The sequence below is a fragment of the Talpa europaea genome (genome assembly GCF_964194135.1).
Source record: "Talpa europaea genome assembly, chromosome: 9".
In the NCBI taxonomy this organism is placed as follows: Eukaryota; Metazoa; Chordata; class Mammalia; order Eulipotyphla; family Talpidae; genus Talpa; species Talpa europaea.
In genome coordinates, this window is record NC_140076.1 from 29,173,610 (window position 1) to 29,312,358 (window position 138,749).

At 46.8% G+C, this 138,749-nt stretch overlaps 5 protein-coding genes across 5 annotated transcripts; 2 read left to right on the forward strand and 3 right to left on the reverse strand.

The window, feature by feature from the left end:
• Positions 1 to 4,536: 4,536 nt before the first annotated feature.
• LOC311176652 (cytochrome P450 4A11-like) lies at positions 4,537 to 12,475 on the reverse strand (the record flags this gene model as incomplete). The annotated part of the gene is given in 7 exon segments (XM_084242306.1): positions 4,537 to 4,750; positions 5,104 to 5,228; positions 6,146 to 6,273; positions 7,225 to 7,266; positions 7,871 to 7,975; positions 7,978 to 8,008; positions 12,278 to 12,475. Coding segments are annotated over 7 exon segments (843 nt in total).
• A 5,171-nt stretch (positions 12,476 to 17,646) lies between these two features.
• On the forward strand, positions 17,647 to 37,471 carry CYP4X1 (cytochrome P450 family 4 subfamily X member 1; the record flags this gene model as incomplete). The annotated part of the gene is made up of 12 exons (XM_084242307.1): positions 17,647 to 17,823; positions 20,859 to 21,000; positions 22,137 to 22,181; positions 23,939 to 24,066; positions 26,604 to 26,731; positions 26,814 to 26,968; positions 28,975 to 29,081; positions 29,924 to 30,114; positions 33,088 to 33,221; positions 34,530 to 34,594; positions 36,480 to 36,562; positions 37,297 to 37,471. The coding sequence occupies 12 exons, from the start codon at positions 17,647 to 17,649 to the stop codon at positions 37,469 to 37,471; spliced, it is 1,530 nt and encodes a 509-aa protein (XP_084098433.1).
• An 8,420-nt stretch (positions 37,472 to 45,891) lies between these two features.
• Positions 45,892 to 76,001, forward strand: CYP4Z1 (cytochrome P450 family 4 subfamily Z member 1; the record flags this gene model as incomplete). Its single annotated transcript, XM_084242308.1, is given in 13 exon segments — positions 45,892 to 46,068; positions 47,677 to 47,818; positions 56,620 to 56,747; positions 58,655 to 58,779; positions 58,859 to 58,890; positions 58,893 to 59,012; positions 65,646 to 65,725; positions 67,554 to 67,744; positions 70,411 to 70,544; positions 73,913 to 73,977; positions 74,993 to 75,075; positions 75,833 to 75,845; positions 75,849 to 76,001. Coding segments are annotated over 13 exon segments (1,443 nt in total).
• A 10,755-nt stretch (positions 76,002 to 86,756) lies between these two features.
• Positions 86,757 to 91,664, reverse strand: PDZK1IP1 (PDZK1 interacting protein 1; the record flags this gene model as incomplete). The annotated part of the gene is made up of 4 exons (XM_084243320.1): positions 86,757 to 86,829; positions 87,430 to 87,525; positions 89,147 to 89,255; positions 91,598 to 91,664. The coding sequence occupies 4 exons, from the start codon at positions 91,662 to 91,664 to the stop codon at positions 86,757 to 86,759; spliced, it is 345 nt and encodes a 114-aa protein (XP_084099446.1).
• Positions 91,665 to 112,614: 20,950 nt separating this feature from the next.
• TAL1 (TAL bHLH transcription factor 1, erythroid differentiation factor) lies at positions 112,615 to 124,130 on the reverse strand (the record flags this gene model as incomplete). The annotated part of the gene is made up of 4 exons (XM_084241700.1): positions 123,970 to 124,130; positions 118,399 to 118,839; positions 117,169 to 117,263; positions 112,615 to 113,063 (listed from the first exon to the last, which is right to left on the reverse strand). The coding sequence occupies exons 2-4, from the start codon at positions 118,836 to 118,838 to the stop codon at positions 112,615 to 112,617; spliced, it is 984 nt and encodes a 327-aa protein (XP_084097826.1). The 5' UTR covers position 118,839; positions 123,970 to 124,130.
• Between the last annotated feature and the right edge of the window lie 14,619 nt (positions 124,131 to 138,749).

The window sequence follows — 138,749 nt, forward strand, 5'->3', positions numbered from 1 at the left end:
TTTTTTACATCATTGTTCATTTTTAAACAATATTGGCTTCCCCCCACCCCCTCAGGTGTAGTCCCCATAGCGTTTCCTTCACCAATGCACCCGTGCACCATCACCTCAGTCCCCTGTGCTCCTCCCTCCCCCCCCATCCCTCTCCTGCCTCCTCCCCTGCATTATCTCTCTGATTTATAATTGTCTGTTTTTGCTTTGTAAAACCCTAAATTTAATCTCATAGTTCTAATGGCCAGAGTCTGGAGTCAGTATCACTGGGCCAAAATCAAGGTATTGGCATTATCTTACTCTCTCCAGGTGCTCTAGCTGAATTTATTGCCCTCTCTTTCCAGCCTCTGGTGGCTGCTGGAATTCCTTGGTTTATATTTTATTTTATTTTTTAATTATTTATTCATGCTACAAAAACTGGGGTACAGGCCAGGTGTGTAGGAGGGCGAGAGGATTCACCAGAGACAGAGTAGGGAACAGAACAGGCAGACTGACCAAAATACACTGCTGAGGGAAGTAGCAGGCGAGACAGGAGAGGTCTGCTGTGCCATGTGGGAATCCCCCCAGCTGGCCTGGGCATCCCCCTGGCCGGCCGGGATCGAACCCGCACTGCAGAGGCTGTGGACAGCTTCACAGAGCTGGTCAACCGCCTGTGCCACTAGAGTGACCCTGGAATTCCTTGGTTTATAGTCAACCAGCTCCTTTCTTCAAAGTCAGCATCTTCAAATCTGTCTCTACTCTGTCTTCTTCCATGTGTGTGTCAAGACTTCTGCTAGCTCCTGTTAACTGGATTCAAAGAATTTCACTCAAGGCCCAATGGATAATCCAGGATAACCTCCCATTAGATTTCAAAGCCTGGGAATACTCCTTTATTGCTTGAGGTTCCACCCTGTGGGCCACTTACCCTCTGAGACTTAGAGTTTTTTCCTTGAATTCATTCTTCCTTTCTCTTGAAGGATGGCAGTTTGAAGGTACAAAGGCCTTCCTTTATTTGTTCTCTCTCTAACCCTTTTAGTACAAGTAGTCTGTTGACATAACATTCTCATAATCCTACCTCCTGTGTGTGTAACAAGGATTCATGTCCTTCAATTCCTTCAATTCATGTCCTGATATATATATATCTCCAGTCCATATATACCAATTGAAGGACTTAAATTATAACTATGATTGGGAAGGGATTATCCCTTTATCCAAAGATGCTGACCCCACAGTGACCTTCCCTGGAGTTACTATAGCCCCTGGGTGTCTTTATTATCACATTTCAACCCATTGTTCTAATTCCTGGGCACTGTGTTTGGAAAACTTCTATTTAATGTCTGTGACATCTATGCAACATAGAACATGACTCATAAGAATTATACCTTTAAAAAAAATAGAATGAGCCAGCAGTCCTTCTGCCCACCTGTGACTGTGCAAGTGCTTCCTTTCACCAACTCTCTCCCTCCGCAGGGCAGCAGCCTCCTGCCTGCCCGTGACCGGTACTATGCAGGGGCTTCTCTTCACTGACCTCCCTCAGCAGAGGCTGCTCTCCTCAAGGCCGCCCGCCTGTGACCATGCAGGCCTCTCAGCAAACCTGTCCCTTTCGGGGCAGCACTTCCCGCCCTCTCATGTCTACGCAAGTGTCTGACTCTTCTGTTCCCATTCCCTAATAAACCTGCTCTTTAAATATATACTTAAAAAAAAAAAAAGAGTGGATAAGTGCCTGGGGGAAGGAATGGGTGAGACATGATTAAAATTTTCATTCCAATTGATATAAACTTTAACTAACATAAGAAGGGAAAAGAACTAAAAGAAGGCTGAGGGGACAGAGGTACCTCAAGACGCCCAAGGGTTGGGGAGCAGCCAGGATGTGGAAGGGACAGAACCAGGGACTTGAAGCTTCCAACACTGAGGTCTCATTCTTTTTGTATGGACAAGCATTTATTCTCTTAACAAATATTTCTTGAAAATCACCTTGTGCCAGAAATTTTCTAAACACTTGTGATATAGCCTTGAATAAACAATCATTCTTGTCATCATGAAGCTGCTCCACATGCTGGATGAGGGCAGTGTATTCCTACTCCCTCCTCCTCAACTTACCTTGTGACAGGTGATTCATTAAACAACCCACAAGAATGAGTTCTTTCCTTTCTCCCCTAAATCCTGAGGGGCAGTGAAAAAAGCTTGGAGCTAGGTAGCCTGGATTTGGACTATGTTCATACACTTTCTTTCCCTTCCTGTGTCTTCAGTTTCATTTAGTATGTAATTAGACTCATAATCCTGGAAATCACTGATATTTAGTGGGTACTAGGCACTGAACAAAGAACTTTATATGTTTTCTCCCACAATAACCTTACAAATAGATGTTTTAACCCTACAAATAGATGTGTTAGATTTAACTGTAGGTGAGAAAAGTAAGGGGAAGAAAGGTTAACTGCTTGCCAGGGGGATCATGTTGGTAAGAGCTGGAACCAGGATTTAATTTCAGACTGTCTGGTTCTAGAAACTTTGTCACTAGTTGTTTATACAAAGGAGATAATTATTATTTTTAATTTTATATATATTTTACATCATTCTTTGTTTTTGTACAATGTATGCTTTTTCCTCTCAGGTGTAGTACCCAGGAAATTCCCACCACCAATTCACCTGTGCGTGTCCTATCACCATAGTCCCTTGTGCTCTTCCCACCCCTGTTTTGATCCTTCTCCTTCCTCCTCCCCTGCAGAATGTCTCCGATTTATAGTTGCCTGTTGATTTTTAATTTAGTATAATTACATACTCACCCACCCCCCACCCCCCGCCCTATCCCTTATGTTTCCTCGACATTCCTCCTATAAGTGAAACCATCCGGTATTTTTCTTTTTCCTTCTGAGTTATTTCACTGAGCATAATCCCTTCAAGCTCCATCTATGTTGTTGTGAATGACATGAGTTTATCTTTTTTTGATCACTGAGTAATATTCCATTGTGTATAGATACCACATCTTCTTAATCTAGTCATCTATTTTTGGGCATTTGGGTTGTTTCCATAGCTTACCTACTGTAAATAGTGGTGCTATAAACTAGGAGTGCAGGTGTCTAAAGGAGATGATTACTGAATCAACCCACCAGATCACATATGGCAGCACCTAAATTTTCCCTGGAGTATTCCATTTTGCTCTGTTTGATTCAGTGTTTTCAAATTGCAGGAGAGTACTTCAGGTTATCAGTTCTACAGGTTGGGGTAAATGTGTCTCACTTTCCAGGATTTTGTGAGGGAGCGTTTTATAAACTAGATGTAGCAGTCATTGAAAATAAAGTATATGAAGGTTCTTAGTGATATGAGAGAAATTTCTAAGAAAGTAATCCAAGAAGAAAATAGAATTGAATGTACAGCATGCAATTAACTTTTAAAACAGTTGCATTTGCAATGTTCAATACTTATTAACCAATAAATATATACCCCATGTACGTGATATCCAACATTCCAAATAAGGATCTTTAGGGGCTGTCTTAGCCATTTTATATCCTGATGCTGCCGTGGCATGGAACAGAGGACTGTGCCTATGAATGATGCCCAGTAAATCCTTATTGGGTGCCACAGATTTGGGTGCTGTGGTTTTGAAGGAAATTACTATTTTTATTCCAGGAGGTTTCCTGGTTCAGTTGGGGACTGGCTGGTGAGGCTGAGCTCCTGGATCACATAGCCTATATTCATCATTTCAGATCCAGCAACCAGGGAGCCTGGACAAAGTGATGTTCTGAGCCAAATAGTTCCCTTATCCCTACCCTCTCTAGTTTGGACAGTTTTTTAGCTTCCAGAACATCTGTGAACCTGACTATGCCAATGCTGTGTATAGCCAAGATGGTAAGAGCTCTGGGGAGGGGGTGAAGTTTCCCAGGAGCAAAAGACACCGTAGGTGGGGGGTGGGGGAGGATTCCTGAGCCTGTACACTCAGTCTTGGCACCTAGGCTTCTCATACTATTTATCACTATGCCTCCTCTGGGAATCTACCATTTCCTGTTCACCTGATCATCTCCTTCTCTTGCAGATTCTAAGTCCCTCATTAGCATGAAACTTCCTCCAATGGATTGGTTCCTTGACCTTTTCATCCCAGAATTTTGGTGCTGGGTGCCCAGGATCTTTCTTGTGCTGTCCCTACGCAGTAAGTCATCCCATCAGGTGGATTGCCTGGCCCCCATGTGCACATCCTAAACTAAGCTTCTGGGAAGGGAGGTAGAGGAGAGACAGCTGAAATTTCAACTGGCCTGTTAAGTGGAGCTAAGGCACCTTCCTGTGGGTCATCTTTCCACCAGAATAGTCATCCATTCTATTAGTTCTTCTATTAGATCCAGCAACCAGGGAGCCTGGACAAAGTGATGTTCTGAGCCAAACAGTTCCCCTATCCCTACCCACTCTAGTTTGGACAGTTTCTTAGCTTCCAGAACATCTGTGAACCTGACTATGCCAATGCTGTGTATAGCCAAGATAGTAAGAGCTCTGGGGAGGGGGTGAAGTTTCCCAGGAGCTGGGTGCAATATAGATTTGGTTATCAAATTGGTCTAGAGGATCAGAATAGCATGGATGAGTTTATAAAATGGTTTTGGATTTTGATATTGGTTCTTTAACATGAGTCATTGTAAAGGCAGTGTTGACCTTATGGGCCACCTGGCAGGCCCGGAGGTACCTGCGGCCTGTAGGGGTCATGCTGTAGACAGTGTCATTCTGGTGGAAAATATTCCTTACTCGGGAAAAAAGCAGGTTCTTTAGGTCCTCAATGGCCTGGATATAGGACTGGGAGCTCCTGAGGGGGAGGAGGAGGAAGAGACTGGAGAGGAGCGGGCCTCTCACCTGGAGGGGGGTGGGGTCCAGGGAGGGTGTCCTCAGCCAATGGGGCCAGCGACAAAGACACATGTCATTTCTGTGTACAGCTTTGTCACCCTGGACCTTACAAGGGGAATGAAATGCTCCCTGTTCAGGGGTCAGGATCTGGGGACAATGAAGGTTGGTCTGGGCTGGAATTTGCCCCTGGTCTGTCCCAAGCACTGGATTCTTTTTGTGCCCATGTGGACCCACGTTGCCCGAAATGCCTGCCTGTCGGCGGAGGCCACACCAGTTGGTAAGAACAAGGACCCACATTGGAGGATCCCCACTGACCTGTCTGTCTGCACGCTGCACTGGTGGCTGAAGGCAGACTTCATGATGCTGTCCTGGGTCATCAAGGAGACGTACTCGAAGACCTCCACACGTGGGTTCGGGCCACTGAGCTGCTCCCATTTGTCCTGTGGGGCAGGGGACATGGACCCTCCTCCACCGCACAGAGGCCTCGGCTGTGGGGCTGGGCTCTCCCTGTCTCTATTCAGATGGGATTTCCTCACTTTGTAAATAGATGTGTTTTAATCACTTTACGTTATAGAATAAATTGTTTGTGAAATGATGCCTTTTTTCCCCCAGAAATTGTTACTGTATAGTAAGACATGTTACCCATAATGTTGTGACAGTTCTTGGAACTTTAGGACCGAAGTTATGATGATAATCACTTTTTGCAAAACCGTGGTTCTGAAGAACACAGTTTCTCAGGGACAAAGGGGAATCTTTTCTGACCTGAGAATGGAGTTAGCCTGAGCAAGTTCAAGCAATAGTGTCAAGGCCAGAGAAAGACTAAGGGCCAGTCCTGGTCTTCTAAGGCAGGGAATGAGGAACTTTAGTTCCTTTTGTCATGAAATGTTAGTTGACCGGAGTCGGGTGAGGAGTCGAGTCCTGAGAGAGGTGAGGCAGAGGCAGGAGCAGCACTAGATGCAGACGGGTCTCGTCTCCTCAGGGAGTGGGGCTTCCAGTCCTTGGAGGAGCTCCGAGCGCCAGAGGCTCAGCATTCTGGGATGTGCGCCCTGCATGGACGCTGCCCATGTGGGCCAGCCTAGGGGAGCATGTCCTGCGGCTCAGGGGATAGACACTCCTGTCCATGCTGTTGGGGACAAAGATGTGGGAGAAGGACCTGCTCTCCACTGTGTCTCTTTCTCCAGTGGGGTTGAGCCAGTGGGATGCAGGCTGGCACCGGCACCTGCTGCCCTCGCTAGTTAGGGAGCGTGTCCTGAGAACATCCTCTGGGTGGCTGTGTCTGGGCATCCGAGGACGCGCACATGTGAGGGTGGAGTCTGGGTTGCGCTGTGTATACGGTGTGGAGAGAGGACAGACTTACCAGTATCACCCGTGCAGAGTCAGCCATGAGCTCCACATAGGCCTTCAGGATGTCATAGTGGAAGGCTGGGGTCAGCATCCGCCGGTGCTGGAACCATGCCTGCCCGTTCAGCAGGAGCAGACCGTACCCTGGGGCACAGATGGGTGTTTTAGAGAAGGGAAAAGGGATGGGAGCCATGACTCGGAGCAAAAGAATTTAGAAGAAGGCAAATTATGGCCAAGGTGGGTTTGGGGAAGGAAAAATTTTCCTCTACCCTTGTGGGTTCTTTCAACTGGAAAATAATTAAATTAACACCAGACAAATTGCCAGGGAAAATATTTCAATTTAATGAAATACCCACAGGGAATTTTCCTAGACATTAGTGATTCTAAAAGTAAAATGGGGCCTAAGTCTTCCTGACATAGGAAACAGGGGTGGAGTCTCAGCTTGAAAGAAGGTAGACAATTCACAGGAAGATGAGATCATCTGTTTGGTGAATAAATGCTTGCCACGCCATGCTAAGACCAAGGGTCCCAAGAATTATTCTATATAAGCAGCCTGACAAATTCCTCCACATTTCTCAAGTGTTAATCATATACCTGGAACAGGCCTTCTAGCTTAATTCCTTTAGGTCTTTAGGGGACAAGGCAAAAGCTCTTCCAGAGTCTTTTGAATCCTTATTGAGTTTAAAAAAATCCACATGCTAAAGTGCATATTTGGGAGTCAGGTATTCTGCTTCCCTCATCAAAAGGCCAGTATATTTGAGGATACAATTTTCCAAACTTAGTAGGTCCCTAGGGTGTTATTACACCCTCTATAAAATAAAGGTTGAAGAGAGCAGGGGGGTGGTGGTAGAAGGACTGCAAATTGAGGCTGAGAAGGTTGGAGAGGAATAAAGTGACGTGAAGGAGCTGAGCGTCAGGGAGGCTCTCAGCACCCTCAGAAAGAGGTGAGTGTTTTAGTAGCAAAGAAATGAGCTTGATGCAGACATGAGTGTGTGACAGGGAGCTAGCTGGTCACCTGTCATTCTCTGTGCCAAAACGATAATGCTTAGCAAAGCTACCTGATCAGTGGCCGTGGTCTGAGTTAGATGTACTTACCAATCCAGGGAGCCAGTAATCTGTAACCATGAGCCTTTGGGTCTGAAAGATAATGTAGGACATTACAGGACTCTGCAGGGGACCAATTAAGAGAGGTACCCCTAAGAAGACCTGTGGTGCTGATTGTCAATAGGGGATTTGTCTCAAACCACTCCCATTTGTCTCAATGCCTCTCACCCCCAGCTCTGTCCTGAGAGTCAATGTGGCCTCAGGAAGTCAGACTCAGCTTCCCAGCAACTGATCACCTCTGGGTGGTGATGGCATGAAATAGAAGCTCTGTCCTCAAGAGCAAAGAAAAAGACAGAAATTTGTGTGAATTTTCTACTATGTTGGTGGCTTAGTCCCCCCATGATCCCGATCAGGCAACACCTGGAGCCAAAACCAACTCAGTGGGTAGCGAATGATCTTTCACAGCTGGGGTAATTTCTGTAATAAATAATCAGAATTTGGGGGAAAAAGAAATTTACCCAACACAGTCATTTTAAACATTCACTTAAAGTAAACACTGCTGCCCTTTGTCTGGGAGGATGGTTGCTAAGGTTCAGTTGTTATCACTAAACTGCAATTGTTTCTGGAATTTCACAGACCTGGGGGGCATGTCCCCAAGTGGGAAGAGCTGCTCCCACCAGGTATAGTTTGCTCTCACCTGACCTCCTGAGAATCACTTTCATGTAGTCAGGGTCATAGACCGAGAATAGGACCTCTGTCCCCCAGAGCCAGCGAGGACAGGCACAGGGAAACTTCTCCACCCTTTCAGTAGTTGTGCTAGCTCATCTTTTTGGAACTGTCATCAAGGGAAAGACAAATCAATGGAAATGTTCTATGTTGTGTGATTAGAGGGGACTGACGGGCAGGGAGGCCATGGGGCGTTAGTTCTGTATCGATCATCAATACTAAAAATTCAGAAGTTTTCTTATAACATGAGCTCTGATCCAGACTGTGCTTGCCCAAGGTTGACCTTAGAGCACGTTCTGTCCAGTGTTGGGTGGTGCTGTTGCCCTCAATCCAAACAGCTTAGGGAAACTTTCCTCAGGGATTGACTCCATGATGGGAAAGTCTGGATGTCATTAGAGAAAATATTTGCATAAGCCATTTCTACAGCAATTTGCATCACTTGGGAAGCAAATTATTTGTCAGATAATTTTCTTTATTTAGAGATAAAATGGATTACACTTTAATATTCATTCATTAATTGTTTTTGCTATACTGGGAAACACATTTTATTTTATTTTTTTTTAAATAATAAATTTTATTTTTATATTCCCCATACAACTGCAACCCTCCCATTCTGACCCAATCCCTCCCCTCCCGCCCCCCACCCCACCAAAAGTGTCTCCGGTTCATAGTTTTTTGTTGATTTTGATTTCCACTTTCTTATAGTGTTATAGGACAGGGAGAGGGGCAGCCCAAAACCCCGCAAACCTGCCTATTCTAAATGGGTTCTGCCATCCGCCGCATCAGCACAAAACATAGGAGACTTTAATGGGAAGGAACTTTAATAAAACTAGGAAACAATACAGGTAAGGCAAAGAGTCTAGATTCTAAATGAAGCATCCAGAGCTACCTGTCCCCTCGTGGGTAAAAGTCCATCCAAATGGGATTGGCCCAGAACAAGGCCCCAAAGCCTGTCATGAGTCTAAAGCATCTTCCAGTGGGGACCCACAGAAAAGGGTCACAAACAACTGGACAAGACCGGAAGGAAAAGAGCAAAATCAAAATCAAGATAAAAGCTGCCATTGTCACCTCCCCACGGGTCTCACCCACATCTGTGTCACCAGTCCACGACCAAAAGACAAGCACAGTTTCTTCACGTGTCTCTAGGCTCCATGCGCCTCCTCCAGGTCTCCTGGCTCCATCCTGCTTCCTTCCTCAGTCTCTTCTTCAGCTTCTCCTCTTCCTGCTCAGCTCCACCCTCCCTTGGGTGGGGCAGGGAACCTCCCCCTTTCCTGGGGACCACCCTGTTACAATAGTTGTTCATTTTCCTGGTCCCTTATTTAAGTTTTCTAGATTCCTGCTATGAGTGAGACCATCCGGTATTTTTCTTTTTCTTTTTGGCTTATTTCACTGAGCATGATCCCGTCCAGCACCATCCATGTTGCTGCAAATGGCATGTGTTTATCTTTTTTGAATGCTGAGTAATATTCCATGGTATATATGGACCACATCTTCTTGATCCAGTCATCTATTTTTGGGCATTTGGGTTGGGAAACACATTTTATTTATAAATATGTTAGGGGAAAAAGGATGTCCCAAAGCTAATTCCATACAGGCTTTGTGGACTCCACCCCCACCCCAGGCCAAAGCCAAAGACACTGGGAACTCCAAATCCCATCACCACCAAAAGGAAGGTGGCTGGGACCTGAGGGTGGGGTTAAGCAGCCAGGTGGATATAAAAGGCAGACACGTGGGCTTTGGGGGATCCCCATTTTGGCTTTCCGCCAGCTCGCAGCATCCGGCCAGCTCTGAGAATGACTTTGGGTTTCCAGGTCGTCGGATCGGGTAGGACGCATTAAAGACTTTATTTCCCTATTTTCTCCCTGAGTTGTACATTTTCCTTATTTCTTTTTCCCTTGTAAATAAACCTTTTATTAACCTTTTGTGTGTGCCTGTAGTGGAGTATTCATAAGTCCCTTTTAAGCGCGCGGGTGAGGACCCACAGCCAGGAACCGTTTAATATCGGGGCTGCTCTATAACAAATATACATACACATTTTCAAACTTTCTGGCACACATGTAATCAAATGTTAATATGAAGTCATATTGGGGGTATTTATACCTAAAAGAAAAAAATTAAATGCAAAATTGTGTGTATAATATTATAAGCTGAATATATAAACATTTAGAGAGCAAAGTCTGGACGAACACCTATGAGAATGGTGTTGCGGTCTGATTTTGGAATTTGGGTTTTCTGTCTCATTTTCCCTTACCAATCCCAAAGAAGCTTTGTGAGCTCCCCACGGCCTGCAGTACACATTTAAACTCCTGAAGCACAAAGGCCTGTGCCTCCCTTCTCTCTCCTTGCTCCTGCTGAGCTGGCAGCCCCAGGAACCCTGCTCCACCCTACAGACACTGCTGCTCTGGCCCAGCTAGGCCTGCTCTCCCCTCGTCTGAGCACAGCTCCTCATCTAGCTGGGGTGCACCTTCTTCAGCACAAGCAGATGCCTCCCTTCAACTTTCAAGACTCAGATTTAATGTATTATCTTTGGAATTCTCAGAAACATTTGGCTCTAGTCACGTTCCATTTAGTCAACTCTTCTTTGCTCCAACTGTAACATGTAACTCAAAGCCACCTATGCTTCACAGGTGTCTGACCTTTGTACTTTGTCCTTTTGACACCAGGATTGACCAGCCTGAGACAACTTCCCCCACTGTGGACAGGCTCCCTCGGTCAGCACCCAGTTTCCGAGTACCCACCATGTGCCGGGCACTGGGTCCGACACTGAGGCAGGGTATGGTACAGACCCTCACCTGTGTGGAGCTTCTGGTCTGGTTGGGATGAAAGAAAGATTAAGGAGCAGGACAAGAGATGATAATTAATATGTGAAGAAGGAAGCTCAAGCCTCTGGAGAAGGGGCCTGACTCAGAGTGGACATGAGACAGCTCCCCCTCGTGCTCATTCAAGGAAGGACGCATGATTCACCAAGACTACTGGGTTAACAGCTGGATCAGCTCACAGCTGGGACACTGCAGACAAAAGGAGGTGGGGCAGGGTGGCGCTGCTCCAGGAGAGACGACTCTTGCAGGGGCAAGAGGTGTCCCCTGTGTCCTGGGAAACCAGAGACACAACTTGGAGAAGGTGATTTGGGCTGGGCTTTGTCAGATGACGGAGGAGGGACTCAAGGTGGAGGGTGCAAAGTGAGCAGAGAGCCGAGGCCAGAATGCACAGTCAGGCGGAGGACAAGGAGTAACCGAGGGTCAAGGAGATGAGGAAGGAGAAAGGAAGGGTACTGGGTACAGTTCCTGGAGGCTTTGGCTGTTTCCAGTTCATGTCCTTGACTCTACTCTGCTGATAACCATGTTGCCCCCTTCTCTGAGTAAAGAGAGGCCTCAGCTCTCTGCAGCCTCACACTTATTTCCTCTCAGTTTATGTTCTATCCACAAACCATTTGTGAGCCCTTCTCCACAAAGCCCCATTAACTTCCTCCAAGCCCTTCCTCCAGGGCTCAGGGCAAGCAGAGTAGGGTGTCTAGCACTGTCCCTCTCCATAGCCTGCAGCTGCCCCTTCCCTCCTTCCTTCTATCACTCAGTATACCTGGACTGACAACCCTCTGTAAAGGTTCTGTGATGGGTGTGGGGGGTGGGTGAGAGGAATGAGATCCGAAAAGAGCTCACAGAACAGTAGTTTGGGAAACAAGAGCTGGGAAGTAAACAAATTCTGTTCACTTTGCAGCTCAAACGTCAGCACTCCTTATGTGGGGTCGTCCTAGACACCTCCGCTCACCTGTGCCAGCTACTTGTCAGGGTTTTAGCACTGAAATCACCAGCCTGGAAATCCCTCAGTCCTGGGCTAGCTGGTTGGTCTTCCACACCTGACATCATCCCCTCCCTAACCCCACCCCCACCACAGTTCGTGGTCCTCTTTTCCTGTGAACTGATGGCTTCTGAGGTTCCTCTCTATTATCTCCACAGACTGTGAACCCCACAGAGCAGGGAATGTCTGTGTTCCCAGGTAAGCTCAGAGCAGTTATAAGAGGGCATTGAATGACAAGTACAGGGAAGTATCTAGAAGCCTGGTGAGGGAGACAGCGGAGGCTCTCTGCAGCAGAGGGGAGACTCAGGAGGAACAGATGTTGTCCTCAAAGAGCAGGGCTGCCAGGACACCCTGCAGACTGGCCTGAGAGAGGACAGTCTCCCACACAACTGAGCCTCCAGCCCAGGCTGCCCTGAGGGTGCACTCTCTGTTGACTACAATGAAGAGCCAAGACCTGAGAGGTGACCTGGGCTTTCCCTGGAGGCCAAGTGTAGGTGCACAGCAAGGCATGGCCAGTGACTTGCTGAACCTGATTGTGCCATGAGAACCCAGCCCTCCCTGCCCTCTCATTGCCCCCCTCCACCACCTCCTTGGAGTGTCCAAAGAGCCAGTGGGAGGGCGGGCACGGGAACTGCTGGAGGGCTTTGAGCAGCCACTGCCTGTGCAGGTAGAGCTGGGCGGCCTTTATCAGCAGCAGAACCAGGCTGAGCAGGGAAGCCACTTGCAGGAGCCCAGACACACTGGCCAGGGGTCTGGAGGGGCTCGGCACAGAGGCATTCATGGTGCAGCAGCTCCTGTGTGGTGACTGCTCCTGACCACCCCTGACCACCATGATCACATCAATCCTCCGTTGGGCATAGGATTACTCTGCTTACCTGTAGAGAGGGTGATGGGTGAGGACAGAGCTCAGAGTTCAGCTGCCAGAAGTAATTAACTGGGGAGAATGACCCTCTGAAAACAGTGCTTTTTCAACTGTCAGTGGCAATCGCCTACTTTCCCCTCTCCATAAGAGTCACAGATCATTCAGCGAACACCTTGTATGTGCCAAGCAGTATGCTGGGCCTGCAAACAGAAATAAGTGAAATAGATGTGACCCCTATTAAAAAATTCTCAGTGTGGTTTACCCATGTTCAGTTGGTGTGGTTGGTTTTATTATTATATATATTTTAACTGAGAAACAAATTACAGCAGTGTTTCCAGATGGGAATTTGATGCAGTTACAAATGACTGATCTCAGATAAGAATTAACAAGTTTGTCTTGCCCCATTTCTTGCAATTTCCCCCTTATTTGACAGACTTGCCTTCTTTATGACCAGTCTCTCAGATAAGCATTAACAAGTTTGTCTTTCCTATATTTCTTGCAATTTCCCACTTATGACAGGCTTTTCTTCTTCCTTTCAAGGAAAAGGGAGTTAAACGGCAGTTGTTGATAAAAGCAAGCTGGTGCCCACCTGTCTCCATGCAGGCCCCTTCCCTCTCCCCTTTGCAGACCCTTGCCTATCTCCCCATTTTTTCCCTATGGGGAGCCGTGCTACTCATGTTGTCTGACAAAAGTCCGGGCATGGGGCAGATTTCTGAAAAATCAGGAATCTCATTAGCTGACTCCAAGATTCGCCTCATTTGTTTATGGCTAGTTTCTACCATTTCTAAAATACGCATTTAAAAGTAAAACTGCAAATACTGATCAATCAATCACTGAATAACCAAATTGATGACAAATGGCACTGCATGATACAAATATTACATTTTTCATAAAATTAGTAGTCCTCTGCCAAAAAGGCAGCAATTCAACATTTGGCTTTACATTAACCAGTGAAATAACTTCTGGAAACAATAGGTTGTAAACATCTATCAGCCAATTCCTTGATACAGAGATGTGGTCTCTTGAGGCAAGAGCTAATTGGAGAAAGAAATCCCTTTACTTTAAAGTTAAAGATAACAGTGGGGTGGCAGAGGCGAGCCATGCTCCAAGTATAAGAAGATTCCTGATAAACCAGGAGACGCCATAGTTGACTCCTGCTAAATTCTTCCTGTTTGTTTAGGGCTAATTCCCTAGGATGTGACAATTGGTATGATAGCTGTTAGAGTATGCATTCAAGAATAAGTCAACAGCAATTTGTGAATAGTTGAGCTAGTAATCACGGCAGCACAAATAACGAACTCGGAAATGGTCATTGTTACAACTACTGATATGTCACATATTGACCATTTTTTTGAGGATCAAAGGCTATAACCATCTCCTGCTTTTGCCCCTGATATAATATTTGTAGTTCCTTAAAACAACAACCAGCAACCTTATGGAAGAAGAAATTGCCCTTTGATCTTATAGTTAAATACTAAAACTAGACTGACTAGCTAAGTAGAGGAGTGAATAGGTAGAAAACTCTTTGTTTAGATTAGGAGACTTCGTCCCCTAATTGAGAGTTGGGGGCTAGGGAAGAGTCAGTGCGGCTTGCCTGGCATTAACGCCCTCCAGGCCTTTGGTTCCTTAATATCAAATCAATATTGGGCCTCCCCAGTGGCGCAGCGGTTGAGCGCTGGGTTGTGAAGCTGCCCGCAGCCTCTGCGGTGCCGGTTCGATCCCCGGCTGCTCCCCGGCCACCGGAGGAGGGTCCCACATGGCGCGCAGACCTCTCCTGCCGCCCGCTGCTCCCCTCAGCAGTGTACTTCGGTCCCTCTGCCTGCTCTGCTCCCTGCTCTGGCTCTGGTGAATTCTCTCACTCTCCCGCGCTTCTGACTGTGCCCAGTGCTTGCATAAATAAATAATAAATCTTTAAAAAAAATCAAATCAATATTAAAACAATATACTATAGATGATGATTTCTATATAAAAGCCTTCTGTTTTTTATTTTAATCAATTAGTTATATGTTAGTCTAAACTTTATAGGTTAGTTAGAAATCATCTCTTTGTCTCCCTTCCCCCAGGTAATCTCCTGCCCTTTGTTTTCCTCTAGCCCATAGTTAATTGTTCACCATGGCAAACTTAGAAATGTTAGTTACAGACACATAGGCTTTTTGCTAGTAATAAAATAACTGTTGGATTGTTTAAAGTAAATAACTATTTTGAAAACATTTGTTTAGCAACTGTGCCTTCTTTATTTTTTTTTTTAATAGAGGCATGTTTTATTTATTTGTTTGTTTGTTTGTTTTTGTTTATACATGCACTGGGTACAGTCAGAAGCGCGCGAGGGTGAGAGAATTCACCAGAGCCAGAGCGGGGAGCAGAGCAGGCAGAAGGACCGAAGTACACTGCTGAGGGGAGCAGTGGGCGGCAGGAGAGGTCTGCGCGCCATGTGGGACCCTCCTCCGGTGGCCGGGGAGCAGCTGGGGATTGAACCAGCGCCACAGAGACCGTGGGTAGCTTCGCAACCCTGCGCTCAACCGCTGCGCCACCGGGGAGGCCCAACTGTGCCTTCTTTAAGACAAAGAATAATAAATGTTACACCTCTGCCGGAAGGCAAACTGACCCTTGGCGGCTCCTAAAAAAGAACATGTGATGATTATTACCTTTCTACCTTATGCTTGTGTACTCACGATTTGCTTAGTATAAATAAAGGGCTGCTGAGACCCTCAGCAGGATGATGTCAGCACTCTGATCAAGTGTCTGCATCTCCTCATTCCCCCTCCCCCTTCCCTTACCATTTTCTCTACAATTGCGCCGGCGCCTTCCCATCCTTCAGGAACCCCTGACACCCAGACTGCTGCGGCTGGCTCGCAACATTTCCCCTTTGTATAAGTATCCCTGCACTCTGCCAAAGAGCAGGTGGTGGTCTTTCAGACACGAGTCTGCTGCCCTCCTCATTTGTTGACAAATTAAACCACTTTCCTTTTCCTCAAACTCTGTTTCCTTTTATTGGCTGGGGGAAACTGAGACAGACGTTCTATATCACTATCAACCTGGGCTCCTGTCCTACACAAAGAGCAGTTGCCCCGCTCCTCTCTTGCCCAATCTTCCCACATTTCTTGGTCACACTCAGATCTCTACCTTCCATCTCCTAGAACTCAGCAATAAAACTTCCCTTTCTTGGTATAGCACCCCCCTTTCACTGGGCTCTAGGATGGCAAAGAGACTTAGTACCCCTGTACTGTGCTCTCTGTGGGGGCTAGCACAACCCTTCTGCACTGCCTAATGGTCAGGACCTGCCAAAGCTCCTGTCCAGGATGCTCCCCTGTCACCCTCCTGCCCAACCCCTAGCCAAGCACTGAGAGACCCACTGCTGCCACTTTTCCAGGCAGGGACGAGCCTGCCCACTGACCTGGAGGCCAGCGGACTAGGTGGGGGTCCTAACAATGCAGTTTCTTTAGTTTTGAGACAGTCTCGACCATTCCATTCATTTTGCTTAGCTTTATTTATTTATTTTTTGAGCCAGGTTTTCCTAATTAGATGCACAATGAGGAGATCTCTTTGAAGTCTTTTTTTTTTTTTTTTTGAGATGTTGGGTTCAGAGAGTAGGGTCCTTGGGTTAGCTCTGGGAAAAGTTTTACCAGTGCTCCCCATTCAGCGCCATCAGCAAGTGTGCCAGGCGAGTTTCTCCACAAGACAGAGATCTTAGTTATATCCAAAGAGCTTCCATATGATCCAGCAATTCCACTCCTAGGTATTTACCCAAAGGACACAGAAACAGTAATTCCAAAGGGCACCTGCACCCCTATGTTTATAGCAGCACTATTTACAATAGCTAAGATATAGAAACAACCCAAATGCCCCAAAATAGATGACTGGATCAAGAAGATGTGGTACATATACACCATGGAATATTACTCAGCAATCAAAAAAGATAAACACATGCAGTTTGCAGCACCATGGATGGAGCTAGAAGGGATCATGCTCAGCGAAGTAAGTCAGAAAGAAAAAGAAAAATACCGGATGGTCTCACTCATAGCAGGAATTTAGAAAACCTAAATAAGAGACCAGGAAAGACTAATCAATACAAACTAATAATCAAAATCAACAAGCAACTATAAACTAGAGACACACTACAGGAGTGGTGGGGATTAGGGATTGGCGGGGAGAGGAAGAACTAGAGTCAAAATAAGGGGGGGGGTGTAATTATATAGGGAATATGACCAAAATAAAAATGCATACATCGTACAAAGATGAAAAATGATGTAAGAATTATATAAAATAAAATATTAAAAAAACAGTTTTCCCAGCACCTTTTATTAAAGAGACTATCATTGTTTTTTTTTTAATTTTTAATATTTTATATAAGTTGAGCATACAAAGAAATACATGAGGCCTCATGAGATTGCTGATTGTGGAATGAATAATAAATAAAATGTGAACAGGTGAAGTGTCAGATGTATGGAGGGGAAAGTGTGTAAATGGCCTGCTACTTTGCATTTCTTCCTAATTCAGTGTTCAGGATCCTCTATTGCTGTCTCCAAATAGAACATGGTGAGCATTTAGTAAACCCTAGCAAACACGTTGAGGGCCATTGTAAAACACAGCTTTTACAAACATCAGCCGCTGGACCTGCTACACCATCCTAGGAGTAATGGTCACACCACCCACGACCAGCCCCCAGGCCCCTGTGCCTTTTGATATCATTTTAGGGTGGGAAAGGTCTTTCTGCAAAGCTGTTAATTTATTTGTGGCCAAGAAGAAAAACAATCACCTCAGCCTTTGCACTATTTCAAAACCTAATTCAAACCTCTCTGCGACTGAAAATAGCCACAACTAAAGCATAACTAATCCTCCGGGCGGAGGGACGTGTCAGAAGAGGTCCTGAGCGAAGGTTTGCCTCAGTTGATCAAGGTTTTAGAAATCCGGGAACTCGCGCCAGCTAAGGCTGGGCTGCCCCTCCCACCGCCCTGCCCCTTCCCGGGGAAGTAGGGAACTTCGCGGAGGCCTGGGGGCGCGGTGGATCCTCCCTGAGCCTGGGGGGGTGGGATTCCCCAGGCTGGCCGGCACCCACAAGGGCCGACCGCCCGCGATCCGCAGCCGGAGCGATGGAGTCCTCCTGGCTGGAGACCCGCTGGGCGCGGCCCTTTTACCTGGCGTTCGTGTTCTGCCTGGCCCTGGCGCTGCTGCAGGCGATCAAGCTCTACCTGCGGAGGCAGCGGCTGCTGAGAGACCTGCGACCCTTCCCTGCGCCCCCGACCCACTGGTTCTATGGCCACCAGAAGGTAGATGGAAGGGAGGGCCTGAGGAAGACGCTGGAACCCCGCGTCCCTTGCAGCCCTCCCCCTGCTGAAACCTCGCCTGCCTCAGCATCTTTTCCTTAGGCTAGACTTGCTCTCTCGCTACTCTGCGGAGAAGGGGAAACGCCTTGGAAACACTGGAGGGGAAGCTTTGGGGGTTGGGAGGGCGCTGTTTAAAGAGACTGCATCTGGAAAATAAAGGGTGGTTAACTCAGGTCTGCCTCCACCTGCTCCACCAGTCTCCTGCATTTATGTACTGCATCTTTAAAAGGCCTTCCACATTCATTTAAAAAAGAATTGGTATCCTATATACTTCTCGTTAATTGCAGGAGATATTAAAATTGAACACAGAGACAATTAACTTCTGTACCTTCTGGCCTGTACCCCAGCTCTTGTATGCGTAAATAAATAAATCTCTTTTAAAAACACCCTAAAACTTCGTGATTTAAGCTGACAACTACCTATGTTGGTCATGATTCTGTTGGTCAGCATTTGAGCTGGTATAAGTATGAGAGCTCACGGATGTGACTGCTGTCAGCTGGTGGGTTAGGTAAAGGCTGTCTGTCACCTTGGGTGCCTTGGTCTGCCTCCATTTGGTGGATTATTCTTCCATCAGTTAGCTGGCCTTGGGTGTCGGGATTCCAAGAATAGCAAGAGGTCAAGCTTTAATGTGCCAGTATTTTCTTTCTAAGTCTCTGAGTCATATTTGCATTGACCAAAGCAAGTTACATGGCTAAACCCAAGGTCAGCATGGGATAACACTCTCAAAGGGTATAAATGCAGAGAAGCATTAAGTTGAGACCATTTCTGCAGTCAGTTTAGCACATTTCTCCTTATTATAAATCCTGATCTTATTTCATAAAATGCTCTAATGTTTCTAAAGTATTAATAGCATTTTTTCCGTTTGTGTATTAGTTCTGTATTGCTAGCTAATAAATTACCCCGGCAAGTTAAAACAATAAACAGTTATTATCTCACTCTGTCTGTGAGGGTCAATAATTTGAAAGTGGCATTAATTATCAAGGTGATTCTGACTCAGGGTTTTATACAAGGTTGCATGAGGTTGTCTGGGGTGACAGTCACCTCAAGACTCCACTGGGACTAGGGAACCCACTTTCAAGCTCACATGGTTGTTGACATGTCTCAGTTCTTCAATCCTTCATGACCAGAGGTTTTCTTCTTCCCACATGGACCTCTCCATAGGGCTGCTCATAAGTAGGGTAACCAGCTCTACCCAGGTTGCCTGGTTGTCTGCTGGTTTTATTTCCGAAAGTCTTGCATCCTGGAACGCTTTCAGTCCCAGGTAAGTCGGAAGAGTTAGTCACCCTACTCTCCACATGGCAGTTGGCTTCATAGTGATTAGAGAGAGAGAATCTAAGGTGAAAACTGCAATCTTATAACCTAATCTTGGGACTTTTATATGGTCACATCTGCTATATAAATGAAATATACTGAAAAGTCCTTGTCCAATGTGGGAGGAGACTATATTAAGGAAGTGGGGGTTATTGGAGGTGGTTTTGAAGACTGGCTACCACGGTTTGTTTGGCTTTGTTGTTTGTGTTTAAGGCTGCCCGCAAACAGTAGATGGTGTTTGGCTGTCATTTCATCTGCTCTGGTGAGGCACTCCAAATGTTTTATTTATTTATTTATGTATGCATACAAGAGCTCTGGGTGCAGGGATTAAGAGAGTTCACCAGAGACAGAGTGGGGAATAGAAGAGGCAGACTGACTGAATTACACTGCTGAGAGGAGCAGCCAGCAAGTCTGGAGAGGTCTGCTGCGCCATGTGGGTCACCTCCCTGGTCAGGGAGCAAACTCATGCTGCAGAGGCTGTGGATAGCTTCATAGAGCTGAGTCTTAACCCCTTGTTCCACCAGGGAGCCCCCTGGCATAATGTTTTAAAGGATCATTCATGATCCTTTAAATACTTCATTCCTTCTAATTACTGAATAACATTCAATTGTATGGATATACCAGATTTTGTTTATCCATTATCAGTTGATGGGCAGTTAGGTTATTTGCAGTGTTTGGCTCTTTGAACATTTATAGACATGTTATTGTATGGGCATGTTTTTATTTCTCTTGGGAGAATTTCACCTGAAGTGGAATCGCTGGGTTAAACGGCAACTCTATGTTTAACTTTTTTAGGAACTACCAGACTGTTTTATATTCTCACTGGTAGTGTATGAAGTTTCCAGTTTCTCCACTTCCTTACTAACTCTTGATTTTGCCTTTCTTTTTTCAAGTATATAACATTAAAATTTGATATCTGTGCACACTACAGTGTGTTTACCATCAAAAGTCTCCATACACCCCTCTTTGTCCATTTCTCCAACTCCCCCAATCCTTCCCCTCTTGTAACCACAAGTCTGTTCTCTGTAACTATAAGTTTGTTTTGTTTGTTCATTTTTTTAATATTCCATGTGAGTAAAATCATGGTATTTGTCATTATCCATTTGACTTTATTTAACTTAGCATAACACCATCAAACCTCATCTATATTGTCATAAATGGCAAGATTTCATTGTTTTTTGACAGCAATATTATATATATATATATATATATATATATATATATATATATATATATACCACTGGTTCTTCATCCATTCATCTGTCCATCAACACATAGGTGGTGTCCTGTCTTGACCTGTGTAAATAATGCTGAGATGAATATAAGGGTTGAGATTAGTGTTTTCATATTCTTTGGATAAATACCCAGAACTGTGGTAGCTGAATCATCAGGTAGTTCTAATCTTAATCTTTTGAGGCATCTCCATACTGTTTTTTATCATGGTTGCACCAATTTATTTTCCTACCAAAAGATGTTACTAGTGCTCTTTTTCTTAGGAAATGACAAGGTTGCAAGGGTTTTCGGAACTCTGCATGTAATCTCATAGCACCTTTATCAAAAATCTGTTGATTTTAAACATGAAGGTTTATTTATTTCTGGATTCTCCAATATATTGCATTGAGCTACATGTTGACCCTTATATCAATGCTACACTTTCTTTATTGCAGTTACTTCAAGATGGTAAAATGGAGAAGTTTGAGGAGTTTGTTGCAGACTACCCTTGTGCCTTTCCTTGCTGGATTGGGCCCTTCCAGGCATTTTTCTATATCTATGACCCGGACTATGCCAAGATATTTCTGAATAGAACAGGTAAGAAAAGGGATGAATCTCAGGAACCAGATCCCATAGGGTGATACGTACGATCCCAAGGCAGGAATTCTGAAGCAAAGATTAGTGTTGGGCCTTTAAGAGACACTGGAGAAAATGTGGGGTGGTTCCTGCCAGTCTTGATGGAATTCCTGGTGGACCCAGCCTCTTGTTTAGGTCAGTCTCCCCTGGGCTCTTTCAAGTCAGTGCATTGGCACCTCCAGCTGACCAGAGGCTTCTCCTGCCTCTCTTGGTTTTGAAACTTCAGTGTCCGCTCCAGATCCTACTCCTGTGCCTTTCCTGAGCATAAGTCTTCAGGGAAGTTCAAAAGTAGCTCTGGCTCTGTTGGTTCAATATATAAACTGTTACGCAGGCCCACTAACTTGCCAGTCTCACCTGGTTGTGATCCACATCTTGTGTTTGTCTTCTGTGTATTTATAAGCTCTGTTACCTTTTGGGGCCCAAGTTATTTTGGGGCCCAACTCCCCCATCCAATCCTTTTTCAAGGATTCCATGGTGAATTACTTCATAACACAAAATGAAACTATCTAGTTTTTCCTCCATCGACTTTGTAAATTGAAGTCTGATAGTCCAATCTTCCTTTCTTCCCTGTGTCATTGTCTCCATCACTTTTAGTAAAACCTAATAAAACAGGCTTTTCCTGAAAGTCTTCATGTTTCCCAGCACCCTCAACCCTGACCTTTACATGCTCACCTCAAAGGACAGAGCCGTAAAGCACCCCATCAGGTTGATGAGCACCCCTCTGCCTCCGCTGATTTGTACCTCACTCTTTGGTGTCTGCTGGCCTCTGCTCTGAGAGCTCATTGCCAACAAGATGAAAGGATATAACCAGTTGTCCCAACTCCCGTTTGGAAACTTTGTAACCCTCAGGCCATCTCCATTTCTGTTGGAGGAAGTATACACAAGGGAGGAATCTGCCAGCCAACTTCATGGCTGTTCTCTGGTTCCTGAACCACGACCTGAGGTTTCCTGGGGGCCTGCCAATGACTGCAGGGAGTGAGCCCTGGGCTCCCTTTTATTTGCCATTTTTGGTTAGTGTAGGAAATGGTGAGAACCTTACCCAACTTGGATAATTTTCCTCTGATGCTGTCTTTTGTTTCTTCTGTTTGGTTCTGCAGATCCCCAGTCCATGCACCTGCACAAGTTCTCGATGCCTTGTGTTGGTATGTATGGGTGAGAGGAGGGATCCACTCTCCATGCTAGACCATTCCAAAAAAACCTCAAATCTGAATTCAAAACCATGGAGTGTGGTAGAATGTGGTAACTACAAGTTATTTTGGGGAAAGATCCAGAGCAAGCACTTAGGTAAACATAGCTCAGTTTAGGAGGAGCCCTCCTCGTCCATTTCTTTCCTCAAAGTCTTATTCTTAGGCCACCTATGTGTAAAGACATCTCTATCTTTAAAACTGTAGCCTCACCATCTGTATTTTTTATTATGCCCTTTCTCTCGTTTTCTTTTAGCTTTTCCTTTCTTTTTTGAGTTCCTTTATGTAAAATTTTGCTCCAAGGTACAGTTTGGTATTACTCTCTGAGCAGATAAATTAAGCCTTTCAGTTATACAACAGATGTTTATGTTAGACAAGATAGGAATTAAATGAAAGGATCTAGGTTTTGGATTCAGAGCTACATTCATTTGAATCCTCCCCTCTAGTCCCACTAACTAGTTAAGTGTGCTCTTGGGGAAGTCATCTAATCTCTCTCAACCTCCATTTCCTCATCTTTGAAAATGAGGCCCAGAGTCACATCTCTAGGAGTTATAATGGCCGGCATTATGCCAGAGCCCAGCATCACAAGCCCAGCAGGTTGTAGGCATCAGGGGATGAGGGCATTTGCATATTAATAAGTGTAAGATCCTTTAAGAGCTGATCTTTTTGACCTCCCTGGTCACAGAAGATTGTGAGGCATTAGCCTTGATCAGTGTTCCCATTTGCATCAGCTACAGGTGTGGAGCTAGGAGTTGAGAAAGGGCTATCTGGGAACAGAGTGAGTATTCTTGTCTAGTTCCTTGTCAATTTTTGAGTTGATGCTATAGTTTACACATGGTTTTGGAGTAGAGAGGAGATGAGTATTTGTTGTGTTTCTGTTACAGGGCAACCACGATGTAAAACGGGTTGCCTGACTGTGGGTCCTCATCTGCACGCTTAAAAGGGACTTATTATTACTAACTGCAGGCACACACAAAAGGTTAATAAAAGGTTTATTCACAAAAGAAAGGGAAAATGAAGAAATGAATAACTCAGGGAGAAAAAGAGGGAGATAAACTCATGAATGCATCCTACGTATTCCGCCGACCTGGAATCCCAATGGCACGCTGAGAGCTGGCAATGACCCAAGAGCCGTGAGGACAAGAGTGAGTCCCCCAAGGCTCACGTGTCTGTTTTATACCAAACCTGGGAGCTTACCTCTGCCCTCAGGTCCCAGCAACCCTCCTTTTGGTGATGATGGGATTTGTAGTTCCCAGTGTCTTGATTGGTTTGGTCTGGAGTGGGGGTGCAGTCCACAAAGCCTGTATGGAATTAGCTCAGGACATCCTTTTCCCCTCACAGTTCTACTGTGAGCTAGAGACCAGGCTCGTTATCTTGTGTCTATACCTTCATTTAATCTGCACAGTAACAAAGTGAAGTGGATATTTATCATTACCCTTTATCACTGAGAAACCAAACCTCAGGAAGGTTAAGTGACTTGCTCAGTTACCACACAGGTAATAACTGATGATTTTAGGATTAGATTCTTATTAGGCTTTAAAGCTTGATCTTGATCTTTCTCAGCAAGCTAAATATATGCACCCCAGATGTAAACATACGAGCACTAATCCAATACTCCACTATGTCGTGACTACCTGCGTGTGTTATCTGTGTTACCGCCTTCCTCATATCATTTAATAAAATGGCATGAGATTTTCTTCCTTTTATTTCTCAAGGAAAAGGACTGGTGAATCTAGATGGACCAAAGTGGTTCCAGCGCCGTCATCTGCTAACTCCCGGATTCAGTTTTAGCATCTTGAAGTCTTATGTTGAGGTGATGGCCCATTCTGTGAACACGATGCTGGTAAGTGAAGGCACAAAAGTGCTTTGGTATGTTGCAAAATGCTTCCAACAGAGAATACATTAGACATATGTTTGGTGGGTAGTGAAAAATCAAAGGTGGATGATTTCTAAAAATTAACCTACCGAGTAACAGGTATCTATGTAAGCCTTTGCTATGGTTCTCTGGGTGATTAAAAAAAAAATAAACAGATGTAGATATGCTTGTCTGTTTCAGATATATTTTGAGATCCTGTGACAGTAAGCCAGATACCAAGTAGTAAGATTCAAGATGTAAGTGCAAGGTGATGAGTGTGGAAACCAGAAGCAGCTGTAATAGCTTCAGATAGAGAAAACTCAAATTTATTATAAAATATGAGGTAGACATGAATCTGTGGATGATATGAGTGAGTTTTGTGCAGAGTGAGTTAGCATGAACAGGGTCTGGAGGTTGGAATGGACTTGCTTGATGGCTATTGTTGGGGCACAATCCAGGTGCTTCTGATATGTAATCTGAACCCAGCCTCCACATGCTGAGGGCAAGGAGAGCCTGGAAAAAGAAGCAAAGGCAAACTACTCCAGACGGGTCGGTAGCAGTTTCAATGAGCAAGGGAATTGAAATGGCTTTCGCTTAGGTGGCCATAAGATGAGAGAGTTGTCCACCCCACCCAATCTCAGAAGTTTTATGAAGGCTTTAACTGTTCAGTCAGGTATGCAGTCCACTTAGTCTCAGCAGCACACGATATATTCCACATTTTCTCAAGGCTCTATCTTTGGAATGACTTGGAAATGCACATTCCAAGGGGTGAGGGATAAGAAGCCTTTCCAGGTCCAGCTCTTGGAGCTAACAAGTGGTCATACTCTTTTGCTTGCCTCCCCTAGCACTCCAGCCTCATGACCAGCTCTTCCAACCTCACACCCCACCCCGCCTTCTGCAGTGTGCCTGAGCTGTCAGAAAGGGGTTTCACTAGCATGGAGGTGGCTCATTTGGTGGCTGTCTGGCTGCACTAGAGGCAGATGCCACGGCAACAATATAGAGACATGCAAAAGAAAACAGGTTAAGATGATAATCCCTAAAAATCAGTAACAGCTTCTTCCACCAAAGACCTCATGATCTGAATCATTGACTTACTATCTCCCTTAGGCACACTAGCTGCTTCAGTATTCTATTTTTTCTTTCTACCAAACCCTGCTGCTTGTGGGTTCTAAGGGAGATGGAGCCTCCATTTATGTTCTTTTGCCCAGTCTTATACATCATGACCTTTAGGATGTGACCCCTCGATCACTGTCTCTTCAGTCAGGGCATCTCTTGGTGACAGTTAGCTTCTTTAATTCCCCTGTGGTGACAGTATGGTTTGCATGGTAAAAGGGGGAAGCTTGAACTAAGCCAATACAATCAATCTTCCTACCCCTTACAGGTTGGGGCTCTGGTGCATGGCCCCAGGCTCCTTAGGCAGTTCTCTTGGATGTTGTTTAGAATACACAGGACATGCTATCACTGCATTAACTACATGACTTTATCTCAAGAGCAAAAATCTTGCATCCTTGGCATATGCCACTGCTCCTGGGCACTGTGGTAGCCACTCTTCCTATGCCCCTGATCTGCTGTCCCTACTGAAGCCCCGGTTGCTAGGACTTGTTCCTGAAAAGGGCATCAGTTTCTCAGTTGCCAGGGAGCATAATTGCCTATGGAGACAACTCCTACAGGCAAATCCAGATGTCTCTCCACAAGCATGACTCATCATAGTTATCCCTCAGTATCTCATTGTTTGAACAATAGGTTTAATCTCTGTAAACAGTCCAACTGTTTGTACAAAGGGTTAATGACCAGGCTTTTTTTTTTTAAGCTTTATTTATTTTTATACAAGAGGTAGGGTACATGCCAGAGGCGCAGGAGGATGAGAGGATTCACCAGAGATAGAGCAGGAAGCAGAACAGGCAGACCACTGAAATACACTACTGAGGGGAGCAGCAGGACAGGAGAGGTCTGCTGCGCCATGTGGGATTCTCTCCAGCCAGCCGGGATCGAACCCACACTGTAGAGCCTGTGGACAGCTTCACAGCCGTGCGCTCAACCCGCTGCACCACTGGGGAGGCCTCTTGTTTTTATTATTAAATTAATTTATTTAATTTCTTGCAGTACAGGCAGAGAGTCAGCTCCTTGCAGCTTCTTAGGAATCTGAAATTTTTTTAAATGTTTCAAGTTTAGTTTAAGAGTTAACTATAGGTTATGGTGGTTGGAAGTAATGAAAAGGGACTAAATTTCAGGACTAAAGATGAATAAAGTCCTGGGAAACCCTTTACACATCAGGGATTGTATGTTTTATTGGAACTCTGATCTGATTTATTATGGAGTTATTGAGAAGACAAAGATACTTAGCCATTTACTGCTTCCAGCTGGTGCATTTGTTTTCCCTTCATGTGAAGTAAGCACTTGGCTTATTTACATATATGACCTTCAACTTCTTCTAAGTCAGAATTGTGTCCTTTATATCTTAAAGGCTCAGGGAGGAGCCTCCAATTTGATGATAGTGATGTTGTTGATCTTGCCCCTTTGTGCAGGATAAGTGGGAGAAGATGTGCAGCACTCAGGACACAGCTGTGGAGGTATCTGAGCACATCAGCTTGTTGACCCTGGACATACTCATGAAATGTGCTTTGAGCTGGGAGACCAACTGCCAGATAAACAGGTCAGTGACAGGAGGGCAAAAAAGAAGATACTATTTACCATTAAGTCATTTATTGACATAGCTCCCCCACTTTCTCTTCTAGTACCCAAGATTTGTATGTAAAAGCGATGGTTGAAGTCAGCAAAATCATCTTTAATGACTTGTATCGTTTCTTCCATCACCAAGACGTAATTTTCAAGTTCAGCCCCGAGGACCACCACTTACAGGAGATAAGCAACGCACTGCATCAGTGCACAGGTATTTCTTGGGTTCGAGTGGCCCAAGTCTATACACTCATCACTGTACTGTGTCTCCTAGAGCAATAGACCTCTATGTGAAAAGAAGAAGTTTTCTTGCTCTTTCCTGTAGCTTTTGTATGGACACTGCTTAAATGAAATACATTTACTATGTCCACAGTAGTAGTCCTGTCAGAGGTTTTCTGTATATCATCAAGTTTTTATCATGCACTGCCGCGGACCAGCACAGCGATGGACGATGAGGCCGTCTCAGGGTTGAGAGATTGCGCAGGGTGGTCAGGGATTCGATGAATAAATGACACACAGACACATTTCAAGAGAGTGAAAATCTGAGTGCGTCTTTATTAAGCTAGTGGTCAGTATATATATGTTTTTCTAAAAGCATAGGAACAGTGAACATTAAAGAGATCAGTTTGCTCATAGATTTAGCTTAATTGACAGGGCAGTGATTTATGTCAGAAGTTACATCTGGACCTAGCCTCATTCCTAATTGGTCAGGCTATAAATTCTTTCTACTGTTCTATCATAATTAATTGTCATGGGTGAATTTATTTTATAATGCAGTTAATATCAAAGGTACTAAAGTTAAGCACATACTAACAATTCTATTATAACACAGTGTTTAGTAATGTTTCATTTGCATTAACCTAATTATTAAATTAGGTATGTTTTTTTAATTAGCAATCAATGACCAGAAAAAGGAAAGATTTTAGAAAGACAGTTGTAGCAGAATAAAGTTTGTGGGCCTTGAGAAAGCGAGATAAGGTTCCAGGTGGTCAGCATTTCTTTTAATCATCTTTGTGGCAGCTTCTGGTGGTCATTATTTCTTGACAGGCATTCGGCTTCTCTGCATCTTAGGGAGTTTGCTGTTCTCCCCCTGCGCGCATGGTTCCTTGCCCACGCCGGACCTCAGGGACCATGGCAACAGCCATTAGCCCTGAGGGTCACTGCAGGGGGGGGTGCAGCAATGCACAATTATTATTTGTACAAACATACCAGAGTGGACATTTCAGATTTCAAAACATACATGGAATATGACTGTTGAGCAGTAATTCCAAAAAGGTTGGCAAGCCAAAACATTCCTGTGACATTGGTGCCAGTAGGGAAACAGAGTAAACATGGACATAAATTCAAAAGGAGGAGGAAATGAGTTGTTTAACAGGTTTAAAATTTCAGTTATGCAAGAAGAGTAAGTTCAAGAGACCTGCTATATAGAATAGGGCGTACAACTAACAATGTTGTCTTGTACACTTAAAACTTTACTGAGGGTGTAGATCTTAGGGAAAGTGTTGTTATCACCATAAAAAAATTAAAAATAAAAGAAATTGAGTTAAAAATAAAAGAAATTGAGTTCAAAAATAGCTTTAGCAAAACGTAAGCATGTAACTTGAGATAGATTAAGTTTTTAAGCAATTCAACATTACTGAACACCATATCAGAGAGTATTTATTAAGCAGTTAATTAATCCTTCCTCGGCTCTACCACTTCTTAGCAGTGTGACTTTGGGCAAGTCACTTGCTGCTTTGTGTCAGTGTCATCTGTAAAATGGGGAATAAAAAACCTATTTCATAGGTTTGTGGTGATGATTAAATATGTTAATATATGTAAAGGGCTTAGGACCGCACCTGTACTGAATAAGTGCAAACTTGCCCCCAGGATATTAACAAGACATCCAGAATGCACACTCACATACATATATACATGCATGAACATAGGTAATGCACCTACGTCTGCATTACCTATGCCTTAATTATATTGCCTCTCTAGTTATAAAGTATGTTTTTGGTCTTTTGTGTTTGTCATCGGAGCTTTGAGCAAAGTTAGGCATCTGATGGGAAAATAAACATCTGCAAAAATTCAATGTGCTTGATAGAATGTACCCACTCTGACCTCAGGAAACTGGGCAAAATTTGATATTATCTGTGGGCTATGGCTTATTCTGTAATTTGTATTATTTTGATTGACTTGGCTGTCGCTTGGTAATGGGGAATTATTATTCTACCTCAGAAAAAGTAATTCAGGATAGAAAGAAGTCCCTCGTGGGTGAGGAGGAGCAGGATAACGCTCAGAAGAGAAATTACCAGGATTTTCTGGACATCCTCCTTTCTGCCCAGGTAGATGTCTCAAATTTTTTTTTTTTAAAGATTTATTTATTTATTTATTTATTTATACAAGCACTGGGTACAGTCAGAAGCGCGGGAGGGTGAGAGAATTCACCAGAGCCAGAGCGGGGAGCAGAGCAGGCAGAAGGACCGAAGTACACTGCTGAGGGGAGCAGCGGGCGGCAGGAGAGGTCTGCGCGCCATGTGGGACCCTCCTCCGGTGGCCGGGGAGCAGCCAGGGATCGAACCAGCGCTGCAGAGGCTGCGGGCAGCTTCACAACACAGCGCTCAACCGCTGTGCCACCAGGGAGGCCCCGATGTCTCAAATTTTTGAGCCTGTTCATTTATCTAGATAATTATGTGGATGAGCGTTGAGAAGGGGAGGCAAAAGCAAAGTAGGTCAGCTAAATTTAATCAGTGTTGAACTGAAGGGTTGCCTCCATGCAGTTTGAGGTAAAGATGGAATTCTGCAACTCTCATTAAAGGGAGTCTGTAAGAATAATTTTTCACTGATTTAACAGGATTTGGTGATTATCATAAAGATAATTTATAACCATTATTGGGTTCATGGAAACACAAGAAAATGGGTCGCCAAGAAAGCTGGTAAAATGCTGAGGAAGAGGTGCTAGAAAATCTCATAGGATATTTGCAGGGATTCTTGCAAGGCCTGTTCCCTATTTTAGCCTTTCTTCTTCATACTCTGGGCAAGTGTGGTTCATCTATATAGTCTTTGAACTGCATTAAAATTGGAATTCTCCTGTGAAACTCTAATTCTTCCCTAAAAATTATTTGATTGTGGTCCCAATCATCTACAAACTGACATTGCATAAAAATGTCTCTACTGTACTTTCTAGGCTGAAAGTGGTGATAGCTTCTCAGATTCTGACCTGCAGTCCGAGGTGAACACGTTCGTGTTAGCAGGACACAACAGTTCGGCCGGGGCCATCTCCTGCCTGCTCTACCACCTGGCTCTGCACCCTGAGCATCAGGAGAGATGCCGGGAAGAGATCAGGGCCATCCTGGGGGATGGGGCTTCCATCACCTGGTGAGATCTGAATCCCAAAACATTTTGTCTTCTTTCTCCTGGTATTTTGCTCTCTTTGTTCCCTGGTACCTTGGTGACTATGGTGCTTCAAGACGTGTGTATGTGGAAGCTAAGGAGGCAGGCTACTATTCTGCTCTTTTTCTCAAGGGCCTAAAATTATCTCTTTGGCAAAAGAAGTTCACTCATACATCTGTTTCACTGTTTTCCTAATGAGTGGTATGCAAAGTGTCCTATTTCTTTCTTTCACCAAGTCTCTGGTGCATGGGAGATGGGGATTTGATCCTGAATTTGCATTTAGAGCTTGAGTGATAGGGTTCAAATGGGGCTCCTCTTCTGAGAGACTGCTTGAGCCTCTGTGTTATGTAGCCCTCATTGGAGACATCGTCATCGATGCTTTTGTCACAAATTTCACTCCTTGGAGTTAGCTTTGGACTTTGAACATCGTACTAAATGATACACACTTAACTAAGTTAATGAACATGGACTGAGGACATTATTAGTACTGAGACAGTAAAACAAAGTGCCGGATTTGGTATGAGTCCTGTCTCTAATGAACTCACACTCTAGTACAGGAGACCGAGTGCCCAGTGAGCCCCTACAGATAACTGCAGTATAAGATGGGAAGGTGACAAGAGGGCTTCCATGAGGACTTAGAAATCAGACACCTACCCTGGTGTTTCCCTTCCAGAGGGACTTTCTGAGAAAACTGGCACTTACCCTGACAATTAATTTGCCAGGTGGAAACCTCAACCCCATTTTGCTAGACTTTGAGCACATCTTGAAGTTAATGAAGCTCAGGTTGTGGATTTGCCCTTCAGATATACTGTTTGCAAAGAAAACATAGGTCCCTGGCATACGCTGCTCTTTCCCCCGACGAGATATTTCCCATGGCGTTGCTTTGCTGATTAAAGGGGCAGAAAGAGAAGTGCTAAGGGCAGTCCAGCCTCATGACTAGAGGAAAACACCATATTTGAGATGGAAATTGAAGCAGCTCTAATTTGTTCATTTAGAACATTTGTAAAGGAAAATTTGAATTTACATGTAGTAGAAATCTCACTTTTTATAAGTAAAATAGTCATTTCCCTACCAAAAGTCCTAATCTCTATAGCAGAAAGGCAGTGCTGGTGATTTTTTATTCATTTGCTGAATTGGAAATATTTTATACCACCTCCTGACATGAACTAAATATTTCAACCTTGATTCAGATAGATACACATATAACTCAAATATTGACCTTTCTTTCTCTTTCTCTCTCTCTGTTTCTCTCTCTCTCTCTCTCTCTCTCTCTCTCTCTCTCTCTCTGTCTTTTGGCCTATATGAAATGTGAAAACAAAGAAAATCTTTACCAGGTGAGAAAGCAAAGTCCAGAGGATCTTTTAACTATCATTTATTTTAATAAGATAAATTACAATATTACTACAGAAACTCAAATATATTTGTATACTACAATATAGCCTAATAGTTACTTTAATGAAATTTACACATAGCATTCTGGGAATTTATAATTCTTTTAGATAGATAATAAAACCACATTGCAAAGAGCATTTTCTAGAAAAACTGGAAAGTTTTCCAGTGTTACTACTTGGCTCCTTATCAGCCTATTTCTGCATTTGATTAAAATTATTCTTTTCCTTTTATACCAGGGCTGGCATTGTTTTTCTTAAATATGCAAAGTGCCAAGCCGAGCAGAATTATTCTTTCTATACTGGGTTTGAGCAGGAAACAGTGCAAAAGTAAAATTTCATTTTACCAAATAGCCAACACCTGCATTCAAAATAATAATCAGAAGAGAAAACAGAAATATAATAAAGCAAATAGACTAAGATATGCAGTCAATTTATATCTAGAATACAAATAAACTCTTCTCCTGCTACTTCAAACTTACTCTAATGGACAAATTCTCTTCATCTTTGGACTGAACTCTTAAGTAAATCTCATAGAGTCCCCATCCATTTCAATCACAAGAATAATCTCGTTTGTGCAATTAAACTGTCAGCTCCAGTATAATAATAAGAACATCAAATAAATCTTGTCCTCTTGGAACATCTCCCTCCATCACAGCTCAATAACTCTTTGGGTCTGGAAGCCAGTGGTGGGTGAGAAGGTTGTGTTTGGCTGCATATTGACCTGCTCCTCCCTTACCCAGTAGCTGCTGTTTCTGATCCTTCCAGAACTGTTCCCCAGAGGAAGTAAAGAAGAAAGGGGCAGATTTGCAAATCTGATCTTGCTTATGAGCTTGGCTATTGAGTGCCTCCTTTTACTCTCACAGAGTGCATTCTGTGGTCTTGGAGATTCCCTCACTGGTGATACATGGGGGAGGGCAATTCTTGGTCTTAATCAGAGTTCCTTTCAGGCGGGTTCTGGAGAGCTCCCTCTTCCTGGTTCACTGGCCCACAGGACACACTTGGACATTCTTGCCTTGTACGTGTTGCTGAGTCACAGCCTCTCCTATCCATCCTGTGTTCCCCAAATTCGAGGGGGCACGTGTCAGATCATCCCAGTGGTCCTCTGAAGCCCCCTTTTACTTAAGATGTGGGGGTGCCCTCCTCCATTCTCCATGGTACCCCACATTCCTACAATTCTCTCTTAAGGATTTTTTTTTTTCCTCTCAAAACTCTTAAACCTCCTCTCTTCAGTCCTTAGCCTTTCCTTATAATACACTCAATTTATATCATTAGCTAAATGTAGCAAAACTGGTTTTCAGAAACCTCCTGAACAACCTTTACAAGTAGTAGAACATCCCACGGTATGAGGATATTTATACTTGTTTGGTCCCTTTTCTTATGGGACCTCAGCTGATCCGGAGGCAGTTGGAGTCCCATTGCAACATTCTCTGACCTAAGCCAGTTGGCAAAAAGCTTAACCTGATGCTGATATTTCCTGGGAACAAACATCAAATGGGAAAAATACATCAACAATTACAGACTAGCTATGGAATCTCACTTCCCTTCTCTGCCCCGCTTGGTCTCACAGGGAACAGCTGAGTGAGATGTCTTACACCACAATGTGCATCAAGGAGTCGCTCCGATTGGCCCCTCCCATCCCATCCATTTCCAGAGAACTCAGCAAGCCCATGACCTTCCCTGATGGACGCTCCTTGCCTGCAGGTCTTTGCAATCTTTTCCTAACCAGTTCCTATAGCCTGGGATCCTGGGAACCACAGTGACAAAGACTGGCAGGCTTCTCATCTCTTGGAGAATTAAGAAGACAATCTTAAGGATTGTGCAGCTATTCAGAGCTCAGTAGCAATGAGCAGATCAGATGTGGATTTCAGAGACTTTCCCAAAGGCCCATAACCATTTGAGCAAAGCTATGCCCAGAACCCATGTCTCCAGAATCCTAACCCAGGGTTTCTTCTACTGTAGGACATTCTTGCTAAGATAATCCTTGTTTGGCTGGTTTTGAGCCCCACATGAGACATCATGCGAGATAAACACCATTCTCTAGAAGACCCAAAAGGGGTCTTTGGCTTCATCATTGTTGTAGCACCCTTAAAAATATACAAATATACTGAATAGCTTATGTAGAGCCTCCAAACACATTATCTCATATTTTAAAACTGTGGAACATGATCTTAGCAGACACTTAAATGGTGCTTTCCAGTTTAAAAAGCATTCTCCAATGCTTGTGGTATAACCAGAAACCCACTGTGAACCCAAGTGTGCAGTGAGCAGAGCTGGAACTTGCACAGAGGTCCTGCAGCTGGAACCCAGTGTCCTGTAGAACAGCACAGTGTTTTCAGCAGGGGAAGAAGGAGACAGAGGGATCACAGGAGACACCTTCCTTCTCTGCTTGGGTGTTCGGTTAACCCTTGGAACTAGCTAACACCCTCGAAACTAGCTAACAGGGTTACTTGCAGCAAACACCAGCAGCTTATCACTTCCTGTGATTTTGTTAACAGATCCAGAATTAATTTCCCAGAATTATTTCTGGTAACCGAATATTCTTCTAATTCTCCTCTCTTTTTTTTAATTACCAAAGCTCATGGATATTTGCCCAAATTCTCTACCTCCCATATATGACTAGCACCAATAAAACTTGTCATTGGATCCACTTAATGGAATTAGTCCTCTCCTTGTGAACCAAAATTGTCCCCAGGACTTGCTTTATATTCATTAACAGATAAGGAATTTTCAGAGGCAGAACAGAAAGCATAAGCATGGGTTATTTTGCCATGTCAATAGGATTCTTAAGATCGAATCAGGTATTAAATAAATCATTGCTTTGAAAACCGAGGGGCCACCCATGTCTCATCTTCCTGTGAGCATTCACTGCTGGCATCAGCTACTGAACACAGAACATTGCCAGGAGCAGCTCTTGCCCTCCAAGAAGAAAAGTCTTACAGAAGAGCAGTGTAAAAGTAGCCCACAACTTGCTTTTTCTCATGCAATCTTTTATTTTCCTTCCTTTCTTAGGAATAACTGTGGTTCTCAGTATTTGGGGTCTTCACCACAATCCTACCGTTTGGGAACACCCAAAGGTATAACTCTTGCATGTGAATATTTCAGAGATCTAATACTGTGCAGTTCACTTATTGTTATCTATGCATGGAAGCGGCTGTCCAGTTAAAGCAGCTTACACAAAACAAACAAAATAATAACCAAAAGTGTAAATCTTGTCCTCTTCCCCATTTTTACTTTTTCCTTACTTTTTTTTTAATATCTTTACTTTTATTTATTTATTTGTTGAAGATTTATTTATTTATTTATACAAGCACTGGGTACAGTCAGAAGCACGGAAGGTGAGAGAATTCACCAGAGCCAGAAGAGGGAACAGAACAGGCAGAATGACTGAAGTACACTGCTGAGGGGAGCAGCAGGCATGGCAGGAGAGGTCTGCGCACCATGTGGGACCCTCGCCCAGTGGCTGGGGATTGAACTGACACTGCAGAGGCTGCGGGCAGCTTCGCAACCCAGCGCTCAAACACTGCGCCACCAGGGAGGCCCTCAATATCTTTACTTTTAAATGACTAGATTGGCATAATGTCACATAGTCTGCTCTAACTTATCACACTCTGACATCAGCCATTTACCTGGAGAGCCTATCAAGCGCTGCCCTGCATATCTGCATGAGTGTAGACTGCCAACGCAGCCATTAAAGCAACTCACATGCCCCTTTGCTGGTTGTAACAGTCAGGATTCTGGGAGGAAATCAATGACACTCTCTCTTTGGGAGATTTGAGGAGAATTTTATAAAGGAATTATGTACAGAGATATGGGTGGGGTCCAGGAAAAGCAAAATGGTGCAGATCACTGTAGAAGTGCTTGCCACTTCTAGGACTGATGGGACACAGAAGGGGGGTGTTACAGAACCTGGAGAGAGGTTGCTGCTGGGGAAGGTCATCAGACCAAAATAGTGGTCTTCAGGAGAGCATGCGGCCAACCTGATACTGTCTGGAAGAAGGGGCCCAGGAAATACATGTCTCCGACACTCTCTTTACCACACTATAGATCCCCAGTCAATGCTTTTTTCCCCCAAAGAAAAACACATAGAGGTCAGCTTGATTCAATGTTCTTGAAACTTATAGCACTCACAACAAGTATTGATGTTTCCTTTTACTTAAGCTGCTGGGGTTTAAGATCTCTTACATATAACGGGAAGTTGGAAGGCAAGTCTCAGTAGCAATGATCACATAATCACTTTGGTTTGCCTTCTAATCAGTGCATGCTTACCTCCAAAGTGAAAATAGTACCACTGGCTGTTGTATGTCTGCTTTCCCCTTAGTTTGGGTAACTAGTCAAATGGCAAAGCAGACCAGATCTGGAGGTCTAGAGTTACCCTCTCTGGTATGGTGGCCGGAATGACTGCTAAGCATTTGAAAAGTAGCTAGTTGGAATAGATTTGCTAAATATGTAAAGTACACATGGGATTTTGAGTTTTCCCCAGTATAAAAAATATAAAATGGGCCTCCCTGGTGGCGTAGCTGTTGAGCGCTGGGCCCAGTTCGATCCCTGGCTGCCGGCAAGGATCCCACATGGTGCGCAGACCTCTCCTGCTGTGCCCGCTGCTCCCCTCAGCAGTGTCCTGTCTATCTGGCTGTTCTCCTGCTCTGGCCCTGGTGAATTCTCTCATGCTTCTGACTGTACCCAGTGCTTGTATAAATAAATAAATAAATAACTCTTTAAAAAAATAAAATATTTTCTTAACGATTATTTAAATTGATTACCCATTCAATGATAATATACTCTGTAGAATAAACTCTATGATTAAAATTAATATTATCTTCTCAAAATGTGGCTTGCCAGAACATTTGGAATTACGTACATGACTCACAGTCTATTTCTGTTGATCTGTGCTAAGTAAGGACCTTAAGAAATAAGTTCGTGGTGTTTTGGGGATGATGGTGGTGTCACCTCTCGTTTCAGGTCTTTGACCCCTTGAGGTTCTCTCAGAAGAATTCTGATCAAAGGCACCCCCATTCCTTCCTACCGTTCTCAGCTGGACCCAGGTGAAGACAATGTTGGTTATTGAAAATGCATAAAAGTGTTCACTTGGCAACAGCTCACTCCCACTAGCCCCCGTGTTCCATAAATTCTTCCATGGAACCCTGTCTTCTTCCAGGGCCACAAGACACATCTTGAGCACCTGAAGGGGCCAGTTCATCTCACAAATCACAGTGCCATTCTGTATCAGTCCTATAGAGCCAACCCTTGGAAAGTTACCCCATGGTGCAGTCCACCTTCATAGGCTCAGTGCAGTCCACCTTCACTGCAGGAGAGTTTTTTTTTTTTTTAATTTCACCCTTCTTGTGGTATTATTATTTTTAAAGATTTATTGTGAAAGAATCCCACCCCATCTAATCAATTAATACATCTTTTACCTCACGTATTTATCATCTTTCAGTGCATTAGAAAATTTAAGTTCTGATTTCTTAGAAAATTTTCTTTTTTTTTTTAAAGAAAATTTTTCTTTTTACATAGAGTCTCATCAACTATAGTCACTATGTTTTACATTCAGATCGTGGTGGAGAAACAATTCTGTGAACAACTTAGCTGCTACCTTGTTTAGGAGGGGATGGTCTTGGAGCCTCCCAGCTCAGGTCTTGCGGGAAACAGTGTAAATACAAAGTCCAGTGGTGTGTGTGGCATTTAGTGTGACAATGTTGCTTCACTGTGAATATCTTATCAGAGAGAAGAAACATCATTTCTTCAAGTCTTTCCTTCTTTCCCTTGATGTTTGCAGGAACTGCATCGGGCAGCATTTTGCCATGGTTGAGTTAAAGGTGGCCATTGCCTTGATTCTGCTTCACTTCAGGGTGACTCCAGACCCCGCCAGACCTCTTGTCTTCTTGCCCCAGTCTGTCCTCAAACCCCAACAGGGGCTGCATGTGTACCTGAAGAAACTCACCAAATGTTAGAGCCCAAAAAAAATATTCTAGATACTTGCTTTGAATTTAAAGTACAGCTATGGTCTAAGATGAAAAGAATGAAAATATGGTAGAAGGGGTAAGGGTCGGGGAATGGAGGACTCTGTGGAGTTGTACATTATCCAAAAACATTTCCAGGTGACACAGGGTGTTACCTAGCTCTATTTCTTTATTTTTTTTATTTTTTATTATTTTTAAAGATTTATTTTTATTTATACAAGAGCTGGGGTACAGGCCAGAGTTACGGGAAGGTGAGAGGATTCACCAGAGACAGAGCGGGGAGCAGAACAGGCAGTCAGGATGAAAGCACTGCTGAGGGGAGCAGCGGGCTGCTGAAGGGAGTAGTGGGCGAAGACAGGAGAGGTCTTCTTCGCCATGTGGGAGTCTCCCTGGCTGGCCGGGAATCAAACCAGTGCTGTGGAGGCTGCAGACAGCTTCACAGCGCTGCGCTCAACCCGCTGCGCCACCAGGGAGACCCACCTAGCTCTATTTCTATATACCTTTGGGAGACTGTCAGATCTTTTCTGTTTGATTCAGACTATTAATGCAATATATCAATAATTTTTGCTAGGTTACTTTATTGTCTGTTGGTTTTTAAAATGGTTCTCAGAATTATGTAATAAGTGAATATGTGCTTGCTATAAAGATTTCCAACTCTAGAAAAGTCTGCAAAGTAAAAAAATAAAATTCCTGCTTCACATAGCCCATACCTGTCCTAACCAATCCTACTATTTTTTTCCTAAAAACAGAATCATCTGGTGTGCATTCTTTCAGACTTCTATATATTTCATATTCACATGTGTGTGTGTATGTATTTTTGTAGGTGGGATCACATTCATATTGTTCTTGCATTTTTCACTTAATAAAAATACCTCTCATTCCTAGTTATAGGGATTAATACTAAACATTCAGTGTGCTATAGTATGGATGCACTATAATTTAGCTATTTTCCTATTATTGAATATGTAAGTTATGTTATACAATATATTTATTGTCCATTGTGTTTATGTTTGTCTTGTACTCTAACTAGTACATCATCTGTGTTTATTTTTCTATGGAATTTGTCTTTTTCCTGATTCCTATGAGTTATTTGTTCATTATGGATAATAATCCTTGGTTGTAACTTCCCTTTATAATTTTCCCCATTGTTTTACTTTCTAAAAACTGTATTTATGGTGTGTGTTAACATATGAAGCTTCTAAATTTTCATGAAGTAAATATATAAGCTTTTCTTTATGGCTTTTTGTGTTGGGGGTTTTTTTTGTATTAAATAAGACTTCTTTAGACTATTATAAAGATATTATACATATTTTCCTGGTGCTAACAACTCTCATGCAACCAATATGGGAATATTGTAATAATTTTCAGACTCATTTGATGTTTAAGTGCCTATCAGATGTGATAATCATCGAGGATTAGTGGATTAATAGACATGGCCCTAATGAAGCTTATATTCTAAAGTGGAAGATGGTTAACAAGCAGATCATAACAAAGTGGAGTAAGTGCCAGGAAGGAAATGGGTTGGTTGAGCTAAATAGTAATCAAGGTGAATTTTCTTTACATCGGGTTGTTAGGACAACCCATCTTAAGAAGGAGACATATAAGTTAAGGCCTGAAAGATGGTAATGGAAGCCACATGTGCCTCCTGTTAACAAAATTATGGCAAAGAGTTAAACCATTTTAATATCCCCTGAAATAAAAGTAAGTATACTACCCCTACCCAGTGAAAGCAAAGTGATCTTGACTCTCTGAAATGATAGAAAATGAAAAGAAAGCGCTGGTCATATCAATAACATCTACTTTTTTTTTGTTTTTAAAGAAAATCCTTTTTTTTTAAGATTTATTTATTCATTTACACAAGCACTGGGTACAGTCAGATATTTATTCATTTACACAAGCACTGGGTACAGTCAGATATTTATTCATTTATACAAGCACTGGGTACAGTCAGAAGCGCGGGAGGGTGAGAGAATTCACCAGAGCCAGAGCAGGGAACAGAAAGGGCAGACTACGAAATACACTGCTGAGGGGAGCAGCGGGCGTGGCAGGAGAGGTCTGTCCCACCATGTGGAACCCTTGCTCGTGGCGGGGGATGGAACCAGCGCTGCAGAGGCTGCAGGCAGTTTCGCAACCCAGCGCTCAACCACTGTGTGACCAGGGGAGGCCCTTAAAGAAAATTCTTTAATGATTTTGTAAGTGCTTAATTGCTCTTTATAAACTATTTAATCTGTAAGTGCTTTGTCACCCTTTGTATATTTTATTTTATATATTTTTTACATCATTTTTCATTTTTGCACAATGTATGCATTTTCATCTTGGTTATATTCCCCATACAATTCCCACCCCCCTTATTTTGACCCTAATGCCTCCTCTACTTTAACAAACATAAAAATCCCCAAATAGAGGAGCTTAAGCAAGATAAAAATGTCTTCCTCATAAAACAGTCTGGAGGAGGTAGGTGGCTCACAGCTAGCAGGCTAGGTTGCTCTGCAGAGTCTAGGCACCCAGCCTCCTTCTATCTTCTAGTCCTCCAGCTTCAATAGATGGTTTTTAGGTAATGATGTAAGGTAGCTGCCGCTTCCTACCACCACATCTGCCTTCAAGCCTGTGGAAGGATATAAAAAGGACATGAACTTTCTCTTTGGAAAATATTAGCTAGAGGTTGGCACCTCGTTTCTGCTCATAATTGCCCAAGATCTAATCATAAAAACCTAGTCCCTTATTTAGCTCAAAGGGAGATTGGGTAATGTGGTGCTTAGCTGGCAACCATGTGCTTAGCTAAAATTTCTATTTCTGTAGGAATGGAGAAAGGATATTGAAAGGCTCTCTGCTACAAAGGCATTCCTGGACTGGCATCTTCACTTCCCCAACCTGAGTGAGGCTAGGTGGAGACACAGGCCCATAATCTAGTATTTAGTTCTTTATTTTTATGATACCAGCATTATTACTTATCTTTCATGACAAGTAGGCAGTACACCGATTTTTAAAGTTACTTCATTGAATAAATTTATCTTTTAGTATTGTGTTTACCCAACTTAGAAAAGCCAGTGAAATACATAAGCCAATTTAACACAGTTATAATTCAAACCATCAGATACATTTACAAATTAAACTTCAAATAGGATATATGCAACATTGACTCAGTTTCACAAAAAAAAAGTTCATAAAGTATACTAGGATAATTTGACCAGTAAGTTTATTCCCAACTTTATAGTTGTATATTTTATATGTCCAGTGCCATTTTGACTCAAACCCTGAGGCTTATAGTTTACATAAAGCAAACCCAAAGAATGAGTCATTGGTAAAGGACATTACCATTGAAAATAACCAAATATTTACACATTGAAATACAACATATAAAGTTCTCCATTTTGCATCCTGCTGTGGAATGATTATTGCCAAGTGAAATACAAAGTCACTTTCTTATAAATCATCTGGGCCTATCCCAATCTGGAGTATAGTTTCTAAAATCAAAATGGAAGAGTAGCTATTACTGTATAATTGGACATATTTAGGGTCAATGATGTGCAGCTGACTATCAATAATTTACATTTAACTCTGCATGTAATCTGGAGTTTAGATATTTAAATGCCCTGCTGACATTGGGCATAGTTCTCAATTTTCATATCTAGACATGAACTGTTTGCATGTGGAAAAACCACAGAGCAGGGTCTTTGATTTACCCTAAGTCAGTAGCCAAGGACACTTTGACTGTTTACTTAATTTTTCTAGAACAGAAGTCTATATTTCCCTACGGGGAACTTTGTTTTGAGCCAGTGTTCATTTGAACATTTGCCTTTCAGCTTCGCTGTGAGTTTTTCTCCTTTCATCCTCTCCCTCAAGGCTATCCCTGCTCTTTATATTTTTTTAATGATTTATTTATTTATGCATACAAGAACTGGGGTACAGGCTAGAGTTGCAGGGAGAATGAAAGGATTCACCAGAGATAGAGTGGGGAGCAGAACAGGCAGATTGATTGAAATACGCTGCTGAGTGGACGAGACAGGAGAGGTCTGCTGTGCCATGTGGGTCACCTCCCTGGCTGGGGATCAAACTCGTGCTGCAGTAGCTGTGGATAGCTTCAGAGTGCTGCATCTTAACCCCTTGCATCACCATGGAGGACCTATCCCTGCTCTTTAAGTCCAGGAGACTCTGAAAGCCTAAATAAGATACTATCGCTTTCTTTGATAATTTTTGAATCAGTACCAATCATAGCCAAGTTATGCATGCATCCTGGTTATGAAATATCCTAGCTTTGTCTTGGCTTCTTTAAAAAGCAGATTAATCTTTGTCATAAGCAGAAGTCAATTTAGATAGTCAAATGTAGTTGGACACATCCACTTCTTCCTTATGGCCCTTTTCCAATGTTTGCTTCAAACTTCCTGTAAAATACTTGTCATATGCCTTTAAAAAAATTAATAGACCAAAATTTTAGAGCAATTTTAGATCTATAGAAAAACTGAGAATTCCTATATGTCCTCACAATATCCCCCTAGTTTCTCCTAGTAAATCTCGCAGTAGTGAATTACATTTATTATAACTGTTGAGTCATTATTGATACATTGCTATTAACTAAGTCCATAATTCACACTAGGATTCACTTGGTGTTATCCATTCCATGTGTTTTGACAAATGCACAATGACATGTATTTATTATTACAATATCTGACAGAATAGTGTTGAGATAGGAAGGGTCCTGGGACAAAGGACGACAGGACTCAGAGACAAAATGTTCTTCCCACAGCATGGTAAATAAGAGGTTAAAAAATAAACACAATGTTTTTCTTTTTCTTTCTGACTTATTTCGCTGAGCATGATCCCTTCTAGCTCCATCCATGGTGCTGCAAACTACATGTGTTTATCTTTTTGATTGCTGAGTAATATTCCATTGTGTATATGTACCACATCTTCTTGATCCTGTCATCTATTTTTGGGCATTTGGGTTGCTTCCATAGATTAGCTATTGTAAATAGTGCTGCTATAAACATAGGGGTGCAGGTGCCCTTTGGAATTACTGTTTCTGTGTCCTTTGGGTAAATACCTAGGAGTGGAATTGCCGGATCATATGGAAGCTCTATGTTTAATAGTTCAAGAAAAATACCGGACGGTCTCACTCATAGCAGGAATTTAGAAAACCTAAATAAGAGACCAAGAAAAAGACTAATCAATTCAAAGTAAACCAGAGACACACTACGGAGGGGGGTGGAGGGAGGGGCGGGGAAAGGAAGGACTAGAATCAAAATAAGGGGGGAGGTGCAATTGTATGAGGAATATAACCAAAATGAATATGCATACATTGTGCAAAGATGAAAAAAGATGTAAGAATTATATAAAATAAAATATTTAAATAAAAAAATCTCAATGCAATAAAAACAAAAAATAAGGATAAATAAATAAATAAACCCGATTGACTCTAGGATGGGAAACCTGTGGCCATAAATTTCCTCAGCCCATTGTCTTTAATACTAATTTTTCTCAGCCTTGGCATTCCTGGCCTGTCTTCCCACACCTTACCAAAGCTGGCTGCTGTAGAATAAAGGGAGTTCCAGACCTCAAAGAAATGAGATACAGACCCTGAGGGCAGACCAGTTCACACTGGTGCTGCAAGCACACAGCGTCTGTGAGATGCTCACCTAGGAGGTGGTCACAAGCCCTGTACAAGCGCCAAGCTGTAGCTGACAGGTGCCCACAATTAGAAACAATAAATGAGTTTAGTTAAGTCTGCTCTCCTTGCTTTCTTGTCTAACAAAGTTGAATTCCTTTGATCTCAAACACCAGTCCCCAAACCTAGATAAACTCTTAGCCCTGGCACCCTGGGGAGTCTCTCATGCCTAGAGAGGTCTCTCTCGAGCTGTCTTCCCTTGTTCTTTCATGCACACTTACTCTTTGTCCGTCCTCACTGGTGTCTGTGGAGGACTTTTCAGTCTTGCACAGAGTGTCTCAAGACCCTCTTCCTGGGCTTGGGAGCAGGGCCCACACATCCCAACCATCCCTCCAATTCCCAGCTGGTGGAGCCATGGACAGCAGCTGGTTTGTTCCCAGCTTATCTGTCGGTGTTTTAGAGGGTAACATTGGACCCAGACCTACTCCCTTGTCCAGTGACAGTTTTACTGTCATAAATAACTCCTTGCCCCACCTATTTATTCCTCCCTCCCCACCCCATCCTCTGGCACCCCTGACAACCACTAATCATTTTTATTGTTTCCATGGTTTGCCTTTTCTAGAATGTCATATAGTTGGAATCATACAGTCCACAGCCTTCTCAAACTGTCTTTTTTCACTTAGCAATAAGCATTTAAATTTCCTCCATAAGCAAAGAACATGGAATAGTACAAGGACAGTTTGTTCAATAAATGGTGCTCGGAAAACTGGACCACCATAAGCAAAAGAATGAAACTAGACTGGTTGATGTCTATTTTACTATCGGATAAAAAATATGTTGAAAATGCAGAAGAAACGTAAGAAAATCCATTGTTAACATTTTGAGATAATTTCAATTTGGATATTTTCAGTGTGGGTTTGTACTCATTCCTCCTCAGTGACATTCAACACAGACTCCCACTGCAGATGTTGAACAAATATCTGGAGACAGAGATGGAATTTTTTTGGATCATGAATGGGTTTTGATGCTTTTTCAAAGCCAAGTGTTACTTCAGACTGCAGATGTGCAGCTGCTTATTTACAGAAATTGCCAACTTATTATCTCTTTGTACTCTAAATTTTAGGAAAACAATATTAAATGATAAACATGGAATATATATTGTTTAAATACATAATAAAATGAATGTAAAAACATGTTTTTAAATATTTTTAAATAAAATTTATTTAAAAAAATTTTATAAAATAAATTCATCCCCCATATATTTCATGGTTCGATTGGCTAATTCTATCATTAAATAATATTCTACCACATGGAATAGAAACAAACCACAATTTCCCCACTTCCCTATTGAAGGGCATCTTAGTTGCCTCCTGATTTTGGCAATATGACTAAAGCTACCATAGCTTTTAACTTATTTGGGTTAATACCAAGGGGTACAATTGCTCAATCATATGGTAAGAGCATGTTTAGCATTATAAGACTCTACCAAACTATCTTCCAAAGTGGCTGTACATTTTTAATTCTTACCAGCAATGAATGAGAGCTCTAGTTGCTCTACATCTTCAACAGAATTTGGTGTCATCAGTGTTTTGGAATTAAGTCACTCTAATAAATGTGTAGCACTATCTCATCACTGTGAGATAGTAGTGATCTCTAATTAGCAATTCCTTTATGATGTGATATTGAACATCACTCCCTTGATTTCTGAGGTTCCTGGAAACCAGTCTGAAAAGACTACATACTATGTGATTCTAATTATATGACATTCTGGGAAAGGTAAATCTCTGGAGGTGTAAAAAGATCAGGGGTTGTCAGAAAATGAGGGCAGGAGGGTTTGTAAGCAGAGCATGAAGATTTTTTTTTAAGATTTATTATTTATACATACAAGAACTGGGGTACAGGCCAGAGGTGCAGGGTGGGGGGTCAGTAAGATGATTCACCAGAGACAGAGTGGGGAGAAGAACAGGCGGATCTACTGAAATACACTGCTGAGGGGAGCAGCAGGTGAGAGAGGAGAGGTCTGCTGCGCCATATGAGTAGCTCCCTGGCTGGCCAGGGATTGAACTCAGCCTCGAACAGAGGCTGCAGTTTGCTTCATAGAGCTGTGCTTAATCCCTTGCACCACCAGGGAGGCCCAGAGCATGAGGATTTTTAAGGCAGGAAAAGGAATCTGTGTAACCCAGTAATGGTAGTTATGTGTCATTAGACATTTCTCAACACCTATAGATTATACAGCCCCAAGAGTGAACCTTAATGGAATCTATGGAGTTTGGGCTATAGTGCTATGTCGTGAAGATTTGGTGATTGTAACAAATGTCCCACTGTGTGGGCCGGTGATAGTAGTGGAGGCTGTGAACATACAGGGGCAGACAGAGCATATATGGGAACTCTTGTACTTTCTGCTCAATTATGCTGTGAACCTAAAACTGCTATTAAAAAGTCCATTTTAAAAATTATACAGTATAAGGAAGAGAGATTTCTTACAAGAATGGATAAAGGTGCATGAAGGATGAACAGATGAGACTCTGGTGGACATCCCACTACAGAGGCTCCAATGGGGTCCAGCTTGTCAGGCACTCAGCCTCTGTCTGAAAATCTGGTTCTTCTGGAAAGCAGGCCGGCTGGTTGACATGCCAATAATTTTTACCCTGCAGACTCAGTCCCTTCCTATATCTTTCTGCTTCCCTGAACATATTATTTGGAAGAGTCCAGTGTTGCCCAAAGGCATCTCCCTTGCATTTATGAGTGACCTGGGATAGGAAGCACCCTCAGTTCCCCCAGACTTCAACGCTCAGCACCTCTGAAAAGGATGGCACCCTCGCGGTTTCAACAAATTTTGGCTCAACCCTTCTCTTTGCTGTTCCTCCTCTGCACATCCCTGCTATTACTGCTAATAGTCAGACTGTACCAGAGGAGGAGAGGGCTCCTCAAAGCCCTGCACCTCTTTCCTGGACCCCCTGCACACTGGTTATATGGGCACAAGCAGGTAAGAAATGAGCTGGGGAGGTTGAGGCATGGAGTATTACGTATTAAGGTGTTAATAAAAGTCAGATTTGTGGAGCATTATGCAATATGTAACATGTTTTCATACCTCTTTGAGTTTCACAAAAAATTTCTATGCTGTAGGGAAGACAATTATTGTTATTCCCATTTTCCCAGACGAGAAAAGTGAAGACTAAAATAGACATGCCACTTTCTGATGTTGCACCTCTATGTGCAGAGGAAAAATTTGAGCCCGTCTTCTGATTCAAAGCCACAGTCCTTACTGCTCAGAAGCCACTCAGTTTCCCCCTGGTGGCGCAAGGGATTAAGCACAGCACTATGAAGCAAACTGCAGCCTCTGTTCGAGGGCTGGCTGGGTGATAACAGAAGATACACCAAGATGCCTAAGAAGCTGGAAATAGGGGAATATTGAGCAAATTAGAAAGGACAGGAGCTGCCAGAAGGGCATAAAACGTACATGAGACTCCTCTGTTTTCAAGGCAGAGAAAGCCCAAGTGGGGAAATGTGGACAGAGCAAGAAATGGTGAATATCAATTAAATTTCCAGCCAAAAATTTATGTTTACTATTCTACTGGATTTTCACAGCAGTTTTATGAAATCGATATGGTTTTCTTGACTAATCACATAAAGTAAGTGAGGACCTGAGGTTCTAGGTACTAAATCAGTGGCAGGTTGGGATTCGAACTAGAGTCTTTATGGCCCCAAAGCCTGCTCTCTTGCTACCTCACCGCCAACTCTTTCAACATTCCCCAGACACAGGATCCATTGCTGCAATTGGGAAGTTCTGGATATGATGTAGCAGGTCCCTGCTTACAGTTTTCTGTGACCTCGCCCACTTCGCTTTGCCCAAGGGCTGACATAACTTGTGTGAGAAGGCCCTTCCCAGGCAGTCCCAGCCCACCTCTCCTGACTTATTTCCCAAACTCAGCCCGCATGGCTCCCCTCCATTCTCAGTGATTCATTCTCCTTTCTGTGATAAACCAGATTTTTTCTGTGGCTCTATAACTTGACACAGTCCATTGAATCGAAACAGAACTCTCTTACCTGTTCCCTCACACAGTCAAAATCCATTGGTCTTTTAGCCCCCGTTCCAGAGTCCCCTCCTTAAATGCTTTTCTTGGCACCCAGCGAAGCTTTGACTGGGCCCTCCTCTCAATCTAATCTTCCACAAGGAACGAGTAGCTGACTGAGGGTGGGCTGAACCTTCACTGGGGCCAGCAATGTGACGGCAAAGGCAGAGGTCAGATTGTCCGCTCTAGTGGGTCATTAATAAGGAGCCATGAAATTCATATATGTGGGGAGAAGTGACATGAGATGTGTTTGTGCTTCAGGAAGGGAACTCAGCAGTGTAGACAGTCTACACGGTACAAACTGGTGTGAGAAGGCCAGTCATCAGCAGGTGCTCAGGATAATATGTCTGCGGTGCTGAAGACACACAGAGAAGAAGAAAATTTGCCTTCAGCAGAGCGTGGCACTACCTGCTGGGGTGCTGTCCCACCATCCCTGAAGGTAGCTTGTGGCTACATTCAGAGGGGAAAACTTCCTCCTGGATTGATTCCCATTACTAATTCACAAAACTCCCTCATTACAGTTTTATCCAAAAAAAGAATTCGAGATGCTTGGTGAGCTGATCACAAAATACCCCTGTGCTATGCCCCTCTGGAGCGGACCTTTTATGGTGTTCTTCCTTATCTATGACCCGGAGTATGCCAAAATCCTGCTGAGCAGAAAAGGTAAAAACAAAGATGAGCCCACAGTACAAAGCGATACAGGGTGTCTCGGGGTGTCTATAGTGTGAGGGAAAGACAGATGGAAGGGTGTCGAAGGGAAACCATATACTGACATATTGAAGGGAAGTCCTCTGTCTCCTGGACCTCAGAACCATACAGGGCTGTTATGGAGGATGAGCTGGTCCATTTCCAAGCATGGTCACCCCCCATAACAGACCTCTCCAAAACCTCCCACTACACCTGACACCCTCAGGGCTTGCTTTCTCACCACCCACTGTGGAGACCAAGACCGGTAAGGATTGAGGAGGTGGTTTGCTGATAGCTTGACCTTAACACCTGTGTTGGACAGAGTGGGGTGACCCCTGTGGCTATTTTATCCACTGAAAATGTCCCTTCTTTGAGAATGGCCAGTGCTGACTGAAGGCTCTAGCAAGTGACCACTAGTTCTCTGTAAGGTCAGTGGTAGGGAAATCCCACAGAAAGACAGGGCTGCTTCTCACCCCTCTCACCCGGGAGGTCCACAGGCATCCTGTGCTGGGCATTCCTCAGCAACTGCCCGCATGGAAGGTGGATCTTTGCCTCCCTCTCCCAGCTAGATGGCTCTCCCCCGTGGTGGCAGGGCAGGAACTGTGTCGGGCATCCATTTTAAACTTTGATCCTTCTTGTATTTTTTGTTTTTCTGTCTTTGGACCTTCACCTCTACAACTGTGAGAAATGAGTGTTTGTTGTTTAATAGCCGCCTGATCTGCCGTAGCAACCTGAGCTACTACACGACCCTGCTGAGCTCCACAGAGGCTGCAGCGCATTCCCACTAGCAAAACCCAAGGGTCCCAACCCCCCCACACCCTGCCATTACTCTTTATTTTCTGTTTTAATAATGGTCATTCTAAGTGAGTATGAAATGATAACTCATGGTGATTTTTATTTGCCTATGTCTAGTGATTAATTATGTTAAGCACTTTTCATGTTCTTATTGGCCTTTTATATTTCTAGTGGAAATTTGAAGTCCCTTGATCATTTTTAAAATGAGTTTCTTTGTTCTTTTATTGTTATTGAGTTATAGGAGTTCTTTATATATTCTAGATGAATGACTTGCAAATATTTGGGTTGCCTTTTCATTCTGCTGATAGTGTCCTTTGATGTACAAACATATTTAATGTTAATGAAGTTCAGTTTATTCACTTTTTCTTTTTTTTGCCTGTGCTTTTTGTATTATATCCAAGTAATCATTGCCAAATCCAATGGTATATTTTTTCCCTTAGAGTTTTATCATTTTAACTCTTATAGACTATTTTGTAGTGATTTTTGTATATGGTATAAGTTCCATATTTGATTTTAAGTACATAAATGGGGGGAGAGAGATAAAGAAAGAGAAAAGAAAAAGAGAGAGAGACTGAACAGCCTTTTAAAAATACATTTGTGAGTTTGTCTGAATTGATGGAGGTTACAAAATGATGATTTATATCATTTCTTAAATATTATTCACCTTTTATTAGCCATAGTGGAGAGTTCTTCTTATCCCTTCTTATCTATCTCTCTCTCTTTCTCTCTCTCTCTGTCTTTCTTAAGGTGATATTGGTTTTACATTACAGTGTAGGTTTTAGGATTACAGCTTCACACCTGTTCACATATTTGATATCACACCACATCTACTACCAAAGTTCTAATAACCCTAAACCACCAACTAATAGATCCCTTCTACCCATTCCTTGGACCCCTACCCCACCCCTACCCATCTGGTACCCACCATTCTGTTGTCAGAATTCAAGAGTTTATTTTTATTTTGTCTTGTTTGTTCATTTCCTTTATTTCTTTGTTTCCACTTATGAGTGAAATCATACAGCATTTATCATTCTCTTCCTGCTTATTTCACTTGGCATAATCCCCTCAAGTTCCATCTGTGTTGTTGTAAACGGAAAGATTTCATCTTTTTAGAATTCCGTGCTATGCCGTTGTGTATGTACACCACAGCTTATCTAGCCATACAGCGATGGGCATGTGGGTTGTTTCCCTGTCTTGGCTGTCATGAATAGTGCTGCAATGAACACAGGAATGCATGATCTTTTTGAATCAGTGTTTTCATGTTCGGATAGATACCTAGAAGTAGAATTGTGTGTCATACAAAGTTCTACTTTTAATTTTTGGAAGACTCCCTCTACAGTTTTCTAAAGTAGCTGCACCTTTAGTACTGCTTGTTCTACTTTTAATTTTTGGAAGACTCCCTCTACAGTTTTCTAAAGTAGCTGCACCTTTAGTACTGCTTTTGCTTGCCTATAGTTTCTGATAAGTCAGATCTTTATTTTCATTCACCTTCAAGTACTTTTTAATTTCACCTTTGACTTCTTCATTGACCCAACATGTTGTTTATTTTCCACAAATTTATGGTTTTCCCCTCCTTCTTTTAGTTTACATCTAGTTTCATACCATTATGATCCAAAGATATGTTTGATATTTTTCAATCTTCATAAACGTATTGAAACTTTTTTTGTGTCCCAACATGTGATACATTCTTGGGTTTTTTTTTAAGATTTATTTATTTATTTATTTATACAAGCACTGGGTACAGTCAGAAGCGCGGGAGGGTGAGAGAATTCACCAGAGCCAGAGGGGAGAGCAGAGCAGGCAGACTGACAAAGTACACTGCTGAAGGGAGCAGCGGGCGGCAGGAGAGGTCTGCGTGCCATGTGGGACCTTCGCCCCGTGGCCAGGGATGGAACTGGCACTGCAGAGGCTGCTGGCAGCTTTGCAACCCAGCGCTCAACCGCTGTGCCACTGAGAAGGCCCCATATGATATATTCTTAAGAATGTTCCATAAGCACTTGCAAAAAATGTTTATTCTAGTGTCTTGGATATATGTTCCGTAAATGTCTATTAAGTCCATCTCATCCAATTTGCCATTTAAAACATCCTATTTAGCTTATATATATATATTTTTTTTAAAGATTTATTTATTCCTAAAGAACTGGGGTACAGGCCAGAGGAGCAGGGTAGGGGGGTCAATAAGAGGATTCACCAGAGACAGAGTGGGGAGCAGAACAGGCAGATGTACTGAAATACACTGCTGAGGGGAGCAGCAGGCGTGACAGGAGAGGTCTGCTGTGCCATGTGGGTAGCTCCCTGGTCAGCCAGGGATCGAACTGTGTGTGCTGCAGAGGCTGTGGATAGCTTCACAGTGCTGTGCTTAACACTTTGCGCCACCAGGGAGGCCCTTATATTTTTAATATCAGCTTGGAGGTTGAGCTGCATTTACTTTTCCAGCAGATGGCACTGTAGTTTGATCATTTCCCCTTTGCTGGCTTCTGTATGTACTGCAGTCTGTCTTTTTATAGTTGCTATGTCTGCAGAGGGAGGCAGGGCTTGGAGGGGTCTAGGTTTTGTGGCAAATGTGCCAGAGTCTGGTTCATATTTGTTGTACCACCAACATCTTTCCTCTCTTGCGTCCCAGATATCAAACTCAGCAGTCTTCCATCAGTACGCATTAAGAGGTCAGTGAGGGGTGAGGGGTGTCCTGAGGGCAAGGAGGGAGAGTAGTCTAGAGCCCTTTTCTGTTGTCCTTCTCACCAGGCCCTCAGTCTGTGTGCAGTACTCCAGCTCCTCCTTATGGGCATCACCTGGACCAAAGATGGCTGCCTCCATGCCATTTCCATTCTCCCCTCCCCAGGACCTCTGGCTTGACCAGCGGTCCTGTTGTATCCCCTATCCTGACCCCAGCTTCCAGGCATTTCTGTCCATCTACCTCCTGTCCAGTGAAGCCTTACTATCCTCCATGTACCCTCTGGCACAGTCTGTGTTGGCTTCTGAGGTGCAAGGGGTGATTCGGTCTCACCACAAGCCTAGTGGCAGGAATGGGCACAGTGCAGGTTTTCTGATCCAGCAGACTGGGTAAAGGAGGAGTCAGAGTCCTCAGTGGCTTTTGCAGGTCTTTTATTTAGATTTACCAGGCATATGGCAGGCAGGGGTACTGGGGGGCCAGGAGGCTGCCAGGCCTCCCAGCCTCAGCAAGTCTTCACTCTATCTGGGCTCTCCGACCTTCTCTCATGTTCTCTCTACTTCTCTGCTTTCCTGCTTCCGGTCGTTCTTGGCTTCTGCTGGCGTCCCCATGACGACACCCTTATAAACTCAGTCTCTCAGCCCAGGTGCCCGCCATCAGGCATGCATTCAGGACCACAGGGTTCCCTCATCTATCCTAATGGTGGGAGGGCAGAAAAGCCTGATACTTTTTCCTTACCCTACAGCAAGTCACAGGAGTCTCCCAGTACAATGCCCCTCTGGTTAATTATTAGATGTTTCTCCTGGGAGTGAGAGCAAGGAAACTTTTCTGTTGCTATCTTGGTCTATACCCTTGAACTTCAGTTTGGTTCCTTTTTATAATTTGTCTCTTTATTATTAGCCTCTAATTGTTCATATATCGTTCTCTTGGTTTCTTTTAATTCTTAGCCCATGGTTTCTTTAGTTTTTTGAGCTTAGCTCTGAGGCTACTTAAGACAGTTGATTTTAAATCATCTGGTAAGTCCAATGTCTATGCTTCCTCAGGGGAAAGTTTTTGTCATGACTTTTTGTGGAAAATGTGCCATATTTCCTTTTTTCTTTTGCATGCTTTGTAAATTTTTGTTTAAAAACAGACATTTCAAATTTTATGTGAGAAAAAGAAAATGCAAAAAGAGGGGACAATACTCTCCCAATCTTTGAAGGTTGATTCGGCGTTGGAGCACAACTTCAGTGTTCCGTCAGACCATTTATGACTTACATTAGCCTTCTATTTCTTCTTGTACTTGGTAAAAGTTCTAGCCAAAGTTGAAAGCTTATGGTCTTTCTCAGGGTGCTCAGGTCTTCTCTGTCATGCAGCCTGCTCTGGATGTGTGTAAGTAATCCATTACACACGGGACTTTTTCAGTGTCCCAATACCTTCCAAAATTCTAACTCCCAGATTTTGGTGTGTATATTGTTGCCTCAACTCTCTTTCCTTCCCAAGGCAGCAGTGTTAGTTCTTTTGCTTCCCCATGTTTCTGAGAAATACTTTGCGCATTGAGAGAGTTCCAAGCTAGGCAAAACATAGGTGTAGGGACAGGACCGGACACAGTGCAGGTTTTCTGATCCCATGCAGACCGGATAAAGGAGGAGTCAGAGTCCTCAGTGGTTTTTTGCAGGTCTTTTATTGGGGTTCACCAGGCACATGGCAGGCAGGGAGCAAATCCTCACTCTATCTGGGCTCTCTGGTTATCTCTTTCAGCTTCGGCTTCGGCTTCTACTACTGCTGCTGGCGTCCCCGTGATGCCGCCCTTAAAAGCACAGTCTTAGCTCAGCTGAATCCCATCTACCTATGCCCACACCCTATTCCAGGTGCCCGCCATCAGGCATGCATTCAGGACAAGGATCCATCATCTATTCTGATGGCAGAAGGGCAGAAAAGCCTGACATTTTCTTATCCTACAATAGGTAAGACCCCAGTACTTTGGAGTACACGTAGAGATCAAAACAGAAAAACATAATTTGGCCCAGACAAGCATAAACAAGACCCACTCTGCTTTCTCCAGGACCCAGGAACCACTAAGAATGCAGGCTACCATCTTTAAGATAGCCTGCCTTGGAGAGGAGTATAAAGCAAGGCTGCATTAAAATGCCACAAAGCTTTCTTAGCCTGTGTAGGGTAAGGTAAAAGTATCAGGCTTTTCTGCCCTCCCACCATTAGGATAGATGACAGAACCCTGTGGTCCCAAATGCATGCCTGATGGTGGGCACCTGGAATTGGGTGTGGGCATATGTAGATGGGATTCACTTGGGCTAAGACTGGGCTTTTAAGGGCGGCATCACTAGAACGCCAGCAGAACCATGAGAAGAGCAGAGAAGCAGAGAGTACCAGAGAACGCTGGAGAGCCCAGACAGAGTGAAGACTTGCTAGGGGCTGGGAGCCCTGCCAGCTGTGTACCTGGTAAATCCCAATAAAAGCCTGCAAAAGCCACTGAGGGCTCCAGGACTCTCTCCTCCTTAACCCTGTCTGCTGGTATCATAGAAAACCTGCTCAGTGCCCTTCCTGCCTTTACAGGCTGTTTCAATAAACTTTCTCCAGGTTACGTGTTTAATTAGTTGTTGTAAATAATTGACTATCTTCCAGAGTTGTGATAAAGTTGCATAGGATACTTTTGCCAGATTTTTTGTTGTTATGGTTGTTACTCTGGGAAGGGAGAACCTGGGGTGATTCTTGTGACAACATAGTCACTGATAGCACTCCCAGATTTTATCCTTTATTACTCTGTACCATATCCAAGAAGAGAAGAGATTTGCTTGATTAGTCTGAAATATAAGCATATATGCTCTTTCTAAACAGTTCTGTAAACATCTTAGAGCGACACTGTCAATAATCTTCAGAAGATATCCAAAAATTCTAGGACTATCTCCCATCAAGCAAATGTGGGGGATGAGGAAAAAGAAGTAGTTAAGGAAAGATCCAAATCTGGGGTAGGGAAAATAGAAAATATGGTGATGCCTTTAAGTAAATAGAGAAGGAGGAAACTGATGGGGAAGGGATGGATCTGGTTTGGATACTCTGAGACTGAAGTGCCCGTGAGTTACAAAAGGGAGCTGTGCAGAAGGCAGTGGTCTTACACTGCTGTATACACGTATTTGTGTAGAGAGAGGAAAGATCACTGGAGTGTAAGTGAGGGGCTGCCCTTAAGATCTCTCCTTCCTCTCAGGTGACAGGATCCTGAACCAAAATAGTTTCTAGATTTATATCACCTGGGCTCTTGTAGCAAGTTAATCTAATGTCAACAACACTCCTTTTCCAGGTGCTCATGTTTCCTTCCCAATTTCCACTTCCCTGTCTGTATCCTATGGAAAGGCTAAAGACCTCAGTGGGATGAATGAAGGACAGTGGTTCTTGTTTTCCTTGATGTATGAAGCCAATGGTGTATCTTTCACCTTTCCTTCTAATTCCTCTGTCCATCTTTCTCAAACAATTCCAACAAGTCTACAGAACATATCAAAAACCTGATCCTTCATCTAGCTTTACATGTAATTCTGTAACTAAAGCTAAAATTAGACCTTTGAAATGCCATGACAGGGTTCATACACACTCACAAATTTTGCTTTTTTATCTCTAATATCCTGGGCCTGAAACCAAGTCCCCACTTTCAGGTGGAATTTGAAAAGCTCCACCTTCTACCATCAAGTTGCCCTCAGAGGTGAAGTCTAGAAAGCTCCACCTTCTACCATGGAGTTGGCTGTGAGCACCAACCCCTGGCTCAGAGGTGGCTCCTCACTGTTCCTCTGACAGGCCCACTTCGGTTTCCACAAAGGAAATCAAACTCTGGTCCTGACTGCTATTCCCATTAACCTCATAGCTCCAGGTACTGTGAGTGAGGAAATAAGTCACCCCCCTTTTGTACTTGTGACTTTCTTGACTTTGCCCGAGATTCTACGGACCAAGGCAGTAACCTCCAGTCACTTTGCACTTTGACTATTTGTGTTGCCTCTAAGGCATATGAAAACAGACATTCTCTCATATTAACTGATAACTTTCACCTACCGTCATCTTTTGTCTCCTTTACAGATCCCAAAACTACTCTTGGCCACAAGTTCATTGAATCCTGGGTTGGTACATATATCTTCTGATCCATTCCTATTTGAACCCAGGAGAGGAGGCTGTTCTGGTAGACACCAAATTTTCCACATCCACTTTTATCTCCATTTACACCTACTTTTGCCTCAGAGGCCTTTGCTCAATTCTTCTCTAACTTTTCCTCTTATTCTGTCAATTTGGGAAGCAGTCCATTATTGCTGGTATAACTGGAGGTAGAGGTAGAAAAAGAAGAGGTAGCCAGGGGGCTTCATTCTCTGTCAATTTCTTCCCTCCTCTACCAATATTGCAACCCCCAAATCGTCCCCATCTCAAGGGCCCTGGAAAAAGAAGGGTCCCTCAGTCTGATGACATGACTTGAATGATAAAGGTGGCCTGGGAGAAGCTGCTCTTGTAAAGATTGCTTAAGATGTCCCTCCACTTTCCCAGCCTTGATTCTCAATTCGTGGCTAGTGGCCTTTGCAGCTGGGTAAACTCACGCCAGAAGGTCCAGAACGTGGGTCCTCTTATCCCCAGATCCCTGCACTGGAACCTTCTTTTCTTCTCCCCAAATTTTCTCCCTGACATGGAATTCAAGATATTTTTCACCTTGAATTTCACTTTCCGTTTTCCACAAACCAATCTTCCCTAAGCACCTTGCTCATGTTATCAATTTGAGAGCACCCACTCTCTCCTAAACTAAACCTTTCTTGAGTTTCGTGGAGATCTTGGGCCCATTTACACAATGGGGAATGAGGAATAAAAGCTCCCTGAGTCCTCCCCCATCCGTCCCCATCCGGAAGAGACCAACGATGCTGCTTGAGTCTGGGACTTTGTGTCAGCCTAAGGCAATTTTTCTAAAAGTATGGGCCAGAACTGGATGGGATCCTTGTTATAATTCAAGAAGTTTTACTTCCATTCCAAATTCTAGGAGTTAGTGACTCTGAGAGATTGAACACAAGAATTTAATAAACTCCTTAGATAATTCTTCTCTAACCTAAATTTGACTTCTACTCATCTAGACACTGAGGTGTCTGATCCTCAAACAAGATGGATGGAACTTCTTTTCAAATTTCAGTGCAAACTAATGTTCTGGTTTGCGATGACTTCCCAGTGTTTGATCTACTCATTCCTTCAAAGCTCTGTCCACTCTGTCCTCTCTCAGCAGCATAGAGAGGATTGCTGCCTGCACTCCCAGTTTTCCCTCATTTCTCTGCAATATGAGTGTGTCCCCTTCTCATTTCACAAGGTCAAGGACTGGTGACTCTGAGTGGTCCTAAGTGGCAACAGCACCGCAAGATTTTGAAGTTTGGCTTCAACATCAGCATTCTGAAAATTTTCATCACCATGATGTCTGAGCATGTAGAGGTGATGCTGGTAAGAAAGATTCCTACCAGGTACAGGTGATGCTGGTAAGAGAAGAGAGATTCTCGCTTGGTTCTGCAGGGAGTTTTCACCAGTCACATGGAGTAGGAGATTCTGAGCTCCCACAGAACTATGCTCACAGTCATTGATGGGGTCACATGATCCTTGGGCCATGAGCATCATGAAGACCTGCCGAATTATATACCCTGCATCTGTCACTGGGGTGGACTTGGGGTAGGTGCTTAATAAGAGCTACTTGAATGAATAAGTCAAATAGACTCACCAAGTCGGGAGAGTACAAGGCACAAAGGCCAAGCATCATGTCCTATGGCTCAGACAACAAGTAGGAATACCAATACCGGGGACAGCCCCATGCTCAGGAGCAATCAGGAAACACTTCCTAAGGAAAGTGACTGTAACCAGGGCTTGGATAATCAGCTAGATTGATATGGGTGTCAGAGAGAGAACAGGCCACTAGGAAGGGGGGGAATGGAGTTTTAGCTTCTTCTGAGGTAGGTAGAGGGCAGAGGCTTCATGAGGCCACAGATAACCCATAGAGAAGACAGTCTCCAAGCCTGTCCTCTTGGAGGTTGGGTGGCACGTGCATTCAAAGCTAGCATGTTTCAGCAGTCCTGACAGGTGGTATGAGAACTTAGAGCCTATTTACAGATTGTAACTGTCTCAGGTGAGCCAGAGAAGCAACCAAACCTGACTTCACAGTGAAAGAAAAGATCTTGTGATTTCAGAAGGCTGAATTCTGTGACCTGTAAGCTGGGTCCAATGAAGTAAAGGGAACAAATTTTCTAGTTTTGTGTGAGTTGGCACCACTTAGAAGGTGCAAACAGAGAAAATAATAGTAGTAGCGTTTTGTTGTGCCAGCAAGCACAGCCAGATTCACATTCAATTCGGGCAGATGGAGAGAGAGTCCTGGATCCGTCACTGGATTTTTAAGACTTTAAAGCTCTCAGGGAACCAGGTACACAGGCCATTAGGCAGGGAGGCTGGCATGCAAGGAGGCAGGCATGGGCCAGGCAGGGGGCTGCTATGAAGCAAGCAGGAAACCGAGCCTCCCAACTCCTCATGAATCTTTTTCTCTGGTGTTCTCTTATGGTCTTGCCTGTTTTGCAGTCACTCGTGCCCTTGTATCCTCCCCCCATAGCCGTCCTCTGCCTCTGAATGATGCCGCCCTTATATCCCTGCCCTCTAGGCTCAGGTGTGCACACTTACACATGCGTGCACACCCATGCTCCAGGTGTCCACAATCAGACATGCGTGCCCCACACCCATGCTTACAAGCACCTTCTGCATCAACACGATGAAGGCTGCAGGTGATAGCCACAGAAGCTGGAAATGTAAAAAGCCTGATCAACTTCATTTACACTACACCTTCCTTGGTCACTTAGTAGATGTCAGACACTGGGTGATCTACATGCAGGACTTCAGTTCTATGTGCAAAGACTCAATGAAACAATGACATGGGGTCACCTAAGTAAGTCACCTTTCAGTATATGACTCACCTTGGATTTCAGCCTGTTCTGATGGCCCCATATTTTCAAGGGTGCCACACTGCTGCCATTTCTGACATTGTCACCATGCCCACCTCACATTCTAAAATTAAAATCAAAGCGAAACATACAAATGCAGTGATAGCCAATCCCTTATGAAGCACTATTATCAGGCTCATTATATCCTCTCATACTGCAGTCTTACAGCTTTGGTATTATTATCCCTATTTTTCTATTAAGGACTTTGAAATTTAGAGATTAAACGGTTTGTTCAAGGTCATAAGGCAAATTAGAGGCAGAGCTGGGGTTCAAATTCAAGCCCCCATATGGAGCACAAACTGGACCCAGGGACACAAAAGAACTTAGAAATTAGAACCAAACGGGTATGGGTAGAGTTGTCATCTCTTGCCCCAGGACAAGTGGGAGAAGTTCACGGCCCAGGACCCCTATCTGGAGATCTCTGAACACATCTCCATGATGACCCTGGACAGCATCATGAAGTGTGCCTTCAGCCACAAGGGCAGCATGCAGAAGGACAGGTCAGTGATCAAAGAAAAGGACTTGCTCACTAACAGCCTTGTCTCCCGCTGAGATGATGTCCCTTCTCTCCTCTTCCAGTACCCTCAACTTCTACCTGGAAGCCACGTTCAACTCAGCAACCTCACCTTCCAACATGTGCATAATATTCTGTATCACAATGACCTGATTTTCAAATTGACTTCTGAAGGCCAAGTCTTTTCTAAATCTAACCAAGCCGTTCACCAGCACACAGGTACGTCCTGGGCTCGGCCTTGCCTGAGTCCTCTCTGAGACATTGCATTGTGTGGGACACAGACCCCGGTTAAGGATGCCTCTGTTGTGGACATAGGGCATGGCCATCATTCAGAAATTAATTCAGAATTAATGTGCTACAAAAATTGTTGGTAGAGAATATTACATTGCTGAGTATGTATCTGCATCGTAATGTTCAGAGTAAGAATTAATACAATAAGCAAACATCACTATTTGCTTCGTTTGTTTGTTTTACTTCACAGCTGAAGCCAGAAGAAATCTGGCTTCGGATTTGGCTTCGGCAGTGAAGTGGCTTCAGCTGTGAAGAAAAACAAACGTATAAGGAGGCAAATTTCTGTAGGAAGATGAGGCAGGATGACTTCTGAATAAGCACAGGGCATATGTGGGTGGCACGCTGTACTCAGTTTATCACATAACAAAGTTCATCCCTGAGTATTCCCTTGCATGGGTTTTGGGGCTTTGGGCATGGACAATTTAGGGGAATCTACAATATGCCTACCATGATACCCATTTAGAATTATTCTATATCCCCAATTTTCACTTTGTGTTGATGAAATTTGCCTCTCTTTCTCTTATAATGCTTGTCTTAAAATCGACTTTATCTAATATGATTATAAATAGCCCTTTATTTTCTTTTGGTTACTAATTTAATAGTATATTTTTCTATCCTTGTGTGTTACATTTGTGTTCTTGTATTTTTATACAATGCATATCTAGGTTTTGTTTTCAATCCAGTCTGAAAATCTTTGTGTTTCAGTTGATGCATTTAATCTATTTATATATTTATATATCATGCAATAATTGAAATATTGATAAGTTTGAGTCTAAACCTACCATATTACTATGTGTTTCCTATATAACCCATTTATTTTTTTATTCTTTTTAACTATTTTGAATTACTGAATCATTTTATAGTATTTTGTTTCCTGTTTTAGCTTATAAGTTTTCCTTTCATTTATTTTTAGTGGTTAAGGCAGAAATTACATCATGTAGTCTTCATTCGTTATTAAACACTTGCATAAATTATTACATTAAACACTTCCTTGAAAGTGCAAAGATGTTAGGACATTTGCACTCTGCTCCTTCCATCTTTAATATACTTTTGTCGTGTATTTTCTGTCTATGAATGTTTTAAACCCTAGAAGACATAGTTATTGTTGTTTAATGTCATCAGTACTCATTTACAGGAGTCCACGCACACTTTCCAATGCTGTTCATTCCACTGTGCATTTGTGTGGTCGTTTCGCTTGTTAATTTGTTGGTTTTTTTCCTGGTTTTGGTACCCATTTCCTCTTTCTTGAAACTCCCTGCAGGATTTCTTTTATGAACCTGTCAGTGATGAATTGTTGCTGGAGAGCAATTTTATTCCCTTTCCTTTTCAGATGAGAATTCTAGGTTGGCAATGAATGCAGCCAGGGTTACCTACTGAAGTTATTATTTACACCCAGTAGAATAGGCTTGACCTGACTTCCTTTGATGACAAAACTAGATCAATCCACCTACAATTTGTGTGAACAAGTGCTTTCTGTTTTCTTAGTTGTAATTTGGAAATAATATTACCTACACTGCATAGTTTATAATGGGATAATGTTATGTATAGCCATTAAGGACATTTCCTAACATATCAGGTGCTCGAAAGAAATTCTCATCTCTTCCCTATGAAAGTTACAAAAGCGGACAGACCTATAATAATACATCAACAATTTTGTTAATGTACCAGCACACAAAGCAAGGGCAGGAAGAACTACCCATAAGACTTAAATGAGTTAGATTCCACAACTATCCTATAAGGCAACCAGAGTGATGGGTATGTGTCTGTGTTACGCTGCTGCAGGCAACTTTTCACCTGAACACACACAAGAAAAGGAACTGATAAATTAACTGTGTTTACCCAATAGAGTCTAAGGGAGCAGAACTAATATGTGACTGAGACTAAGGAATCACCTGCTCACCTATAGTTTTGGTATCACAAAACAGAAGGAAGGAACTGATTTTCCTTAAGATTTCTCTCTATGGTTTTTCTTCCTCCTTCTCTCACCTCTGACATTCAATCCAATGATAGTTCTACAACAGGCTCCACCATTAGATATAATATCTCAACTTATCCCTAAACATTTCCTTTGAAATACATCTTATTCATTTTTATATAATGAATAGGTTGTAGAAACTTTGCTCAAGGATTAGAAATAGTACCTAATATGAACAAATTATACAACATTGAACTCTACTTATATGCCAAGCATCTCCAACCTTGACAACAACTTTGTATGTTACTTTTGAATATGCTTATTTGATGAGAGATATTATGATTCAAAATCTGTTGACCAGGCATGGGCCCATTTTAAAGAAAAAGTGTAGTTCATGGTACCACCCATCACTACCTCAGAAAGAGGATAAACTAGAGGATCAACATAGAGCATCAGCCTCTCTGAACAGCATTTGGCTTTGATAGGCTTTCCAGAAACCGTGGTAATTAAAATATATAAAAATATGTATTTTTCCTCCCATCTAGAGAAAATAATCCAGGACCGGGAAGAAATGCTTAAGGGTGAAAAAAAAAAGTTATTAAAAGAATAAATAAATAAAATCAAAGGAAAGACAAACACAATGGCAAATACAGATGTTAACATATCGATATTAACTCTAAATGTAAATGGACTAAACTCTTCAATAAAAAGACACAGAGTTGCAGCCTGGATTAAGAAACAAAACCCAACCTTTTGCTGTCTCCAGGAAACACATTTAGCTACAAAAGATAAAAATAGGCTCAAAGTTAAAGGATGGAAAACAATCCTACAAGCAAATGGACCAAAAAAGAAAGCAGGAACAGCTATACTTATATCAGATAAAACAGATTTCAAACTCAAAAAGATAAAAAGAGACCCCAATGGTCACTACATTATGATCAAGGGGACAATACTTCAAGAAGAAATAACACTCATTAACATATACTCACCAAATGAAGGAGCACCAAAATATATCAGACAACTGTTGTCCTCTCTGAAAACAGACATCAGAGAAAACACATACGTAGTGGGAGACTTCAACACACCACTATCAACAATGGATAGATCAACAAGACAAAAAATAAGTAAAGAAACCAAAGCTCTAAATAAGGACCTAGAGCAATTGGGCTTAACAGACATCTATAGAACACTAAACCCCAAAAAAACGGAGTACACATTTTTCTCAAGCGCACACGGATCATTCTCCAGGATCAATCACATACTGGGGCACAAGACAAACATCAACAGATACACCAAGATTGAAATCATATCAACCATCTTTTCTGACCAGGAAGGCATCAAACTAGAAATAAACCATAAAAAGAAGGCAAGGAACTTTCCTACCTCATGGAGATTAAAAACCACACTACTGGAAGACCATTGGTCTAATGAGGAGATCAAAGAAGAAATTAAAAAAATTTTTTTGAATTGAACGACAAGGAGGACACCAATATCCTAAATGTATGGGACGCAGCAAAAGCAGTAATAAGAGGAAAATATATAGCAATAGAAGCTCACATCAAGAAACAAGAAAGAACGCAAAGAAACAACCTAATCTCGAAGCTCAAAGATCTAGAAAAAGAACAACAAAAAAAACCCAAAACCAGTAGAAGAAAAGAAATAATAAAAACCAAAGCAGAAATAAATGAAATTGAAACTAAAAAAACAATCCAAAAGATCAATGAAACCAAGAGCTGGTTCTTTGAAAAAATCAATAAAATAGACAAACCCCTAGCCAGGCTCACAAAGGAAAAGAGGGAGAAAGCACAAATAAACAGGATCATCAATGAAAGAGGAGAAATCACAACGGACACAGCAGAAATCAAAAGAATAATCAGTAACTACTATGAACAGTTATATGGAAACAAGTTTAACAATCTAGAGGAGATGGACAAATTCCTACAACTCTACAATCACCCAAAGCTAGATAAAGAAGAAATAGAACACCTAAACAGACCAATTACAATTAGCGAAATTGAAATGGTAATCAAAAACCTCCCCAAAAACAAAAGCCCAGGACCTGATGGATTTACAAATGAATTCTACCAAACATTCAGAGACGAATTAGTGCCTATCCTTCACAAACTTTTCCAAAAAATTGAGAAGGAAGGGACAATACCAAACACGTTTTATGAAGCCAACATTACACTAATACCAAAACCGAACAAGGACAACACAAAAAAGGAAAACTACAGGCCAATCTCCCTAATGAACACTGATGCAAAAATCCTCAATAAAATTTTAGCTATCAGAATCCAACAATGTATCCATAAGATAATTCACCACGACCAAGTAGGATTCATTCCAGGGACACAAGGATGGTTTAACATCCGAAAATCAATCAACGTTATCCAACACATCAACAAAAAGAAATATAAAAACCATATGATAATATCAATAGATGCTGAGAAAGCTTTCGACAAAGTGCAACACCCATTCATGATAAAAGCCCTTGAAATTCTTGGGATACAAGGAACATACCTCAACATCATAAAGGCCATCTATGACAAGCCAACAGCCAGTATCATTCTCAATGGTGAAAAGCTGAAAGCAATTCCATTAAGATCTGGAACAAGACAAGGATGTCCACTCTCACCACTGCTTTTCAATATAATACTGGAAGTCCTAGCCAGGGCAATAAGACAAGAGAAAGACATCCAAGGAATCCAAATAGGAAAAGAAGAAGTCAAACTATCACTATTTGCAGACGATATGATATTATACATAGAGAACCCCAAAAACTCCACAGAAAAGCTAATTCAACTCATCAATCAGTTCAGTAAAGTGGCAGGATACAAAATCAACACGCAAAAGTCAGTAGCCTTCCTATACACAAACAATAAATCTGAAGAAGAAGAAATAAAAAAAAAATCCCTTTTGTTACTGAAACAAAAAAAAATCAAATATTTGGGAATAAATCTAACAAAAGAGGTAAAGGACCTATACAAAGAAAACTATAAAACACTGTTAAAAGAAATAGAAGAAGACACAAAGAAATGGAGAGACATCCCCTGCTCATGGATTGGAAGAATAAACATTATTAAAATTGCCATCCTTCCAAAAGCAATATACAGATTCAATGCTATTCCAATAAAAATTTCAATGTCATTCTTCGAAGAAATAGAACAATTATTGATGAAATTCATATGGAAACACAAAAAACCCCGAATAGCCAAAGCTCTCCTGAAAAAAAAAGAAGGGAATGGAGGCATCACACTCCCAGACTTCAAACTATACTACAAAGCCATAATCATCAAAACTGCATGGTATTGGAACAAGAACAGACATACAGACCAATGGAATCGAATAGAAAATCCAGAAATAAACCCACAGATTTATGGTCAACTAATCTTTGACAAAGGAGCAAAGAATATGCATTGGAGCAAAGAAAGTTTGTTCAATAAATGGTGCTGGGAAAACTGGGTCGCTACATGCAAAAGAATGAAGCTTGACCACTACCTCACACCATACACAAAAATCAACTCAAAATGGATTAAAGAACTAGACATAAGACCTGAAACCATAAAATATATAGAAGGAAATATAGGCGAAACACTACGTGATTTGCACATCAAAGACATCTTTACAGACACATCACCCAAAGCAGTGACAGTGAAGGCAAAGATAAACAGCTGGGACTACATCAAATTAAAGAGCTTTTGCACAGCAAAAGAGACAATAACAAAAATAAAGAGAAACCCCACCAACTGGGAGAACATTTTTGCACCCAACACTAATGATAAAGGACTGATCACAAAAATCTGCAAAGAGCTGATGAGACTCAACAACAACAAAGAAAATAATCCAGTCAAAAAATGGGCAGAAGAGCTAAAAAGAAACTTCTCTGAAGAGGAAATGCAAATGGCCAACAGGCATATGAAAAAATGTTCAACATCACTTGTCATCAGGGAAATGCAAATCAAAACTACCATGAGATACCATCTTACACCAGTGAGAATGGCACATATTAAAAAAACTAGCAACAACAAATGTTGGCGAGAGTGTGGAGAAAAAGGAACTCTTCTGCACTGTTGGTGGGAGTGCAAACTGATCCAACCACTGTGGAAAGCTGTGTGGAGATTTCTGGACCTACTAAACATAGACCTTCCATATGATCCAGCAATTCCACTCCTAGGTATTTACCCAAAGGACACAGAAACATCAATTCCAAAGAACACCTGCACCCCTATGTTTATAGCAGCACTGTTTACAATAGCTAAGCTTTGGAAACAACCCAAATGCCCAAAAATAGATGACTGGACCAAGAAGATGTGGTACATATATACCATGGAATATTACTCAGCATTCAAAAAAGATAAACACATGCAACATGGATGGCGCTGGAAGGGATCATGCTCAGCGAAATAAGCCAAAAAGAAAAAGAAAAATACCGGATGGTCTCACTCATAGCAGGAATCTAGAAAACTTAAATAAGGGACCAGGAAAATGAATAACTATAAGAAAGTGAAAATCAAAATCAACAAAAAACTATGAACCAGAGACACTTTTAGGAGGGCGGGGGCAGGAGGGGAGGGATTGGGGTCAGAATGGGGGGGCTGCAATTGTATGGGGAATATAACAATAAAATTTATAAATAAAAAAAAAAGAAATGCTTAAGGGTGAGCCCAAACAAGATACTACCCAGAAAAGATACAATGACTTTCTGGACATTCTTTTGAGTGCCAGAGTAAGTCTCCCAACTTTTGAAAACATTTAACTAATAATTAAATATAAAGAAATAAAATTAAAGTAACAAATGTATTAGAAAAACCTGCTTGATTTGATGGATGTAGACTGAACTGATCTTGTGAAGATAAGATTCTCTGCTTCTGGGGCTTTGCAGGCTTCCAATATCACATTTTAGTCTCCCTGTTCCCAAGGTCACAGCTACTACAACCTTCTTCCTAAACATGTGATCCATAGACCAGCTGCACCAGTAAAGGATTAATCCTACCCTCAAGGATTAGAATCTTCTTTTTAACAAGTCCCTAGGTGATTCACATGTAAGTTAAAGTTTAAAAACCCCTGTCTAGAATATAAGGATTACAGTTTATTCCTATCCACTTGTGACGAACACAGTACTTAGTAATCAGCTCTTGGGGGGTCTGTGTAGTATCAATGAGAAAACCAAGGAATCTTGGAGGTTAAGTAGACCTTGTTCAAATGCACTGTCTACTGCCTCCTTGTCGTGAGACTTTCAGCAAGGACTTCACATCTCAGAGTCCATTTTTTCTTCTGTAAATGAGGTAAAGTTCTAATTTGGCAAGGTTGTACAGATTAAATAGAGAATCCCTCAAAACAATCATACTTGATAGTCGCATATACTTGACCATTGTAGTTGACAAGGCCAGAAATCCTATAAGGATCCAGTCGGTTGATAATATGTAAAGATTCTGACACATGGTAATAAAAACAAGTTACCACTTATTAACTTGCTTATGCACCAAGAGTCTCAAACTTTTACTAGAATAACCCTGCAAGGTACCTTTGACCAGCTTTGAGTGAAGAGAAACTGTGACTCAAAAGGTAAAGTCAACGGCTCAAGGTCACATTCTTAGAAAGAAACAAAATTAGGATTTGAGACATTTCTCCCTGAGAACACAACCCTTGCTCTTTTCATGGTACCTTAAAGATACTCTGTGTTAAATAGAATTTACCACCCTCATCTGTCAGTGTTTAGTAAATCTTTGCTGAATTAAATAGACCTGGATTATTTAAGGGAACAAAAAACTATTCTTTGTACCCAGTGCTCATTATGTTAGCCTACTAAGTTCTAAATCAAGGCTATAGAGAAGGGGGCAAGGGGAACCTGGAAACTGAATAGAATTTTCAGAAGTTGATGACTTTCAAAATAATATTTTCTGGTTATAAAAATAATATACTTTCATTATTTAAAAATTGAAAAGACAGAAAACAGTAAAGGGAATAAAAGTTATCAGCAATCCCATTTAGTAATATGTGCTTTCTTTCACTGTATTATCTATTCAATATGTATTTCTAATACCTTTTTTTTAAGAATATTGAGTCACAAGCTTCCCTGTTATCAACAAGAAATTATTCAGGAACATAATTTTAGTTGCTACATAATTCTCACTTCACAGATGGGCCATAATTTATTTTACCTTTCTCTATTATTGGCCACTTAGGACCTTTCCAATTTTTGACTATGATATTAAGTATCCTTTACATAAATTTCTTGGGCAATTTTAGATGTTTTCTTAGAGTTTACTTCTTTAAGTAGAATTACTATATCAAAAAATATGAACATGTGGAACTTTTGATTCATTCTGCCCAACTGAATTCTGTTGATTTGTAGATTTTTTTTTACAAAACCCAGTATTTTGATGTACATCTAGTTAAGTTTTGAAAATAGTAAAAATTTTAAAATCATACCATATTCAATGAATTAATTTTGAATTTGAAAGCATTAACCTTTTCTATGACCAGTACGATGATGGAAGGAAATGATTACCCATAGTCAACTTTGTATACAAATCATCATCATATTTTTTCAGAGTGAAAACAGAAAAGACTTTTCTGAAGAAGATGTCTTGGCCGAAGTGAAAACATTCATGTTTGCAGGACATGACACTACGTCCAGTGCCATCTCCTGGATCCTTTACTGCATGGCAAAGTACCCTGAGCACCAGCAGAGATGCCGGGACGAAGTCAGGGAACTCCTGGGTGATGGGTCTTCTGTTACCTGGTAAGCTCGGTGTCCCAAATCTGATGTTTCTCCTCAAAACTTAATTTTCTCTTCTGGCTTCAAGGAACAAAATAGTGTATAGAGATCATATGTATCTATTTAAAAGGGTAAGAAGGGAAGCTAGTACCCTGTGTTGTTTTAAAGATAGTCACTAATCCTATGCAGAAAAATACTGTGTCAATCAGACAGGACGTGGTGGGCCTTGTTTCATTACTTTTCTCACATCAGGCAATGGTGCCAGGGCAGAAGGGATGGTCTCCTGGCTTGTTTATGTTATGGAGGGCAGGAATATGAAAGGGAATTCTTGGAACTTTGGACTTGACCAAATAGATTGTCCAAGTGAGCAATCTAATGACTTAAGGAGGAAAGGAACACACACCCATCCTATTCCTTTGTCAGCATTCCCTATTTGGGGTGTTGCCAGGATTTGAATCTTACACTAAAAAGTCTAAACAGCAGCTTTAGCATTCTGAGTCTCCTTGGTTGTTGGGTATCTCATGGTGCTAATAAAGCCAAATTGATTCATGTGTTGAAAACTTTTCAAATTGTCAAACATAAGACACATTTTTAAAAAGTATGAGGAATACAATGTACATTTTAAAATGTTGTGTAACAAACACCAACATATTCCCACTCTGGCAAAAAAAAATTATATATATATAAAACCAGTGCTGCCAGAAACCACAAGAGGTGTTTTCCTGACTTACATTGTTTATACTTTTTGTTGTTCTTGTTTATACTTTTGTTGCCTAAGTATGCAACCACGGACACTAGAGTTTAGTGTTCCTTGTATTTGAGGAGTATAAAATTGTACTTTCTTTTGGCTTCCTTTGCACTTTTGTGAGAACCACTCATCTGTCAGAGTCACTGTTTTTCAGATATTTTCCTTTTATGAAATTCCACTATGAATATACCACAATTCATATATCCATTCTAGTGTTGATGACCATTTCCAGAACATTCTACTGCATAGTTTTTATAATTTACAGTTACCTGCTAAAATTTTCATTCATGAATTTTATCTCCTGCTAAGAAAAAAGATTTTTAAATTAAGTTTCATAATTTCAATATCTAGAATCCCTGTGGATCTGTATTTGTGTGTGTTATTTCTTGCTGAGGTTTTGTTGTTGTTTTTTTATGTTGTCTGGGCTTATTTTGTATCTGGCTAATTTTTACAGTGTAACAGACAGATTATTGGCTGAATTGCTCATAGGCTTATGATGATGTAAGTTTCTTCCAGAGAGGATCTCATTTGTTTATGCCAGGTGCCTATAATCATGCAACTCAGAGTCCCCTGAATGTAAATGTAGGAATTTGGATAATTAAAAACTGAGCTGTTGATCCAGGAACTGTTTGTGTACTTCTGGTTTACTCTTTACCAGGTGCCATCTTTAAATTCCAATTCAACGCAGGTAGATTTCCCAAGCATCTAGACTCAGAGGGTCCTGGACTCTGTTTCTTGTCCACTTAGCCACAAGAGGCTGCCCACAGCAGCTCTGAACCTCTCAGCTCAGCTTTCTGGAATTGGCAAGTCCCCACACATCAGGATCCAATCTTTTCACTGCCCTCCTCCCTCTGACCTGTGTCTCCTCATTATGTCATTAGTGCTCTGATATGTTCAAGCTGTGTGTGAGTGAGCGTGTGTGTGTGTGTGTGAGTGTGTGTGTGTGTGTGAGTGTGTGTGTGCATGTGTGCTGCAGGTTGGAGAATGGGGTCCAAATTTTCTGGTTTTCAGAGCTGGAGCTTGGGTCTGAATTATTTAGTACACTATTACCAGAAACAAAAATCTATTCAACCTTGATTGGGATGTTTGTATCTTCTTTCCTTTTTATCTATCATTGTCACCAGAGGCTTCCTAAATTATTAGTCTTTTCAAAGAACATTTATTTAGCATTCCTGACTGTGGATTTTATGCTTTTTATTTCCCTCATTTTTGCTTCTCTTGTATTTGATTTTTTTCTTCTGCTTCTCTACATTTATTTGGCATCCCACGCACTTAATTCCGGGTGCATCCCTCTGCAGCTCTAGACGTGTGCTGACAGTGGGTGACCACTGGCCTTCCCCAGGGAGAGCCCCAGGTTCTGAGTCATAGCTCAGTTCTACTGTTACACCAAAAGCTGGGCTTCCCCCCCCAAAATACCATCTCTGGTTCAGAGCAGCAACCTCAGCAAATAGCTCCTCACTTCTGGGAAGGTAATCCTTTCCATGATTCCCTCACAATTGAGTTACCTCATTGATGCTTTTAAAAATAGTTTTTAAAGTTTCATAAGTTTTTCCCCTCACTCTTCGTCCAGAGGGGAACTCTGTGTTCCTACTACACTCTAACCAGAAGTACTAATTTGTTCATCATAGAAGAAAACCCAGTCAGGATATAAGCAGAACCCACAAGCCCATCCAACTAACTCACAGATGTGAATTAATGTCCACACCACACAGTAGGTGTCTGGGGCAAGACTCCTGTATCTGAGAGAAAAACTTTCAGTTACATGTGTGAAAACTGGCTCATGTTAACATTTCGTTTTTCCTAATAGAAGAGTGATTTGGCCCATCAGAGTCCTCTTTTGGATAAGGAAAATAATTAGTCCTAACAAAAAAGAAAAAAAATGGGAAAAAGCTAGGCTTTCAATCCTGACCTCCTCTCCCCATCCCCGGTGTGCGTCCACCAGGGAACACCTGAGCCAGATGCCCTACACCACCATGTGCATCAAGGAGTGCCTCCACCTCTACCCACCCATCACCAGCGTGGCCCGGAAGCTCAGCGAACCCATCACCTTTCCAGATGGACACTCCTTACCTGCAAGTCGTAAAACAACACACTCATGTCTCCAAAGGACATTTGTCTTTAGAATCTGTGGTGGTTTGGACCAGAGGGGTTCCTAGTTCTTAGAGGGAGAAAAAGAGCAGAGAAAGAGCAGAGAACACTCAGGAGGTCTAAGTTAATCAAGGTGCAAAGAGCAGAATTCTGCCACATGCACAGAGGGAGGGGCCGGGGGCTTAATAAGGCATCATGGCTTTAGTGCTGGGCCTTGAAAGACGAGATGAGAAGGCAGCATTGCAGATAGGTTGAAGAATAGACATGAAGCAGCAGCTGCCTGCCAGCTCCCCTCCCTGTCCACACCAGCAAGGCTTACTAGAGCCACTCCTGCAGCCACCAGGTCCCAGGAGCCACCAAGGAAAGCTGTGGGACTCAAATAGAGCCGTGACAGAGCCAGGGCACAGAGCCGAAGGCCAAGCTAACATGTTCAGCCTGGGTTGATCAAGCAGGAGACTGAGGCTGAGCTGGGTGGCGTGATTATAGTTCTTCTTTTAGGAAAGTTAACTTGCCATGAAATGCAAGATGGGTTAGAAAAGATTATATTAGAGACCTGAATGAATAGGCTGTATTTTATCTTTGACCTATGTTGAGGTATTTTACTATGCTCCTCCAATCTTAATGCTCTTTCAAATGCTAAGTTTGAGTGGACAATTGCAGTGGTCCTGATAAATGCAGCAGTATTTCATGACAGCTGTGCTACTATAGTTGTGTAGTGGCAACTAAATGTTTGTGTCCTACAAAATTAACTTTCCTAATGCAATGACAAAAGCAAACAATTAGGGCCTCCCCGGTGGCGCAGCGGCTGAGCCCTGGGTTGCAAAGCTCCCCACGGCCTCTGCGGCGCCAGTTCGATCCCCGGCTGCTCCCCGGCCACCAGAGGAGGGTCCCACATGGCAGACCTCTCCTGCCTCCCGCTGCTCCCCTCAGCAGTGTACTTCGGTCCTTCTGCCTGCTCTGCTCCCCGCTCTGGCTCTGGTGAATTCTCTCACCCTCCCACGCTTCTGACTGTACCCAGTGCATGTATAAACAAACAAACAAACAAATAAATAAACAAATAATAAAATAAAAAAATAAATAAAAATATAAAAAAGCAAACAATTATATAATATTTAATACTAATTAGTATTGTAGACCTTACAAATATAATACCAAACTTTCCCTGATAATAAAGAATACATATTCCTTTCAAATGCATATAGAACAGTCCTTAAAGTTGGCTGTAGATCAGTCCGCCAAGAAAAATGTAATTCTCAAAGAGAAACATTACAAAATAAGTATTTAAACCCAATCAAATAAAAATGAAATTTGATAACACTTTCCAAAAAGGCTCACTCACAAGGAGACTTAAAATCTGTTAACTCTTCCAGATGGTCTCACTCATAGCAGGAATCTAGAAAACTTAAATAAGAGACCAGGAAAAAGAATAACTATAAGAAAAACATTTAAAAAAAAATCAAAATTGACAAACAACTATGACCAGAGACACTTTATGGAGGGTGGGTGGGCGGGGAAAGGAAGATTTGGGGTCAAAATAAGGGGGTTGCGATTGTATGGGGAATATAAAAATAAAATTTAAAAGAAAAAAAAATCTGTTAACTCTTGAGTCAAAGAAGAATATGAAACAAGTCACAGCCATCAGAACTACCTATGAGAATCAGTAGGTCCACTACTACAGCAGTATTCAGAGACAATGTTATAACAATAAATCTTTTATGCAAAATACAAGAAATAAAATAAATATTGATGTCCAAAATCTGAAAAGCATTACAGAGTGAATTCAAAGGAAGAGTTAATGAAGATAAACACAAAAGACAATGCTTCTGAAGGTAAAAAAGCTCTACAAATAACAGAATGTAATAGCTGATGCGGGGAGGGTTTCCAGCAGTGGTGAGATCTAAGTTCTGTGCACATAGATTTGAAAAACTAAAAACTGAGATAAGATATTTCACAATATATCTTTTACCAAAACTGATCATGGTAGAGAAAAATAGTGTAAATGTGCCAATTTAGAACTAGAAAAAAATTACAATCAGAAAATTTTCAGAGCTCTTAAAAAGGAACCAAGTTTATCCAATTTTGCAGAAAATTTTCAGCCCTTTAAAGACTATGGGGACTCCCTGGTGGCACAAGGGGTTAAGATGCAACCTATGAAGCTGTCTGCAGTCACTGCAGCACGAGTTTGATCCCCGGCCAAGGAGCTACCCACATGATGCAGCAGACCTCTCCTGCCTCCCGCTGCTCCCCTCAGCAGTGTACTTCAGTCAATCTGCCTGTTCTGTTCCCCACTCTGTCTCTGGTGAGTCTTCTCATCCCCCACTCCTCTGGCCTGTACCCCAGTTCTTGTATACATAAATAACTACATCTTTAAAAAAGATAAATAAAGACTATGTATCTCAATACTACTGAAAACTGTCTAGAGCATAGAAAAATAAAAAGGGAAACTGGAAAACTTAGGGAAGGATAACATTGACAACAGACTTTATAAAGATTGCACAAAAATATTTTTAGATAAATCTCATATACATCAATACAAAAATTCTCAATATTAGTAGACAGAATCTAAATAAATAAAATACATAAAAATGGAAAAACAAGGGTATCATGACCAATTAAGTTGGTCATATTCCAAAACTGCAAATGTAGTTCAGTATCAGGAATCCACTAATATAATTCATTTCATATCAGCTGTCCTCATGCGGTTCAATGGCTACAAAGTTTAATAAAATTCCATCTGACTGACGAGAAAAGCTAAGAAACAAAACAGTAAACGATATATTCATCCTCTGCTTAAACTTTTCAGATTTTAAAATCCTTGGCATGACCTTTACTGCTTCATGGCACAGGCCAGGCTGACCTCTCCAGGCTGATCTTTTGACACTTTCCTCCCTGAGCCTTATTATACAGCCTCCTGGTCACCCATAGTCCCCATGCTTTCTCAAATCTCGATGCTTTGCTCCCTTCCTCAAGCTCCTAGCCAAATCCTCGTTATTTGATTTGCTTCTGTCAATTTCATGATACTCAGTTCAGAAGGACTTGCCTGGGCCTCTTTCCTTAAAGGGCCCTGGGCTCTGAGGATGAGGAACCCCTCACGATTCCCAGAGCATCCTGGGCTTCCCTCTGACTCATTACTTTGTGTTCCAATTGCTCGTCTGGCTGAGCTCCTTGAAGCCTGGAATAGATTCTATTGGTCTCCTTAGGGCCGACAGAAGGGTCTCTACAATGAATGCTTCTGAAATAATTAAATAAATGGTAAATGTATAATTCTTCCCCTTAATTAAGAAATTCACGAATGGGTGAGGCTGTGACAGAATCTTAGCTCATATGCTTTCTCCCTTTTTACTCTGTTTACTCAGGAATGTCCTTGCTTCTCAATATTTGGGCTCTTCACCGAAATCCCGCTGTCTGGGAAGACTCTCAGGTAAGATTATCTCAAATCCCACCTGGTGTCTCTAAGGGAGTCCATGGCAAGAAGGAAGAGAAGCACCGCCACGGTGGAGGGCACATCTACATGTTAGGAAAGAACAAAACCCCTATATTCCTAAGAGAAAAATATGTCCCCATTTGCTGTCATTGCCAGTGTCCCATGCTGAGGCTCCTCACCAGAAACCTGTCATCCCCTTTCAGGAAGTTAGGAGGTCAGAGGAACGGGGTGGATGGGTGGATTGACACTGTGCTGTTTAACCACGCTGTGCCCTGCTTTCATTTTCTAATGTAGTCAAACTCATCATGGATTGGGATGTCTCGCAAATAATTTCTTACTGGTCATAATCAAAGAAGCAACATTATCAACTCTGTTTTTTAAGGATTATAGCATATTTGAGGCTATCTCTTTGGGAGAATTGTTCTCACTCATACCCAGGGCTAACCCGACACTGAAAAACAAAGCACTGGTGGGGAAAAGCAAGTTCCTTGGCCCCGCCAGTGCTCTGACCAACCACACAGTCCGAGAACAACAGGATATACTAGTCAGAAACCCCACACCCTCCACCAGATGCTGGGGCAGGAGCTGGGTGACTGGCATTTGATTTGCACCCCCCACCATGTTTTGCATAAGTCATAAGCTCTGTCCACTGGGAAATAAGGAAAAGGAAAAAGTTAAAAATGTGATTGTCAATTTTATATGACAACAGCACTTATTTACTATAAAGGGAAAATAGTGAAGTCAATAGATTTGGTCAAGCCTGATTGTGTTTTATTGTCTTAATGATTCACTGCTGTGTTTAATCATAGTGACCTGTTTAATCTGTCAGTAGTTTACATCCCTGCTTCCTCCAGATGTTTTCAGTGGCAGATGTTGGAGAGCATCAGGCTAGGCTTATAGTATCCAGCCTTTGTAAATTCCTATAGTTAACTTTTGGAATTGTGTTAACAATGTGTGTAAGGATTTTTTGGGGGGAGGGGGTGGGGATTGGGGATTGTCATTTTCATTACAGGTCTTTAACCCCTTGAGATTCTCCAAGGAAAATTCTGAAAAAAGACACTCCTATGCCTTCCTACCCTTCTCTGCTGGACACAGGTAAAGACTCAGATGGTGAACTTCATGGAAACATATTATAGTTTTACCTGACAAAAGTTCGCTCAAGTAAGCCCACAGCTAATTGGCCCTCCTGTGGCTCCCCATCATTTACCTAGCCTGTCTTCTTTTGTGGCCAGTGAGTTTGGATGAGCCCTAAAGAAACCATGCTGTCACAAAGCACAACTCTGTTTCTTAGTATATGGGCATGCACAGTAGGCCCAAAAACTACTCTTCAATTTACAGCAGAGAGTTGGTGATACCACCTTGTTAAAGGGACAAGGCAACACTGGCACTCCCAACTCTCATTCCTGCAGGGTACAGTGTTAGTCTAAGTTACAAAATTCCCTTTGCCACATAGCATGAGAAAATTCTATTTTCACGAATGATATCATAAGCCACTGAATGGGCCAGCCTTAATATTCTCATGACTGAGACTTCAACCTTAGAGATTTCTAAATGATAATAAGAACTAGCTTTTCTTTATGATAATCTCAGGGAAAGTTTCTAGTTCTATGGATCATGCAGAATCAAAATGTTGGTACAATTCATTACCACTTACTAAGATGGGCACAAATAGAACCAATGTTTCTTGACACTAAATGGGCATATTAAGATAAAACCTTTACTAGATTCTGCCACAAACATGGAATCAGTTTCAAATTTCCCAGCAAAAGTTGTTATATATGAAAAGATTATCTCAGGTTTCTAATAACATATTAATTCACCAGCTACCATATTTCCCCCTTGGTCTCTCCAGGAACTGCATTGGTTAGCAGTTTGCCATGATTGAGTGCAAAGTGGCCCTGGCCTTGATTCTGCTCTGCTTTGAACTGGCTCCAGACCATGCCAGGCCTCCCATATTCACACACCAAATTGTCTTCAAATCCAAGAATGGAATCCATGTGTTCCTAAAGAAAATTTGCTAATTTTAAATCTTCTTGCATAATGAGTAATGAAACAGTTTTGCTGCCAACAAAAGATTAAAAAAAGATAAATATAACACAAAAATATATATTTATATGGTTTGGGTATAAATTGTATAATTTAGGATCTCTTAATTGGTTTTAAATTATTAGCAGTAATTCTAATTTTTTGCTGGATCCTATAAATTGCCATAAAAATATAACAAAACACTCAAGCAATGTCAACTGCGAAAGGAAATTATTGGCTCATGTAACTAGTGGTAGGGTGGTTTCCAGGTATATTTTGATTAAGTCTCCAACTCAACATCTCTGCATTAATTTCATTGTTGCAAATCTGTTTGTCCTCAGTGATCTTCCCTCATAATAGCAAATAACTGTACCACTCAGAGTGCCTCATTATGTCCTCTAGGGAAGGAATAAATTGAGAAAGTGCTATCAGAATCCTAGATACTTAAGAGGAATTCTGAATACAGATAAGCTTTGCACATGAAAATCCCATTTGGGATATTTAGAGGGTACTATATATACCCTAGCGAACTCTTGCTGAACATGGAGTAAGGTAGATGTGGGGTGTTTAGGCAATGATAGGGTCTACCTAGAACAACCTAGTCCCCAGGTCTGCATGTGCCATGGTAGAGATACAGCAATTCCAGCATATCTGCAGCGGGAGACACACAATTGTTAAGAAAGCCAGAGTACAAGAAAAGGAATTATAGGCCATAGGAAGGTCCAGATCGGAAACAACTGATGTTGGCACACATCCTAAGAGCCAGCAGGGATCACTTAAGCCAGTAGCAATGGGGACAGAATTTGATATCCAAAGTTCAAGGAGGGAGGACACTCCCCTTGAATCTAGCAAGGAACACAGAGGATGGTATGTTGATCTGTGGCACCTTGTTTTACATCCCTCTGTACCATGACATAGTACTAGTTCACGCCAGAAACCACAGAAGAAGGAAGATACAGAAAAACAGGATGGAGCCACGAAGGCACTGTATTTATCGACCAGGAGACCAAGTTGCCTGAAAGAATAGGGAGCAACAGCATTGCTCTGAGCAGTGCAGAGGTAGAAGCCAGGCATCATGACTACACCTCTAAGAGGGAGATTTGGGCTGGGAAATTGGGTGCTGAGAGTGAGTTCCATTTGCACACATTGAACAGGCAGTGCCTGGCAGAACTAAGAAAGCAGATTTCCAAGAGACCGTGGAAACCTAAGACAGACCTGGGCTAGAGGAGGTATTGCCAAATCTCTTAATAATGCCACACTCTACACTGCTCTGAATATTTTGAATCAATATTTTTGTGACTTTGAATATTTGATAAGATAAATTTTGGTCACAATTCTGAATCTTTGGTCACAATTCCTACTGACCCTGGACACCAGCATCATCAAGTGTGACTTCAGTAACCAAAACAGTGCCCAGGTGAACAGGTCAGTGACTACCAGGGAGCAATCTCATCCCATTCTAGCATTTGCATGCTCCTCCACCTCTTCTTTCCCCAAAGCCCCAAATCCTACCAGAAAGCATTGTTAAACAAGACTGAACTCATGTACTGTGGTCAGCACAATTTTCTGCATCACAGTGATGCAGATTCTGTCATCAGAACTTATGGGTTTTTTTTTAAAAGATTTATTTATGCACACAAGAACTGGGGTACAGGCCAGAGGTGTGGGGCAGGGGTGGGGGGTGAGAGGATTCACCAAAGACAGAGTGGTGAATAGAACAGGCGGACTGACTGAAATACACTGCTGAGAGGAGCAGTGAGCGAGTCAGAAGACGTCTGCTGTGCCATGTGGGTTGCTCCCTGGTCAGGGATCGAACTCATGCTGCAGTGACTGCAGATAGCTTCATAGGTTGCGTCTTAACCCCTTGTGCCACCAGGGAGACCTAGAACTTACGTTTTAATAAATATTGCCTAGTTGTCCATGAGCACACAGGGCTACCTTGAGCTTTGCATTGCCTTCAACTTCCATAAAACAGCCAATGGGCTAAGATGCAACCCCTCGTGCTAGATGCTTCCTCTGTGGTGGCTGAGCAAAATGTGGCATGCCCGTAGTCCTCAAGAAAGAAACTATGACTACATTGAGGCACGGCAGGAACAGAAACCCAAACGCCTAGCTTCCTACCAGAGTCTTGCCACTAGAGCCACCCCCACATCTCTTCAGAGACTGTATCAGTGGCCACTGGACTCACACCCTCACCTTGAGCAGAATCCTCTCAGCGCAGGAAAAGGGGGCTTGCTTCCCTGGCCTGTGTAAGCTCTGCCATCTGCTGGAGAGAAAAGAGAACAGAAACAGGCATGTGGCAAAAAAGCAATGCATTTTGTTTTGCTTGTTTGTTTTTCACTCTGTACTTAACCCCAAATTCTATCTGATAGTTTTTGCTGCAATAAAGCACTCTATTTTGTGAATGAGCTTTTAGAAAGTGTTTGGCCTTAAAGCAAACTGGAATTCTTCCCCCATCCCATGACAGTTAACAGTGTGACACAGCTGATAAACATTAATGTCTTCAACCTATCGGGAAACCAAGAGTCAGGATGTACCTTACAAGAGCCTCAGAAATGCTCGTACTCTTTGATGGAGTCATTGCAGTCCTGGGAACTTGTCCTAAGGGTCAGAGCTTTGGGGAGGTAGTGAAAAGTAGGGTCACCCAAAGGTGATGTCAGAGCACAGAGAGCCAAGGGGAGTAGCCAAGACCAGGCCTTCAGTCACAATCTAGACCAAGCTGGGGCCCCAGCAACTAGGGTGGATCTGTGTGGGTGATCTCTCACTAGTGGCTGTGTGGAAGATGGTTTGGGGTACAGTAAGAGTGAAAACAAGGGCCTCCCTGGTGGCGCAGGGGTTATGTCTCTGCACTATCAAGCTATCACCAGCCACTCCCAACCAGGGAGCTACCCACATGGTGCAGCAGACCTCTCCTGGCTCGGCTGCTGCTCCCCTTGTTACAGGGCAGGGAGTAGGGTCCCCCACACCCCACAAACCTGCCTGCTCTAAATAGGTTCAGCCATCCGTCGCATCAACACAAAACATATGATATGAGACTTTTATGAAAAGAAACTTTAATACAATTAGTAAACAATACAGGAAAGGCAAAGACTATAGTTTCTAAATCAAGCACCCAAAGTTACCCATCCCCTCATGGGTAAAAGTCCATCCAAGCAGGATTGGCCCAGAGCAAGGCCCAAAAGCCTGTCACAAGTCTAAAGCCCCTTTCAGTGGGGACCCACAGAAAAGGATCAGAAACAAACAGACAAGCTGGAAAGAAAAGAGCAAAATCAAAATCAAGACAAAAACCACCATTGTCACCTCCCCACGGGTATGTCACACTGTCCACGACCAAAAGACAAGCACAGTTTCTTCACGTGTCTCTCTGCTGCTCCATGTGCCTCCCCCAGGTCTCCTTCTGGCTCTCCATCCCGCTTCCTTCCTTCCTCCCTCCCTGCTGCAGCTTTTTTTCTCCCTGCTCATCTCCACCCCCCTTGGGTGGGGCAGGAAACCTGGAACCTCCCCCTTTCCTGGGGACCACCCTGCTACACCCTCAGCAGTTTATTTCAGTGGATCCGCCTATTCTGCTCCCCACTCTGTCTCTGGCGAATCTTCTCCCCACACACACACCTCTAGCTTATACCCTAGTTCTTCTAAGCATAAAAAAATAAAAATAAATCTCAAAAAACAAAAGAGTGAGAACAAGGGGAGTGGAAAGGGCTGCCGCAAACCCCTGGGCGAGCTGGAGACCTGGAACACGAATTTGGGATCAGGGAGGGGGCTCTGGCCTGGGTGGATGGTAGGTGGCGCTGCTAACAGGAACAGGGCACTCGGATTGGTGAAAGAGCAGGAATTTCACGCTGGACTGAGGTTCCTATGGAGTTGTTCAGCAGTCATGGGAGGGAATGGAGCAGAAGGTGCTCGTCTGGAAGTTGCTGTCCTGGGAAGTGAGGAAGTGAATGGCATGATGAGGCCCTGCATCAGCATTCAGTGAAGATTTCCTGGGAACCTCCTGTGTTCCAGACCTATGCTGGACACTTGGATAAACAAGAAAGATGGGCCTCTGCCTCCAGAAGTTCAGAGTTCACGGTCTTGCTCGAGAACAATGCCATGAACATTGCGAGCTGTGAGCCTGTGGGCCTGTGGAACCCCTGAGCCGAAAGCCGGTGGGCAGGAGCAGCAACCCTGAGACGATGGCTGTTGTCCTCTTATGTTGAAGCAGAAGGAGCAGGTAAACCATCAGTGCCCTTGGTGGGAGAGGTCTCGGAAGAGTGTTGGAGGTAAAATGGAGGTTATAGGCATTGAAGAACAAGCGGAAGTAATAAAAAGCAGAAATGGCAAATGTTAACCACGCCTCTTAGAGACCTGATGAGACATCGCCACATTCCCAGATGCACCTGTCCACAGGATTGGAAGTGCTGCAATGGCAAAAAAAAAAAAAAAAAAAAGGAAATATCTATTTTGTTTAGCTCCTCATTTTATACACACACACACACACACACACACACACGCACCAGAGAACCTTATTTATACAAGGTAGAATTAACAGTGGATTCTAAAGTTAAAAGCCAGGTTCCAGTGCCACTAATAAGCTGTGTGACCTTGAGCAACTCACCTCCCTCTCTGAACTCTATATTCTCTAGAACATGGGCCCGATTGTACCCTGATAGCATCAGAATCAGGCTGCAATCCTGCATACCGTATAATAGCCCTCAGCCTCCATGTGGAAACCACCACCACCACTGTGTTTGGGTTTCACGTAAACCCCTTCCCAGTCTCTTGCTCCAGTTAGTCAGTTCTTAGGAGATTTGTTCCTCAGCTTCTCCCCAACCCCCTCTCTCCCATTCCTCTCTCTTCACGCTGCACCCTCCCTTCCCTTCCCCTACTTTGTCAGCACCTGTCCTCAGGAGCCCCCACCCATATAGCTCACAGCTAGAACGAGTCAAGAGCCCAGTTATTCATTTGCAAAGTCCATCAAAAGTGTAGGCCTTGAAATGCAGAACAAGCCAGGGCAGCCAGCCCCATAGTGTTGGAGCCTCCAGGAGAACAGCATGTCCTGTACCCCCCAACCATGCAGGGCCCATAGCCTGCCTCCCACTGCAGCTTGACCCATGACCTTGGGCAGATGCCATCTGCCCTTAGGCTTCAGATTCCACAGTGAAATATTAATAAATTGGGCTAAATGATTCTAAGGAATTTTCTAGCTCTGATGTGCCATGATCTTGCATCCAATTAAGTTAATCCTATAATATCAATTATAGACATAAAAAGCTAACATTTATTGTGGCTTGCTGCATGCTAGGCTCTATTCTATGCACTTTATGTGCAAGGCTTCTTTTAATCTTCACACCACTTATTTGACTGCTTTTACTGCTTTGTGAGTTGAGGTGTTTTATCCACAGCCACTCAGGTATAATGTCAGAGCACTGCGGTATCCAAGCTGCCTGACCCAGACCTGGGCCCTTGACCTCTCAGTGGCATCGAATTCTAAGGAAAATTCTCTGGCCCAACTGAGCTTCAGACCTGCACAGTGCCCCCAACTGCCCTGCAGTTCATTCCCTGTAGATGTCCCCCAGGCTCGTAATTCTGATGGAGGACAGAACAGAAAAACTGGAAAGGAGGCCTCACAAGACTAAAACCTGACTCACACAAGGAGATGGGGGTCGAGGGGAATAACATGACCATTAACCCAGCTGTAGAGGTCATGACCCTTAGGCACCAGTGCCTTATCACAAGGCATGAGACCCAAGCAGGATCAGACTGCTATAGGGAATGGAGCACAGGCCTGAGGGTAAAGATATGGAGATTGGGCCCACCGTGGAATCTCTGGTCCCTTTCTAGTTTTGCCTGTTACCCAACATTGGCAACAAGCAGGCCACTCCACGGAGGAGTGACCCCTCCCAAAGAGAAAAGGACTATATCAATGTAGCCTCTGCACAGGCTTGGGGCAGCACGTCCACTGCCCACCTGTGACTATGCAGATGCTTCTTTTCACAGCCTCCTGCCTGCCCACCAGCCTCCTCCTGGTCCCCTGGACAAACTCCAGTCCCACCCTGAGCAAGGTGGATGGTGGTGGAGCCAGGAACACAGCATTGGGTCATGTGGCCTGTGCCTCCACTAAGCAGGTCCTGCAACTTAGGCGCCCTTTTGTGACTCTCACAAAGGTACCATATAGGCTAGCGAAGGGTACTGAGAATACCAGGGGATGGAGACCTGTACATGCCAGGGCTTCTCTTTACTGACCTTCCTCAGGGGAGGCCGCTCTCCTCAAGGCCGCCCACCTGCAACCATGCAGGCCTCTCTTAGCAAACCTGTCCCTTGCCCTTTCCCTAGTAAACCTGTTCTTTAAATATGACGAACGTCTCTGTCTCATGGGAAACATGCCTGGGGAACTCACCGTGCGCCACTGAACCAGGAGCTCTGGTGAAACATTCCCCAGAGTGAACTCAAGAACCTGCAACTCCACAAAGCCCCATCAATTCCACATGCCCAAAATGCATCCTCACCCAACACACACCGCTCTCCATCCCCTGGTATTATCAGTGCCTTTCACTAGCCTATATGGTACCTTTGTGAGAGTCACAAAAGGGCGCCTAGGTTGCAGGACCTGCTTAGTGGAGGCACAGGCCACATGACCCAATGCGGTATTCCTGGCTCCACCACCTTCCACCTTGCTCAGGATGGGGCTGGAGTTTGTCCAGGGGACCAGGATCTCGGGAAACATGGTCCCAGATGTTTTGTCATCCCTTGTCCTCTGGAGTAATGTCCCAGGGCAGAAGCCACTGGGTACTCAGACCATTTCTGGGAGAAAGGGAGGTCTGTGATCAGGAGCAGGATGCCTGAGCCCCCAGGAGCCTGGCCCCTGCCAGTAGTGCACAGAAGCTGAGGTGTGCACAGAGTTGGCCTCCAGGGCCACTGAGGCCCCTGAACCCATGGGAATAATAAAGACAGTGCTGGCACAATGTGGGGGTCCCTAGGGCCTGTGTCATGGGATAGAATGTCCCACCACTTAAGGGTGAAAATCCCAGCCTGAAGTTCACGTTCAAAGACGGCTGACTCAGAAAAAGAAAAAAAAAGAAAAAAGAAAAATACCGGATGGTCTCACTCTGAACAGGAATCTAGAAAACCTAAATAAGGGACCAGGAAAAAGACGAATTATAATAAAGTAAAAATCAAAATCAACAAACAACTATGAACCAGAGACACTCTATGGGGGGTGGGGGGTGGGGAGGGGAGGGATTGGGGTCAAAATCAGGGGGTTGCAATTGTATGGGGAATATAAAAATAAAATTATAAATTAAAAAAAAAAAGACTGCTGACTCTGCCCTTCCTGCAGAGTGTGCAACCACCAGGTGGCAGCCAGGGCCACGGGCAGACAGAGAGACAGCCCCCAGCCCTCCCCAACCTGAGGATGGAGCAGGGCTATTCAGGAGGGCTCATCACTGACCCCAGGACCTTCAACCAGAAACAGAGTGAGTACATGTGTTTGTGAGTTTGTGTGTGTGTCCACATGTATGTCTGTGCCTATGTGGCACTGAGGGGTACGGACAGACACACAGCTGGACAGACTTCAGTCCCCTCCTTCCTTCTCTTCACTACCCCAGGGCTTCCCCACCCTGACCCAGACCTGTCCTGAGTGCCAATGGCACACAGAAGGGAAGTGGCCCCTTCTTTCACTTGAGGAGCTCTGGGCCTGCCCCTGGACACAGGCAAGGTGCGGGGTGCGGCAGAGCTGGCTGGTTAACCCGGAGGAAAGATGTCCCTGACCCGGGGGTGCAGGAGGGGCTTCCCCGAGGACTACCATCTAAGCTAAGCCTGGAGAGCCTGCTGGCCAGTCTCGGGCACCATAACAAAGCACACACCTCTCTCCTCCCAGGAGCCCCACAGGGAAGACATGGCAGAACCAATTTCCCTGGCAAGGAACGGAGCACCTGAAAGGCTAGGTTGTGCCCCTAACAGTGAGGAGCAGAGCTGGAATTTGAACGCACCATGCTCAAGATCTTAGCCACTGTGTGTACTGCCAGGGACTGAAATCTGGAAGCAGAGCTGAGCTAGGGGTGTGGGCCCTGGATCAGATCTAGAGGGGAGGTAGGTGCCTCCCACCCTGCACCCAGAGCAAGTCCTACTGGTTCCAGTAACTCACATGCCAGCCTGGTCCAAGGGGGTGCAGCTCACCCCCAGCCCTGCCCACACTGAGAGACTCCCACCCCCACCTTCCCCTGGTCCTGGGGAGGACACTGCCCAGAGGAAGCAATCTTGAAAATCATCTCAACCACCTGACATCCAGACCTGTAACAGGTGACACTCGAGAGAGAACCCCACAGCCTTCCGCTGAAGTCAACTCCAGACTGGAAGTTCCTCTTCAAATCTAGCTGAAGTAACCAGAGCTGGGCCCTGCTTTCAAGACAGACTTCCTGGGTGGAGCTTTCAGTGCCTGGCTTTGGGTGTAACCTATGATATAACCCTATAAATCCATGTGTTGGGGGGTGCAAACCCTGTTCCAGGAAGCAGAGGAGCAAGAGAGTTCTGTGGCAGTAAGAGAAACTCTGGGCCCTCAGCCACGGCCTGCAACTGGAGCAGAGGGATGAGCCGGAGTTGGGGGGACACAGAGAAGTGAGTCCTATGAGGACAGGGGGCTTTCCTGCCAAAAGCAGAATCAGGGCAGCACAGACCAGTGGGGAGAGCAGGAGGAGCAACAGCTGGAGGTAGGTGGAGAGCGGACAACGCTAGGGAAATGGGACGGTGGGTATGGAGCTCAGGTGGAGGGAGAAGGCGGAGCCGAGACAGAAACAAGAAGAGTAAAACAGAAGCCAAGAGATGTACTCAGGAAGAGACAGAAATTGCGAAACAGAGATCCACAAAGGCTGGGAAAGCCAACGAGGAGCCCAAGTTGGGTGGAAGAGGCCCGACATGGGAAGAAAAGGGTGGGATGGGAACTGGGCTGCGTGAAGGCACACAGGCCATTTGGGGGTTCCTGCCGGCCCAGCCCACCGAGCTGTGGGCGGGGTCCCTCCCCCTCGCCTGTGGCTGGAGAAGCTCAAAATCCCCCTCACCACCCACCCACTCCAGCAGGGAACTCGCCCCCTCAACCCCGCCCCAGCCCAGAGGCTCCCCTCCCCAGGGCCCCCAGCGCCGCCCCCTGGGGACTGGCTGTGTAGCTCCGATAGACAGTGGGGGGGCGCAGCTGGTGCGTTATCAGCCTCCTCCAGGAGCAAGCCTGAGCCACTCAGCGGCTGCCAGTCTGAGATTAGGCCTCTGGAGGGTCATTAAGCACCGCCCTGGCCCAGGCCCAGCCTCCTTTCCCTCCCTCATCTGGCCAGGCTGGCAGGTGGGAAGTAGTGATAAGGATGGGGGCTCCCGCAGTTCTGGGGCACAGAGCTCCATGCCCCCTGGCCCCTGTCAGGGCAGAAACATGGAGGGGGTGGGTACGAAGGTCACGGCTAGCCTGGCACCTGCAAGGACTCCCCGTTCCCAGCATCCTGGCCCTGCCAGCATGAAGGAGGAGACTGAGAATGCCCCTTGACAGGGTGCTGGGGATCCTGCCCAGGCTGGAGGGCAGGATAGCAGCTGCCACAGGCCCCGGCTGTCACCTCACAGGTGAGAGTAGCAGGGCTTCTCGTGCTTAAGGAGACAGAGGCTGGTGACTCTGCCTTGGTCCCTGGCAGGTAAGCGGGAGGGAGAGGGTCGACACCAACACCCACCTCCCCTCAGGTACAACTGCAGGCCGTGGAGGTAGGAATGAATGTAGCTTCAAGCAAGGAGAATTAGATCCAGGCAGCCAAAAGGTCTGGCCCATGAGCTGGAAAGAAAGGAGTGTTGGTGTCTAACAGAGGGCCTCTAAGAACCTGACTCTCCTTCAGTAAGGGAGAAGCTCGGTTGGCTCTGCCCTGTGGCCTAATCAGAGAAGACTTCCTAAAAGAAAAAAGAAAAGTTGGCTTGGCTGAGAAAAAAGAGATATGCAGAGTTTAAGCTGGCAGAGGTGGGTGAGCAGACCCCCATCCATGTGAGCAAAAGCCTAGAGTGGGGATCACAAGAGTGACAACCACAACTCACTGAGCCCAAGCCCAGAGAGGTGAAGCAACTTGCCCTCAGTCACACAGCAGGGCAGCACCCTGCTCAGGGCTAGTCCCTCTGCTGCAGGCTGCACGTTAACCCCAGGAAGGTGAGAAGGCAGAACTCGGGTTTCAGATGAGTCCCCCCCACCAGGGGTATTTGGGTATTTGGAACAGCAAAGGAATGGTCGTGCTGGTGAATGGGGGCCTCGGAGAGGTTAGGAAAAGAGTGTGTGCCTGGAAGAAGAGTCTCCAAGGCTAAGAGGGCTTCCTGGGTGATCCTCCCAAGCCACCATGACATTGCCTTTGGAAGGGGATTGTCACTATTCAGAAAGCAAGGTGGGGCCTCAATGGAAGACCAAGGGCTGCCTCTGAGACCTAGGAGCCCCCAGAAGTATAAAACATTTTTATTTCACAAAAATGTTCACCATTGGAGGAGACATGAGGCAGGACAGGAAGCCCTGAGCTGACCATCCTCTTCAGAAGGCTCCTGTCAATTGAATTGGATGGGGGACCCCCGTCCCCAGGACATCCAAGGGCGACAGCCAAGTCCTATCCTAGACACAATCTGAGCTCTGATCTTGACAGGCACGATTCAAGGGAGGGGAGGGCAGTGTGGGGTCAGAGCATCCCCTTACTGTGGGTTCCTACACCGAGGACGACCTGGGCATGGACACGGGTGCCTGGGTCTAGGCTGGGGATGCCTCAGGCAAATGGAGGTCACATGGGGGTGCTCCGGACCTTGCCCTCCTCCTCTGTGAAGTTCGCATAGGCGTTTTTGTGCTCGGTGGACCTGAAAGAGGGTGGAAGGAGGATGGAACCGCACCTTGACCTTCCCTCCCCCCACCCCACCCCCCCCCGCATACCCCTCCCCCCACCACCTGACAGTCCTGCGCTTGTGAGGGCAATAGTCCTGAGAGGCCCGGGAGAGGCCCCTGATTACATCTGGTCTTGTCACCTCAGACTGGAGGCCTCTCAGTGCCACCTTCCCAAGCTCCTCTGAGCTCCCCCTCTGAACTCCCCTCCCTGCTGAACCCTTTCTCCACACCTCATCCCATCCCATCCAGTATCCCCTTCCCTTCCTGAGTTCCCTTTCTCCCTTGGGTCTCTTCTCCCCTCTGCACCCCTCCTCATGAGTCCCAGTGCACCCACTGAACTCCGCCCTCCTCCTCAGCCCTTTCCCTGGGTTCTCTCTCTGAACTGGAGCGTGCGTCTCATGAAGCCCTGCAGTCCTCACAAAGCCCCCATCATTCACCTGCCGCTCCCTCGCTGATGCTCCTCTCATCACTGAGCCTTTCCTAGGAGTCCCCATCCTTCCCAGCCCTCTCCTGTGGTGCTGGGGAGCCCCAGGCCCCAGGAGCACAGGGTAGTCTGCCCTGGACCAGCACCTCACCTGAAGTTGGCCGCCATGGAGGAGTACCTTCCCTCTGTCCCTGCCAGGATCCCATCTGCCTTGTCTCCAGCCGTCATGACCATGTTCAAAGGCTCCCTGGAAACGGGACACATCAGTGAGACTCCCTGGGCCCCTCCCCATTTCTTCCCCTTCATCACCCTCATTCAACCGGGCCCTGTTTTGGGCTCTGGTTTCACAACTCCCAGGGAAGAGTCTGCGCCTCTCTGTAGCCAAGTACCCCAACAGCAGCCTGGTTCTGGCCCCATTCCGTGGGCCTCACACCTACTCCCTGCTCCATATCGGGAGCCTCCGGTCCCAGCTGGAAATTTGCAAATGACTTAGGGCTTGTGCCAGTGTCTACCAGCCTCCCTCTCTGTTACATTCTGTCCTTAGCTCAGCCCCCAGGGCAGCCCCAGCAGCCTCAGTACCTGCCCCAGGTTTCCACCAGACTTTGGGGGGAGGGGAGCAGAGCAACCAGTCAGCAACCCTTAAAAGCTGAGCTGGAGCCAGTGGGAAAATGGAGCATTTCCAACATTAGCTCCTGGCCTCCTCCTCACTGCTGCAGAGTGGCCACGGGCCTGGCTTCCCAGAACTGCTCTCCCAGGGTCAGGGATCCTTACCACAGCTCGTCTGTCCTTGGGCATCCCACAGGCCCCTCAGATGTAAGATGCCCCAAATTAAACTCAGCAGGTGCCCCCAGCACTGCCTCCTGTGTTCTGTGGCTCCATGAGTGGTCGGTCAGACGCCTGTTCTCCCTCCTGCCTGCCCTCGGCCCCATCCACCAACTTCTGACTCCTAAAGCTCTTAGACATGTCTCCTCCCTCCATCCCCTAGGCCTTCCCAACAGTCCAAACCTTGAACTCAGCCTTCTCACCCGAGACCGGCCCCTACCCCACACAGGCTCCAGGGGCAGCCAGACTGCTTCTGCTAAGGCACCATATCCTCCCAAGCCCAGCTTACAAACATTTCAATGAATTCCTCTTGAATTAAAGATAAAATCCAAAGTTCAGGGCATTGGGGTACGAGGGCTGCTTGGCCTGGATGCTGCCGCCATCATCTGCCTATCACAGGCCTCCCCACCCCTCTCTTGAACCATGGACCAGGCCACCTGCATGAGAGTGGGGCAGATGAAGCCTGGCCTTGGGACTGTGCAGCCGCCTGATGCCCCTGGGGGCCCACCTAACTCAGAATCCCCGAGCCTTTCCTCCCTCACTGCTCTTCCCATGCCACTTTCTGCTGTGACTGCTCCCCCCCAACCCTCAGGCTTCAGCATAAATGTACAGATGGAAGCCTGAGAGCCCCCAGGCCAGGCTAGCTTCGGGCTGTGTGCTGCAGTCTTCAGCACCAGTACTTGGCACCGCTCGGTCCATGGCTTTCTTCTCCTCCGGGAGGCTAGGAGCACAAGAGTATGTCTATCCCATCGCCACTCTATTCCCCCAGCAGGTGGCACAGCAGCTGACCCTCAAAAAGGACAGAATATGCTATGTCAGAGGTTCCCACAGCCCCAAAGACCAGGCCGCTATCCCAACTATAAAGATGCGAATTTAAGACTCTAAGAGAAGACTTTCCCCCAAGGTCCCATGCATGAGCACCAGAGTGGCGGGCCTGAGCCTGGGCCTCAGTGCTCCTTCCACACAGTAAGAGGCTGGGCTAGGGCTGCGGCAGAGGTCCTGGGGCCTGCCCTGCCGCCCCTGGTCCCAGGGCCTGGGACACTCACGGCTTTTCCTGGCACCAGAAGCGGTTGACAGCAAAGGCGATTGCAACGAGGACCAGGAACACAGCCACGGCGATAAGGCCCTGCATCCAGGGCTGCAAATTCCCCAGGCCTAGAAAGAGATAGAGGGGCTGCAGCAGGCCCAGCCACAGTGGGGCTGAGAGTGCAGAGCAGGGAAGGGAGCAGCCCCAGTCTGGGGTCTGTATTAGAGGTGATCAGCCGGCTGCCCAGACCAGAAGAAACTTTCTGGGGTAGCAAGAGGTGGGAAGGAGGATCCATCTGACACTCCTTTGCTGAGCTTAAGAAAGGGATGACTTGGAGGAAGGAAGAGAGGAAAGCAAAGAAGAAATGAGGAGCCAAGTTTAGCCCAGACCTCAGAGTGCTGTGTCTGAGATCCCGGCAGCCCAGGGCCTCCCTCCCCAGCATGGTCATGTGCTGGGGCCCAGGAACCAAAGGGCAGCCGACAGCCAGCCTGAGTCCTGGGAATGGAGCTGACAAACACCCCACATACACACACCTCCTCCCAGATCTCAGCAGCTAGGGCAGCACAAAGCTGGCAGAACCCCGCCTGGCATCTGGAAGATCCTGTTCTGTAAGAGATTTCTCTGGTGCTGGGCAGAGCACAGGGGTGTGGGACTGCACAACTGCTCAGCTATAGCTGCCAGGGGTGCCCAAGGGGGCTGGGACAGAAAGTCTTTGAAAAAGCAAGGAAGAGGAAGGAACTCTTGGTCTTGGGGGCCCAGGAAAGAGGCTTCAAAATCTGAGGCCCTTTTCACCCCTCCAGCTCGGTGGCCAGGAAACTAGGCTTCTCCATGCTCCTTCTCTGCCTCTGGCCCTCCACATGGCCTCTAGCTCTCAGGGCTTCCCAGAGGTCTGTTATTACTCACTGGCAGCCCCAAAGGTCTCCCCTAGGCCCCCAACACCACTGTGCTCCGTGAGCCTGAAGGAACTCAGCCCTGAAGAGGACAGACACACAGCAGTAGAGGCCTGAGAGAGAACGGAAGCCTCAAGAGCCTCTGGGTCCTGCCTCAAGGCAAAACCCCTGCATTCCTAATGCTGGAGGGGAGCCAGGCTGGACATCAAAAACCTCACTCTGCCTCACTCCCACTCAAAAGTCCTTCCTGTGTCTGCCCTAAAGCTCTCCTGCTGCAGGGCAGGCACTGCCCTTCTCTAGGCTGTCTGAGTCTGGAACCTCTTAGGGAGGAAGGTGGGACCCCAGGAACTCACAGGCAGACTGAGTTTATCCCCCCGGGTATCAGAAGTATAACAGTGTGATTGCCCCAAGTTCCACACATGCCAAAGAGCGGTATTTGGAACTTTATGGCTCCAAGAACAATGTTTTTTTTTTCCCCCAGGAACAATGGTTCAGACTCATTGTTTCCTCAGAGCAGTAGCTGCTCAAGGACTGGGAGAGAGGGCTTAAGCCCCGGAAGGACCCTCCCTGCTTCCTCCAGACACTCTACACTCCCCCACTCCTCTGCAGCTCTGGGGTGAACCCCTAGCGCCAGGGGCAGAGCCTCAGGCAGGGAAGAGGTGAGCGGAGCCCTGGCCCTTCTTGCTCTGCTGCATGACCCATGCAAGTTGTTCAACCCTCTGATCTTCACTTCCCAAAGGGTTTCCAAGAACTGGGAGAAGGTTGAAGCAGGTATGCTTGAGCGCTCAGAGCACCTGCAGAGGTGGCATGTCTGGAAGCACCTTTGCCGGCACCTCTGGACCTAAATCGCACCTGCAAAGTCTCCAGACTTAGGCTGCAGAGGCGGGTTGCGATGCGGGGCAGGCGCCAGATCCTGAGGTGTGGTGCTTCGCTGGTGCAGAGCCTGCTACGCCCTGACCTGACAGCCGCCGTGGGAGGGGTGCAGGGCGGGTTTATGGTCTTCATTTTATGGATGAGAAAATTGAGTGTCAGTGAGGGACAGTGATTTGCTCAAGGTCACAGCAAGATAGAAAAAGTGCTGGCCAAAGAGCTCGGGCAGCCCAGTGGGGGCTGCACTGGGGCACTGGCCCTCACCCAAACCTAGGGAGCTGACACCAAACCATGGACGAACCTCTGACAGCACTGCTGTTCCCCTGCGTCAAGCCTGCTATTGAGGGGTGGTCGGGGCCCACGCCCACCCTCCGTAGAGTCCCTGACCCACATCTTCAGGCCCAGCCACCTCCAGGGCAAGTCCTGCTCTGAGAGCTTGAATGTCAACTCCTCTCCCAAGTCCAAGACCCAACCTCTTCCCTGCTGCCCACGCTTCTCACTTGAGGAAAGCAAGTCACAGACAGCAGCCTGGCCCTGAGGTCTCTGCCTTTAGAGGCTCCTCCTGTCTGCCCATTCCCTGCTTCTCCCACCCCAAACTATGGTATCAGGGATAGTGAGAGAGGCCAGAATACCACCCCTGGGTCTGCAGGCCCCAGCCTGCCCAGCCCTCTCCTCACCACAGCCACCGGGGCTAGCCCTGCCTGTGCTACCTTGTTGACAGCTGGCAGGTGGCACTGTCACCAGCAGGCTCAGAATGACCAGACGGAGGGTCGACATGGCTGCGGGGCGCTCCTGGGTCTTCCCTCTGGTGGCTGGGATCTGGGCTCCTGAAGCTGCTGTGGGGTCTGTCAGTGTGCGCCTGAGAGCAGCCCAGCTCAGTCCAGCCCTGGAAGAGAGGAGGTTGCGAGGAAGAAGGCAAGGGAGGAAGGAGGGGGAAGGTGGAGAGAAACTGCCCTCCCTCCCATGGTAATGAGCTGCCAGGCCTGGCCTCCCCTGGCTGGTGGCCAGCCCACAGGTCATCTTTCAGAGGCAGGCTAAGGAAGTGGAAAGAGAACAGGGAGATGCAGTGAGGGCGTGAGGGCAGGCCTCACCTCCAAACCTCAGCCTCCCAGGGGTTTCTGTGTCAACTCCCATTCCAGGCAGTTGGGGCTGGGAAAAGGAGTGACACATTATTGCTCCTGCCTTGACTGAGTCTGGTGGGAGGAGCCTCTTGGAAGGCAAATAATGGAGTTAAGAAATTTGCCGGTGTGGGGAAAACCCCAGATGCTCAGGAAGGTCAAATCTTCCTCCCCCTCACCCTGAGCCTGCCCTGTTTCCTTCTCTCCTCACCTGTTCTACTCAGGCAAATCAGACCCAGGGCCTCAGACCTGGGAAACAGCCCTGGCTTCTAGCCTTCTATCCTTTGGGTAGGGGCATTTCCAACCAAAGATGGGATGTCTCCAAGGGGTACTTGCCTTGATGTTGAGAGAAGCCTCCCCTACCTGTTCTCCCTTCCTGCCCCAACTTGGTGTCATAGCTCTCTAAATCCACCTACTCCTTGGAGATAACAACAAGGCCTGAGTGTCCCAGTCCCCAGCCATCCCTATCGAGCCCTGCTGACTTGAGTCCAGGTCAACTCTCCCTCTTGGCCCCAGATATGGTCCCTGGAGACTAGCCTAGTTCCTGGGCTTAGTCAGAGGCCTGTACACAAAGCTTCTGATCACCACCCATCACAGGCAGAAAGCGGATGAACAGAACCAGGCTGTGGAGGGCAAAGGAAGGACACCCCTGAAAGGCAAGGTCCAACCTGGTGCCGTTAACCCCTAGGATCACATGCAGTCCCCTGGGCCCTCCACTCTAGGCACTGAGAATGTCCCAGGCACCTCTTTTTGCTGGTGATGCTGGCTTTTCATGCCCCCTACCCCCACGACTATGGGAGGCCAGAGATGCCGAGTCTGCCTCCTTCAAAGGCACCAAGAAAGGAGCCAGCAGACCAGGGGCCTTTAAAGGATCAGAGGTGGGTGGTCCCCAGAAGCCTGAACAGGAAACCCCTCAACAACCTCCCTGCCCAAGGGCCTCCCGGGCGGGCAACAGCACTTTCTATTGCAGGATGGTTCAGACAGTTTTGTCCCTGCTCCCTCTATGTGTCAAGTGTGTGTGCATATGGGTATGGGGGGAGGGGGGTGGTGTCCGGCATTTCCATCCAAAGATGGCACTTCTCCAAGGGGAACTTGCTGTTCAGTTGAGGGATGCCTCCCCTACCTGTTCTCCCTCCCTGTCCCAACTTGGTGTCCTCAGAATCTTCTGGCACAATGTTTGGCTAGAGTAGGCACTTTGTGTGTTAATGAACAGCCAGGGAATCACTGATTGGAATGCATGGAATGGGGTTGGATTTAACAAACATCCACTTATGCCCTCTTGGAGGGCTTTAAGCAACGGAATCACATGGTCAGATTTGCATTTGAGAAAACCCCTCTGGACACTGAGCAGAGAATGAAAGGGGAATTCAAAGACTAGAGAACAAAAGCAAACATAAACAATGGGACGACATCAAACTAAAAGCATCTGCAAGGGAAAGAAACCATCAGGAAAACAAAAAGGCAACCTACTGAATAAAAGAAGTTACTTGAAAATCACAGCTCCAGTGAGAGGTTAATAGTTAAATACATTAGAAACTCTAAAACTTAAAGACAGCAACAAAAACAATCTGATTAAAAAATGAGCAGAGAATCTGAATAGATGCTTCCCCAAAGAAGACATGCAGATGGCAACAGGCTCACAAACAAGTGTTCCTCATCTCTTATTATTAGGGAAATGCAAATCAAAACCACAACGAGGTACTACCGCACACCTGTGAGAATGTCTGTTATCAAAAGACCAGAAACAACAAGTGTAGGGGAGGATGAGGAGAGAGAGACCCTGTACACTGTTGGTAGGACTATAAACTGGTGCAACATGCAGGTCCTCAAAATGTTAAGAAAAGAAATACCATAAGATGGGGCCTCCCCTGGTGGCGCAGCAGTTGAGCGCTGGGCTGCGAAGCTGCCCTGCAGCCTCTGCAGCACTGGTTTGATCCCCGGCCGCCAGCGAGGGTCCCACATGGCGCACAGACCTCTCCTGCTGCTGCCCGCTGCTCCCCTCAGCAGTGTACTTCGGTCCTTCTGCCTGCTCTGCTCCCAGCTCTGGCTCTGGTGAATTCTTTCACCCTCCCACGCTTCTGACTATACCCAGTGCTTGTATAAATAAATAAATAAATCTTTAAAAAAAAAAAAGAAAGAAATACCATAAGATGAGCTATTCCGCTCTGCATACTTATCCAAAGCACACAAAAACACTAATGCAAAAATACATTGGGACCTCCCTCGTGGTGAAGAGGTTAAAGACAGCACTATCAAGCTATGGACAGCCACAGCAGCACGAGTTCGATCCCCAGCCAGGGAGCTAACCCACATGGTGCAGTAGACCTCTCCTGTCTCACCCACTGCTCCCCTCAGCAGTGTATTTCGGTAGATCTGCCTGTTCTGCTCCCCACTCTGTCTCTGGTGAATCCTCTCCACCCCCCCCCCAGCACTTTTGGCCTGCACCCCAGCTCTTGTATGCATAAATAATTCTTTAAAAAATATGCATTCACCCCAAGTTCACTGCAGCATTGACAATAACCAAGATATGAAAACAACCCAAGTATCCATGAGCAGATGAGTAAATAAAGAAGACGTGGTCCCTATACTCAGTGGCAGGTATATATTTTTTAAAAAATGAAATCGAGCCATTTGCAACAACACGGTTGGAACTAGGGGGCATTGTGATAAGTGAAATACGACAAAGAGAAATGCCGATGATTTTACTCATAAGTGAGACAAACAAAGCACATGAACAAACAAAACAGAGCAAAGCAAACTCACAGGTACAGAGCAGACAGGAGATCCCAGGAGGGAAGGAGACATGGGCGGGTGAGACAAGGGAAGGGTCAACTGTGTGGCGGTGGCTGGAAATGGCTGGAAATGGCTTTTGGCAGGGAGCATGAGGTCGAGGTCCTGTTTACAGATGCCGAATTACACATCTGATGCTGATGTAATGTTGCAAACCAATGTTACCTCAATAGAAATAATGTAAAAAAAATTCTAAAAACAAGACTGGAGAGAGACTCAGGAGAGTGACACCCCAGGAGCTGCTGCAGCAGCCACACAACCCAGCTGTGGCCTGGAACGAGGGAGTGGCCGTGGGAATGGCCTTGGGCCCTGTTAGGAGGTAACAGAGACAGGACTTGGTGGCTGGAACACAGTGACCAGCGGCCAGTGGTAGAGAGACAGGCAGGCGCCGACTAGGGGTTCTGCCTCCGGTCACTGGGGGTTAGTTGGTAGTTTTGGGAGATGGTGATGAGTGACAGGCTTAGATATATTGTGCCTGGGTATTTGGTGTTCTTGGGGTGCCTGGGGACCACCAGATGGAAATGTCCAGCAGGCAGTGGGAGCTGGGTCTGGAGTGTATGATCTCCCCTGGGTGTGGGGTGGGGTGGCAAGAGGAGAGTAGGGAAAAAAGGGAAGCTGGAGAGACCAGCTTGGTCCCAACAAGGAAGGATCTTTCCAAAGAAGAGTCCAGATGGAGGCGGAGGAAAAAACTTCAAAAGACCTGGTTGTCCCAGTAACCCAGGAAAGAGTAATCCAAGAAAGGATGCACAGGGAAATCACAGTTGTGACCCCCACACACACAGCCAGTGGCCCCAAGAGCAGCCCAGCCTCTCCCAACAGTCCCGAGTCACAGGTTCTGCCACCCTCAGCCAAGGATCTCTCCCCTTACCCAAAGATCCTGGGGAAGGACAAGGACTCCCTGGGCTCTGCTGGGGGTAGTGAGGGAGGAGTGGTGAGCAGGAAGGACATCAGGTGACCAGCAGGAGGAAAACACACCTCCCAGGTCAAAGTCCCAAGCTTTAGAGCAAAACAAGTTGTTCCGGAAAAGGGGGTGTGGGTGGACACTTGGCTTTGAGGCTGGACCCTGCTCCCTGGGTGTCCTCATCCAGCTGAGGGGGTCATCTCCTCAGCTGTATGGACATAGCCCTGGGTTCCCATGGAACCAAGTTGGTCTGGCTTGGGCCCAAGATTGAGACACAGGCCTCAGCTTCCCCGCAGGGCTAAACCCTGTGTCCTCATCCATGAGCAACTCTTCCATCAACACTCAATTCCTCCTTCCTGTTCCCAGCCAAATTCTGCCATCCTAAATCATCAGGCCCCTTGGGCAGGTCTCCATCTAGTCAGATACCATGGGGATAAGCATCCGGAAAAGTCAATCCCTTCTCCCCACTCCATCTCACCTGCCATTCAAGTTATTGCCAGCAGGTGGCAGCGCAAAGTCCAGGCTGATTGAGATGGGCAAAGAAACCAATCTGCAGTCGAAGATTCTGCAACTTCTGTTCCCTCCAGCCCCCCACTTCTATCTTCTCCCAGGGGTGGCTTGAAGAAAGAGGGGAACATTGACACGGTAAACAGACATGCTCACAGGGATGCTGGAACAGTGTCCATGGCATGCTCAGAGCTGTGATGTAGGAAAGTGTGGAAAACTGGATTGTTAAAGAGGGCATCTCGGAGGAAGTGATTCTAGGGGGGAAAATAGCATAACTGTTGGGTTGAGCAGAAAGACAGCTCAGGGAAGGCATCCAACCTGAGGAAAAACAAGGAGACACATTCAAGAAGGGTGTTTAGAGCAGACAAAAACTTTTCCACTGATTCTTCTAATATTCCATCTTCTTGATGTGTTTATTTGCTGTAAACCCGAGAATTCCTGTAGAGCTTGTTCTATTCACTTAGAAAGATCCTGCTTAAACCCTTCAAGGATCTCCAAAAGCTCTTCCGATGGCATGCAAATTCTAAGTGTGGTTTGATGACCTAACAGCATGTGACATGACAACCTCATCTGGCCCCAGGCCCCTCACAGCTCTTCCCCTCCAGTTCACCTGAAGGACTCTAACCCATCCTCCCAGTGTTGCCTTAAATGTCACTATTTCCAAGGGGCCATCTTTGACCTCCCTTCACTCCCTATCCGACGTCACCCCTTCTGTAAATCTCCCCCTCTCCATAGCCACTGTCAAAAATTGCAATTACATATTTATTGTTTTCTTATTTACTGTCTCCCTGGAAGAAAAGTATTATCTCCCAGTCACCCCCAACACCGAGTGTTGAGCACACACTCAACAAATACTTTATGAAAGTAAGTTTCAGTATATTCAGTGCTTATCTCTGGCCTGGCAGGGAGCAGAAGCTCAGAGAATGATTGCTGAATGAAAGAAGTGTTGAAGCTCTAGTCGTCTTACCCTCTAGCCGTGCAGGCAGAGCAGAGCTTAGGCTGATCCATCTCTGTGTGTGGTCGCTGAGAAAAGTTAGAGCTCCCCAGCCCTGGGATGGGAGTGAGCTCCCCATCCCGAGAGAGGTGTGAGCAGAGGCCAAGAACCAACCAATACGTTGTTCACAGAGGGGCACTCGCTTCCAGTCCCAGAAGTCTGTGATTCTATGACTGTTACCGACTATGATAGATTCACGTTATTTTACTCAGGTTCTGAGGGAATGGACCAGTCAGGACTGTGGTGCGCCTCTCACTGCCCGAATTCAGCATTTCATTCACCTGGCTCCCCTTCATTTATTCCTTCACAGGGGTCCATTGCAGAACCCAGGGGTTCATGAACTCCACTAACCTCTGAATTTCATTAATCTCTAATTGAAATGTACCATTTTCTTCCTTTAGAAATGCAGGCAACAAAACATAGTCCCTCTGTGATAGTTTCATACCACCATACAGTTTGGGCAGGTGTTTGGATTTATCATTTATACTCATCACTATAGACATTGGATAGTCATTGGACCTTCCCTCATTGATTTTATTATTTAATACATTATAAAGACATACATCAATTGCTGTTGTACTAACTTACACTTTAACTATGTTGATAATTATATTTCAGTGTAGTTGGTTGCCTGTGTACTGCTAACCATTTTCTTTTATTCATTTGAAAACATTCCTTGGAGATGGGTTTCATAGGCATCACCAGACAGTGCCAGGCTTCCTTGGCACAAAACAGATTAAGAAGAGGAGCCTAGGGAGGTTTGCTCAAAGCCTGCCAAGTTATCTCAAGGTCAGACCCCCCAAAAGAGTGGCATTCTCTGGACAGGGGCTTTCTGGGGCTCAGAGCTGGGGACAACAGTCAGATTGAATAGGTGTTCATCCCTATGGGGGGGGGCAATGCAAGGAGCTGGAAGGAGCAGAAAGCATCATCCTGGAGTCTGCCAAGCACCGGCATGTACTGGCTGTGACACCTGGGTCCTAGGCGACCCCACTGGGGCGGTGAGATTTATAGCCAGAATGCCCAAATGGGAGAAAATGAATCACCTCTTCTTGCTGCCCACTCACTCAGTCAAGAAACTGAAGGGCTGGCCCTGTGTCAAGAGTCTAGCCTGCCAACTGAGGTCCCCAGGCCAAATCTTTGCCCCATGGTGTTAGCACAGCCCTGCTCCCCTGTCCAGGGCTGCAGGTGGCCGTGGAACCACTGGGAGCGCTGATTTCTAGAATCAGTCTCTCCTAAATGGTAAGAACTTGCTCCCCCATTTTTTAGCTGGGGGAACTATCACCCAGAAAGAGACAGTCACTAACTGAAGGTGACACAGCAAGTTAGTATGTAAGATGGGGCTCCTCTGCAGCCAACCCTCTCTCAGTCTAGTACAGGGTTTCCCTCTTATTGTCACTTTCGCAAACAGCAATCTGGGGCACTTTCATGCATTCGCTCAACACATATTCAGCGTCTAGCATGAGACACGAACAAGCTAGAGCTTACAATATAAAATATCTAACTCTAGTTGTACTGAGTGTTTCAAAGGCAGTGTACAGTACTAAGAACATGCAAATGGGGTGCTACCTAGTCTCAAAAATCAAGAAAAGGTCATGTCTTAAATTCGTTCATTCATCCAACAACTATTCATGGCATGCCTGGTGTGGGCCAGGTGCTGTTCAAGACGTCAGGAATACAGAAATGAACAAAACAAAGTCCCTGCCCTCATAGAACTTCCATTCTAGAGGGATCTGCTGGGAAGGAAACAAATAAATAGATGAAATAGACGGACTGGCAATATAGGGAAGACCAGAAAGGCCAGGGAGGATGGAGCTGCTGGTGGGGAGCTAGTGAAAGTCCACACGGGAAGGCGAGAGGCACCACTAGCACAGAGCTGAAGGTGAGGAAGCAAGATGTCCAGCTGCCAGAGGGGAGAGGATTGCGGGCAAAGAGAAGAAGCAGCAGGTACAAAGTCCCCGGGGAAGGTGCAGAGATTGAATGGGGATGTGGCAGAAGAAAGTAAAAGCAGAGAGAGGGACAGAGAGGAATTTGAAAGACTGTGCGGGGCCCACTCGTTTGAAGACTTGTGACTGACTGTAAGGACTTTGGCTTTTAATTCGACTGAAACAAGAAGCTATTGGAGGTCTTTGGGCACAAGAGAGTCCACTGGAGCAAGAAGATCAGAAGCAGGGAAGCAGAAAGAAGGTTACTACAGTCCTCCAGGTCAGAGAGGACAGTGTGAGTAGTCAGGGTAGTGGCCTGGAGCAGGGGAGGTGTGATCTGAAGTATCAGATGTATGCTGAGGGTGAAGCCCACATGATAGCACCCAGAAGAAGCCGTGGTGGCTGGGTTAGTACAGTGCCTGGAGAGAGTGGGAGAATCGAAGAGCAATTGAAGGGGTACAACTGACTATAGTGTCAGGGAGCGAGGACACACAAGATTGGCATCATGAAGGCACTGAGTCTCCTGTCCTGGCTACTCTTGAATGTGGGCGCTGTTTGATCAAATAGAGAAACCTCGAGGAACAGCAGGTAGAAGCCAAGGAGGGAGCGTGTATTCAGTCACTTAACAAAACTTTCCAAAGTGTCTGTTCTGTGCCACACTAAGAATTGTCCTAAGCTCTATAGTATGCAGCTCGGCAGGGGTGGGGGGACCGTAGGAGTGGGATGACACAGGCAGTGTCCACCAGAGCGCTGGCCAAGCTGTGGGTTCAAGAGCAGGTGAGCTGAGTGCACATCTCAGGGAGTCAGCCTGGCCCTTCTGAGAGAGGTCAGAGCAGGAAATAGATGGTTAGTGTGCTGCAGGGTGTGGGTGGTGAGGCCTCAGGAGGATAGGATCTGGCCTGGGGCCGGGAAGGATGGAAGCTGGGCTAGGACAGTCCTGAGAAACACCACGAGGTGGGTGGGAAGTGGGTCTCCACCTGAACAGAAGGGAAGAGAAAGAAGCCATGCATGTTGTCTTTCACACGCTTATAATAAAACTACAAGTGGAGCCTCCCTGGTGGCGCAGGCGGTTAAGCGTAGAGCTGTGAGCTGTCCACAGCCTCTGCAGTGCCCGTTCGATCCCCGTGGGCCTCGGAGCAACCCACATGGCGAGCAGACCTCTCCTGTCTCACCCGCTGCTCACCTCAGCAGTGTACTTCATCAGTCCGCCTGTTCTGTTCCCTGCTCTGTCTCTGGTGAATCCTCTCACCCTCCCATACATCTGGCCTGTACCCCGGTTCTTGTATAAATAAAATATTTTAAAAATAAAAAAATAAAACAAACGTCAGGCACGTTTCATGTGTCGGGGCCTTTGGAGTTATTAACTGATTTTTATTCATCCTCACTAAAACAGATTCCTTCCCTGGTTACTAATTTTCTTATTTGTCTATTAAATATTTGGAAAAGCTGAAATTTTTTCAGCCTGGGAAGCAGCCTTGGGTAGATGGGAAGGGAGGGCTGTCCCAGATCAGAGAGAAATTGTACTCTGTGCCTCTGAACATAGAGCTGGGATGATAAAGACATCACAGAGAGGCTGGATTTGTCTAGTAAGAGAAGGACCCATGTCAAAAAGCTGTTTGGCCATGGCAGAGATGACCCAGGAGGTGCTGAACCCCCATCACAGGAGGTGTGGCTTGCAGAGGGAGGGGAGCACAGCAAGGAGCAGAGGAATAGGGAATGGTGACCCGGGATTGGCCAATACTGCTAGAGTGCCTGGGCCCAGCAGGGGTGGACGAGGTGCCAAGATGGTCACCCACCCCTAGCTCTGGGATCTGAGCTAGTTTCTTCATGTCTCTGAGCCTCTTTTTCCCAGTGATGCTGCACTAGATTGGTTGTGAGATAAGGTATCTGAACGCCTGGTAGCATTCTTGGTAAATGTTAGCGGCACATCAAGTGTTTGAGCCCTGCTGCCCTGGCCCCAGCCAGTCCATTCTCAGAACAGTAGTACCAGCAGGTCAGCCCCATGCAGGCCAGGCCACCCCCTGCTTAGTCTGGAAGAAGCCACACCCAAGCCATCTCACCACTTCATATTTGGAGCTTTTGTCTGAAAGGTCAGACTTTGACCTTCAAAATGAAAAGGACTTTAAAAGGCTGGAGCTGCATGCAAAAGTCAAACAAAATGCAATTATGATTTCACAGGTGGAAAAAGAAACATTCTTTTTTATGGCAGGAAATACAACAAAACATTCATCAGTGTCCTGACCTGGACTGAGTTTGTGATTTTTTTCCCCTCCTCTTTCTGCTCTTTCCAGAGTTTCTATAATGAGGAGTGTTTGTTTAAAAATCAACAAAATAAATGTGGTTTGTTGGGGGTGAAACTTGTAGTTTAAAAATAAAATAAATGTGCATTAAATGACAAAATCAAGTCACTTTTCCAAATTTTTATTAGTGCCCTGAAACAACCCAAAAGTTAATCCAGAGTCTTTTTGCCAAAGATTCCTCTCGGGCAGGCACAACCTGTGGGGCTCTGTGGCAGGATGAAGTGCACCTATTTTCTGGCAAACTGGAGGCTGCCCCAGCACACTCATCTAGACAGGCCCCCCAGATGCCAGGGCACAAGTAGGAAGCCTCTAGGTCCTGCCCTCCAGCCCAACCCAGACTGAGAGAGACAGGTAAGCTCAGTGATGCCACCCCATCTGTAAGTCATGCTGCTATGTTCCAGCACACCAGGAAACCTTGGATCCATCGCTCATTTAATCCTCGTGAGGCGAGTGCCACCGCTGTTACTCAGGACACTGAGTTTCAGAGAATTAAACTCAAAAAGTAAATCACCTGTTCAAACCACATTCATTGGATTCTAAAAACTCTGAAGTATTTTATTGTAGTTCTTCATCACATTAAAAAAGAAAAAAAATGACTGAAAAACAAGGAGTGCTTTGAAGGTGATACACAAGTAGAACTCCCAGGAAAGAACCATTAAATTTCCCTGAGAGGGAACGAAAGATCAGGGAGGACTTCTAGGAAGAGGTGACATTTGTGTTGAGCTTCAAAGGATGAGTAGGAATTCACTAGAATATACGACACAACCCCACAGCATGGGTATTCAGTAGATGTGCTTTTTAATTAAATCAACTAATGAAGATTTTAACTGGATTTTTAGATGAAATGACATGACATTTTGGCATTTTCTACATAATAATCCATTTTGAAGACAGGGAACACAGGGAGAGATGACGGAGATAGCGATGAGGCAAGATTGCCCGTGCAGTCGATTGTGGAAGCAGGTGATGGATTCATGCCATTTATTTTATTGCTCTATTTCCATATAGATTTGGCAGTGTCCTAACGATGTGAAAGTAATGATTCACTTGTGCCCAGTCACCCTGAGGTTCTGATGCAATAATTCAGAAAATATGTACTGAGTTCCTCGTAGGTAACCTCCACACACACTAGGAACCACCTGAGGCCTGGCACCAATCAGCTCACAAATAGGGCAGGGGAGGCCAGGATGCATAGACAGGCAGTCAGCCTATGGCACCAGATCTGCTTCTAGGGGTTTGTATCGGCAGGAGTGGGCACAGGACAGGATCTCTATGACCCGAACAGACGGGTGAAGGAGGAGAGAGTCCTGGAGCCCTCACTGGCTTTTCAGGCCTTTATTGGGATTTACCAGGTACACAGCAGACAGGGGTGCTGGGGGGCCGGCCTCCCAGCCCCCAGCAAGTCTTCACTCTGTCTGGGCTCTCCGGCCTTCTCTGGTACCCTCTGCTTCTCTGCTCTCTGCTCTTCTCGTGGTTCTGCTGGTGTCCCAGCGAAGCCGCCCTTAAAAGCCCAGTCTTAGCCCAGGTGAATCCCACCTACCTATGCCCACACCCTATTCCAGGTGCCTGCCATCAGGCATGCATTCAGGACCTCAAGGATCCATCATCAATCCTAATGGTGGGAGGGCAGAAAAGCCTGATACATTTTCACTTATCTTACAGGGCTCCAAGAGTTTAGGTATAGGAGACACTCCAGTCCATGGGGGGAACCAGCAGAAATAGCATGTGAGATGGAGTTTGGTGCCCAGAACCATTGCTGGTGGTAGGAAGCTACCACAGAGATGCAGAAGCTTCGAGGTGGGAAAGTAAGAGATGATGAATGTGGAGGGCTCAGCAGGCCCTTAAGGGAGGGTAGAAGAGAGAGAATGAGAACAGGGCAGCCTTTTTTCCCTCTGATCTTGAACTAGCTAATTTTTCAGGACACTCCCTAGAAAACACAGATTCACCCTAGCTTCCCCTCTTCCCTCCCAGAATCACCATCCACACCCCCAGAGCGCTGGGAGTCATCAAAGTGAGTGATGGCAGACTAATCAGGGCCACTTAGGTTTGAGGGGCGCCCCTGGCCTCCCTCCGAGGACCCTCCAGCAAGGACAAGTGCAGGACAAAGGCAGGACCCCCCCTCCTCCTTTGCCTCCCATTGCCCTCATTAGCATCATACAGATAGCCTGTGAGCCAGGCTCCTGCCGAAGCCCTGACGATGCGATGCGCAGCCGGGCAACTGGACCAGCCAGCCCAGCTTTGGCTGAGCCCCAATTGAGCAGATGTGGACCCTAAAGGGGCCTGTGACCAGCCCTACCCCCCTCAAAAATAACCAAAGACGCAGTCCCCACCCTGTCCTGCCCACCCGCCTTGCGTAGTCTCACAGATTTTGCTGCAGCTGCCAAAAACCAAAGGAACATGAGAAGCATTCACTCCCGAGACTCCTAGGGTGAGAGAACCTGAGGACTTAGAGACCTCTCTTTCACCTGTGGTGAAACCCAGAATTGAACTTAGTCTCGTAGACTAGCCCAATGGGAGTGGGTTAGCCCCTAGTTTAGGCTGCTGCTGTCAAACAATAAAATCTGCATGGCCAGACTTTGAGTCTTGGGCTTATAAGGCCAATAGCGAAACAGAGCTAAGAGGTCCCAGGCGGTTCTGGGAGAGATTGCCTGGGGGCTTGGGGCTGGGAGTGCCGGTGTCCGTCTGTATCCCACCTATTCAGGGGAAACGGAGAGGGGGCGTGAGAGTGATGGGGAAGCCTGATAGCCCATTGAACACGGCAGCTCCCAGGGGGTTGCTGGAGAGAGGGGTGGGGCGCTGAGAGAGGGAACGGGGGCTAGTCTGTGTGGGAACGGCCAGAGGGCAGAAGGCTCAGCCCCCAGGAATCCCCCAGAGCCTGGGACGCAGGAGCACTGCAGGTCCCAGACTGTAGAGAGTGCTGGGAAGGGCTGAGGACCCGGTCCGGTCTCAGCTGGCTGAGCCGTCCATCACCAGGCATGGGGTGGGAACCGGTTTTCCACTCTGGTCCCGCAGCTCCACTGGGTCTGAGAAAGGCAGGGGTCTTGTGGGGGCTTAGTTATGGGATAGCAAGGAGGTAGGGGCCAGACAGGGGGAGGGATGTTATCTGCCGATCACCATCTGCACGAGACACATTGTGTCTCCCCCAAATCAAGGAACACACAAAATAACGTACAGTCAGATCCCCCTCCCCTCAATATAGGGGGGGAGCCCACCTCTGATTTCCCAGAGACATCCCTCATGCCTGGCACGGGTGATTGTTTTGCAACCATCCAGGCCGGGTAGGTTCACTGTCAGTTCTAGGGATTTGAAGGAGAATTTTGGAGCTGTTGGCATCATCTTCATAGGCTTTAATCGTAAGCAGGAGAAACAAGCCAGTGGGGAGACGGCAACTTGAGCCCCTGCAAATCTCTACATGCTCTTTTCTCTGGGCTTTCTCCGGCATTCTCTCGTGGCCTCTTCCCCTCGTAGCCACGCTGTCTCTGAGTAACACCACCCTTATATCCCTGACCTCTAGGCTCAGGTGTGCACACTTGCACATGCGCACACACCCATGCTCGGGTGTACATAGTCGGGCACCCGTGCCCAGTACCCACGAGTCCGCTACATTAACAAGATCAAGGCCGCAGGTGATAACCACAAAGGCCAATGGAGTAAAAGCCTGACCAACTCCATTTAGCTTACAGTGATGCTCTCTGCCATGATCCTGTCAGTTATTCAGGGGTTCACATGCTATGGGGGTAAGGGAACTGACTCCCCAATCAGCCTGGGTCAGAATATCTGTTGGGCTTCTCTCTTTGGAGAGACAACTGAGCTGAAAGCACAGCCTTATGGTATAAACAGCAGGCCAAGCACAGGGGAGGCTAACCTGGTGACCCACATCCTCACCCCTCCCAGGGGTGCTTCTCAGCCCACACAACAACCGAGGGTCCTTGCAATAGAACAGAGCCTCAGTATCACTATTCCCTGGGGGAGCAGCATTTTAAATTAAAGAAAATTTGAAATTCAGTTACTTAGTTGTGCTAGCTACATTTCCAGTGCTCAATAGCCACATGTGAGTAGTGGCTTCCACATAGGCCAGACATAGAACATGTCCATCATCACAGAAAGTTCTCCTGGACAGCTCTAGCCTTGAGGGATGGGAGAGAGCCAAGAAATCTGGGTTCTGGCTCCAGCTTAGCTCCTAGTTCATGCTGAATTTATTTTTTTTAAGATTTATTTATTTTTATACAAGAACCGGGGTACAAGCCAGGTGTGCGGGAGGATGAGAGGATTCACCACAAACAGAGTGGGGAACAGAACAGGCAGACTGACTGAAATACACCGCTGAGGGGAGCAGAGGGCGAGGCAGGAGAGGTCTGCTTCACCATGTGGGATTCTGGCCCACTGGCCAGGATCGAACCCGCACTTCAGAGGCTGAGGACAGCTTCAGAGTGCGGTGCTCAACTGCCTGTGCCACCAGGGAGGGCCCTCATGCTGAATTTAAACAAGCCCCTTTGCCTCTTAGGCCTCAGTTTCCCCATCTTTGCACCCTATCCCACACTCCATGCAAAGAAGAGTGTAGTCAGTGCTGGTCTAGGCCTTCTGGGTTGCTATTACCAGCCCACTGCCTTGGGAAGAGGCCAAGAATGGGTGGGTAGAGCCCTCCTGATACGAGGGCTGACAGACCCACCAGCTCACCTCCAGGCTCAAGCAGTTCCACAAAGTACCCTGGAGTACCAAGTTTATTGGACAAGATTCTCTGAGTCTCAGTTTCTCAGACAACTGTCTCCATGTCAGCAATGCCAGAGGCAGGAGGCAGGCCCTGCAGAGGATCATGTGTCTCTTTCCCTGGGCTCACAAAGAGTACAGAGAAGCCTGGAGATCTCAAACATCCCCCCGAACCCAGACAGAGGCCTAGGCAGGGCCTTGGGGAGGAGGCAGTCTTGGGGGCTGGTCCAAGGGGAGGGAGGCCCGGAGAGTAAAGAGAAATGCGTATCAGCACTGCCCGTCCTCCCCACTTCCTCTCTTGAACGGATCACATCCTGTTATTGTGTGGACTGAGAAAGCCAGGAGCTGGGGAGGGAGGCAGGGCTCAGTCCAAGCCAGTGTGGAGAGTAAGGAGGAGCCAGAGGGAATGTCATGGGGAAGACCCGGTAGCTCCAGCTGCCCAGCCCCACCTGGTCTCAGGTGGCCTAACAAGAGTAGGGGACCCAGGAGGGAGGGCCAGCATCCCTGGAGCAGTGTGCATCTGCCACGGGGAAAGGTGCCAGGGCTCAGGACAGGCCAAGCTTTTTGCAGAGGCAGCTGGAAGAAGGAAATGGCACCTCCTCCAGGAAGCCTTCCCCAGCCTCCGCCTCAGGCCCCTTCAATTCAGCAATCATTGATTCTGGGCCTCCACTGCCAGCCCAGCTCTCCCATGTTGCCTGGGCCTCTCTTTCTTCTAGCACTTGCCTGCAGCGTATAATGCTCTGTAACTGTTCACGACGCCCCAGCTTCCACCCAGTCTACGAGCCCCTTGCAGATAGGGATCTCTTGCTGGCTCCTTGGCATTGACCAGCATGCGAGAAGTCTGGAGGAATTCCTACTGTTGTGAATGATGAAAGTCTCTGCCGTCTTCCTATCTTCTGCCATTCCCAAGTACAGTTCTACCCAGCCCCATTCCCATGTAGCTATTGAGCCCTTGAAACATCTAATAAGGGTTACTTTCTAGAAAACATAAGCAGCGTTATTTTGAGATCCTGTAATAGCCCAGTAAAATGGAGGATAATATCATCATTTAAGAGGTGAGAAAACTGAAGTTCAGAGAGGTTAAGTGATTTACTCAAAGTCACACAGCTGATAAAGTAAGTGGCAGTTCTAGGTCTTAAACCCCGATTAGTCTGACCCCAAAAGCCAGGCTCTTTCTGTGGCCCGGTTGCCTTTCCTATCCCATGCCACCCATGCCCTGGCCCCCTCCCTCGTGAGCTGATAGATACATCAACTATCCTCACTGCCCACAAGCCAATTGCTGTAGGCAAGTTCGCAGTGCCCATGTGGATGCACATGGTCCGAGGCACAAGGCTGGAGCTGCTCTCGCCCCCACAGCACGTGTGGGCCTCTCTGCTCTCAGGATACCGACTACCCATGGCCGTCCTCTTCCCAGGGGTGATGCACACTGGCTCAGGACTCAGACCTGGATTTGAATCCTGGGTAAACTTGTAGGCCCCTCCCCTCGCTAGGCCTCATTTCCTCCTCTGGACAATGGAGAGGATGCCCGGGCTGTCTTGACTTGCTCTTCTCCTTACTGACTCACAATGGCCGAGTCTCTACTGCAGGACACTGCCCAGCACATAACCTGTCTCCAGGGGCTGCTCAGAGGGACGTGCCTGGCTCACACCAGCCATGAGGCCAGAGAGAATACTGGCTGCTGGGGAACAGTTGGCTGTTTTGCAAGCGGGGAAGAGGGACACAGGAGGCAAGGCTACTATGAGCAAACCAGATAAACAGCCCCCTGATCATCATCACCCCCTTCCCCACCCAGGCCCAATATGATAACCAGGCTGCTGGGGTACAGTCCAAAGCCTGTACCGCCTCCTTATTCCCCCCACCAACAGCCCCAGGTCCTAAGCCAGCCAAAGGGGCGGAGCTGCCCATCTGCCCTCAACCAGCCCAGGACCGTTTCTTTTTCTTTCCTTTTTTTTTTTTTTTTTTTTTTGTGGGGGCAGGAATCAGATCTGGTATCTCAGAAGGAACCACCCTGCCTCCCGTCCATCAGCCACTCTGCCCTGCTGGCCTCAAAGCCAATAGAGGAGACTGGCATGGGAAAGCTTGTCTCTCAGCGACATTGGAAGGGACCCAGGTCGGGTCTGACAAGGGCACTGGAGGTGAAGAGACAAGTCAGGCATGGTCTTGCCCCTAGGGGCTGTGCCAAGTGTGCCATCAACGTGCAGACTAGTGGACCTGACATCAGACACCACAGAGTGAAGGGAGCCCGGAGGCCACACAAGAGACAGCTGGCCCCAGAGCCGGGACAGCCTCCCCGCTGCCGAGCACAGGGTGGACAGGTGAAAGGAGGTGAGAGCAGAGGAAGGTTTAGAAACCAGTGCCTCAAACTGGACATTATTTTAAAAAGGAAGTGGCAGCCCAGACAGACAGGATAGTACAGTAGGAGCAGAGAAAATAAAGGCAAGCGGCGAGAGGGCCACAGGCCATTCAGGCAAGGTCCTCTGGTGGCAGAGGCTGTCCTGAGAGCCAGAAGGCCTGGCCCTGCCCTCCCTGCCCCCACTGTCACTGCTCATGGGATGTGTGGCCCTGGGTAGAGTCCATTCCTCTCTGGGCCTCAGTTTACCTATGTGGAACCAGATGATCTTCAAGGGCCTACCGGCCTAGGCATTCAATAGACTTGTAGTCTCTGCCCTGGTAGCCACAGAGCCGAAGGCCTCTCCCTGACCTCTCTGGATTTGGACCATCTTGTCTTCTTGGGGAGAGTGTCTCCTTTCCCCTCCTTCTGTCCATGACAGTCAGGCTGCTGCCCTGCATCCTGTCACTGCGCTCACCGGCGATCTCTCTGCTGCCAGCTCCAGTCAACACTTGGGGCCTTTCCTTGTTTGCTTCTCAGCTGCATCGTGCCTGGAGGACACTTCCTCTGCCTTGAATAGCCCTTTGCTTTAGCCTCAGAAGCACCACGTTCCCCCAGTCCTTCTCCTACTTCTCTGACTACTCTGTTTCTGCCACCCCTATGCCTGTGTCGCTTCTCTCCTTCTCCTTTCGCTTCTCCCTCCCTCATCTCTTCATCATGCTGCTTTCAGGCCTGGGGCACAAGCCAGGCCCACCCACCACCACCATCAAGACCCAGGTTTAAGTCTTACCACCCATCTGCTCAGGATGCTCCTTGTCCAGGGCCCAGGAGAGGCACACTTGGAGCCTTCCAAAAATCAAGGAGCTTCCTTGTGAGCCAGGGCATGATCCCCAAGTACTGTTGGGCAGTCACTCTCCTGGCTGTGGTCAGAAGGCCCTCAGGATGGTGGATGGCCCAGAGCTGAAAGTGTGGGTGCACAGTGCTGAAGAGAGAGGCTCTCTCTGTGAGGCCTGGCAGAGGGCAAATGATGGAAACCCTGATGGGGAGGCATGAGGCGAGAGGGTAGGACCCCACCCTTAAAAGGCTGCTGAATCCTAGAGGCCCCCCATGTCGAGGGAGACAGCTTCTTTCCTAGCCTCTTCTTTTAATTTCCCAGCCCTCAGACCTAGGTGTGCAACATGCAAGCACAGAGTCCAGGCCCCTTTGTAAAACTTTTATTTAGAAATCTTCCCAATATATCCTTATATATATACATACATCACCACCACATGGGTTTTGTTGCAAGAGTCACACGCCCACAGTGTTGGCCTCTGGGCTGTACAAAGGTCCAGGTACCTGGAGCGGTTACTCCTCTTCTGCAGAAAAATGCAGAGACCAACGCAGTTCATCACGTACAGTACAACATTGACGGAAAGTGCTGGGCCCGCCCACAGAAACACCGCGCTATGTACATGGGCAGGGGGCAAGCCTCGGGCCGGGGGCCACGTACCATTGAAATCACAAGTACGACTAGACCCACCCCCATAGGCCAAAATAGTTACCCACTGACTATAGATGCTGTGCCCTTTGTTTTATTTTCGAAAAAGGATAAAGGTTGTACCATCTTGTCATTTGCCACTACAAACAAAAAGAGTATGAGCTGTTCTTAAGAGATGTGATTCCCTCCAGTCATTACAATCATCTTTGCTCTCCTCCTGGCTTTCACCTTTACATGTTTTCCCTTTTGTACAGATACTATTTATTCTTAGTCTGTTGCCATTTCTTCATGGATGAGGAGGCAGAGGAAAGAAAGGGTCTGATGGGCTTAGGGGTTGTCAGAGAACAAAATTAAAATTAAGGATCTTTTCTAGTTCCTGCAAAGACATGAAGCTTTGCCCTCCCTTTCCAGGCCCATCTGGGGATCTGTAATACCTTTTCCAAGTTCTGTCCACTTTCCCAGATCTCTTTTCCATTCTCACTCCTTGGAATGAGACAGCATTGACATCAATCTGGAGAAATGAGGACAATCTAGATAATTCAGGCAAAAGTGGTCTAGAACCTGTATTACCCAAATGCTGTGCTGTTCTAGACTGGCCCACTGCCTACCTCCTGGACTTGGAGTGGGACACTGCACTGCAGGACTTGATATTGAGGGCAACAGAGTTCTTTACAGCCTCAAATGCGTTGCTTTCTCAATCTCGTCCTGTCCACACCACAGCTCTAGGAGACAGGCCAAGGCAAGGTATTTAAAAGAAAGTGACATGCAGAAATTCGACAGCCAGGTCACCCTGCAAGTCTCAGAAGGGGAAACTAGAAGCTTGAGTTCCCACTCACACTTGCAAGTATTGGAAAGGAATCAACCCTAATGTTCATCAAAAGGTGATTTGGGGAGAGTGAAAGAGGACAGGATGGAAAATCAGGGTGCTGCAAGGGTTAACCAGATTGTTCCATCCCCACTAAGCAGCCCTCACACCTGGAAAGGACAGGGAGAGGAGAGGGAGGGTGGCTCTGTCTGCACGTGGCTGTACTCAAGGTGCCATCACCTGAGGGTGAGACACTGAGCTGAAACCCAAAACACCTGAGGGCCTTTCCGGACAGCTGCAGCGAAGGTTCTTCCCCATCGCTATGGACAGGGCAGGGCCACAGGGTCGTTTCCCCTCTGACATCAGAGGCAGAGCCTGGTGGAAAACAGCTGGGTTGACTTGGGGGTACAACAACTTCTATTCAGTTGTAGGAACTGGTAGTGACACATCACAGGCAGGCCCAGCCTTAAGGATACCATGTCCCGACACCTGGATTGAAGCAGGAGGTCAGCAAGGGGGCAGTGGTTCACTCTACAAAAAGATTCTTCATTTTACAAAAGGACTTGTGGTAGCATTTCTTTAAAAGATGAAGGATAAGGATTTGATTTACAAAAATTTCATGTACAACTTTTGTGGGGGTTTTTTTGGGGGGAGGGGCACTCCCATTGCATTAAACCATCCTCCCATACACACCCTGAATGACTGAAAGCTGCACAATGGAGGGTGTTTATGATACTAAGTGAACGTGCCGACGTTCAGTCTCACCAGGGCCTGGGCTCTGACTGGATCCCCCAGGTCCTACAATGGGACCTCGAGCAAAGATTCCGAATGCTGGGAATTCACGGGACAGAGTTTGTGTTCCAGTTCAGAATACAGACAGGACCATCAGCAGACAGACATTCTGCAGCCAGGAGGTACCCCTGGGCATCTAGGTGAGTGGGCTTGCACGGGTGGGCTCGCACCTCTATGCTCAGGACCCACATGTGCCCTCAGCACAGCGGTGTCTATTCACCAGCCTGAACAGTGATGTGCAGCTGGGAATACAGGCAGGTAGCTCTGAGACACCCCCCCCACACACACACAGGATGTAAAGCCCTCATGCCCAAAATAGCTCTTGCTCAATTTCACTCAAATTGTTTTCCCTTTCTCTGCCTTCACACAAAGCCCAACAGGGCACATTCACAGCTGCAGACGTGGTGCCCACAGCCACAAGGATAGGGAAGGCCAGTCTCAGTGGGGAGAAAACAGAGCTTTGAACTAAGAGGTGCTGGATTTTCTGACCCTCCGGTCCAACTAATCGAGAGCAGGCTCTCCACTGGCCATCTTCAACCAGACCCCGAAGAAGGCACCTCGAGGCTTATGACTCTGCAGTAGCTGGCAAGCTGGACGGACCAACATGGGCCTGGGTGAAGAAGGGGCTCAAAAAATGGGCAGCTACTGGGTACCTACATATTTGGACAGAGTGGCCACAAAGCCAGCCCAGCCAGCTTGGGAGGGGCTAAAGGCAAGGCTGAGGCTACTGGGCCCCTCAGGTGAGCGCTGACAACCCAGGTCTCAGCAAAGACAGGACTCCCAAGCTCCAGGCCAAAAGCAGTGCCACTCCAGTCTCTTAAGTGGGAAGTCTCAGGGATTGGGGGACGGGGGAAGACCGTGCCGTCTTCATAAAAAGTACCTACCACTTAGCTCCGTTTTACTGTTCTCCTACTGAGGCAAGAAATGGTAAAGCCGGCCTCGGGGGCAGTTTGGGCTTCCCAAAGTCCAGACATTGAGGAAAGCTCAAGTCCATTGCCCTGCTCCAGAGCTGCCCAATCCTCACCCCCACCTGCCCTGAAGACCTGGGGACACACCCCCGGCTGGTCCTGGTGGCCCGAGACCCATCACCGAGGGCCAGGTCCATCCGAGGTGGGCAGCATGGCAGGATGGAGGCTACGGGCAGTATGCTTGGGTGCCGGCTCTTCTGTATAGCTCTCGGGGCTGGCTGCCCCATCCAGGGAGCTGCCACAGCTGGAGTTGGGGGACAGCACGTCCTGCAGAAGGTCATCTGGAGGTGCACTGCCCCCACCCCCACCTCCACCAGCGGCCACCACAGGGTCCTTGCCAGGCTTGACCCGCTGGGTGCCCTCCTCCTCCTGGTCATTGAGCAGCTTGGCCAGGAAGTTGATGTATTTCATGGCCAGGCGGAGGATCTCATTCTTGCTGAGCTTCTTGTCGGGGGGATGCGTGGGGATCAGCTTGCGGAGCTCAGCAAAGGCCCCATTCACATTTTGCTGCCGCCATCGCTCACGGCTGTTGGTGAAGATGCGCCTCACGACTTTGGTGTGGGGACCTGGAGGGTAGGAGGGCAAAGGTGAGGAGGAATGGGCAGGGAAAGGAACTGACTGGAGATCCCCACAAGGCATCTTCTCTGGTGGAAAAGGAGGAAAAACCTTGGGAAAAATTCACTGGAAAACCTAAAGTTTCTTTTACTTAGAAAACTCCTACTCATGCCTCAAAACCCATTTTGTTTCCTTTTCTCTGAGGACTTCCCTTGACCCCTCCAAATAGATCTAACCAACTGCCAGGGCCCTGTAATCCCTTGATATCCACTGTTCTTGTCTCCCTCTCTGGGTTATGAGACATTTGAGGGTACTGTCATTCATTTATTCACTTGTGCCCACAGACCATATAGAATAGTTTGGAAGACAAACCTAGAGATAGACTTTCTGGGTTCAGTTCCTGACTACTATACATGAGACAGTGACTCTGGGCAAGATATGTACTCTCTATGCCTGAGCTTCATCCTCTGTAAAATGGCGATAATACTCGTAACTCAAGTCATAAGACTGTCACATGGATCTAATAACAAACACAGGTAAAGCACATAACAACTGCCCTACAGGAAGCATTCAATGTCAACTAGTGTTACCCATTAATCAGCTATTTACTAATAATGGGCGCTGTTCTAAGCACTAAGGAATAATGGTGAACAAAACAGAGCCCTGCCCTCAGGCAGTCTACATTTTAATGGGGGTAACAGATGATGAACTAGTAGCAAACAAACAGGAGGTTGAATGTAAGTGAAAGATGGACAGGAGCGACCTTATTTAGGTAAAGCAGCTGGGGACAGCCTTCAAGAGGAGATGACACCTATAAGGTAAGAACTTAAGGCTGAAGAAGTGCCTGAAGAAGGCACCGAAATGGAAGTGGGAAGAGTGCTCAGCAGAGGGAACGGCATGTGCAAAAACAAAGACTGACCTGGAAGAGGGCTAAAGCCACCATGTTTGATGAGCATGGGTGCAATCAGAGGAGGCTGAGTGTAGATCCCATGGGGTGTGGGAAAGCACGGAGTAGGGGAGAGCAAAGGTCTGCTAACTGACTGATCCTGCTGGGGAAGGGAGGGGCACTGGAGGACAGAACAGAGACCAGAGGGGGAGGACCCACCCTGTGAGCTCTCTCCCAAAGAGGAGGAGTAGATGGTCAGGCATGGCGTGGGCTCCAGGCAGGCATCTGAGGGCTGCTTCAGCCTCTCCACGTCCACGAGCGCTGGCTGCAGGTTGGGTGCCAAGCACTTACGTACTGAGACTTGTGGAGCAGAGGTAGACACCAACTTGCATGTATCAAGCACCAACTTGCATGTATCTCCTACATGCATGTCATCCCATACACATACGCACCCCGTGACTTCCCAGGGAGGCTCAAGGATGCCCACAGTGCCCCTGAGACTTTCCAAGCCCCAAAAGGCCCAGCTGATTCTTTGCCACAGGCCACAACCAGGTGCCTGCTAAGCAGTCCTACCCTGGGCACCTGAGGGGAAATAACTTGCTGTTTTTGGGGATGGAGGCCAGTGAGGGGAGTTCCTTGGCTAAGCACCACACTAAATGTCCAAGCCTGGTTTGGGATTCCCAAGCCAGAGGAAGACAGAGAGGGCCTGCCAGTGCTCCTGATCCTGGGCTGAGGTGGCTGCTTCCCTCCTCTGCATCCCAGAGATGCAGAGCTGGCTCTAGGCAGTCCTTGGGAGGGCCTAAGGGAACTGCCAGCCCTGGAATATTTGGTTTACCTTCTTCCAGTAACCCTGAAACCAGTCTTCAGAATGTGGAAACTTGGGCATAGGAGAAGAGAGGAGAGCCCAAGGTTTCTCCTCAGTCCCACTGACCCAGACCTTGACCCAGCTCATCCCTGCTTGACGCTCCCTGCTTGGTCATCTCTCATTCTCTCTCCTACGTGCATGTGCACCCCATGCACATATGCACCCCGTGACTTCCCAGGGAGGCTCACAGATGCCCACAGTGCCCCTGAGACTTTCCAAGCCCCAAAGGCCCAGCTGATTCTTTGCCACAGGCCAGAACCAGGCGCCTGCTGAGCAGTCCTACCCTGGGCACTTCAGGGGAAATAACTTGCTGTTTTGGGGCATGGAGGCCAGTGAGGGGAGGCTACAGCTGGTGCTGACTGATCTTGAAAGAGCACGGAGGTGGGGGTGGGGAGCACTATGACTGCTTTCAAAGCTAGGGTCAGCCAGACTCCAGAAGTGGGGCTGGGGTTAGGAGGAGTATTCAGGACTCTGCTGTGTGACCTTGAACAGGCTGCTTAACCTCTCTGAGCCTCAATTTCCTGTAAAATGAAAATGCTAATTGATCTCAGAGGCTTGTGGTGAGGATTAAACAAAAATCAAAAATACAAAACCCACAGTGCATAGTGGATGTCCAAAAAGCAGTAGCATTTTTGTTATCAATTGGCTGCCTTTCCCACTCCGAAGAGCTGCCTGAGGACTGCTTGTGATGAGCAGTGTGCTGGGCACTTGGAGTACAGGCAGGAACAGGCAGAAAAAAACTCTTTGTTAAGTAGTAGGGGGCATACTGGTCCCCAAAACCTTCCACCACTACCTGACAGGCAAGGAAAGAGAAGGGGAGGGAATGAACCTTCACATGTCCTCATAACCTACCCAGAGCCAGGCCCGAAAAACACTTCACCCCCTGCGCTCCTTCAAAAATCTATGGGGAAGCTATTCTTCTCCCCCATTTCATGTGAGGAAACTGAGGCCCAGAAAAATTCAACAACAGGAATCCACATCAAGTCCTGACTTTAGATCTTGCATTAGTTCTACTTCTACGGACTCTTTTTGATGAAAGCTCTGAATTCTAAGTTCCATGGACATATTCTGCACCCATCCCATCCTACCACCCCCGCCGCCCCCCGCCACACACACACACCCTTGCCTCCACCTCCATTTCTGTTTATTCCTCCCAGGCTCCTTCCTACTTCTCTATACCTTCCTCTTTCCCAAGTCTGTCCACCTCTCAGCTCCTCCATCTCCCTCCAGCTGGGCACTGAGCAGTCCTCATTTATGGTAATGGCTTCCCTACACTCCTGCACTTCCTCCAAGCCCTCACCCTCCTGCCCCTCCTCACCTTCCTCTCCTCTGTACCTGATTCTGATGCCTCTGCCCTTTGCAAAAAAACGCCACTTTCCTGGGGAACATCAGGACTGGTCCCACCTACTTGCTGTTTGGCACACCCCTGCCCCTCTCTAACCAAGCAGCACAGACACCAACAGCCCTGCCCTCTCCTCCCTATACCCCTGTGCCCAGGCCAGTTGGGTCTTTTGAGGTCTGTTCCTTGTCCAGACTCCAGCTCCCTCCTCTCCAGAATGTCACTGAGGACTCCCCTTCAGAAGCTCTGCCCACTGCACATATCCCTGCTACCCGCTCTCTGCACAAAGCCCAGCCTGGCTCCAGGAACACAGGAACCCCCACCCCCACCTAGGCTGAAACGCTAGAAACCAAGGATTGGCTCCAAGGCCCTCAGCTCTGAAGAGCCTGCTCTCCTGCCCCCTGGTGCCGGGCCCGTCTACTACATCAGGCCAACCTGGGGAAAAGCAGGGGGTCCTCCAAGTTTCCCACTCATCCAACCCTTCCCCCAGGAATACCCAGTCGGGAAGAGCTCGAGGGTGTGGAATGGGACAAGCGGTTCCCACAGTATAGGGCCCTGGGATAAGACCCTTGAAATACAACTGTGAGCAAGGAACAGAACCCAGAGTCCAAGAAGGACTTGGGAGGGGGTGCAGGGAATCCCTAAGGTCTGGCTTAGCACCAGGGGACACCACACATTCTGCCCAGCATCCTTGTCAAGTGCAGGAATGGAGCCTGGTGTGGTAACTACTACTGACCCTAGAGGTCTGGGCTCAGCGCCACAATGTGTCCTCACACCCATGTCCCCTCTCCCCAGGACTGAATATGCCTGCCCCTGGCCTCACCCACAACTTCCCTGAGTCCCAGGTCTGAAAAGCCTGCCAGCCACAGGAAGGGAAGAGGGTGAAGAGTGTGGCTAGGTGAGGGCATTCTGGGGCACCAAGGCTGTGCACCCATCTACCTGAGACAGAAATCTCTGCTGTTCCCTCCTTTGGGTGGCCCTAACCAGTGTAGGGGGTGAGTACAAAGGTGAGCTGGGGGTACTCACCATCAGTAATCTCCATCTCGTAAGGGGAGGGTCTCCTCTTCACTCTGTTGTTGGTGGCAAACATAGGGAAGGCATCAGGCTCCCCAAAAAATCCACTGTGGGAGGGAACAGATCACAAGATCACATGTAAGGTAGTGGGGGGAAGAGGCTCCTTAGGACCTTCCCCCGCAATGTTCTTGAATTTCCCCAACCCTGGAAAAACAAAGGCAGCTCTGGTCCCTTCCCACAGGCATTGGGGGTACTAAGCACATGAAACACACAGAGAATGAGCCTCTCGCCAGGGGGAACAGCAAGGGGAAGACACACTCTCACACACAATCAGAGGTGAAGCACGGGGCAAACACAAAAATGAACACACACGCACCCCCTCCCCAGGTACAAGCACGGGACCCACACAGACAACGCCCCTCCTAGACCCATGCTCACACAGCAGACGTGGCCCTCAGATCCCGGGTGACTCCAGCACCACCCAAGGGGCCCTGCCCCTCCCGTCAACATCACCCCACCTTCACTCCTGCCCAGGACGCAGCCCCAGAGGCCGATGGATAGACACCAGACAGGAAACCCTGACTCACAATCACCGCCTGCTCCCACCCCCACCCTGGCCTCTGCTTCTCTGGGCTTCCCCACACTCACTGCCCCTCACTCACTGCCCCCACTCCCCCTATCCCAGTCTCTTCTTGTCCCCAACCCACCCTCCTCCCACCTCCCCAGCCCAGCAAGGAAAGGCGCTGGGGTAAAGGCCCAGAGTCAGTCCACACTAGGGACAGAGAGGAGCGACCACTCCCTGGGAGGGCCCTAAGCTGAGAGGTAGAGGAGGGGCCCCCTCGCAACCATTCCCAGCTCCCTTACCTGTCCTCAGAGGGCTGCAGCCTCCAGAACTTCACAGCGGAGGGCCTTCCACTCGCCCCTGCTTGGTACCCACACGCGGGGCATTGGCACCTGTCCCCCCACCACCTCCATTCGGCACTGGGCGCCGGCTCCCAGCCAGCCACATGCCCACCCTCCCCCTGCTTGGTTACACACACCCCAACACGTCGCGCGTCACAAGGCACCCCCATGTGCTACACACACACACATACACACACACACACACACACACGCGGACACTCCCTCCGAGGGCCCGTGTCTCGCCTCCAGGCTGTGGGCTGCGGGTCCAGAGGCCCCTCTGCTCCCGAGCGCCGCAGGGGAGCCGCGGGCCGCGCCCACCCGCCCGCGGGGGACCCTGACCTGCCGAGCGAGGCCAGCGGCTGGCTGAGGCTGTAGAGCAGCGCGCGGCCGGGGGCGGCGGGGGCCGCCAGCGCGGGCGGGCTCAGCTGCACCATGCGGCCGTCTCCGGGCAGCTCCGCGGGGGCCGGGGCGGGCGCCGGGGCGGGCCCGGGCGGGCGGCACAGCTCGGTGGTGGGCACCCGATGGCGCGCTTCGGCCGCCGCCGCGTCGCGGCCCTTTAAGTCCCGCGCGGCGCCGCCCCCGCCGACGGGGCCGCCCCCCGGGGCGCCGCGCGCGCCCAGCTCGATGACCGGGGGCTCCGCCGGGGCCGCGCGGCCCGTCTCCTTGGCGACGCCGTTGAGCAGGACCAGGTGCGGGGGGGCCATGCGCGCCTCGGCCGCGTCCCGTCCCTCGAGCGCGGGGTCACTGCGTGCCGCCTCGCTCGGCGGCCGCTCCGTCATCCTGCGGGCAGACAGACAGACAGCCGCCCCGCTCTGACAACCGCCCGCGGCCCGCGAGCCCGGGGCGGGGTGCAGGGCGAGGGGCGGGGAGAGACTCACGCACCCCCGGAGACCCGACAGGAGGCCGCCGACTTGGAGCCACGTGGACAGGCGCCCGCCCTCGGGGGCTGGAGGCCCGGTGGGGCGCGCGAGGGCCGGAAGGGGGGCGCGGGTTGGGGGGAGACGGGAGACAGACGCGGAGGATCGAAAGGACAGAGGTGGAGAGAGGTGACAAACATTGGGAGAAAGGCGATCCAGCCAGCGAAAGAACAACAGAAGGGGAAAAAGGAGGAAGGAAATGTAGAACGAGGCGAGAAAGCAACACCGCCTGGTCCCCCTCTCAGGCCGCAGGGGAAGAGGAGGGAGCGAACCCCCGACTGTGTTCTTCCCGCCCCCCCCCCTTTTGGTTTTGGCGGGGAATCCGTCTCCAGGAGGTGGGGTATTTTCTGAACCTTCCTCACCTCAGCAAAGCCCTCCCCTAGTCTATCTCCACACACACACACCCAGAAAAAGATGGGGGCAGTGTAAGGTGGAGGAGGGGAGCAGGGTGCTTGGGGAGTGGAGGCTTCAGGAACCAGGGTCCACTGGACTAGGGCTATTAGAGCTTCCAGGGGAGGAACCAGGTGCTCCTTCCAACACAGTCAGCCCACTTCAGGGGTGTCTACTCACACTAAACAATCCACCCTGTATTCTGTGCCCCCACCTTCCTGCAGCCCTTTACTCCCACCTCTAGGTGAGACACCAGGGAGCGAAGAGGCTCCTGCCTCCCTGAGCACTTCACCCCCTTCAGCTCTGCTGGATTCCAAAATGAGTGGGTCTGGAAGGAGGCCTGGCTGAGGCTGCAGGAGCCTAGGCATTCAGAGTGCCCTGAGGCCCCTGGTGTCTGGGTCTCAGGCAGCAGCAAGGGGTGACTGCAGGGCCTCTGGCCTCTTCCAGCACTTCCTGATGCCCCTCTCCCTCCTTGGTGTTGTCCTTTGGGACTCGGGAGGACTAACTCCATTATGTATTTAAACGCACTGTGCAAATGCATGAGTAAATATTATTATTGACAAAGAGAAAGGACCAGGGAGGGAAATGCCTTTCCCAAGGTCACACAATCCTGTTTTCAACAGAGGCTGAATCTAACAGATTCAGATTACCTGTCCTATCCTCCCCTGTACACCCTCGCACATATACCCCTGGAGCGGAGGGTTCCCCTCTTCACAACCGCACTCCAGGATGTTCTACTAGCAATAGCTTGGGTTCTTGCATCCCCCTGCTTCGATGCCAACGGGGCCAGGCCCCAGCACAAAATAAAAGCAGAAAAATCTATGCGACTCTGGCTTCAGAATTTGGGGATATTTGTGAGTTGTTGTTATTAGAAAAATTAAAATATAGTCAACTCGATGAGGCTTTACAAGATGTTCAAAATGAGGTTGCTGCTCTGAGAATTATGTAATTGAGGCATTTCATAGCAGAAAATAAATTCATAAAAATCCAATTCAGTCCCAAGCAGGGTCCTTTGATCACTCACAGCAGCCGGTGCGCTCCCATTCTGCTCTGCGCTGCCCTGCTGAGGCGTGCGCCTGGGAGCCAGCCTTCCTCCCACCCGCCCCCACCCCTGCAGAAGAGAGAATGGACACCACTAGGGACAGAAGGGAGAGGAAACTGCTCTAGAGCTGAGCTCAACTGCCACCAGATACACCAGCCACTGGAGAATCACCATTCAGATGGCACTCCTGCTCCGGATCAGGCACAGCCCTGTAAGCCTGGCCCAGAAACAACAAAACTCCCTGACACCTGGTGTGCCGAAGCTGGAATGGCAATGGGACTAAGATGCTTGAAAGCGAGTTTATGATTATGGTGGAGACAAAAGATTTGGATGGACGGAATGGGACCACCAGGACGCTGTAACCATTAGAAATGCACCCTATGTATACCAGGTCTGGACCCCCTGACTCACGCCCCTTACCCCTGGTGAAATGCACCAGAAACACCTCATTCCGTGATGAAATATACAGCCCCCGATGCTGGCTCTCTACCTCACTATCCAGACTCATTCCTGTGCATCCAGTACATGTGCTTCGGCCCCAGCTTCTAACCGAGTGACAGTGTGCACCGCAATGGCCAGAATGAACTCAAGCCCTCCTTACGACTGTTTATACTCGCTGAGTAACTCCAGGGCTCCCTGCACAGGGGCAAAGGGAGCCCATGTTCCAGATGAGTTGACCCTGGCCCCAAATGCCCTCTCCAAACACCTATAATGATCTGTATCTCAGAGGCTCCCTATGAGAAAGCTACGATTGGTCCCCAGGGTCTGTGGCCCACTTCTCCTGGCCCCTTGGGGGGCCCCAAGGAAACCCAGTGAGCTCTTCTGCAACCAGGGTAGCCCTGGTGAGCTATGCTCCTGAGGAAGCCACAGGAGGACCCACAAGTATGTTCATTTGTCAAACCGCATCACTTAGTTTTGGTTAAGATCACTAAAGGGAAAAAGGCTGAGAGATTTTTATTTTTTTTTATGTGGGTAAGGTAAGGGGGAGGGGGTTAAGGTTTCAACTAAATGCACAAGACCATTATAACTCCTCTGTCTTTGTGTCGCCGCGACCCAGTGCACAGGAGGCAACACCAGATCCTCATCTGTGGCTGTGCCTGCTCAGAACATCTCTGCGCCAGCCTCTAACCAAGACAGACATGGCAGCTGCTGGAGGGCAGGCACTGGGCTCCCCTAGCTCCCAACTCTCCCCGCGGAGAATTTCTTACAATGTGTGTAAACAGCCTCAGCGGCACCCCAGTTAGAGCCTTTGCCTAACAACCTCCGGAGTCCTGGAGTCCCTCATACTGTACCCACACCCGCTGAACCCCCTGAGGGAGCCCAAGCCTGCAGAAGAACAGAATCACTTTCCCCACCACCACCGGAGAAGGTGGGCGTTCAGGCGCTGCCCCGCCCTAGGACTTAGGCCTCCGTCAGGCCCACCAGGGTCAGGACTGTGCTAGCCAGGATGGCTGCGGCCTTCTTCCTGCTGGAGTTCCAGGCTAGGGCAGCCTACCCACCCCATATCCATGTCGCCGCCCCAAAGTTCCAGCCTTGTGAAAGGTCCACAGAACCAGGAATGATGGGAGCAGCCAGGGGGATCAAATCCAACCAGCTGTTTTTACCCAGGGTCAGAAAAGGAAAAGGCCCTGCTGCTGACGGCCACAGAGGCCGTCAGCAGCAGGGCCCGGAATCCCCAGCTCAGGATCCCTATCCCCCTTTATCCCCACCTTCCGAGAAGGGCTCTCTTCTGTCCTGAACCCCCCCCACCCCCCAAGCAAGAACGCAAGGTTTCCCAGGACATTTCCACCTACACCATTCCCCCCCAAACTCACCTGGGGCATATTTAGAGAGACCGGCCCTCTGAGCAGGATCTCCACTCCTCCGCCGAAGAGGGCGGGAGCCGAGGTCCAGGCGGTGGACGGGGGTCTCTGCTTCCCCCTCTCTCGCGGAAAGACCAACAGTTAGGCCGCGGTGTGGTCCGGGGCGGTCTGCCGCGCCCAAAGCAGTTTCCAGGAAAGATGGGGGTGGAGAGAGAGAGGGAGGGCAGGAGGGAGGGAGAAAGAGAAATGGGGGGTCAATGGCTGGGAATTACCTCAAGTCCTCGCCCAGCAGCCCCGGGGATCCAGAACAGCTTTCTGCTGCGCCCCCCCCTCCGGTCCCCCAACCTGCAGGTTGATTGAAGCTCCCTCCCGGCCCCTCCCGCTAAGAAGCAGCTTACACCTCACCAATCAGGAATAGCTACAGCCGAACCACCAAGGCCCCGCCGCAGACTGTCGGGGATATTTTTCGGACCCGCCAACGGGGATCCCTCTGTTGTTCAGCGCGGCGGGGCTCGTTTCAAGCACTACCGCGTCTACGCGGGTGGCTAGGGAAAGAGGGGTTCGCAGCTTGGCGGGGGGGGGGGGGGGGGGGGACATGGAAAAACAAGAATCCTGTCCTCACACTCCGCTCGGTGAGGGCAGAGCCTCCGAGGCCCCACGAGCTCCACGACCCCCCTCAGCCCAAAGTGAAACCAGAACCGAATCCCAAAGCTGCTCTGTCCCGCAAGAATGGAGTCGGGGCAGCGCGGCTCCAAGAAGCGGAAGGAGAGAGGCACCTGGGCGCGCCGGGCCCTGCTTTTCTTCCTACCGATGAAGAAAAAGAAAAAACCCGAAAAAGAAAAATCCCTTTCCGACTTCAATCATCGCTCCACACAATGACTTTCGATTTTTTGGTGTTCAGACCCGCAGCGTGGAGGGGGATTGTAGCAACTGCCTGCAGCAATAACCAGGGCGCAGGGAGGGAGGGTTCAAAGCCCCCCAAGCCGCTGCCCGGGGTGTAGGTCGCAGGATTTCGTTGTTCCCTCCCCCACCCCAGGCCAGGGTTTTGTTTAATTTGTTTTGCTTAAATTGTCCCGTTTAATTGGACAAGTCTTAGATCGAAGTCTTAGATGAACTGCGAAGGCTTCCCTTTTGCCCCTGTTTTGGTTGAAATATAGAAATGAGTCTTCTCTGCGGTCTCAGTCCGAGGAGGGAGATTTTCTTTCTTTTCTTCTAATCCAAACCCGGAGAGCGGTGAAAGGGAGGAGCCCAGGACGCTGGGTCGGGGGTAATTTCTGCTTTAAAACCGAGTCTCTGTGTCTGTCCCTTTTGCCATTTTCTCCCCCTACCCCAAATCCAGCAACTTAAAAACCAGAGAGGGGGGTGGGGGGCCGGGAGAGGAGACAGCGGCTTTGTTATCCCTCCAAAGGAACCAAAAGCTCCTGGCTGCTTGGGCTTGCTCCTGGAGGATTCTTTTAATTAAAATCGGCTGATGATGGTGATGATGATGACATTAGCAACCACAATAACTGACAAGCAAAATTCTTTCTTCCGGCGCTTAGGGCACGACCGCCCCCGGCCTCACCACCGCCCGGGGCGGGCTCCGGCGCAGCGAGCGCCCACCCCCGCGGGAGTGGCGCTCACCCGGAGAAGGGGCGCAAAAATGCTCCTCCGAGGCATCCCCGGGGGTCCCCACCCGCGAGCAGCGGCCTGGAGCAAGCTCCCATTGTCTTTTCCGGCCTCTCCCGCAGACCCCAGCGGCCGCGCCCGAGAAACTGACCAGCAATGGACGAAGCCCGAGGGCGACGGGACGCGATGCCGGCGGCCGCGGGCGTGAAGGTGCGGGCCCGGGCGAACGCTGCTCAGCTTCGAGCCTGGAAGAGCCTCCCATTCACTAACGAGCCCCTCAAACGCCCAGGCGCAGACTGGCCTCCGGACAGAGCAGCCGCCGATAGGGCTCTGTCTGCCCATCCAAGCCAGCACTGGCTTCCGAATACATCATAATTTGGAATAAAATGTGAAATCCGTCTCCCCGCCCCCAAGCCACCTCCTCAACGCGCGCTTCCATCGCCCCTTCGCCCTCCCTCCACCCCCCCAGCGGCTTGTGAAGGCGCCCCTAAAGGGCACCAGCACCCTGGCGCACACCCCGCGCCGCGAGGACCCCACAGCGCCCAGCCCCACCGACGGGAAGCGAGAAGACGCTGCCCAGCCCTGCCCCGCAGGCCGGCGCGCCGGGTCCGCACATTGCCAGGCGCCACAGAACGAAATCAGCCCGATGCTGTCGTTCAGGGACACACAATTCAGGGCAGCCGGGATGGCACGCGCCCCACACCACAACGAAAGCCCCTAAACACGGGCGCCAAGCCCCCAGCACCCAGCACACAGACCTATCTCGAGCGCGCGACGGAGCATAATGAGACCCAGCGGTGCGCGGGCAGACGGGCCTTGGAGAGACCCAGTCCACACACCCACACCCAAGCGGCGCAGACACCATCACACTCGGACACGCAACCTCCTGCCCCCGAAGACCACATTCGGAAGCAGGCCACATCCCCACAGCTCACGCACGCACTCTCATGACCCCGCCGCATGCAAACACCCGCGGGCAAGAAATGAGACCAACCACCGCCTCGCGCATTTCTGTCTATTGCGTAAGGAAAAAGGGGAAGGAAGGGAGTCTCCAAGTCGGGAGGGGCCGCGGCGAGGGCGCCCGAGGAATGTGCCCCCCATCGGAACACACGAGGGAAAAGCAGCTCGACCTCCCCTTCTGCGCGTGGGGGCCAAGAGGGGGTCAATGGGTGGGGAGCTCCGTGGGAGGCCGCAGGTTGCTTTACCCTAGAAAAAGGCCAGAATGCTCACGTTTTGCCGCCACGGGGGGAAGCGTGTGGCCATTTTGAGGCCTGGTGCTTAGTGCGGAGGCCCGCCCCGCGCCCCCCGCCCCCCGCGCCCCCGCCCGCGCCGCGCCCCGCGCCTGCACCGACGCGCTCTAATCCCGCTCACGTTCCAGCCTCGTTAGCATGGGCCGAGGCGCGCCGGGGCCGTGTGCGCGGCGTAGATAAGGCACCGCCGCGGGTCCGCTCGCCCCCGATAAGCGCCTCGGCCATTATGGGCCAAATGATTCATTTTAATTTGGCAATTTCACCGGAGGGAGTGGGGACTGGTTGCGCGGCGCTAGCGTCGGCTCCGGGGAGAGTTGGGCGCGCTAAGACCGGGAGGGTCCAGCCGCGTTTTTGATCTCCAGGCCTCTCCGGACCCCTGCTCCGCGTCCTCTCGTTCCTTTTCCAGACGCCTTTCTGCAGCGACTTTCAGCCCAGCACGCTGTGCCCGGCCTGCTGAAGACCGAGGCATCGGAACCATCACTCTCAACTCCTCATCCTCGCTCCATTCGTTTATTTCTTTTTGGCCAGTGTCCTAGACACCCAAGTTTCTTTCTTTCTTTCTTTCTTTTAAGATTTATTTATTTATGCGTACAAGAGCTGGGGTACAGGCCAGAGGTGTGGGGGTGAGAGGATTCACCAGAGACAGAGTGGGGAGCAGAACAGGCAGACTGACCGAAATACACTGCTGAGGGGAGCAGCAGGTGAAGCAGGAAAGGTCCGCTGAGCCATGTGTGTAGCCCCCTGCCTGGCTGGGGGATTGACTCGTGCTGCAATGGCTGTGAACAGCTTCATAGATTGCGTCTTAATCCCTTGCGCCACCAGGGAGGACCCAGACACCCAAATTTCAATGGTCAGCGCCTCATTCCAGAAAGCTCACCAGCTCTCCCCAATGACAACACCAGCCCCCCCAGCCTCTCCCCCTTCAGCCCTGACCCTTTATTGCTCTAAAATGACCCTCTTGCCTCTAATGTCATGGACTGAGTTCCAACTCAGGACTCTATAGAGGCAGGACTAGTGTCAGCAGAGAGATGAAAATGCCCATTCTACTGAGTTTCAGGCTGAACCCAGGACCCAAGAACATGCCCCCACCCCCATAATATTTTAAACGTTTTAATCTTACTACTGAAGCGCTGTTCTGAGCGCTCACAGATACTAACTCACTTAGTCCTCAGGGACAATTCTGAGAGGGTGGTGCTATTATTATTCTCCATTTTCAGATAAGGAAACCAAGGCTCAGAATAAAAGCAACTTTCCCAATGTTACATGTCTATTAAGTGGTGGAGCCTGCGTTTGAAGCAAACTTGGCACCAGAGTCCTTACTGGAGTTCAGCTGGTGAATATACTGGAGCCTGGGCTAGGAGGAGGGATCTGAGTTAACTTATAGTACAAACACCTATACTCTAAGGTAGAAATCTGGGTTCAGTGCAGGGGTGGTGACTGGGGCTCAGGGTTCAGCCTATAGAGGGTATTTGCGTTCATTCTTTTAGTTTGGACTAGAAACAGCATAGGCTTAAATCTTAGCACAAGTCACTTAGCACTCTCTGACCCTCAGTTTCCTCATCTATAAAATGGAAAGGATAAAGCCTTCCTCACAGAGTTGTCATGAGGATTGAATTAAATGACCTTTAAAAGGTGGTGAATTAAGTACTAATCTGTAGCATCTCACCCAGTCCTGAGCCCAGGACGACATCAAGAGCACCTGCATGAGTGTTCTGGTTATCCTTAGAGAGCGGGGAATGAAGACAGAGAAATGTGAGGGGTGGGGGACTTACAGTGACCCAGATAAAAAGCCAAGACCCAACTCAAGTATCCAGTTCCAAGTCCACGACTCTACCCACCGTGCCAGGCTGCATTGTCCTTCCAGCATCTGTGGCTGAGCTCCTTTGGAGCCTGAGAACGAGGAGAAAGCCCTTGTGTGGCACAGGCTAAGTCCCAGTCAGGGGCTGAGCCTGGTGTGTGGCCGGGTCTGATCATCCTGGCCAGTCCTTCATCATCACGGTGGCTCTCTGAGGCAGTGATGCCCACACTGAGCTTGAGATCTGAGGGGGCAGGGTTAGAACAGTGAGCACCAGGGTCTTCCAGGTGGGCGGAGAGCTGGAGCATAAGGGTTTAAGGCTCATGAAAGGGACATGAGTCCAGTATGGTTGGAGCAAACTGATGAACCATTGGAAGAATTTTGGGGAGAGCCATTTTTTTTTTATTTGGTTTTGGGGTAGAGCGAATGTTTTATACGGAATCAAATTTGCATTTTTAGAAAGCTCTTTGGCTGCAAGCCTGGAGGGGGCAGGAGGAAGGATGTGAAAATATGGGTTCTGAGGCCAATGCAGGGGTCCAAGGTGCGGGTTTGGGCAGGGGACGAGGGAGCTGGCAGAAGAGATGAAAAGAGGTGTATGGAGAAGGCGTGTGTTTGGAATACAAAACTGCATTTGTAAGAATCCGGTTTGGGGGTGAAGGGGAAATCCATGAACCCCTTGGTGTTCTGGTTATCTTGCTTGCTTAGATGGGGGTGGTATTCTTGGAGAGGCGTGCGGAGGGATTCTGCATTTGGTTTTGATATCTTTGAGGGTCATCCTACAGGGCATTAAATGACTTGCTTAACACCCCAAGGGTTGTGGGGAAAGAGTATGGACAGGTGGAAATAATTTTGTCAGCCTTCAGCCGTGTGCGCGGACCCTCACCCTCAGCGGGAGGGAAGATGGGGTTCGCCTTGCTCCTGTGCCGAAGGCTTCGGATTCTGACAGTCTGGCAGCCATCCCTGACCTCCACCACCCCACCCCACCCCCCACTCCGTCTGGGGCTGGGGGCTCATGACGTCAACAGCCTCCTCCTCTCTGGTTTCCGACAGTCGGTGGAAAAACGGAAACTGTGCGGAGCGGGGCGCCGCCCGAAATAGCATCTGGTGCCTGTCGGTCAGCGCTCTGTCCGAGCGTCCAGGAGCTAGTGAGGCGGCTGGCGGGCCCGCCAGGAAATGCCACCCCTCCTCTGCCCGCCCCAAGCAGGGCAGGGGGGCAGGAAACTCGGAGCGCCTGGGCTGGGGGGGTGGCGAAAGGGGGGAGGGGCGGCGGGTCCCACACTGTGGTCAGCCTGGAGTCCAGTCCTGGGGTGAAGCGGGGAACAGACCAGGCTGGAGTTAGGCCTGAGCTGCTAACAGAGCTGTCTTCCCACCCCACCCCACCCTACCCCACCCCCAAAGGCTGAGTTCTTCCTACACCCTGAATCCCAGACTATGTACATTTTTCACGTGTTTCTGCCTAGCCTCACTGTAGATCCGAGCTGATCTTTAGGCTCCCTCCCCAGCTTCCCTGGGGTGATGCGGTGTGTGTGCAGTACCAGACCAGTCATGTTTATTTTCAATGCATTTATACAGCGCCTATGTGCCAGGTACTTATTGTCCTAGGCCTCACGCATGTTAATTCAAGTTAATTAACCATCACGCACCTCCAAGTTAACCCTTACACCAACCCAGCACAGCTCCAACTACCGTTACCTCCATTTTGTAGGTACCTAAGGAAGGCGCAGAGAGGTTGAGCAGGTGGCTGAGAACACCCAGCTGGTGAGTGGTGGTCTTCACACCTGGGGTTGTCTGGCTTCAGCCTGTGGTGCTTCCAAGGGTAGCGCAACAAGTCCAATGGTCAGGCGGTCCTGAGTCCCCATCCCTGCGCCTCTACCTGCCAACTGGGTGTTTAAAGGAAAGTTAGTTAGTTTCTGGGTTTTACTTTCCTCCTGTAAAGGAGGGAGATAATTGACCTTGCATCATTGTGTTCTTGGGATTATTTTTAAAGGTAAAAACTGAGAGGAAGTGATGTCATTATTTCTCCTTTTCACCGCCATATGACCAGGGTCTCCATTTTTGGCTCCCTTCCTGGTCCTGGGATTCCAAGCTTGTGCAAGTGGGGAGAGTCAGCCCTGTGCTTCCAAGCCCCAACACTACCATCACAATTCTCAGGGATGAAAGGACTTCATTCCAAATCAGTGATTCTCAAAGTGGACCATCAGCATCACCTGGGAACTTAGAAATGTAAATCCCCTAGAGCTCCGTGCCTGCTAAATCAGAAACTCCAGCGATGTAAAAAAAATCCGCCTTGGGCCCCCCAGTGGCGCGCCAGGGGTTAAGGCTCAGCACTGTGAAGTTGTCTGAGGTCACTGCAGCAGGAGTTCCATCCCCAGCCAGGGAGCTGTCCCAAATGGTGCAGTAGTCCTCTCCTGTCTTGCCCGCTGCTTCCCTGGGTAGTGCTCCCCACTCTGTCTCTGGTGAATCCTTTCACACATACCCCCACCTCTGGCCTACACCCCAGCTCTTGTATGCATAAATAAAATCTTTTTAAAAAATCTGTTTTAACAAGCCTCCAGATGATTTCTGATGTACATAAAAAATGTGAGAACACTGCTCTCGTTTACAACCCTCATCTGTAGTAAAGGCCAGTGTGCAATGGTTGAATGTATTAAAGCACTGCACTGCCTTGAAGCCATTTCCTTTTCTCTAGCCTGTGCTTGCAGGAACACATAGAAGACTGAAACTGCTCCCAGACATAGAGGTAGGCGTTTGCCTGAGCTCCTCTCCTTCTCATGAGCAGAGAACCCCAGAGTTTGTTTACCAATGGCTTTGTTCCCAGAGCTGTTAGTAAAAGACAATGTGTTCAGCCACCTACCCTCTACCTGGCAAAGAGTTGCTGGCGATCACCCCCGGGCTGGTGTATACACTTAGATACTTATGGGCAGGACCCCTGCATGGCTGAAGGTTAGATGTACTGAGACCTGGTATATGCCTGCCCTGCTCCTCACTTCATCCTCCACAAGAACCCTGCTGGTTGCTAGTGTGAGCCCCACTTTATTTTCCAAATTATGTACATTGAAGTAAAGTAGTCTTCCATCTTTGTGTCTGCTCCAGGGTTATAGATTCAAACCTCTACAAATACATACGTTCACAGCCTGCCCAGCACTAGTGCCCTTCACCTTGTTCCATTGAGCCCCCCACCAGCTACCACCCCATCACCACCCCACCACCCATTGCCTCAGTTTTGCAGTCAGATGGTTTGGTTTTGACTGATACTTTGTTATGTTTCTCTATATTCCACCTATAAGTGAGACCATCCTGTATTTGTCTTTGTCCTTCTGATTTATTTCACTGAACATTATTCTCTCCAATTCCATCCATGACAGCAGTTTGTCCTTTTTTATAGCTGAGTAGTATTTCATCATATATTTGCCATATTTTTCTGATCTAGTCCTCTGTACTTGGGCATTTAGGCTGTTTCCATAACTCAGCTAATGTGAACATAGCTGTAATGAATGTAGTAGTACATATGGCCCTTATATTTAGTGTTTTTATATTCTTTGAATAGATACCTAGGAAGTGCTGGCGATCCCCACTCTAGAGATGAGGAAACAGGCTCATCTCACCCAGAGCCACTCAGCTGGTCAGCACTCATGTCTGCTTAGACCTAATGTTCTCTCCACTCCTGTTTGCTGTAGTTAAATATTTGCTGCATTGGGAGAATGACATAAAAATCTTCAGCACTTTGGATAGCATTGTGATCTATACTACTTTATATTCCTCATTGCCTTAAAAGATTAAAAAAAAAGGCAAAAATTTCATTAAAACATGCGCAAACTTGCATTAGGGAAACACAAATCTACCAAGATATACTATGACACATCCACTTAAATGGTCAATACATGAAAGGCTGACAACACCAAATATTAGTGAGGATGTGGAGCAACTGGAATTCCCATTCATTGTTGAAGGGGATGTAAAGATCACACAATCACCTTGAGGAATACTTTGGCAGTTCCTTATAAACATGAAGTTTATAAATATACAATATTTGTATAAACATACAATATTTGTATAAATATACAATTATTTGAGAGAACTGAAAAAATATATATCCACAAATATTCACAGCAGCTTTTCTCATAATAACTAAAAAGTAGAAGCAATACAAATGTCTACCATCTGGTGCATGGATAAACACTTTGGGTATATTCACACAATAGAATACTACTCAGCAATAAAAAAGGATATGGCATAACTTCAAAGATATTTTGCTCAGTGAAAGAGGCCAAACTGAAGTATATAGCATATGATTCCATTTATCTAGAATTCTAGAAAAGACAAAGCTAGTCTATAATGACAGATCAGATCAGGGATGATGGCAGAAAGGAGATGACTGAAATATTCTCTGTTTAATGGCAGTGGTGGTTATGAGTGTGTGCATGTCGAAACTCAATACATGGTGCACTTATAATAGGACTTTTGTGTTGTATTCCTCAATAAAGTTGAGTACAAACATTGTCTGTAGCCTGGCTTCAGTCTTATCTCATCCAGGAAGCCTTCCCTGATCAATACTGCTCCAGCCTCCATTGATCTCTCTCTCTCTCCCTTCTTGCTGTCCTGATTAGCATGTCCCAGAGGCCTTCACTACCATCCAGCTCATGCTGCTCAGGGCCAAGCACAGGTGGACAACAGAGGAACTGAAATGATGGTGTTTCGAAAAGTGCCACATACGCTAGGGACAAGGGTCACTTCTTCCTCTGACCCTGAGCTTCCCCATCTGTACTAGGGATGGGGTGAGGGGACCACAAAGATCTGGCTCTTTCTCTTATCTCTTATCACTCTTTCACTCCGCTTCTCATGTCTGCCATCTTTATCTCAAGCCCTCGCTCTCGTTTTCTCTCGCTCTGCTCTTCTTTCCTGCCTCCGGCCCTGTGTCTCTGGCCCAATCTTTAATCTGGCTCTCATCTTAGCCTCCTTCCTCTTTTTTGGTCTCTGCTGAGACTCTCAGTAAAAACGCCAGTTCCCCAAAGGTGCCTGTAGAAACATGGCATCCCATTCTCGAGTCACATTTCTAACAAGTTGGACCCGATAGAAAGTCATCAGCTGGTCTGTCAGCTACATGGTGTGTTGTGAGGGGACCATGGAAAGGATGGAAAGGGAAGGGGAGAATTTTTAAAGCCATTGTTCATAAGACACACAGGCCTACTAACTATCACACAGTGCTGAATCACCCGGAGAGGCTGTGGCCGGAGGCCCTCTGGTCAGTATGTCCCAGTCCTAGGTGCCCAGTGCAGAACCCATGCATAGAAACAGAAACGGATGGTGTGGTGAGGAGTAGAGGACTGATTGCCAGGCTGCCCTGGCATAGAATTCCTTTTAATGGCTTAGTAGCTAAGTAATGGCCCTTTTTTTAAAAAAATCTTTATTTTTATTTATTTATGCATACAAGAACAGGGGTGTAGGCCAGAGGTGTGTATGTGTGGGGGGTGGTTTGAGAGGCTTTACCAGAGACAGAATGGGGAACAGAACAGGCAGGTCTACTGAAATACACTGCTGAGGGGAGCAGTGGGTGGGTCAGGAGAGGTCTGCTGCACCATGTGGGTAGCTCCCTAGCAGGGGCTGAGGATTGAACTCATGTCAGCACTGGCTGGTGATAGCTTGATAGTGCTGAGGCTTTAACCCTTGAGCCACCAGGGAGGCCCCAGTAATGATCCTTAGTAGTAGTAATGGTCCTAAGCAAGTTACATCACTCCTTGGGCCCTAGTTTCATCATCTCTCAAATGGGGTAAAAATAATACATAATTCACAGAACTGTTGAAAAGATTGAGACATATATAAAGAACTCAGCACAAAATAGAAGCCTCTACTCCATAGCAAGCTCTGTCATCAGACCTAGGAATACTAAGGTGGAAGAGTCAGACACAAAAGCAGAGAATTATAGTGTAGCTTAATACGTAGTCTACCGGAGAGGAGGATACAAAATGCTCTGGGAACCAGAAGGTGTGTGTGTGTGTGTGTGTGTGTGTGTGTGTGTGTGTGTGTGTGTGACAGAGAGCGAGAGAGAGCGAGAGAGAGAGAGAGAGAGAGAGAGAGAGAGAGAGAGAGAGAGAAGAGAGAGAGAGAGAGAGAGAGAGAGAGAGAGAGTTCAGCCAGGACTGGAAAAGATCAGACTAGACTAGAAAGGGTGCCATCCATCATGGACTGTGAGTAACTGGTCTGGAAAGCTGGTCTGGAAAGGCAATAGCAAGTACAGAGACCCAGGGATGGGAAGTGAAGGGCACATGTGGAGGTGAGAAGCTCAGTGAGATTGTGGCTCACTTTGTGGTAGATGGCTGAGGATAGTGTGCCTGGGCAGCCAAAGCACACACCCACCCAGCTTCATTCATTCATTTTATTCCACACTCACTAAGCACCTAGTTTGTGCCAGACAAAATTCTAGGTGTCTGGATGACAAAGGTGAATGACATGCTCCCCTTTCTTGGATAGCATGTCCTGTACTAGGCTAAGGAATCTAGGTTATTCCTCACTCTATTACAGTGGAGGAGAGGCAATCACCCACCCTCTCTGGAACTGCCACTTCATTTGCACAGTGGGCCTAGCCCCTGCTATTTGTTTATTTTTAAAAAAAAGATTTATTTATTTATTTATACAAGCACTGGGTACAGTCAGAAACGCGGGAGGGTGAGAGAATTCACCAGAGCCAGAGCGGGGAGCAGAGCAGGCAGAAGGACCGAAGTACACTGCTGAGGGGAGCAGCGGGTGGCAGGAGAGGTCTGCGCGCCATGTGGGACCCTCCTCAGGTGGCTGGGGAGCAGCCGGGGATCGAACCGGCGCCACAGAGGCCGCGGGCAGCTTCGCAACCCAGCGCTCAACCGCTGTGCCACCGGGGAGGCCCCCTATTTGTTCATTTTAAACAGACACTTTTTGAGCAGTGGTCCGGGCCCTGTACTGCTTGCTGGGGATGGGGCGCACTAAGAGCCCATCTGGGCTGCCCTCACGGAGCTGAGGTGCACATCTACTTTGGCTTTGGAGAACTGAAAGGAATGGAATGAAACTGGAAGGAAAGGAATTGAACTCAGGGTTTAGGGCAGCACCTGGTTGGGCCCTTTGCCTCTCCTGGCTCACTCCCAGCACTCCTGTCTCTTGATACCCCAGGACTGCTTGCTGGGGCCCTGATGCACTGGGCAGCAGGGCAAGGGAAAGGGGCAGGGTGAAGACCTTGAGGAGACATGGACTTTGGGTACCCTGGAATTCCAGAAGAGCAGTCCAGCAGTCCAGCAGACAATCCAGCAGACAGTCCAGCCTCTGGACCCTTCTCCTGTGCCGCTTAAACATCCCTTCAACATGACTCCAACCACACTTATCTGGGTGCCTGTATGCCCCACTTAGCCCCACAAAGACAGGGACTATCTGGTCTGTCTATGTGCCAGCATATCACAGACAGAAAGGAGCACCACAAATGTATGTTGAAGAGACAAGAGACAGAGACAGAGCAGGAGAGAGAAACTGAGGGGAGGGACACCACCCAGCAGGAACTGGCCAGTCCTCCTGGGGCTAGAAACCAGCCATAGAGAATGTGCAAGTGTATCCTGTAAGCCCTTGTAGTAGAGATAAATGGCTCCATGATTACAAGGGCTGAGCCACAGCCCCTTCCTGGGGTGGCCCAGGAAATGCAGGCTTTGAAGGGGGGAGGGAGGTAGTGTGCTGCTGGCTAGGTGGGGGGAGGGGAGCGCAGGCAGCAGGGTGTGGAGGGTCACAGTGCAGATGTGTGGTCCAAATGAGAGTGTGAGGGTAGGAATTTGGTGCAGGTTAAATGGATGATTCTCCCATGTGAGAGATGACTGAGATGTATGCACAAATGCATTTTGGGAACATGCAGGACTTGTTTTCACTAGACAACGAGTCTTACGTGGTTCCACTTTCCAGGAGCTCCCAGCCATGGGTACACATAACCAACATGCAAGCAGCTTGTAATAAATCTGTCAGAGGAGGAGGACCAGAGAGAAGGTTATGGAAAGTCAGAGAAGGAAAATATCACCCCTCAAGAGGATTCCAGATGGGGAGAGGACATGGGTGGGGACAGCCTGTACTCTAGGGTTTGAAGGGCACACAGGGCTTCTGAAACTACGGAGGGCTTAGAGGCAAAGGGAACATGAGCAAAGAAGAAGGCTGGGGTGCACATGCTTGTACACTACCTTTCCTTCCCTTTCTAGCACAAGAGGAGAAAGGGAGGGTCTAGGTTTGACTGCTTGACACCTAACTTACTGACCCCATTATCAAGGCATATAATGGTTTGGAAGGCTTGAGCCCCGAGTGCTGGGCCCTGCTCTGTGCTCACTAAGCTGTGGGAACTGGATCCAGCAAGTCCATTTTCTTCTTTGGGCCTCAGTGTCCTCATTTGTACAATGAGGGCCCTGCAGCTCAGAAACATCAGACACCTGGTGTCATCTTTTCCACTGTGTTTGTAACTAATCCCTCTTGCCCACCTGGTCTCAAACCTCCTACGAAGAGGCAGGACATAGGGCTCTCCCCAAATCCATCCTTTTCCTGGAGTTCAGCCCCTGGCCAGGAAGTGGGAAAGCAGGATTTCCTCTGAGGATGTTCTCTGTGACCCAGACAGTTCCGGTTTGGGGAGCGTAGAGGAGACAGAGAGCCTCACCCAGGCTTCCAAACCCGAAAGCCCCTTTTTGTGGGTTTGATGTTTTTCTGCCACACTGGACTTTGAACTGCCTAAAAACAGGGAATGTGTCATTCAAAGCTGAAGAATGCTTGGTACCACTTGGGACAGATGTCACTCAACGTTTTGGTGGGGAAGACTGAATCCTCTTTGTATTTTTAAAATTTTTATGCAAAGTAGGGCAATCTCCTTTTCCTCATCTCTGCCTGTGGAAATCATTCAAAATCCTCCAAGGTCTGACTCCACTTGCAGAAGCCTTTCCCTCTGGGCTTGTAAACCACGGCTCACACTGCGCTGGATCACATGGCACATAATCACAGTATGTCAGAGATGCATGGCTAGCACTGTCACCTCCAGAACAGAGAAACTGAGGTCTACTGATAGGAGGTGACTTGCTCAATGTCACAGATTTGAGCCAAAGCAATGACGAGGGGAACCCATTGTGTTCCACTTGTATGTTTTCTCCCTTTCCAACCCTCGTATCCTGCCCTCAAGACCCTCCAATGCTGTAGACCTATTCACTCTGTGCTTTCCAACAAGCTATTCCTTCCATCAGAAAGATCGCCCATTCTCCTTCTCTTCCCTATATTGCTCCTGCAAGATTCTGGGAAAATGTCACCATCCTTGTGGAACATTCTCAAAATAACCCACCACCAAGCTTCTCCGATATATCTCACACATTCTATTTATTATCAGCACTGACCTCACTGTTTGCATGTCTCTCCCTCATTGGACTGACTTATTTCGAAGCAAGTTTGTCTTGTTCATCACCGGATGCTGAGCGCTGAGCTTGTGCCCATTCTGAATCAGTATCCTCTACCTGTTGAATGATGAGGGGAATAAATGGCGCTGATGAGGAGAGGAAGAGCAAAAGGTAGTGGCTCTTGCTGGGCTAGATGCTATGGAAGGACCTAGGCTGATGTCCCTGACCCCGTTATACCCAACAGTGTCTGTCTCTTAGCTTGGTGGTGGGGTAGGGAGAGGATTAACTATGCCTACCATACACACTTCAGTCAGGTTTTGGTTGTGAGAATTCTGAGGAAATATTTGCGGAAGCACTTGAAAAGTATGAAGCAGTCTGCAACTTTAAGACATTATCATTACATTTATTTTGCAGACATAAAATCCTCTCATTTAATCTAGGAGGCTCAGAAAGGTTCTGCCCCCATGAGTAATGTCTAGAAAACAAGAGCACAGAAAAACCTTTTGTTCCTTTAATTTCCTGAGCCCAATACAGTAGCTTACCACCGCATTGTAAAATCACTAAAGTTTATAAATCTTTGAACATTAACATAGCTGGGGTTGCTAATTTCAGGACTCGAGTAAAAATAGAAGTTTCTGGTCTTGGCTGAAGGGTGAAGGGACCCTTTCATGGAAGAAAAAAGGCAGGGCAACTAGGAGAACAGCATTGACTATAGTATTCAGAATCATCTTTGAGCTTGAGGTCTGTTTCTTATGGAAAGTGCTTCCTGAATAGAACCGAGAAAGTTTATTTTGCAGTGGCTTAATAAGAGCTTGAGCCCTGGAGTTAAAACTCGAATCTCTGTTAGCAACTTACTTGGTTACTTCCCTAAGGCTGTTCTCTCAACTAGGAGGGTGACACACCAGCTGGGTCAGCAGGAGGCTTAGATGGATGAATGCTTGGGAAGGGCTCTGCACAGCACCCTATAAACACGTGATAAGCCTAAAAAGATGTGAGCTATCATGATCACACGCTGTGGCTCCTGGAAATCTGAATGTCTCGTTGTGGCTTTTCATCATACACTGTTTCCTATTGTTGTGTGACCTGCTTCCAGGTATTCGTTTCTCCTGTCTTTACAGCTGGCAAGGGGCACAGCTTATGGGGCTTAGCACAGGCAGAGCACAATGTAGGCAAAGGACAAGTGAGCACAATGTAGCCAGTGAAGGGCTCAGTGGTTGAGTGAAGAGATATTTGAAGAAGGTGGGGAGTGGGGCCAATTGGCCGGGACCAGGACTGAAGGATCTGTTTCTCAGAAGGTGGGTAACAGAAGCACTATCATTTTCTTATTCCACTTTAAGTATCACCCACATGTCCATAAACAGTATGCTGTGGGACAGAATAAAAGAAAAAAATTCTGAGAAAATGTCACTCGAGATACAATCATTTCTAAAGCCTTTTCATCCAATTTTCCCAGTAGTGATTTCCCCAAGATGACTAAAACCTATTACAGCAACAAACTCGACAAATAACTTCCCACAGTAAAACATTCTTCTTAGAGAAATTTTTTAGAGTGGGCTTCAGTGAGTCCTTTTTCTTTGGAGCTGTATTTAGTAAAGACATGTTCTGTGGAATTAACCTGCAGTTTAAATTCAGTCTCAGATAACACAAGTGATGGAATTAGATTTTGCTTAAAAAGCCTCAGGTTCAGTTATTGTTCAGCTAGAGAGGTTCTTGTTTGGTGTGAAAATTACAGGGTTCTCAGTGATAAGTCTAATTAATGAGGCTGTCAGTTAATACACCAACATTCTCTGTTTTTTCAATAATGTGCAATATAAATTGTACCTACATTCAATTCCTGGGTGAAGCATTGAGGGCTAAAGTTAAAAGAGCACACTTGAAGTGGTATCGATAATTCTGTTACTTAAAAATTTACTGCAATGAAACCTGCAAGTGGTCTTTTATCTTACTTATTAAAATAACTCAAGTCCCAAATGAGGCCTCTGGAAGCATCACTGTCACTTATATCTTAACTTAGACATGAAGAGCAATGCCATGGGTCTCTGGGAACAGCAGTCCCAACATTGCTTTACCTGGGCTTGCTAACTGTTGTTTTGTCAGTTGACCTCAGAAGACCCCTGCTGGGTTGAAAGTAGTAAGAGGCCCAAGTCTCTTTCTTTCCATTTTACATATCCAACTTTGAAATAAGGCAAGGACATCTTAACTTCAGCAGCACAACTTTATCTCTCAAGGGAATGAAGACTTTTTTCATTAATCATCATAAATAACCATTTAAAACTTAACCCCTATCAAGGTGGGGGGATAAAGGAAGCAACTATTGTCACACTCAATAACTTAGATGGAACTCAAGGACATTATGCTGAGTGAAAATCAATTTCAAGAAGTTACTTTCTGTGTTTCCATTCACATTAACATTCTCAAAATGAAAAAATTCCAGTGAAGAGACCATTGATTGTCAGGGGTTGAGATTTGAGGGAGGGTGTTTGAAAAGGGGAGCGCTAGTTTCTTTGTGGTGATGACTGTGTAT